Consider the following 144,179-nt stretch of genomic DNA (forward strand, 5'->3'; position numbering starts at 1 on the left):
CCCTATTACTTTATTGTGCTTTGTGTTAGACACTGTTCGACTGCTCCCCTCCCCCCAAAAAAAAACTTATCACACTGTGAAGGTGCAAATTTCTGTTCAGATACAGGCTCGATTATTGTCTTGGGGCAAATGAACACAGACCTAAGAACAGTTCTACCTGCAATGTGAACATAAAAGTATAAATTCTGTGTTTTCTTCCAACATATGTCTACCATCATGTATCCCATCTGCTTTTGCAATGTGAGAACTTCACCAATGCCAAGCAGTTCAATCAGCTCTGGGGTGCTTTCCAGACAGAACTTCGTAAAACATGCTATAAGAGCAAATGAAGTGTAAGACACCTGGATCTTAAATTGCTTTGTGTACCGATAAGATGCACTGCCTCACATCTCTTAGGCAGAACTGGATCAAGGATTACATCAGGCTGGCTTTTGATCTGTCAAGCAAGACATGACTTGTGTCTGTGCACTGAATTTACTGGACAACTGTGATAAATCTGTTTGCAAAGTTTGAATACCCTTTCCGGTTTAGGAGAAGAAGAGCACACCTCTTCTGTGTACTCAGGGTGTTCAGCTCAGTAGTTCATCAGTATTGTTCATCTCTCTCTTGCATTTAACTGAATTATACCTAAAGCTCCTTCTGCCTCTGAAGGGAAATGAGGATTGTTGTTGCCTTTACCCAAACACCCAGTCCTGCAGTTAACATGATTATTTGGTCTGCCTTGGTGAAGGAAGGACACACTCTGTCAAGCATGCTTCATAGTTCTCTTTGTGAAGTTCTTAAAGGTTTCATGACAGTATCCACACAATATCACAGCCCAGTTTGTTTCTAGCTTTTACTGAGTTTGTAAAAGTAAATACAAATCTACCTATTACAGTAGACAAAAACTGATATCTTTACTGTTCTGAAAGGAAACTCTTTCACAGCATAGACCTACACACAGAGGGACATAGATACTCTTTCCTCTTTCCTTACACCCATTTATTTTATTCAGAAGCAGAGAAATATTTGGCTGAAAAGAAACTGTTTTCAATTATTTCTTTTTATAACAAGGGGTCTTTAACATCCACTAAGCCAGGTCAGTCCCACTGAACAACACCCTGTTCTGTTTACAAAAAAAGAACTCCTGTATTCTCAGTAAATACAGAAGGATTGCATCTGAAAAAGTTACATGCCTGTAGAAGGACCCATTGTGTAGTATGACCTTTGCTATGACATAGACCTTTGAAATGCCTGGAATTAAGTCCTTTTAAGATGCTGAGAACAACAACATCCCTTGAATTTAGAAAGCCTAGTTACTAGAAATCTTCAGTCATTAGTAGAGCATTGCAAGGGTCAGTTACTCTCAAGAGGACCTCTACTTTACCAAATAAAGCACGCTATATTTCTTAGATTCTGTTCCCTTTACTGTTACTGAAATACATATCACAGTATCCTGAACTCATACCAGTGTCTACAGAACAGCGCGCGTGTGTGTGTATATATATATATATTAATTTGACATTTAGACTTGTTTGATTTCACTGGGTTGGAGAATTAGTGTCATATGAAAGATGTCTCTGTGAAAGATGTCTCTGATGGAGCAGTACTGGAAATGGTCATACTTTGGGATAGTTCTTGAAAGTCTTGAACAGAAGTTATAATTGATGACATTTTCTTTTTGTCTCTTGTTCTTTCTAAACTTAACAACTATTCTCCTTCAACACTATTACCAAGGAATTCTGCACATGCAAAAAATTTGAGTCCAAAACTTAAGAAGAACTTGTAAGTGATAATCTGGGAAGTAGGCCTTCCGGAATAGGCTTAGAAAATCCCCTAAAATATCTGCAGGTTCAGTGGGAAAAAAGTATCATATATCCTTGCATTGTTTTTATTCTTTCTGAGGTGTTCACTTGAGTTCACTAATGGATTCTAGCTAGGGTTACATAGGGGTGAATCAATATGACTGTTCTTATGTCCTTTCTACAGTGACTGCTCATTAGAGTGATGAAGAATTTCTCCTAAGATTTTTTTTTTCTTTTTTTTTTCTTCTGGAGGATATGCTACTGTTGTGATTCAGTAGGGCCCCTATTTTCTTCTGATCTCAATTGCTGTATCTAATACCAGAAGAATGCAGGGATCTTCATATCAGCACATCTTGTTATTAGGTTAGATTTGTACTCCTATTCACTACTCAGAACTTAGGGTAGATGTTTTTTGCTGTGGTGCTCCTAGTAAAGAGACTGATAGCTCCATCTTTATCTCTATACACCTTGTATTAACAGTGAATAAATGTTGGTAAAGTGTGTTAGTCTAGTCTGTTGGATCTAAAGTGTTAGACCTTCTGCATTCATATGTGGTTTTAGCAACTGCCAAATCTTACATTATAGTAAACTTGTATGAAAATGGGACTGGGGAAGCAGTGATATAACACGTTTGCTGAATTACCTAAACTGAAAACACTTGCCAAAAGCCATGCCATAATCAGAATAAAATTCCTGAACAGCTACTAAAATACCACCCATGAAGATAATTTCATTTTCATTTCCAATAGGACTGTAGCACAGGCAATCCATTCAGCTTGCTTTCTTGTATGATTTGTTACCATTACCTTCAGTGCTGTCTTGGCATACAAAGTTATTAGAAAGACAGTGAAAGGACAGATGGGTAGTTAAAAATGCATTGATGCAAGAGCTGGTAGAAGAAGGTTGCCTGGCTATTTGGGTAGCTGGTGCTCAAATATGTACATATCATTATGTGCAGCGTATAAGTAGGTTATGTATCTTTATCAGTATTAAAACATTGATATTTTCTTAGATCAGTTATTGAGAAGCTCTTCTTTCTTATACCAAGTGAGTGACTGACAAAACTGACTATCACAAAGAAAAAGTACATTAGGCTTTGGGAGGAGTTTAATTTGTTTTTATTTTTGTTCAATTGTTTAGTTTGCTTTTGTTTTTAAGAAATTCCTCTCAGCATATAAGTCAGTTACACAGTTGATCTCACAATGCAAATTATATCGATAATTCTACCCTCTAGAAAACAGTCTACTTATAGCCAGTACTGAAGTAATATGTTAAGCATTATATTATCAAAGAGGGACATTCTATTTTCAACAGATGTTTGCCAAATTCCTGCATTAAATTACTCACTAGATCTCTACAGCGTTAAGAACCAGGTAGTGGTTGGTATAGTTGTGCCATGGTGATTCTGTAGTAATGCAGTTCTAATTATTATTGCTTTCACAGGAACACAGACATACAACTGGAAAATACATTGTCTGAACTCAGTCTATGCTGCTATAGGGAGCAATATCATATGATTACTTCAATAAATTTATTAGAATCTGTCTTAGAACTTTACTCACTGATACTCTTGGAAACCAGTTCTACAGTGTTACTAACCAAGTGGGTAGGAAATGTCTACTCATTTACAAGTTTAATTTATTCAAAGCAAGCTTATGTCAATGTATTAATGGTTCCAAATTATCATTTAATTTCTAATAGCTCCTTTAGCTCTTCTTTCTCCTCGGAGGTTTATTTTCTTCCTGTGATGTACTTATAGGGATCAGTTCTATAATCTCCCAGATTGTCTTAGAACAAAAAGGACAAACTCTTTTATATACATGTGATAAGATAAGCTCTCCAAGCAGCCTATCAGTGTTTTCCATAACTGCTCAGTTTTATTTTATCTTACTCGAATATGTGTGGCCAGAACAGCAGACTGTCTTCCAGACAAACTCCCTATACCACACTGCTAATATTTCCACAACAGAAATAGTTTACGTCTGAGGTTTTGGTGTAGTTCAAAGTCTTGTCCACCACACATAAGTCTGCCTTATTTTCTGTCATTTCTAGTTTCTGAGCTCAGGGGCTATAGATTGCTAGTAGCCTTTAGGAATGTGAATTTCCATTTTTTCTGCATAAGGAAAGTTTCCTGACAGAACTCCATTTTAGCTGATGACAATAGATTATGGGGGCAAGTATTAGAGGAATTCTCTCTTTCAACATTTAATATTAAGCTTGAAAGACATGACCCACTGTCAAAGTACACTGGAATCTTACAGTGTTAGTAGGATGGACTTGGTGGCCTAGCAAATCAAAATTTCTACATTTTGTGGCTGTCTAGCCTAAGGGAAGGAAAAAAAAAAAAGGGAGAATTTGTGATTGCAACCAAAATAAATGTCTGCAGCCTCTGCAATGCTAAACATCAATCGATATCAATATAACTATCAGACAAAATAATGTTCCACTGTCTTGTTATCCTGTCAGGATAATCCATGCAAATAGTCTTTATGCATAACTGTCTTATTCAGATACTTGGATGTAATCCATCAAACACTTCTCATCCATTAAATATAATTATATGCTTTGTTGGAATAACCAGATGTTTAGTGCTGAGCTGAGCAGATGTCTGTGCTTCATACCGGAAGGTTATAAACCTATTTACACCAGCAATAAACTACAAGTATTAAAATGATGGAGGAAGTGAGTATTTCTCACTTCATTTTGGGAAATTGCCAGTAATTCATTCTCTTTGTATCAGCCTAAAAAAGATTTGAAGTTTGCTACAGGGTAAATTTGACATAGGAGGTTGTAAAACTTGGCTGAACTTTTGTAATAAGTGTATTGATGACCACATTGGATTCCTTTAATAGACTTAATTTATCTTGAAGTGAGTTTGTTTTCAAAGAATTCTGGCCAGATTTTGGACAGGGATAAAGAAAAAGAACACTATTAGAATGGTTTGTTCTTATTCCATGAAGGTCTTTCAGGTGGGGAATGCAATCCATGTTCTCCAAATGGTCTTCTGAAGTGTCAGTCTGTTTACTCAAACCTTTTCCCTTTGTTCAATGCACCTCATGCTCCTCTTGTCTCAAATCTGAGTTCCAGATTCAAAGCTTTCAAAGAATAATCAGCAGAAACATCCAACACGCATTTATTTTGAGGGGGGGGGGGGGGGGGGGGGGGAAGCTGATAGCATAGAATTCTTTGTTTTTCACCCAAAGAATATATCTTTCCCCATTCAGCTGAACCTTTCACTGGTTTATCTGTAAGGAGAACTCTGCTGAAAACATGGATGTTGGTGTTTTTCTAAGATTGTAACTGGCTCTTCAGGACTAATTTACCACAGGAATGTATCTGCTATGTTATGCCTGCAGTCCAGTAAAGCATTTAAACATCTATGCACATAAATAATTTTACAGAACCCACTTTATAGAAATTTCACAGACATGCAATAAATCACTTTTTAAGCAATTTTAATCATCTAGAGAATTATCTTCCTTTTCTGCTTATGGAATTCTTGTCATTTCTAAGCATCTCAAAAGTATGAAGTAACTCTGAAATATATAATTTTTTCAGCTGAGAAAATTAACTGGGACAAGAAAATAATTAAGGCACCTGCTTTCTTGAGTCCAGGCAATTCAAAATAAACTATAAGGGAAGGTAACCCAAAAAGGAATGATTTTAAAGCAGGAAGAAAGTCTAGAAGCCCAAAGAGAAAAAGGGATGACTTGGTCAATAATAATGATTTTTTTTTTTTTGATTATTTTTTTTTCTCTGAAAAAGCAAGAAGAGGTCTTCAAGAGAAGCCAGGAAAGAACAATTTCTAGTAGAAAAGTCTTAGTGAGATAAGCTGTGATGGCATTTTGAACAAGAAACAGGTAAAGCGAGGCAGAAAGAGTAGTAATCCAATGTAGTAATTATAAATAAGAGTGGAGGGAACAGTTTCTCCTTGAGTGGACACCTGTTTGCCTGCTCAGATTTTATCTGTTGGACAGGGGGTTAGTTGCTCTGAGGTCAGTAAGAAAAACAAAGAACTACAAGAGAAAATTACTTAGAAACAGAGTAAGATGGTGATATGACATTGGTCAAAATGTAGTTGTTATTTCCAAAGGATTAGATGGGAATCTGAAAGGAAACGCCATAGCAGCTTTTGAAATAACTCCCAATAGGGAATTTTGAAATAACTCCCAATGGGAAAGAGACAGGGAAGATTTATTTCCCTACAGAACACCAATAGTGTGGTTTACACTTTGGTTTAAAAATAAAGAGCTACTTAAAACAGTAAAAAATAAATAAAAAATAATAATTTATTTTATTATGTGGACTTTCTCTGAAAAGTCCCGTGACATTATTCATGTTTCCTGATATGTTGAGCTTCACAAGATTCCTGAAATCAAGTTTTCTTTAATATTCATCCTTGCACCTTTGAAGAAAAAGCATCTTTTATGTTTGTTCTCAAAAACTATGATGAATTGTAGTTAGGCACCCTGAAAATGTGTTTACAACTGCACAGGGCAACTAAAACAAGATTAGATACAGTTCCTTTATATTATTTTTTTCTCCATAAAACACATCCTCCCACTGAGCCTGAAGAATAAATAGAACCTTTTTAAACATTGTCAAGTAGACAGCTTGTCATTGCATGTTAGTTGACTCATTAAGATTTCTATATCAGTAATCATCTACGTTGATGGAGGGCCATTGAGCCATTAAGATAATCTCATTCTAATGTCTGCAAATACAAGTTCAGTTTTTAAAGTTTTAACGTGGTTTGCTTTTATTGATTCATTTTTTAAATTTGAATGTGATCATGAAATGTTATTTCACTAATGGCAAAACAGTCTGAGATTAAATTATTGAACAGCAACCATTACATCTCTGTACTTGTTTTTTGCTGTTGGCAATATTGTTTGAGTGGATCTGGTCTGAGCCTTTCTTTGGGTGCTGGATTCCTAACCTGTCTGACAAACTTTATTAGTTTACATTTCTCAGCAATGGTAATTTTTGGGTAATGATGATCTGAAAATGACAGCAGTCTTGTGACAAAGTTGTGCTTATAACTGGTCTGTGATATAGACTGTCTGTCAGTCATTGGATAAATTGCTTAATTTGTCTGAGTATTGATTTATTAGAGGAAATAGAGAGACATTATTACTCTATTTCCATTGTGATTTTTATATTTAATTTATAGCATCATGACAGTGGAAAGTAAAAGTACATTGACATAAGTGTTCAGCAATCATGACTTGACTTCACCATTCTTAAATCCTAAAACATCATCTCTTATCTTTCTTTGCTACCAAATGTTTCAGGTTAACATTTTACAGGTAGAAAAAAACTATGAAGAATAGAATGAATTTTCTCTTTTTAATAAAAGTTGAGGTTCTCTGATAACAATACGACTCTTACAAATGATCTCTATACAAATTGTTTTAGGTTGCAAATCCCATAATAAAAATCAGGGGAGATGACAACTATGAGAGCATCTTGTCTTGTGTATTGATAGAGTGTCTAGAACAATATAAAAAAATACTGAAATGTTTATGAAAACATAAGGATAAAAAAATTAAATCTGTCTTCTATTTTATTAACCCGGACCAAAAGCCATACCTGCTGTAAAGTCATTGACACATAAACTGAAATATGTAAACTATTGTGGAGATTTATTTCTGCATTTTTAATCATACAAGACAATCAATTAACAATCACGCTTCCCAGAGATCCTCTGCCAGAGGAATAATACTAACTAAGGGATTCAATTATCACTTCTGTTCAGTTTGAATTCATATGGCACTGTGATAAATGGTTCCTACTGCTTGTAATAACAATACATTGCACACATTTATTTTCTCTTATTTACTTAATAATTAATATGCCACCCACAGTGACAATATGTGGGTTTGTTTACAAAACGTTCAGTAATCAATAGTTGTAGCTCATGTGACACTACCACCAAAATAAATAAAAATAAATAAATAAAAATTGCCATGACAACTCTTTTCTAATGCTTTCATAGTAAAGCCCTGCCTGGGTTTTTGCACTCCTCTATCAAAAGCCATGCAATATGAAGACTGAGTATCTGTGACTGTTTGCACTCTATATTTAGGAGTGTTGTTAGAAGATAGTCAAGCTACCTTACTCAGGGCAATTTAGTAATGGTAACACAGAGTAATATGGGTCAAATCATCTAGGAAATAGCTTTCACAGGTACCTTAAATATCTCGGCATTGTGCAAGATAGAAACAAATGACTCAGTTCTGTAAGAGGGGCACCATAATAGTGCAGTCCTCTGTCAAGTACAAAAAGTGATGGGCAGCAATAACAGTAAAGGTGATTTCCACACACTACTTCAAACCTAGGTCACTTCTGCGATCAAATAGTTCATTCTGTCTTCAGTAGCTTACTTCAGTAGCTTACTTCCTCTTGATTTTTGTAAATATCTGAAAAATAAAAGAACAAAATACAAATAAAATGGAATACTTAAATATTAGTATAAACAGTCAAAACAGTTCTTGGAAATATAAGATTACAAGGTAGAAAATGAAAAAAAAACTTTTTCCCCAAATATATGTGCATGTTCCCATGCAGTAAAGAACTGAGAATCTCCATTTTGTCGATGCATCACGCATACATCAAAGTAAAAGTGGAAGGAGGATCTAAACAACAAATCACTTCTCTAAGTGCCCATTGATCCTGTTCCATTTGGTTACCTGATAAGCATTTGCATCAGGGAGGCTATTGGGCTCCTGTAAAAACCTGTAGGTTAAAGATTTCCAATTGATCTCCAATATATCTGTTAAGAATTGTTCATTTCAAGTGGTCCTGTACTCCATGACAAGCCAGTCTGAGTCCTTGTTGACTTCTAGTTTGGGACAATGTTCTTTTTAAGGAAAGGTCTTAACTTCCCAGACCAGCAAGTCTGACTTTGCTAAAGAGCAATGCAACATCTAATGAATCTGAGTCCTACTGCACCATCACTAAGCTGAAGTTGTTGATGCACTCCATGATGAGAATGTCTGGACTGCCCAGCTAGGTGCATGCCTAGCTGGGTGTTATACATCAGCAACAAACTCACAATGACCTTATTCATTTCATTCTAGACCTTTGTGTATTTCCAGTAAACAACAAATCTCAGCTTGTTGAGAACTGTAATAGTTCAGATGTTATTGCTCTGTGTTTCCATTAGATTTCATGTAGAAGGAAAGCAGGAGCATACACGGCTGTGGATAAATGAAAAAAAAAAAAAAAAAGAAAAAAAAAAGTTTACATGCCTAGACAGGCCACATATAAACTTCTGGGTGGCTGGCCACAGTACTTGCTGTCATCTCCAGTGTTTGGTAAGAATGGTGGAGGGTTTGCTTTCTTTGGCTCTGTATTGCTCAACACAGCCTTGGCTTTTTACAGTCTATTTCAGCATTATTTACTGTATTCAACATTGCATATTGCCTCTCTAGGCCAGGAGGTAACTGAATGAGGTGAAGTGTTAGTTTCTCCTTTACTGCAGTGCAAATATAACACACAAATGTAAAAGTACTGCTGTCCAAGTCTCAGAGCTCACGTGCCTTTGAATCTAGCTTTCATCTGGGTACATTTATTCTAAATCTTACACATACGTTTCTTGAAAATGCTTTCCAATATAGCAAGGTGAAGTCTCTGGGACTTCCTCAATTCTTAATCCAATACATATGCTGCTAGAGGTTGGGGGAAAAAGGTAATATGATAGCATCCTCAACAACTATGCAGCTGGGACATAAACTCAGTTTTATTAGAGGTCACTTTTGTACCAGAGGCAGACAGAGTAAATTTGATCACTCCATAAAAATCCAGACCTTTTTGGCTGCATTTCAAGAATCTTATTTCACAGTCTCCTTTTGTGAAGTGGTATTCAGTATTAGAACTACACTAAAAAGGCACCGATCGGTTTATCCAGGCAGAAGAAATTACAGACTAGCCAATATCTTATCTGTAGAACAGGTTATTTCTTTCATTCAGTTTGCTTGGCAAAAGCATTGTTCTAACATTGGGAGTGATTGTATTATCAAGTCTCTAAGGGAGATTTCAGTTCTTTTTTTTTTTTTTTTTTTTTTTTTTTTTTTTTTTTTTTTTATCTTTCCTTATTTCTTTTTCCTAACCAAGAATTTTTGTAAATAGAGATAGATCTATTTAATAATTTTATTAAATTTAGGGAAAGGCCAGTATGCTGTAGAAAGTGGTGTGAGTAACTGGCAGTTGTCTGTATTGGTTCTGCTCATTGTTCCTGGGTGATTTCCATATCTGCCATGCTACCAGCTTACTCCCTTTCCAGGAAACATGAAACCAGCACAGGACCATGAAACATAAAACTAAGTTATGCTCTCTTCTTCCCGTCTTCCTGCTTAGATTGTAATTGTGCATAACCTGCAAATAACCCTCACAGATCTAATGGTACCAACTCTGTGCTAACGCACTTATGAGTATAAGCAAAAAGGACACACTGTTTTAGTGGTAAACTCTATAGAATCTGTGAATAGTTGCACAAGTAATTGTAGAGATGTCTGTAGGTTTTGACCTGAAAGTCCCATGCTTGTTGATGACCATATGAAAATCCTTGTCTAGTTGTGTTCTAGAATAGAAATCAGAATTGCAATTATCCCCCTACAGATGTGGTGGTGAGGGCTGCTCTTGTGGCAGGTCTGCCTGAACTTGAGATGTGGGACAAATGAATTTCACCTCCATTAAAGGAAAGCCTGCCTGTGATTAAGGCTATCTGCACAAATTGATATGGAGAACAATGGTGAAGAGCTTCCAGTCTAAACTGAGAAGTGACATTTCTGTAGTTCAAGCAGTGATACTGTTTTACAATAGATCATTTGTTTGAAAAGATGGTGAGGAGGGAAATGGCTTGCATTAATTAAATAAATCTTTAGGATGTGATTTTTGACAAAACAGAAATTATATTTATTTGTGGGTTTACCAGAAACATATCATTTAGATTGAGATAAGGTTCTGTGCCATTTTTAGCTTCCTTTTAAACTTGTAGTCCTGTTTGTTTGTTTTTGTAATTAAAATTTAGTTTTGGAAATTTTAAAGCAAATTGGAATTCTCTCTCTTCTTCCTTTTTAAAGAGCATCATGAGAACAAAATTTTAAACATTTGCTTCCACAATTTTATTTTCCTTCAACAAAAGTTGCTATCTTAAAATAAAATTAAAATAAATAAATAAATAAAGGAAGGAAGTTGCTCTTGTTCGTAGAATGGAATTAAATAAAATGAGTGCCATCTGCTGGTTGTGAGTCCTAACCTCTAGCTCCCTTACCTCCCATGCACTTTGGCTCTGCAGTGCTCCCCTTACATTAGAACTCATCTTTATTCAAGAAAGATAATAAAATACTTCATCTCTCCACTGTCTCATGCTTCTGGATGAGCAAAAGACATTCTGTCACTGTCTTAAATTATAAGTAAAGACACTTTATAATTAAGAAGGTGCCATTAATCAAATCAACCAGCAGTAGCTCAGTGTTTTAATTATACACAAATATTGTATTTAGTCTCTTCCTTTTGGTTATTCATCACCTCCATCCACTAGACTGCTGTCTGTTTATTATTTATTAAATCCTACTTAAGACATGCTATATTTTTTATGAGCATAAGAAAGATGCTTCAAAATTGATACCAACATTACTTTTTTAACCATAAAGCAGAAAATAATATTTATATTTATAACTGGATTATGTATACTGTGCTCTTAGCTGTATACAAATTTGCCTGTAGCAATAATTTCCATTTATTATATATGGTCTTTTGATAATTCTACTCCTGCTTCTATACTTAGAGTGTACACACTCTAAATGGGATTTCTAATGGATTATTCACCTTTCTCTCAGGTAACAAAGTTAACTTTCAAGCTGAAGAGAAAATACAGTCATAGACTTTAAAATGATCAAATCAAATCAAAGAGATATATCTGTGGTCTTGTTACCTTGGATTTCAACATCAGATAAAGTTATCAAATTAGTTCAAAATCATCATGAATCAAGGACTCAATATTAGTTTAGAACAACTGATAATCTTATTGTTGTTACTAAGAAATCAGAAAATACAATTTCAGGTTTCCAAAAATTGTCAGTCTTTCCATGTTATCTTACATTTTGACTGTTGTAAAATTATGACAGTTCCAAATATGTTGTTGTTGGGAGGAAAAGATCCCAGACCTCAAAGTATAAGATCCCTGGAATTTGAGAAATGCAGGATTTAATTCTCACCAAGAGGACTGTGCTTTCCATCTTACTATGGTCAGAGAGAAGCTCAAACTACTGTGCTGTTTAACACTTTAACATTGTCCATGAAGGTTTTGCTTTGAATTGAAAGTCATATTATGGGAAGTCAAGTCCAGGTTACTAGTCAAGTCCAGGTTACCAAGGGACTAGTCTAGGTTAAAGAATCTAAATTTCACCTCAGTTCCTGTGTCTAACATTTCTTTCCTGTAGGATGGTTCATGTTCCTCAGACATGCCCAGACAACCATTAAGAAAAAATAATCATAGGAATATTGATGTCAAATATAAAGCTCAGTCCCACCACTTTGTGGAAATGGAAATCTCATGTCATGATTTTGGATGTCAAAATTCATGAGCTGTTCCAGTTGCTCATCACAATCAGTTACTCCTCACTGGGAGTTCAGTATGTATCCTGGTCATGGAGAAGCATTTTGATAAATAGCTACAAACATGAAAAATTGGAGTTCAGTTTAGTCAAAAAGTAAAGGCAGGAGACAGCAGCTTAGGAAAGAATAAAGCAATTATCTGTTTTGCCCCTCAATGAACCAGTTTAAATCTGCTTCTTCTTCATTGATTATGTCTTGCTTATGTTCTCCAGTTCCCAGCTTCCCTCACTCATATATTTTTGTTGTGATGAACCCCAAAGTACCATCTTTGGTACCCCAAAGTACCAAAGACATTTAAGCAGAATAACAACAAATGAGTGTAAAAAAAAAAAAATCACATTGGCATGTTTTCTCATGGGTTATTTGGAGGACAAGTAACAGTAAAACCTTCTCTCTTTGAAGGCCTTTAAAAAATACATCCATCAGCTAGGACTCAACCCACCAGCCTCCATAGTTAATAAAGTCAAAGAAAGAAAATTTGGTGAAATTCAGTTGTCCCTGAAGATAATACTCTTTGAACCTTGTTTTCTTTTCAGCAGCTGGGTGGCAGATACAGAAGGTGCGCGACAGCATTTTTCATAACCAGAAAGGATGTTGGCCAAGGAATGGTGTTTAAATTTGTGAAAGAAAAAAAGGGAGACAGGAGAAAACTGGGTTCCTTGGATTCATAGGTGGCACATGTGCCTGGCCTGAGTCTTGAGGATCCTTTAAGATAACACTGCTGCCACAACTGAGCAGAAAGAGAAAAAATTGTTTGCAGCAATTCTCTTGTGACCCCATGGACTGATTGACAGCTTTATTTACAAATTGTGCCATTTGGCCTTGGCCTTTTGACAACTCCTTTCACAAACGGCAGCTCATGCCTGAAGGAAAGTCATTGAAATACTTCTTTTGATGGCAAGATAATGATTCAGTCATTTTTTGTGTGTGCTTGAAGGGTACTGTTGGGCAGATCAATGAGAGTGGAGAGTTTAAATGCCATTGACATTGTGGGGAGTCACAGTAGCGCTGTCATAAAGCTCAAGCTTTAACATAAATGTAATGAACTGGACTTCTATAAACTGAAATCTATCATGGAAACATTTTTTAATGAAGTACCATGCCCTTTTCCTCCTCATTTGATCTCATCACTATCAACACTAACCTCTAGTGTCTTAGGGATGGATGCATAGACACGTTGGTTTAATACCAGCCAATTCTAGCCTTCCAAAGATTAGGTATTTAATTTAAGCTACTCAACTTCTGTAGTCAGAGAAGACACACATTCTCTTCCAAAAGCTTCCTACCCACTACTCTTGGACAGAATAAATGATTGCTTATGCCCATCTCACTCAAAATGTGCTGGATTTTCTGCATTGGAAATGCCCCCTGCCCTATTTCCAACAGCCATCAAAAGCACTTCACAGTCACAATTCCCACTGTGAAATCTCTTCTATTTATTCTGCATTGGCATTTGGACCTGTTGTAGTCTATGCAGACAGTTTTATTCCTTTGCTTCTGGATGGTAGTACAAAGAAAAAGCAACATGGATAAATTTGCATAGCTTCTGCTGAGACCTCAGATTCCAGTGAATGACTTCTGTCTCCAGAGCCTGTCAGTCTTTTACCTTTGCAAGATTTATCTGTGGTGGAAACGTGATGTTCCATTCAGTTGTGCAAAGTATCTTTGTGTGTGTGTGTTTGCTTTTTGTTGTTGTTGTTGTTGTATTTGTTTTGTTTTGTTTTGTTTTAACCTTTTATAGCTTACATAACAGTAACCTCATTATTTACCACCCCCTAACTCTTCAGGTTTTTGTTGGTTTGTTATTTATTCTGATAGCTACTAGTGCTAGGAGAAAGAAAGCATATAGGAAAAACAACATTAATCTCTTCTCTTAATATGTACTTGATCTGAATTTTCTGGAAAAAAATGCAGACAATGTATCCAGTTCAACATGAAGTACTTCATCGACACTGTGGGAAAAACAAAACAAAACAAAAAACTAAAAATGTGTGGTCTCTTTACCAGAAGCCTCATTTGCAGTGTAAAATGAGTTGGTGTGCTCTTGAACAATTGATCTGAAGGGTCTATAGTGTTAACCTTTACCACCTTCCCCCCCCCCCAAAAAAAAAAAAAATCAGTGTAATTTAACACAGATCCAGAGGTCCTACCTTCCAAGACTAGTATTCATTAAGAGTGTAGGACTTGGAAATCTGTGTGGAGTAGTTGACATTACACAGCGGAGTTTGATGAAGGGTCATTTAAGGCCGCAGACACCTACCTGGCTCAAGAGCTAAAGAAATAACCCATGAGCATAGTATACTCCTGGTACTGCCATACTGTTGTGGGGACTGGGCTCATGTTTTTCTTTACTTACATACCATGCTAAGTGGAAAGGTTAAGTGGAAAGTTTAAAATTTTATGCCATCTATGGCAATCACTTTACTTGCCATCTATGTGCTAAAGGGAACAGAAATAAGCCTGTACTCCCTTAGGGCTGGTCACACATTTACATGAGCTAGGGCTGTCAGTTATTCTCTTCAAACTCTCCCCAGAGAAAATCAGCTAATAAATAACCTCTTAAAAGCTGTGTAGCAACATGTCGTCATACATAAGAGCTTTCAATAGCCAGGAACTTAACTGAGTTTCTTTAGGAAAATAGAAATCTTAATATATTATTTTATTTAATGAATTTCATTCCTCTTTCTGTCTGTAAATTATCCAAAGAGAAATCTAGACTTTCTCAGCGTTGTACATGTAACTTTCTGCAAATGATTTCCAATCTTCAGATTATATGGGAGACACAGTCTTTGTGCATTTCCAATACAATTAAAGCCAGTTTTGATTTCCAGAAAGTTTTGCATATGCTACTCATGGCAAAGGGAGGGGAAAGCTGTCAATTCTAAGTGTCTGTGTGAGTAAAAAACAGGATTATTTTTGTTTGTTTGTTTGTTTTAAACATTTATAAGAATGTACATGTAGTTTACCAGTTTCAGGAATGGATTTTCACCAGCAGCTGTAAAGTGATTTATAATGATGACTTTTATTAAACACTAGCTTCATATTCAAGGATGATCCTTCTTTCAAAGTCAGGTATATGGCTGCTTTCCATTCAAGAAACCCACTTGATATTTGAAAGCTATATTTAATGATAACTAATCCAAATCTGGGAAGGTTAGCACTTCTGATTGTCAGACTGGGACAGATTATGTCATATTGAAAAGAAGATAGTGCTTATGAATAAGGATTGGGAATAGCACATATCTGACATCAATTTAACCATGTAAGAACAAGACATCCAGTCTAAAGGTTCTCTGTTTTGTTAAAGAATAAACAGAAGTACCTTTAAAGTGTGATCTAATCTGCTCTTGTGGGATCCCATCTTTAGGATGGCCCCAAAACACCCCATTCAAGTGGCTTAGACTATAGAGGGACTAGATGATCAATTTAGACAAGGCATCTGGCTTTTCAGCAACAAAAAACTGAAGATCAGTTAAGCTATACATATGACTTTGTGAGTGGGTAAAATAGTGGAACAATTAATAAGTGGAAGAAATAAAATTAAACGAAACAGATACTTTACCTGTCCTTTGAAGACCTCTATTTAGTGATATCCACAGTCTGTTTTCTTGTATGCTATAATTATCCTTTTCATTGAGTAAAAATCTATTATCCTGCTATGCAACATTTCTTGTTCCAAATCAGCACCTGCCAAATAAAAACTATCCTCATTTTCATTGCCTTTAATTTTCATGTCTGAAGATTCCTAAATATACTGTGAAGTTTATTAAAGGTCTGGCTGCTACCTTTACAGCAATCAATTATTTCTTTCCCTTATAAGTTCTTATGATATCCTCCCTGGTCAGAAACCTGACTTCTTTATTATAATAGAATCAGTGACATAAAGCAGCTGCCAGCATCATAATCTAAGGGTTTAATTCTGAAGTATGAAATCATCTACCAGAGGAAGGGCAGACTAGTGAACAGAAGATGAAATGAATGAGGAAGAGAGAACATCAGAACTCTAACTGATTATCTCAGTAAATCTAGGTTAAGATATTTATCTGCTTATGCTGCCATTTTAAGTTCAGCCCTTTTGTTTTAATTCTTGTTCATGTAAAGTGAGCTTTGTCTACTTGGCACAAGATGAAAATGTTGTCTTCTATGACTCTGTGCTGTCTTAATAGACCTGCAGATTGTGGAACTATGACCCAAAGAATAAATCCCAAAAGAAGCAGGATTGCATATAAAACTTTTATCTGGAGAGAAATATTTTTGTCTTGATGAAGGGCAAAGGCACAAAGAAGAGGGTCTCTTTTTGTTGGTAGCTAAATCATCTTGGCTTAGCGTGTCCACCTTGTTAATTTTAAAGTTTTATGTGTTCTTATATTTACTTTTATTGCACTTGAATTTTTTGGTATTTTACTGTATCATTCTGTAAATCAGAAAGAGTCGTCTGTTTGATTCTCCTATTGATGAATACAGAAAAATATTTTTTTCCTCAGGATCAGATTATCCGCATTTTCTTGGAATAATTGGTTGGACAATGGTATTCCATGATCAATGGGAAAAAATATAAGGGAAATGATGTCTTGGTGGTGACAGACCATGATGATTTACTAGAGCTCCATTGGATGTAGAAATGGGGCCTTTTCAAAAGCTATAGCTTTAAATAGAAAAGCCTAGTGTAGAGCCTCTTTTGTTCTGCCCTTGATTTTCACAGAATTTTATTAGTAATAAATAAATAAATGGGATCAGTAAAACCTTAGAATCCTCTTTTCCAAGCTACAGACTCATAGGTATGTCCCACCACCCTTCTCAAAAACACCACACTTAATTGGCTTCACAGAGATAAATCAGGAAGAGTTTATGCCTTCACCAAACAGAAAGTTTTAGTCTAAACAATTTAGACTACTGTACTGTGGTGAGCTGAGCAGATGGTAAATATAATTCCTGCTGGATTTTCTCTTTCTCTCTCTCTCTCCCTCCCTTCCCCTCCTCTTGTTTTTCTTCTTCTTCTTCTTCTTCTTCTTCTTCTTCTTCTTCTTTTATTTTCCAGAGGATCTTATTGACATATAAGCAAAAGGCTATTGATGATAAATAAAAGGATTGTTCATTAAATATTTTATGCTAGTAGTTTGTTCTTCCTAAGTATATTTCAATGCCAATTTAGGAAAGGTCTGAATAAAAATGTATTTATATTTGTACATTTTTTTCTGTGTAACTATAGATATCTACATGCATGCATACTGTAAGTGACTTCTTTTTTCCTTGGAATTATGTCTATCAGTGAAACCTTGTCAGAGCTTGATGAGATAATTTAAGGACTGGAAGAAGTACAGATGAATCACTGCAGTGCTATGCTTGTCCTAAATGTACCTGCTGAGAAGAATTACCTCCAATGTAAGTTAATTAGTCCTATAATAAGTTATTATCCCTGTATGGTGTAGCATTATGGTGTGTGACCATGCCAAGGTCACCCAGGGCTAGATTGTACCCTTCTTACAAGAATTGCACTGAGCCATGGAGATGCATCTCAAGTAATTAGTGACTGTGAAATCATGCCTCCTCCGTGGATGTCAGGGTGAATGGTATGCTGAACTGTCCTGCCACTGTGTTCATGCCTCAAAAAGTAACTATTCTCAGTGGATAAGAATAGTCTATGCTCCATCAAACATTGTCACTTTGAGTAAAAGGTATACTTAATGCCACTTGTGGTTCTTATCTTCTGCTCATATATTAACACCAAGTGAAGTTGGTATAAAGTGTAAGAGTACCTCACTGGCACTTGTATGTTAAATATTTTAGATTTTGAGGTCTTTACCCTTCTGTAGTTCCTATACATGATGTATGTTTTTGAATGGAATATAGCATAACAGTCATCTGAGTTGTCTAATAATAATGAGTTTTGTGGGAAACAGAATCATACAATCACAGAATCATTTACTAAGGAAGAGATTGCAGGAGGTAATCTGACATAATCTCCAGCACCCCTTGCTCAGTCTAGACATCATGTTTATATGTTACTTAAGTACTATATGAGTGATATCCCAGTCAAAGAATCTACATTTTTAAAAGAGTTCTCTAAGCAAGTATGAACTTTGTTTTAGGTCAAGGGAGCATAAAATGGCTTAACAACTTAAAATAACAGAATGTTGGTGGAATATATATATAAGAAGTGAGCTGTTATTTATATAAGTTCAGTAAGGTAGAACTAGGACCACAAAATATCATTTATCTCAATTCTGTGAATTAGATTATTGATGTTCTTCCTCCCCAATTCCAATAGCATTGATAGAAACCTATCCTTTGAGGAGTATAAGCTAACATAACATATCATTCTATATCTGTTTTTCTTTGTGCTAAACTGGAACAGTAACAATGAAATCAATGAATCAGAATCAGTTTGCATCAGCAGAGAATCTGATACATTACTTTTGGGATGTTTTACAACTTTTCACATTGATGATGCTCCCTTTGAACTCAATGATGATTTCAGTTTTGCTAGCCTTGCATGTAAAACATGTGTAACTTGGAAAGGGTTGAAACTTTTTGAGAATAAGGATTAAAAATTTGGAGAGTTAGTTAATGAGGTACATTCTCCTCTCCCTGTGAGTTAGCAGGTATTGAAAGATCACCACTTATCTTCTAGTTTTCAGTATATTTTCATATTAGAGAGATGGCTAGCCAGCTCTGTGTGTCTCAGAAGGACAGGAAGAAGGAAATAATTCCTCCTTAGATTGGAGCATTAAGACCTTCCATTAAGGATGTCTTTGAAAGCACTCATGTCGCAGAATACCACAAGCACCCAGCACACTACCATGCAACAAATTTTAATCCCATTTTCATTGATTCTAATATTTAACTAATTTTTCTCTTTTAGATACTTTCTATTTTATTTTTTTAAATTAGCTAGAAACTCTCAGAACCCTTTGTTAAAAGCAACATGAATGTTTTCCCCTACTCAGCACATTCTCATAACACTGGCTCTATTTTTACTTCAGTAAGCACGAAGATCATCATGAACTTATCCATCAATAATTTCATCTATTCTCAGTGTATTCTGAGTTCTCTGCCTTTATTTCAATTATTTAGTACATTGTGGAATACCTTCAGTGTTGTCATTACATATCTGTTTTCAGCAGCAGAATAGCCAAGCTTGACTCTCTAGCCTAATTCTTTCCTGCAAAGGCAGGTAATAAGTAAAAGGTTCATCACCACCATCAAAATAATAATTAAAAAATAATAATGGCAGGACAAGGAAAACCAAAAATTACCAAAGAAAAATGAGCATGAGTGATCCTAATCCCATCCCTGAATTCTCAACTCAGAAGTGGAAAATATCCTAAGACAATAAGTGAGACATGATTCTCAGTTTCTCAGTGACAAAAATGTGAAGTTGTTCCAGAATAGGCTTCCAGACGAGAGCAGAAAGGTGTTGGAAATTAAAGACATTAATCAGAGTATCAGACTGTTTTCACTAACTTCTTAATCAGTTTAGATTTCCTTGACCATTTTTCCATGAAACCTAGAGTTTACTACTAATCTGTATATGTAATGCTATCAGCTCTGAGAGAGCTGCTCATCCAGATCTGATTTAGGAATGATAAGTCTACTGGAAATATCTTCCTTGCTCTTCCATTTTTTCAGGATTTGCTCCTTGGCTTTCAGCTATCAAAAGACTGTACCTAAGGTACATTTTGAAGTCACTGATGATGTAAATAGCAACACCTCCACCAAGAAAATTGATTATCTTGGATGAAATAGAGTTGCGCATCTCACTGATGTTTTCATAATGATTTCATGCTTTTGAAGTTGCAAAAATATTAATGACTACCTCCCAACCAGTCTCCAATAAACATATGCTATTTTCTGCTATAGAGAAAAACAATATTGATGATAATGATTATTTTCAATTATGATGTTATCCTATTCCAAATAGAAATAAGATCTGTAAGATTTATAATACTACTTACATCAATTATTTACATGTCCATGAAGTTCCTGTGATCAGAAATTTGTGTATCTTTCTTGTTTCTTTGGGAAACTTAGGAATTCATCTTTCTTAACAAATGAGGCTGTGTGAAAAATATTTATTGCCTCTCATTTCAAACAGTCTTCTTTAGTCACAAAAGAGTATAAAAGAAGCATGACAAGCAATTTGCTGCATGGTAGATAATATTAACGACCTGCCACACTCATACCTCCTTGTTTGATCTGTGGCTTTTATTTTTTTTAAGTGACAGATTGCAACAGAGAATGTTTGGTGTCAGTTGTGTCCTGTTCTCTACTCCTTGTTAGTAAGAAATGCAGAAAATGGTTTTATCTAGTGTAAAACCCAGGTACCATCAGCAGTACTAGTGTAACTCTGACAGGACCCGTAGTGAATGCTTAGGAAAAGAACATAAGAAGCTGGGAAACCAGTGTCCTCCTATTAAGCTGGAGGATCCCTTTTTCCTGATAGCAGTAGCTGTTGATTGCAAACACTCTATTCATCATATTTAATTCTGTCATCACTATGTGAATTCCCTCTGAAACAAACAGAGGGGAAAAAACAGAGCCTTCTGTAATCATTCAACAGGAGCCTTAACATACTAAGGTCTTTTAATCATTGTCACTGGGATTGATCCACGGCTAGCAATGTGATGGAAACACTTTAGCACTGAGAGCGTGTTTGGCAGCATAATATCTCATCCCAGAAGGCCCGAAGACATCAGAGCTCAGGCTGAAAGACTGAATGACAATGGCTGGAGCTGCTATGATGGCACCCAAGGTGGCAACCTGGTGTCTGAGCTCTCATGCCAAGCCTGGGAGAGCTAGGCACCTTGGAAGAGCAGAGAGTCGGATGGTAAAACACTGAGAACAGACCAGTACGACTTGCAGGATATGTGGTAGGTGTCTGGAGTGCACTACCCGCTTGAGAGGGTGTCTGCTCTTGAAGGAGACCATTCATTTCCACATCCCACTCCAGTGTGAGACAGGGAGACACAAATTATGTCCACCAAGGTTACTGTAATGTTGAATATATAGGGCTTGGATATGTACTGTTTCCAGCTGGACAGAGTGTATTTCTTCACTTCCCATGCTGGCCTTCAAATATTCGGTGTCCATATAAGAACCAGTGGGCTTCAGAATTTCAAACAGAAAAAAAAAAAAAAGCCAGAGCGTTAGGTATTCCTAGTGACTTACTGTCCTCCTGGATGGAATTTGTTAGCTGAGTTCACTTTGTGAATACAAAACTGCCTGCCTGCCACCACATGAAAAGAGTTTTTGAAATCCTATGGATTTCAGACTGGTTCGTTAAAATACCTGCCTCCTGATAGAGTCTATTGTGTCTTGAACTATCTTCCACTTGATAGCTTTAACAAGAGCTTTTTAAACTGGTGATGGATAAAGAAAAATAGAGTGTAGTCAAGTATGTCATGAGACCTGACACTCAATATCAGCAACAATAGGGAAGGGATTGCTTAGGAAAGTCTCCATTTGCAGCTCACCCATGCTGCTTACAGGTATAACACATGGTAGGTAGTCAAGCTCTGTGGTTCTGTTTAGAAAGTTGTGTTCCCCTGTTCTCACCCCAGCTCTAGCTTAATCATTCTAATCGCTTCCATTGAGATATTCAATGTGACATGTTTAACATTTTAAGTATGGTTGGGAGTATTAACAATGGAGATAGGTAACAAAAACAGAGAAGAGGAGGCTCAGGGAGAACCTTACATGTATTAATATGTATAAATACCCGAGGGAAGGATACAATGAAAGCAGAGACATCCTATTTTCACTGGTACCCAGTGCCAGGATCCCTCACATCAGGTGTGTCGATGTTGGAGACAGGCACAGGTTGCCCTGAGAGTTTGTGGAATCTCCCTCCTTAGAGATCTTCAAAAGTCATCTCAACATGGTCCTGGCCAACCTGCTCTGGGTGTCCCTATTTGTGCAGGAGGGTTGGACCAGATGGCCTCCAGATGTTCTTTTCAACCTCAACCATTCTGTGATTCTGTGATAAATGATACTATGAGATGATGAAAGGCTATATACATTTGAAGAATATAATCTGAATTATGAAAAGTTTTGAGCTCTGCTATGGAATTTTGGTTAGTTTGATTTTGAGATTTTTTTTCTCAGAAAGGTTATTTCTTATCTCTGAACAGATTTGAAAAAAAGCCTGTACAGATATGCAGCAAAGAAAAGCACATCCTTAAACATTGTGGATGCACCTACAGGCTCAGCCCAAGGGACATCTGCATGAAATTGTCCATATTCTTTCAGCTAAGCAATAGGCACAAAGCAGGGGATATATTGATGGAGTATATTAAGCTAGACTGTTATATATGGAAGGGTCTTACAGTTCAGCTAATGTTACACTTGAGGCTGTTCTGCAAAATATGCTAGCACAATTAATGTCAACACCAGATAACCAGTCACTGTAAATACCCTTGGAGTGATTTCTTATATCTTTTATAGAAATACCATTTAAGAAGTAAACTTTCCGAATGTATCCCTGAAAATCAGAGGTCAATTAAATAACCTACAAACCAGCAGGCAAATTCCATTCCCTGTTCAAGGTAGGTGTTATCTCCTTTGACAAGAGTGGGCTAGTGGCAAATGAATAAATTAATACTTTTTTTTCTTCTCCTAGAATAGGCTCTGTATTAAGTGTTTAGTCTGTCCTTTATGCTTGTTTAATGTTCAGCCATTGTTAGGCTGGACCATATTGTAGACAGGAAGACAAGTCCATTTTATGCCACAAAATTTCATCTGTCCCCTCCAGGCTTCATGACATCCTTGTAAACCTACTGCCTACATTGCCTTGCTAGCACTTCTACCTGCATAGGTCGGCATCTCTGCTGTTTAACATAGGTTTACCCTCACTAGTAATGACTTAAATGTTGTACAGTAATATTTAGAGGACTAGGTGAAGACAGAGACTTACATAGTACGTATCATGACAGAAAATCACCATGTGTAAGCAAGTTTACTGTTCAGAAATGTGAATGATAAGGACAGAAGCAGAAGCTTGCCTTAACAGCAAATTGAGGGCAGAAACAAGGTTTTGCTCATTGGAGCTATCCTTACTGGGCAATAGGTCCTGCATAGCATAGAACAATATGAATTGCTGTAGATATAGCTCTATTTTTTCCTTTTATCAATCACATAATAAAAATCTAACTCTATTTATTTAGTTAGTTACTTATTGAAATAAATCTGTATGGGAGACCCATTGGAGCTTTCTCAGCCTTTAATAAATGTTGTTGCATCTTAATAATTGGTCAGCTGTAGCCAGATTCAAGTCTATGTCCTCTTTTTTCCTAGATACTTACCAAAAGGCTTCTTCTGTCATCATAGTGCCCCTTCCAGCCAACTAAAAGCAGAGCAGAAAAGACATTTCTCTTTGATTTATCAGATTGCAAATCTAATTAAATTAAAAGATTTAGTAAAATTTACATTTATTTTTATTATTATTATTATTGCCAACTTTAAATTATCATTTACTTTGCAGTCCTCTTAAGTAAGTTATGAGAACTATTCTAGAAACTCACACTTACTCTAACCCCATACCAAAATACCCCATACCAAATCCCCCCATGATTCTCAGGAAACATTATCTGCTGTAGGCAAGCAAAAAAAGGGACCTGATCTAAACCCATTAAAGTTATTAAAAGTTCTTCCTTCCCAATACATTTCTGTTCAGTACCCCAAACCCTTTTTCAAGTAGCTGTTATCTAAGCAGTTATCTAATGCCTACCATCAGACCGCAAGAACAGGATGATTACAACCCACTTTTCAAATCAGCAACTCAGCTAGAAACAGTGAGTCTCTGCACTTCCTTGTTCTTGCTGTTTGTTCCCAACGTCCCAATTTCAGTGCAAGATAGAGGCAATTCCAGTTTTCACTAAAAACTGCAACCTGATTGAATTCTGAGAAACTTAAAAAGATATAAAAGATGATAAATTTGATCTTTGATATTGATTCTTGATAAAAGGCCGTTGAGATTTCAGCAAATTTTTGGATACCATTAGTTGCTAAAATATAGAAGAAAAGTGATTTGTATGTTTGTGCTTATGCTTCTCAAATAGAATAGTCCTTAAAAAAAAAATCACAGTTTATGTGAGGTGAAGTCCCTTTTAGAGCTTTTCTTCCATATTATAAGCCTGTGTTAGAAATTTAGAGAACAGCCTTATGTGGGGCTAAGAGGTGAAATATGTCTAAGCCTTACAATAAACAGTGCTGAAGGCATGTATCTTTAACTTATTTTATGAATTATTTTAATTTTTCATGGTTTTAAAGATCATTTAGGATCTGTCTTTCTGTATAATTGACAATTAAGTGCTTTTTTAATGCCTAAGTTTCTAAAGCAATGTCTGTTTCCTGACCTCTGACAGCCTCTCATAAGTTTTAATTTCTGAAAGAAGATCCTAGAATGTGTATTACCTACTCTAAAAGAGTCAGCTTGAAAAGTAATTTAATAAAACATCACTTTTGTTTTACAGCAACAATGAGAGATTAGGAAAGTATCTGCTTGTTGTTGTTGTTTTTTGTTTGTTTGTATGTTTTGGTTTGGTTTATTTTTTAATCCTTATCATTTAAGACAGTGTGGGTATTGTCTAAATTTAACATCCTTGACAGAAACAGCAAGATCCACCTTTTCACTGAGGAGTCATTTCAGCTCACATACAGTAAAAGGCTGTAAGGAGGAGAGCTGGCAAGTATCTGACACGTCCACTTTGTGACAAACTTTAAATTTATTCTTATTCTGCCTTTGAATGGAAACAATATCTGATTTTTTTGTTTGTTTGTTTTAATGAAATTGTGTGCAAAGAGACAAGTCTGAATCAAGTCTGCATCTTCCTCTCACTCAACTGAAGAAGTCATCATGCTTACCTACAACATGGCACCCTCCTGTGCAAAGTTGACATCGTGAAACATGGCCTGCCGACATCAGTACTACAGACAGGTGTGGGGATTCCTGATATTAGCTTTAAGACCAATGACATTTAAATCTTGCACCTGTTTCTACAAACTAACCAAAAGTGTTACTTGATGGGAAAACAAAACAAAATAAAACAAAACAAACAAACAAACAAACAAACAAAAAAAAAACACTAAATTGATTAAAGATGGTTAGTGGCAGAAGGCTGTTTGGCCATTTAAGAAGTGGCTGATCAGAGACACCCATAGATCAGAGACACAACAAGGCAGGTGGCACTAGACTGGACATATGATACTCAGTTTATCATTTCTTTAGCCAGTTTGACAATCTGTATAAACTTAGGAGAGGCAACAGAGAGAACTTTTTTGAATTGTAAGAAAATATCAAAATTCTGACCCTTCTTCCCCCAACCCTCCCCAGCCCCCTAGTTCAATACTAGTGGTGACTTAAAATGTATTATCCCGTTCCTGGGATTTGATACTCTTTTATTCCTTATGTTTCTTCTAAATTCATTTTTACCATTTAGGTAAAACATGGTTGGATCTAATTTACAAAGCACAGTTGAACTGTAAATCAGTAGTTTGTTTCTTAGTTGAAAATCTGCTGAAAAGAAATGAAAATGTGGTAAATAAAAAAAACTTTCTTTCCGACACCAAAGTGGATATGGAGTCTAAACACTTACTTGCCAGTGGATTCCACACAGAGCTATTATCTTGGCACTAGATTAAGTGTGTGAAATGACATTTATTTAGCTTTTATGCAGTAGATTTTTATTATTATTTTTTCCTTATGAGCCTCACCAAGTTTATACTCATAAGTGAGTGTCCTAAGTGGTGTCTACAGACTGTGCACTACGCATGATCAGTGAATGATGGAGTGCTTTATCCAGCCCTTCATGAGGTAATTATAAGGGTAATTGGCACTCCAGACTTCTAGGCAGTTAAGAAGAAGAGGGTGATGGAAAACAGCTATTTTCTGAATCACAGTTTGCTATGCAAATCCCAAAAGGGCTTCCATAAATCTTAGCTGTCAGACTTAAATATTTCTAATTAACATATTTTTGTCTTTAAGAACAAATTATCTTCTTTTCCCTGATTTTCTTTTCATTTATTTTGCTATACATATAATTTGTTGGTACTGTCTTCCCAGCTGTAAATCAAGACAGCTCACTATTTCAGTAGGGCTGTACCGATTTACATTCACAGTGGACCCACCACAGGATCTCTGCTTTTTGTTTACCTTTGTCATTTCTAAAATTCAAAAGAAGCACCCAGGGAGTGTAGCTGAGACTCCAATTCATTCTGACATGGACAGTGGGCCATTTAGGATTAATGCCATGAAAGGAAACTGCCTGACGTTTTCCAGAACACCTCTGATGGAATTGTTCCTATTCTTAACTTCATTAAACAAATATCATTGCTGATCAATATATTGAGTATCACAACTCTGATATTTCTGTAAATATTATATCCATTCTACTTCCATTTGTACACTTTTTCAGCATTAGGCCATAGTGGAATGGAAATATATTTTAATCTGTTTACATTAGAGACTATTTTCAATATCATGTTCATTTGGATCATGATTCCTGACCAATTGTAATTGTTTTGTCTGGTTTTACATAGGAACATCCACCCTCTTTCTGAAACAAAACAAAGCAAAAACAAAAAACAACAACAAATCAATCTGAATAAAAGAAAGCATAATTTCTTAATATAAAAGTCAGTAGCAGTGTGTAGCACTATTGAGAATGTCATGTACTGAAGAAAAATTCTTGTCTTTATGTGTTTGTTTGTTTGTTCATTTCCCTGAGTCTTTATATTAAAGAATTGACATCAGATGTAGAACAAGACAAAGCCAAAAGAAAGAAAAAACATGTTTTGTAAAACATTGTATGGACTCAGCCTTCATGTTCCTTTCAGCCCTGAAGCAGATGGGGAAGAGTAAAGAAGAAAGCTGTTCTGAAGGAGCATATGAGTCAGTTAGATATGCGTGAATATTTATTTTAAATATGAGGACAGTTTCAGAGTCTTCAGCCAAAGCTACAGATAATTAAGGATGGCAATAAAAAGAGGAGAAAAAAGAAAAAGTAGACATAATTTTGTATTTAAAAATTTTTTCCTCCTTTTTTTTTTTTTTTTTTTTTTTTTTAAATTGCAAATGTTATTATTTTCTTGATACATTAACTGTAATTTTTATGGAAATTACAGAATCATTATATTTTGTTTACAAAGTACATATATAATATTTACACTTGGTTCAAATACTGTTTCTGAAACAAAACAATATTTGAGCGAAACTGAAATTTACCTTACCAAATGCAGTTATTGATATAAAATCTTGCAGATTAATGGGAGAAAAGAAATGCAAATACAAATAGGTACATATCCATACTATATGTAAATATTCACACACACATATATTTATATGCATACTTACACATGCAAAAATATACACGCAATTATTTATACATATTATGCATATTTATGCATATTTACATATGCAGACATTTAAATACTTTTAAATACGTTCCCCACATTCTCTTTCTGGTACTTTTCTAATAGAATGTTTACACGCAATATTGAAAAATTACTCTGTTTTTAAACAGATACATATCTTCTTTCATCACGTATTTCGTGCTAGGCAGGTGCTTTAATTATTGTCTTATCTGGAACTTAGGGAGTAACATTCCAATTGCTTATACTTCAGAGGAGGCATACAAAGTTCTGAGTTACCTAGTTGACAACAACTATTTGTTTTAAAGCCAAGTATTATTTTAGGATTATGTTAACATCTATAGTTTTGTTTACCTATGGACTATCTAATTCCCCTTATTGTAGTTTTTCTTGCCATGTTTTGGAGATCAAGCTCAAACTCCCTCATTGAAAAAAAAAAAAAAAAAGACACCAGACAAGAACATATATTTTTATAATATCTGGTTTGCTAGGCAAACTCCTGACATTCTCCAGCTCTGCACAAATCCACAAACTCCTCATGGCATCTGAAAACCGTACCCAGCTTTGAAACAGCAGCAAGAAGACCTGCTTTTATTGACTATACTGCTCTGTCCCAGTGAACTTCGTCAGAGACTGTGGGAGGCCAGCAGATTTCTGGGAAGTTTCTCATACTTTGGTGCCTTGGTGCGAGCAGAATAGTTACAGGAGAAAAGCACCAAACGCCTAGAAGGTTGAAATATCCTAAACCTGGCAAGAAAAGGCTGCGATTTGTGCATATGTGCACCTGCATGGAGGATTCCTGAAACTGGATTAGGGCCTAAAATATAGTGAGGAAGAGAGGGACATCATGAGTGAGGGCATACTCTTCAAACCAACCACCATCTTGTTATTTTTACCTATTTACTTACTGTTCAGGATTTTGAATGAGAATTAATGGTATGACTATAGGCTCTGTCCTCAGGGAGCAGATACAGGGTCTGCCAGGTCTCAGGAGACTCAGCCATAGTGAGGTCCGGCCTGCTCCACCATGACTTAACATTATTCGTATGTAGCTCTGTGACTTATCCAGTCTTTGGCTAGTCTTTCCTATAATGATCAATGAATGTCTGTCACAGTAGGCTTCACAGGCCTTTGATGAGGACTGAGGTTAAGACAGGTTTGAGACTGGGCTTAAGTTCTCCAGCTAATGTCTGATGTTTGGAGCAAAACTGATGGCTCACACTTGAAACCGGCACCTTCCTTCATGTAACCTGACTACCCAGGAACCTGGGAACTGGATTTTAATCAGTACAAGCATTTTAGGAAGCCAGAAAACATCTAGAAAGATTGTACACAGAATAATGAAGTTCATCACAAAACACGTCAACTGGCTTATTTCAATTTTTGCAGTATTCCCCAAAGAACAATTTGTTTTTTCCTCTGCAGGTGATTCTCCCAGTATAGTCTCAACCTTGGTATAAATTCAGCTTTTTTGTGCTTTCAGTTTCTGGGTTTTTATTCATGAGTTCGAGTTTAAGTACATGAGCAGCTTTATTGAAGTTTGCAGAATGGCATAAACCATATGTTTCATTAAATTATTGAATCAGGGCTCTCACTGTGTTTACATCAGTACAGAAGAAAAATAACTGCAAAGAGGCATGACTGATAAGACCAGGCTGGTGATGGTTCTCCTTCAAGGGAGAGCTTAGACCAGAGGCACTCTGGAGGTCTTCTCCCGCCCACACTCGACAGTTCTACGAAGTAGTAGGTGAAAATATATGCACGGAAGGTGTGATGGAATTTAAGATTCATACAGCTGAACCTAGGAACCCAGATCATTCACGGTACATGACAGCCTCTCTTAGATGAGATGCTGTAGGTTAATGAATAGGCATAGGTTAATGAATATTATATAAAATAACATACTTACTTGGCTACATTAGTGATTGATCCAAATTTTGGATAACATTCAGAGATTTTAAGTGACAGAATAAAATTATGTGAATTGGGCTTCAGTTACCTCTCAACTCTGGAGCCTTAATAACTGACTATGCACTTGACCAACAATTTGTAACAAAAATGTCCTTACTTAAACCAGCAGAAGTGGATGAACATGTGGTGGACGTCTGGATGGCTTGAGACTGGTAAAGGAGATCCTGATCTGTCATAAAAGAAGACTGAGAAGTATCCCTGACTTCTACAGCATCAGAACATGTCACAGTGGGGATCTGCTATAAATGGAGATTAGCTATAAATTGAGAAAGAAACATGTAGACTCAGAATATTTATTTTTACAGCTGTCCAAATAATGACAACATTTCTTGTGCAAATGCTAAGACACTAACTGTAATGTTGTGTCCAAGTTTAAGCTCTGCACTTAGACAAAAGATAATGGACCATTTCAAAATATCCAGAGTGCAATGAAAATGTTGTAAGATCCTGGAAGTATGATCAGTAAGAAAGGGCTGAAAATGTGTCTGATAAATACACTATGAAGTCATTGGGATTCTTTAATAAAAAACAAAACAAAACAAACTGATAAGGAACATAATAGTGATCATCAAACATAAAAAGTTGTCAAAAAAAATAAATGAATAGTTTTTCCTTCATGTCCACTGTGGATAGTACAAAAAGCAATGGCCTTTTTAATAGTGGCAAGAGAAATTTAACTTGGATGTTAAAAAAAAAAAAAAAGGAATAAATAAATAAAAAAAATCCACTTTCCAACAGTAAGGATAATTAGGCACTGGAATAGATTGCCTGGGGAGGCTACAGAAGCTCTATCATCATTAAAGCCTTTAAAGAGCAGGCTGGACAAACACTCATTTGGAATAACAAAGATCTACTTGATCTATGGTGGGCAAAAGATGAACATTGTGATTGACTGAAAGCCTGTATAGATCTGTTTTCTCCTCTTCAGTGATAATTGCTTAGCACTATGGGGAATAACATATGTTCATCAAATACAAACCAGAAACACCTGAGAGCAGCAAAAAAAAAAAAAAAAAAAAAAATCATTTTATTTTTGCATGGAAAATATGAAAATAAATCAAATAATCTGGAAGACCAGTCACTTCTGAATAACAAGTTCTCTAAATTAAAACTTAAAGAGTTCTTACACTGTGATTACAAATCCATGGAAAGATTGTGTTTGAAAAATAAACAAACAATTGCAAGGTTAGGAAAAATCCTATCAATTCCCTGCTAACCTTTTTTAACATATCATTTTATTTGACAATAATAACAGGAAACAAGCAGATTAGAGTATCTGTTCATGCTCAGAACTGTAGAGGCAGAAAAAAGTCTCCTCCTTCCTATAATACATCATTTGCATTATTCCGGATTTCCAGAGCTATAGACTCTAGAGATCAGACTTCATATCCTGATCCTTTATCCACACTGTAGCCAAGTTCAATTAAATATTTTTCAAGAGGTTCCTCAGTACATCAACCCAGGAGCAGGAAACAGCTTTGTAGCTGAGTGACTTACATGGAAGGGGAAATAGACAATGATGCATAATTATTTCTTTGGTCTTACCCAGGAAACTATCTCACCACTCTTGAAGTACAAGCTTGCTGTAATCATTAGGGCATAGTTAATAAAAACAGCTCATTATTGTCTTGGAGATCCTATCTTCTAATGATGCCCTTTGGACTGAAATATATGCAAACGAAGATTAGTTACTTTAGAACCTTAACTATATGCACTTGTAAATATGAAAAATTAATTGCTAAGTGTAATATTTATCACGAGGAGCTCTAGACATCCTGTTTAACCTAACGAGCAAATAATAAAATATTCTTTTTGAAGTAGACACTTATTTAACAATGCTTCTGTCCCAAGTTTTCAGAAACCTGTATAAATACGCACCAGACCAAATATGCACAGATTTATCCCCTTATCCTGGTGTGCATAATGTTAACATGCTTTACACTTTGATAATGGTCCAGAATTTCTTGGCTTCTGTAAGAGAATTTGCACATCAATTCAGAAGGAAGTAAATTACTGGAGAAAATGTATGGTGTAACAAAACTGCTGTCTGACAGCATGAGAACAATGAAGTGCTTTCATAAGTAAATGGTGCATATCTCATGATATGTTCTCGGGAGGGGATCAGCTGAGGCAGGCCCATACAGAAAAAAATGTTACAGTCAGAAATATCATCCTGCCCATATAGAGCAGAAATTGAGCTATTGGAATAATTGATCTTTCAGTGATTTTTTAGTTCTGATAAATACATGAAGAAATATAAAAAATGGTTTGGATGGATCATTTTTTTTTTTTATGCATAAGAATACTAGATGAACTGAGATGCTTCTAAAGAAAAGTAACCTATGTTTTGATTTTAAGATACATGCTTTTATAAAATAGAAAAGTCTCTTGACATACGAGACATACGAAGCCATTTTAATACTGAAAGATCCCAAAGTTTAAGTCCTAGAGTAATGAAAGCTGGAATGTTCTGATGTTTCAGAACTTCTTTTTCTTTTGTTTTAAAAGTAAAAATCAACATAAAATGAGAAATGAGAAAATTAGATGGCAGTAGTTTTTCTGCTGCTTCCTCAGTGTGGTCTTGTCTTTTGCTCCTGACCCTGAGCACAGAATAAAAATAGGAAAGGACGTGAAAGGGTTATACTATCACAACAAAATTTTGTTGGCAAATGTTAATATATTTTATTAAATCAGCTGACATAACTGGGTGGAAAAAGAACACAGACAAGATTTCAGACATATAAACTGTTCTTCAGATCAGAAACAGAATTGGCCAGAGTTATAAATTGCAAATACTGATTATTACTTGCTAATAATATATGTTGCTTTCCCTTCAAAATTTTCCTTGCTTATGTCTTTATTATCAGAACTACAGTGTGACATAATATTTCCAGTTGCTTTTCACAGAAAACACCGGCATTCTGGGGATTTTCTATTTCAAGAAGATCTAGAAATTCTGGGAAAGACTCATACTTATTTTAACAATCTTTGAAAATAAATGATATTAAAAATCAGATGGTTTCATTTAACTGCCTGTGTTTGATCTTTAGGGATAAGACAGCCAAACCTTCTGATTCTTTCCTTTCTCCTATTTATTTTTTCCTTTGGGAGCTTCAGTTTTTCTTGGCTTTCCTCTTGAATCCTTGAGCTTCTGTCACCATCTCAACAATTACAATTCTCTCTGTGCTTTTGCTTATCTTGCGCTACTTGAGTTCATGGACTTTCTCAGACTTTAACAATTTTCTCTGTGAAACATCCAGGGTAACACAGCTGTGCTGAACCAAATTAAGCCTTGGGTTACCAAAAGCTGGTCCACAGGGCTGAAGGTTGCAAGATGACAATGTGTCCACCTTGCAGTGAAATATATTCCTTGGCTGTGTGCACTGTTCTGAATTCAATAAATAAGAAAGTTTTAATTTGCCTTTCAGAAGCTCTTTGGTTAGCTGTTGAAGCAGCCAGGGGAAAAAAAAAAAAAAAAAAAAAAAAAAAAAATGACTTTTCATAAAAGCTTCCAAACATCATCTCTTCCTATTATTCTATTATTTCTCAAGTCACCGCAGGAGAGGATCTCAAAAGGGGAAAACACCAAGATAACTGTGTAATGATTCACATTTATCTAATGATTTTAATCTCTGAATGCACTTTAAGAAATGTCATAACCAGACATCACATATCCATGTTATGGGTTGTCCTTCAGTTTGTATTACAAATGTCAGACATGATCCCAGTATTAATCAATCTGATTATTACTGCATTTAATTATTCTTCCATACTCAGCTTCACTATTCATTGGAATCTGGAAAATAATAGCAAAACTGTAGCAGTCACTTACATGTTTAAGCCATGTATAACCACTGTAAGGAGAGGAGAAATAGCATCATAGTCGCTGTTTTATGTAAGAGGACTATGAGTCTTTCTCTGCATTTTTTTTTCTTTTGTTACCACCAGTAGAAGGATGATGACCCTTGCACAGACTATTTTGGGTTCATACACTACTGTTTATTCTGCTTAAATGAGTCAGTCAATATTCTGTCATTTGTGGTGGACAGAGACACCTGGAGCACTCCTACTCCTTTATCATCCAAGGAGTGCTGTCTTTAGAAACAAACATCAATTTGGTCTCAGAGTTATGAACCAATGCATCAAGTAAGTTCACAGCCTACAAAATTCACAGCCTACAAAAGAAAATGTTGCCCTGATTTTCTGTAGATGGATCCTTCAGGAACTACCTTCATCTCTCTGCTTCTCTATGCATCTTCCCATTGCAGTCATTTCCCTGAAGATTTGTCATGAGAAGATTTGTCTTATATCCACACAGTGTCCACTAAAGATGGTAAATGAAAATGCTGAAATGAAAACGCTAAACACTTTTGAAGATCTTATGCAGTCCATTGTCTGTTTTAGCCTTACAGTAAACCTTTTATAGACAATTGGCACTCTTCTCAAGTCACACTGTATTCATCGTTTCCCACAATCAAAACTCATTCAGGATGTTCTGGCTGTTGCTTCTGGGTCTAAGTACAAGCAAGAAAATTTTTTGGTGATGCCTCGTAATTTTTCTGCTGTGAAAACCTTCAAATATCAGACACAGACAGACGTGGATTGAGGCCTTCTGTCCTCTGATTCTGGCTCAGTAAAAGCATCATTGATATAAAGATTCAGGATGCTTTATAATGTCATTTTCACTACCCTCCCTGGACAGTAACAGTAAATGAAGTTATTAAACTTATTTGTGCCCATGTTTGTTACTCCCAACAGCTCTGACCATGCTGCTGTGCACTATGAGAGAGCTCACAGGCTCAGTGCATAAGGATAACTCTCTTTTCTGAGACTCCCACTGAACTTGTCATCTGTGTTTATGGATAAATAGTCTGTTCACACATGAGCAATTTGTTGCTACATGACTAAGGAGACCAGGAAATGACATGTGAATGATGTACTTCATTTCTGACAAGATAGTTTTTTCTTTACTGACCTTTTAGATATGCTGGTTGTTTTTGTTTGTTTGTTTGTTTGTTTGTGTATTTTGTTGTTTTTGTTTTATTTCTTCATTGCAATTTTGACCTTTAGATTTTAAAGATGTAGGATGGTATACATATACATGTACGACCAATGAAAAAGAATCTTAAAGCAATAATGGTTCACAAAACAGCAGATACAGGAATGAATTTGCCATCTCCCAAATGGTAATGTCTTTAAAGTGAAACTTTACAAAGAAATGAATGAAAACATTAAATTAAAATCGACAGTGAAATTAGGAAAGCCTCATAAAGAATCTTGCTTGGGAAACAATTAAGAAATAAAATAATTTGGTTCCCAAGAATGTTCTGAGGAAACGAGTGACAACCTATAAAAGACTGAATACTTGAATATCAGCTTGCCTGCTTTCTTTTGAAGAAAGGCTGCTCTTTCTGATCCATTTATTTCACAGAATGGTACTTGGTAATTTGTTCAGAGGACATTTTTGAAGAAATGTATCCAACATTTCCAATTACATCTTGAAAGTTTGGCACAAAGAGGGAAAAATATAAGAAAGATCTTAAAAATGGGGAAATTAAATACTTCATGTTGTTTCTTTTTTCTCATTTGACTTTTGAATACTCTGATTTGCTGGAGGTATTAAGAGGCCTTATTTAGTAACTATGATAATCAGATAACAAGTTTTTGGAATGAGAATCTACTGTTTCCTACCTCATATCTCAATGAGCTCTCAGATACATATATATCTCAGCTGAAAAGAATAGTTCTAAGTAAATGATAAGAAGAGACAGGTAAGACATTCACTGCTATCATAATCAAGCACTTCACAAAGCAATTAATTAGAAAAAGCCATAATGCACCATAAGCAAATACTGATGTTAAATAAGTGTTCACACACTCTTCATTCATACACAACACTGGGTTTTGTAACCTGTTGTGCTGCCATTCAAGTCTCCTGTAAACTATGTAGTTGATTCCTGGATTTCAGTAACCACTGAAATACACTATGAAAGCACAAACGTATTTGTGATCTATTGGTCTATCTAATCTAGGAGAAGGGAAGACATGAGAGGAGTCTTCAAATACGCAAGAAACAGCTGTTAGCAAAAATGTAATAATTTTTTTTGTACAGTTCCTGCTCAGGAAACGTACTGAGTTTAAATTTCAAAAGAAAGATTTGGTTTATATATCTGGAAAAATAAAGATTTGGATATATATATATATATAAAATAAAATTTGGAAAAAGTATCTGGAGAAAAAGCAAGCAAACAAACAAACAAACAACAACAACAACAACAACAAAACTTTGTAAGAGAAAGGAGACTGATTCATGGGAGTTGTTTTGTCCATAAGGCTCTGGAGTCTCCATTTGTCCTTGCTAGAAATGTCTTAAGATTGCCTATCCTGCCCTGGGACAAGAGAAGGGATTAGACAACTACCAAAGGAAACTGCCAATGCTATTTTTGATCTAAATTTTCTCTGGTGCAACATTTTATTCCACATAATTTCCATATCCTCATTTCATAAGGATATTATTGAAAGGATAGAAAATGTGCAATGAAAGCAGGAGAATATGTCCTCAGCTCACCTCTGGGTGGATAATGTTTTCTAGCATTGCAAGTAAGAGTTTGAGATGAGGCCCAGTCCCCATACGGGTTATGCAGTTAGAGTAGACATGCAGTAACTGTGGTGATGCATGAGACTTTAAGTCTTGGCTGTCTATGAGAACTGAACCTAACACTAATCCTTCAGTGGCAAGGAATAAGCTTTTCCAAGTCCTGCAAGAATCTTATTTTCAAGAAGTGCATTAAAAGCTGCTTTTTGAAGCATGTTCTCAGCTTTTTGAAACAAAGCTCTCAGCGAGAAGGTGCATCTGAATGGGTACTGTGAAAACTGCGATCCGAAGTAGCCTAACAATAAAAAATCAAATTCTTTTTGGCATAGTTTTCTGTACTGGCATGTGTTTATTCTCTCTAGGAAGTCTTCTCTTCAGTGCTTCATGTCTGGAATATATAAATGGATAGCATTATATTTTCCAAAGTGAAGGAAGTTTTGCTGGAAAGTTTCCTCTGGATTTTTTTTTTAAGTGTTTAAAATCTTAATTATTTGTTTATGTTCCCCTTGGAAATCTCTGTTTTCTTGAAAGTCCCAGCCTTAAAGAATTGCGACAGTACTTTGTGGAAGTTAAAGTTTGAGTATGCTGCATTTTCCTTTCATCTTTATTGCCAGGGCTTCCAACCTGGATTATTTCTTCTGTGTTGTTTTGTATGCCAGGACTCCCATTGTACATATGGCAAGTGAGCAACAGAGAAAATGGTGGTGACTCATGGAAAATATAAATTCGCAGAGCAGTCTGGGAAAATGAGACCTCAAAGCAACAAAGCATTTCTGCTGTGAATTGAATGTTATAGGGTGAAAAAAATTTCATGGGGCTATGGATCTGGAAGTGTTGTATCAGTGTAGCACTCAGCTAGAAAAAAAAATAAATAAATAAAAAATAAAATAAAATAAAATAAAATAAAATAAAATAAAATAAAATAAAATAAAATAAAATAAAATAAATAAACCTGGCTAATACATTTTCCTAGTGCAGGAAGACCAAGTTACCTGCTCCTTAAGGATTTTTTTCTGTGCAGCTTAAACATCAAAATGGGTTGATGTTTGCTTAGGGGTAGTGACCAACCTGCAAGATAGACCTTGCCTATTTCTCCACAAGATCATGAAAGAGAATATACAAAATCTTCAAGTTTTTAAATATCATTTTGGGATTTATTTTTTTTTAAGGTAAGAATACATTTATTTATTTTTGAACAGAGTGGACAAAATTAATGTTGACAAAAATGGCTCCCAAAATGTTTTCTCATGAGCACTAGTACAGTTGTACCAAAATCTCTTTTTGGCAATCATCATATCTGACAAAAGCTGAAGAGAAACCCATGCTATAATACAAGCATTGGCTGTACTGAAACCTATTTAATACAGGTCTCAAAGAGAGTTTAATGACTTTGTAATCAGAAGGAATTTGCACTGGGCCATACATTTCCTGCATGCACCTATTCAGTCCCTGACAATTCAGTCAGACATTCAGATTCCAGGCAACTGTAAGAAAGTCACTAGTCATACAGACTGATTTCCAAAAGTAACAATAATGAACAATAGTTCTCACTGGAGACCCTCTGTTTGGGTTTTGCATGTTCCTGAAATGTGAATATCAAATAGCAATAAACATGCCTTTATTGAACTTGTTTCTTCTATATATTGCTCCACAAAACTCAAGTCAGCAATTTCCTTTTTATTCTCCCTTTGATTAAAAGTGCTATAAAATCACCAAGCTGGGCAGTCTCCTGCAAAGACTATGCTGGTTATTATCTTTGTGACTGAACCTCCCTGTGTATCACTAATGTATATCTATACTCTTGGCAACAGTCTTTTGTTCTGACACATTTCATTTACTCCAGCATAGGTCCAGATGACACTGATGATGTTGAAAGTCAAGATGCCGCTGCTAATAAATGTGGTACAGAGGCCTGGTATGTATGTGGCCTTTATCTTTTAAATGACCTGTGTACATCCAGCCCAGTCAATAGACCTAGATAGATAGCTGTGCTCCCAGGGCTATGAAATTAAGTTAGAAAATTCCACTACAGGAGAAATTGATTGGATTGCCTGTCTGAAATCAGCCATTTTTGCAATTTATTTGTGGGGACTCACTGATGTAGAATCTGGATCCACCACACCTAAACATGAATGGATAAAGATGTAGCTGACATACTGAAGGTTATTAAAACATCTTAGGTATATGTCTTTCCCTGTATGTCCTGTGCTTTATCTTATCATGGTTACCCAGAGTTGCATTAACACAGAATTAAGGCAGATATAAACCAAGAAGATCTGTGTCCTATTGTAGTTACAGATGGATGCCATGCAGGATGTCTGAAGCGCATCTAAAGTCCTGCTAGGAGATGACAGCTGAATCTTATTTGAAGCAGCTTCTGACAGCTCAGAGGTGTCAGAGGTGACACCTCAGGTGTCTATCACTAGAGAGAAGCCTATTTGGTCTTGAAAAAGCCAAGAGAGAGGCATACACATCTTCTTTGCTGCAGATGCTAAAGAGAAAACCATAAAACCCATCCACTTCAGACTCAAACTTGCCTGAGAGACACTGGTGCATTTCACAAGTGTTGTTCAAAATTATTGTCTGAAAATGACTTCAGTATTTCTATAATTTGATCTGGACTCTAGCAAATAAACTAGATATAGAGATGATTTTCTTTATAAATCTCTCTCTCTCCTTTTTTTTTTTTTTTTTTTAAATCCCATTTCAGAAGCAACTGGGTAACTGCAAGTAAGATCAAGAGTACTGACAGACTGTTAGACTGTTGGCCTAACACACTACCCTTCACATGGCCAATTTGGGATCCTTAGCAATGCTTGAGCATTGTAGTATAGTATAGTATAATATATAATTATGTAGTATAATAATTCTACTACACTGTACTACAGTGTAGTAGAATTATTTCCCTGGCTATGTAGCCCTGTGTCTTATCCTTCTCCCCACTTAGTGAACAGAATTTCAGAGATTTTCTGGGATAATCATTGCATTCAAAGTTTGATATCCATAGACCTAACTTTATGGTTGAGAACTTATTTAAGATCATAACTAAATAACAGGTGAAATGAAATGCATTAATATCTGTTTGAATTTGGAAGATGATCAGGTAATAAAATAGGGAGATGATGTCATATTTCATCTTGCTTGTGTTTAAATGGTGATGCATTTTCTGTCTGGGAACACTTGAGCAGCAGAGCATAGCTGGAGAGAAATACCCATGAATAGCAAATATTAAGCTCAAATGCTGGAATATTCCCTGAAGACAAGTTCCATGTTGTCTGTTCTATTTTGTCATTGGCAGTTCCTTCTCTAGCAGTACACTGTATAAATCAGCCCAAAAGGGCAGGAGTCAGAAGTAAGAGAATTGAAATAGACCGATACTATACCAAAAGTCACACTGCAATGCATCATTCACTAAATGATCAAAATCCAAGAATAGTGACTTGGAGTGAAAATATACAGAAAACAAGAAACTTGTTTACAAATACAGTTTTACCTGAGTAGTCAGTATGCACAATTTGTCTGTTCAAATTCATGTGTACACACCGTTACTGTGTCATTATCACAGAATCACAGAATTTCACAGAATCACAGAATTTTTAGGTTGGAAGAGACCTCAAGATCATCGAGTCCAACCTCTAACCTAACACTAACAGTCCCCACTAAACCATATATCTTATATATATTATATATTATTAATATATATATCTTATATATATTATAGATATATCTTTTGTACTCTGCTTTGAAAAACTGTTCTTTTGCTGCTAATTTTGTAATAGCATACAGATTTTCTGAGACAAAAGACTGGTGTAAAAGATAGCACTAACACTATAAAACTTGTCAGACAATTGGATGAATGGAACTCAGTAAAGGTCCATCAGCTAGGAAATTAATAAAAATGATTGATCCGTACACAGAGATTAACGCAGAAACAGTCAAGAAATGTGACTTAATTTTTCAAGCTTCAGTCCAGTGCAATCTCAGCCTATACCTGAGATCTGCTTTATGAAGAGTTTATGAACAGCCTAACACATGACACTAGTTTTGTGAGAGTTTTAACTTGCCCTTTGCATGCTAGTACTTCAATCCAGCTCTCAAAAATATGTTATACATATTATAGCATTTTCTTCAAATAAAGTTAGATTGTTAGCTACTTAAACTCTAATTGGTTAGCTGCCAGCATGGTAAGCCTAAACAATACATGAGAAATTAAGTACTGTATAGATAAAAAGGTCTGCCTATTGCTTGTCATTTTATAATGTTACATTTGTACATTTTCATGCTATACTGTCACTGCAGAAAATATAGGTTCTATTGGAGGATAACCCCACTCCTTCCCATTGAAATACACATTGTTCCCACAAGTACTCTTGTCATTTATGTCATTGTCTTTCTTCAATAATTGCAATTGACATGCAATAATTTGTATTTTCTCATCCCTCCTTTAATAACAAGCTGAACATGCCAGAGAATATCAGTTGAAGGGAAAGAAACAGAAAAGCAATGAATGAGCTTCCACTACATTAAGCTAAACAAAATAAGTTCTAAAGTGCAATTGATGCTAGGGAGCTTTTAAATACACAATATTTTCCCCATGAGTTTAAATGCTAAAGTGTGTTTTCCTTTAGTAAGATAACAGAAAATGGTAAGTTAACAGCGTTGATCATTTATTATATGGTTCAGGATATAATGATACAACAAAATCCTTTAAATAACAAATTATTACAGTGCCAAATTATTAAGGCCATACCAGCAAAAATAATTAAAAGCAATTACAGAGAAAATATCACTTAAAGGCATCAGGAGGACTATTATTTTATTTAAACAAATTGAACCATATCAACAAACAGTTTTTCAATTCCAGCAATGTTATAAATTTTATCATCTTAAATTCATCCAAACTACTGCATTCTGTCACTGGAATGAAATATTAGCAATAGAATCGACATTCTAGTTAGTCTCCATTCAACCCCAAACTTTAATAGAAATAACCTGTCAGATTTGACTGAGTGTGATATCACTAGAGAAGCCTTGAATTTAAACTGGGTGGATAAGGAAAATTGCATGGTTTGTGAAGGAGGCTTTGAATAAAATGGAAATTTTGCTTCTATCCTATTTAGCTGTCAAAAGGCCACTTTGAATACTTTCATAAAGCTATTTGCCTACAGGGCAAAGATAAAGACCTAGATAAAAATAACAACATAATCCCAGAGCGAACAACCAAAAGATAAACATAACAGTAACAACAAAAGTATCCCTATTGTCTAATTTCCTTTATTTTGAGTTTAATTCTTTTAGCACTATTTCTTGATGAAGTTTCAAAATGTTAAAAAAAAAAAAAAAGAAAAAAGAAAAAACAGATGAAGATTTATTACAATTGGTTATTAGGTTGCAGCAATGTTATTAAACACATTCATTCTACTTAACATTTTAATCTTGGAATGGCAGAGAAACACGAAAGCCAGAGTGACATGTAAGTTAATGACAAGATAAGGAAATGAAAAAAACAAAAAAACACCACCACCAACAAAAAAAAAAACACCAACAACAAAAAACACACCACCACCAACAAAAAAGACTACTTTTGAAGTTGCAGGGAAACTTACATTAGAATAGAGAAAAAAAGTATATATATAATCTAGTCAAAGCAACAGGGTTTGGAATTTTTAAAAAATGAGTGAAAAAGCCAATGTCTCCTTCCTAGCAAAAACATTGCTTCTTGCACTGATGCTTTTAGAATATAATGATCATACATGTAGGTGCTGTTTCATTCAGTAGCAACAGATCATTCAGAATGAACTAGGTGATCATGAAATGCCAAGTTTGTGACAAATGCCGTTTGTGACAAACGTGAATCAATATGTGTGTGATATGAGATCACTAGTCATATTATTAGAGAATAATTTTACGTTAAAGATATAGGTGACAATGGCTTAGAATTGGGGACCCAATTTGCAGCCTGGTACTTTTATAAATAAGGTTTGCAGCTTATGTACAAACTGGGTAAAAATACAGTACACAGAAACAGAATATTTCACTAAGAGAAGTAACCTGATCTACTTGCATGGATTATTTCCTCTTTCATCAGGCAAAGGCAAGAATGAAGAATGTACAGGTGAATTAATTTATTACTCCTATTTCACTGCAATGGACACATTAGAAACTCAGAGATGAAGAACTGTTATCATTAGAAAATAGAGAAGAATTAAAGAAAATAGTGGGACATAACATTATTAGCAACATTAAAGAATAAGAAAGAGAATTTTAATTCTTTTTTTTTTTCAGCTAAATTCTTAATCAGATGCATCACTCTAAGTGTGAGAATAGTCCTGTTGTCGTCACTGAAGTCAATCTTTCTGTTTCAGTGTTTGCTTAACAGGATCCCAAAAAAGGACGGTGTGTGATAAAGCGTGGCTTATGATATTTTGGAGAGAAGATGACATTGCCTCTAAAACCTACAATAATTAGCATCAACAATAGATTTCACAGTCCATAGGAAAGATTGTTCCTAATCCAGCAAGCTGATAGTAAAATCATTATTTTGCTGTCACCTTTCTACTAGGCCCTTTTCCTTCTGTTTGACAACTAAGATAACAGACAAGGAAAATACTGACCTGATATACAGTTTTCCTTTCCTTTAGAAAGATCTGTGACAACTTCTATTTGTGACGGGCAGGTTAGGTTAAAACAGTCTTTGCTTCTCAAATTCAAGTACAGAATAGGGATGCTTCTCATTCCTTGACCTGCATTATTTTAGAGAACACTTGTGAGATTTGTGAGTAAATGAAAACTCAGCTCACCTCCCAGACTATAAAGGGCACACACACAGAATTCATACAGGAGAAAATCTGCTGGGAAGCAGTGGGCTGAAAAGAAAACAAACAAACAAAAACCTTAAGCCCAAGAAGCAGCAGCCTCAGCAGGGTGCTAAGAGGGGAAGTTTTGCTTGCTTGCTTGAAGTAGTCGAGTCTTAGAGTAGTTCTCACTGCCCCAATTAAATTGCAGACAGCTAGTTACTTTGCTAACAAAAGAGAAGAGGCAGTTGCCGAGAGAAGGAGAGAAGCAGAATCTGAAACATGGAAGTTGCAATATGCTTGTTCAGGGGTCACCCTGTCAGGTTGTAGGCACAGGAATACTTCTCTTTTTACCATCTTTTGTCAAGGAGGATCCAATACTGATTGTTCTGAAACCTTAATGGATATAGGAAAAATACCATGGTAAGGGGTTGTTAAAAAACACTGCGGTCTTCTGGGATCCTAGTTACACTTTGTCAAAATTTACACTCTGTCAGAGCTGGTGGAGGTCAGCACATTTTTCTTCTTTGTGTTGAAGGACTGCCTAAACCCGTAGTCTAGAACAATGCCTGCTGGAGTCAATGCAATAGCAGGCATGGCTGCAGCTATCTGCTCACTTCAGCCTGCATTCTGCTGGGGCCTGGCCTCTGCAGGTTTGAGCCCTAGGATGATTTCATTTCCCATGGGGAGCTGCTAACAGAAAATGTCTAATATGAGCTGACCCAGAGTTTCACAATGTTCCTTACACTTTAATCCATCACAGATTTAAGGACCAGGAGTGATGTTTGATTTCTTTCTTCTGAGTGGGGTTTTGATTCATGATCTGAATTCATTCTAGGAGTCCTGGAAGTGGAAAACTACAGCCCCAAACACCTGCAGTCAGTGGGAAGAAATCAATTTTTCCTTCTGTAATCTGTATTTCTTTCTAGAAAGTATTGTCTCTTCCCTATATGTCTATAACTTATGGGAGTTTATACCCAGATTATGTTTTCATTCATTAGTTGTTCTACTGAGTATACAATACTTTTATTTACTGAAAGAGCAAGGGAAAGAATTTTTTGCACAAGTGACCGTCCATCAGGCATGCTATGAAAATATTCTCATGGAGGGAGTTTTACCAATTGTCACAGAGGTCTGAAGAAATGAATCTCTTAACCCTAGATGTTCATTTATAGAGCTTTGAGTTAAAAATAGTGGGTGCCCTCCCAAAGTTTTATTCAGGGGCATTGCAGGTGTGGAAGGTGGTAGCAAAAATTATTAGCTTAGATTCTTAAGTAAGTTTCAAAAGTGTGAGCTAACCAGACCACATGTCTTAATTAGCCACAGGCCACTTTGGAGAATGGGTTGCTAATTTTGGAGAAGTTTGAGCTCAGAAGATTTAAAGTTGATACTTAACCCTATCTTACCCATTTGTTCATCAGACTGCCTGAATAACTAAGCTATTAAGCATGCTGTAGGCAAGATCTACTCACCTCTTCAGTTGCATATGTTTCACTTCACCTCAGTAATTAAACATTCATTGGACAAGAAAGAGGTTAGGGAAGTCATGCGAGAGAGAGGAAAGTCAGGTTACTGCTCCAGTGGTTATTTAATTAGTTAAACAAAGTTGGACATTTTCAGCAGCCACAGCTGAGGAGATCTAATAAGCATGTTGACTCAGATACCGTGCTGGAAAGACAGAAAACCTGTGTTGGAGTCTCTTGTCCATACTAAGCAGCCAGAGGACAGAGGGTGGGTCCTTTGAAAAATAATTTCCTAACCACTGTTATTTTTATACAGACATAACTTGTGAGAAAAGGATTTCACTGGATTTATGAAATCAAATCTGCTTGGACAATTTTGCTGGGAGGTGAGAGCTATAACAAACACAGTTACCAATAACTAAATTCTGCATCATCTTGGTAGGTTAAGATGAGATTCTCATGTGGATGAAAATGGTGCCTATCAGCAGCATTTCATGTCAAATGCTAATTAGTAAATCATATTGAAACTCAACATAATAGTTGTTTGGCATGCGTTGATAAAATGCCTTGGGAAGACTGCATAGGAGTACTCTGATGAGGATTGTATTAGAAAGGAAAGAAAAGGACATCTTTTTGCTCTTTATAGCACATAATACTTTTTTTTTTTTTTTTTTTTTAATGGATTTAAAACCACCTAATGGCTTTTTCCTCTAAGGGATTCATCACTTGTTCAATCATTTACACTGTGGTTAACAGTGTTGTGGTATCATCTAAATGCTATAAAAAATTTTCTAGTTTAGTAAAGTCTCTCACACTTTGATTTATCTTTGCAAGTCTCTTCTCACAGATATTTTTCCAGCCCACCAAAAAGGCATGCAGAGAGGTTCTCAGAGCTGTTTCCAAGCACTAAATCAACACCACTGGATATTCTGATAGAACAGGCAAAAAATCTGTCACATTTAAACTGTGTGATCTCTATGTTCATGAAAGTGAATGACGTACAGAAGTGAGAAATGAGATTTTCTGCCAATGCAAAAATGAGGCATGGGACTATAAGAGGAAATAGGACTCTCATTACTGTAGGGGTAGTAACCTCATGAAAACTTGGTCATATTTTATCCCCTTCAAGAGACAAAGTAGTTTAATGGAGGAGGTGACCCAGTGCTCCAGAAATGTCTTAGACCCCCATCAGCAAGCACATTATATTTCTTTTGCAATCAGCAGTTTTATTATGATATTTTTTTTTCTGATTGCTCTTAAATATCCACCAGGCTCAGGAGGATGTGGGAAAGTGAATGACCAAATGATGAGAGTATAAAGCAGTGTATGAGAGATGTACAGTCATAATGGGTTTGTGAGATGTCACCCATCTAGATAATTGATTCTGTTGTACCTTGGAAGGGACAAAAAAAATATTAGTGAAGTTTTAGTTGCTTTGGGGAGATGTCCTGAGTATTCTCAGTCTATTTTCTACATATTAGGAAAGGGATTGCCCCCTTAACAAAAGCAACATTGCAGCTTGCACCATTTGCAGAAACTCTGATGCATCAGAATTGGATTCCCAGATGAGGTTTTTAGAAGATTAGGAAAGCTGCATTCAGAAAACCTTGGAGCATCTATTTTGGTAAAATGAACAGTTAATTCTGTGCTTTATCTGGGAATTGTGGAAAAAGAAATAATCAAGTGCAACCTCAAAAAACTATGTAAACCAAATCAGGGTTATGTGCATTAAAATGATCATGATGACTAAGGAGCAGTTTGAATAATTCAGCTATTGTCTTCACACATTTCCATTTTTTAATGTGCTTGCTTAAGGATAATATTTCTTTCTTTAATGAGGCCACTGGGGACAAAAGGTGGTTGACACGGGGGATTACATTCTCTCAAATTCCTCATGTATAAACTCCTCATATATAATGCAGAGGATGAGTCCCAGAGGTAAGGACCAAACACTGTAGTGATGACTACAAACAAATATATAACATGGCTGAAATGGGATAATGTCAATGATACTTCTACCAGCTATTAGACAAGCCAGGCAGTACTTTTTGGATGAAGTACTTCTGGACAAGTAATTATCATTTGAGGAGGTTAGCAGCTCCACTTGCAACATTGTTCACTAATGCATAAATATGTATAGCCTGTGAGATCAGTGTTGGATAAGTCTAGCCGCTTGGATCCCATTGCATCCTGCTGTTTGACAGCACCAACCTGTGCCCTCTGCCCTCGGCTGCATCCAGCTGCTGTGCAGCCAGAGCCCCAGCGGATAACTGCAGTAAAGCCATGGCCAGGCATTGAAAAAATGTATCACAAATCACTGAGCTTTTCACATCTCCAGAAAGGCTGCTAAACATTTTTATGATCATCTCACTGCCGTTGCTTCAACTGTGCAGATTCATTCAGGCTTCTCTACACTTGACTTGGAAATCCATCTGCTTTGTAAATTCATTGTTCTTTCTTACTTCAGTGATCTCTGGGATTACTTATCTCCTATGTTTGTTGTTCTTTTTGAAATGCCCATTTGTTTTCTTTTTCCTCGACTTTCACATTTTTCAGGTTCAAGAGTATAGTTTGTTTTCAGTCTTTGTTAAAGTAGTGCATATCTTTTCATCATCATTACCATGATCATTATTAATAATATTATTATTGCTGTGGTTCAGCTAATTTTGTTCAATTTTGAAAAGAGATAACTTATGCTTTTTCAGTGTCTTTTGTTTTGTTTGAAATAAAAATCTATATCTGGCATTTATTATTTCTCCATGTAGCAGACGTATCTGATAGGTATTTTTTTTCCTTCTCTCATTTTCCCCCGTTAGAAAGCTTTGCAATGTCAGCATCTGTGAACTGTATTTCAGTTTTTGAAGGGCCTTCAGGATCAGACATCCTAAAAGATAATAAGAAATCCTAGAGTTTAGGCCTATTATAAAATTCTTTCATCTTCACATGATTCTCTCTTCCTGACTCCAGAGAAAGAGAGCTGTTAATTATTGCTCCTGGCTAATAGGAATACAGCTAGATTTCAGGAGGACTTAAATGCCCACAATTATCCCTCCTCCTCCCCCCCCCCCCCCCCCCCCAAAAAAAAAAAGAGTAAAAAAATAATAATAAAAATAAAAATGGGCTTTGCTATACTGTGGAAATGTTGTGTTTCAGTATAGTCCTGAAAAGATTTTAAGCTCACTCCAAACATATTTTCTGTATTCCAACAGAAGTCCTAATTGTCAATTTTATATAGTCCCTCCATTATCAAGCCTGTGTGATCACTTAGAGAAATGGGCCACTTTAGCTGGATGTTTTACAAAGCCTTGCTCTGACCAGAAGACTAAATACCCAAGTCTAGTAAACCCTGACCCCAAATATTTGGTAGGGGGATTGTCTAATATAGGCCTTTCAGCCAGTGGGGAGACAGAATTGTTTTCCTGCGCAGGTCAGGGCAAAAAAAAAAAGGTAAACCTAGTTCTAAACTTTGGTTTAATTTTGATTATTTTTTTGGTTTTGAATTATTAAGCAAAGGACATTTTATTTGCCAGCACAATGATTATTTTCTGAGATTTCACTCCTACTGCTTTTTGCTCAGGTACTCAGTCTTTGGCTGTATTACTAAATCTCAGCGTTTCATGGGAGAAAAATTGGGAAGTATATACCTGCTACTGAGAAGACAGCAGTACCCCAGGGATTTCAATTTAGCCATACTGAGAAATAAACACTAGGAGAGCTGTGAGGCATGCTTAATTAACTAGGTGGTAAAAAGCCCTCTTCTCTTTCTTTTTAAAGCATAAACACTTGCATCTGTGAGAAGAAATCTATTTCCTTTTAGCACAGGTGTGGCTTTTAAATTCTCTTCACCATACTTCTTACCTTTTCAAATGAAGTTCACAGGAAGGAAAGGTAATAGTGGTACTAGGAAAGACTTTGTGTATCTTGTTAGCTAAAACAAATTTTCTCCATTTCTCTAAGTGTAGTTTACAGAAAATAGTAAGTGGATTCTTAACATAGGTGGTTTAGCTTTACAATTGCCTTGGTGCCTAAAGAGGAAGCAAGGATTTTAGAGTGAAATAACTTTGAGAAGATTTGTTCTATGCAAGGAAGTGGCATAGATATTTGGAGAAGTTAGGACTGCAGTATAATGTAAAACAGTAAAAGGATCTATGAGGAGGGGGAGAAGGTGGAAAACAGACATTTGGAGGTGGTAGTTGGTGTAAAAATGACTCATTAAGTGGTAAGGTTTCATATTTCCAAAAATGTTTAAATCATTCCATGAGATGTTATCAAGAAGCCTTAAAACTTAAGGGAAAGCAGAAAGAAGAAATCCTGGAAGTACCAAAACTCCTTTTTTAAGCATCTATAACAGTGGGAAATAAATTGTATCTTTTCAAAGAGAATAATTCTGCAATGTCATCCTGAGGAGCAAAGTGATTTTAAAATGAAATCTATAGTCATAGATTTCTTGCTATTTTCCTGTAAATGTAAAGAGGAGTCTCAACCCAGCTCTTATTGTATCTTTAACTCCCAGAAGCTTTTGTGCCTTGTTAATTACCTTGGCATCTTTGTATGTATTTAGAATACAGCACTTAATGAGCAGATCATATAAGCAGCTGCCTTTTATTTAAGGCATGTGGTTGCAGATCAGATCATAATTATGTTTTTATATGAAAGAACAAACTACCAACAAGGTTATGCTTAACTGACTCCTATGGGGGGAAATAAAGGGAGGGAGAAATTCCTGCAAGCAAATATCCTCTTTTTGATAGAATTTTACGTCATGATGTTAATTCTCTTTTTTTTTGTTATTGCTTTCAGACTGTGTGCTTGCTTTCCTAAGGCCAAAGCTCCTGGAGTTAGGTGAGAACCTATATGTTTCTATTTCTAAGAATAGAGGATAGATCCTGGGGTTATGTGAGAAAACTTTAGAGCTGTGTGATGTGTAAAAGCTGACATATCTTGACCTTTCTCTGCTTAATTTGGGAGGGGGGAAGCAGGAGGTGTAAAACTTTTGTCATTGCAGTGGCTTGAAGCCTGTCTTCCCAGGTTGTCACCATCCTGAGTGACAGGCAGGAAGAAGTGGTTGTGCCAGGGCTAAGCAGAGAGAAACAAATACCTTCAGAAACTTCACAAACAGCACCTGTTAATGCTATGAGCATCACCTTGCCAGATTTGAACTGGCAGGTGCATTTTCTGTTTTCTGTGGAAGATCTGTGTATTTTTTGTAATTACACTTCCTAAGTGAAGGTTCAATTTTAAATGGTTTACAGGAGTTTGAAAAGATATATAGGTGTGCTTTGGATATAAGCAGCATGTGTTGGATGATTATGATCAGGCTTTTCATAATCAACAATTTAGATTATACTAACTGCACAGATGCATACTAATTTTTAAGTATCCCTCACTAATCAATGACTTAGTAAAGTGTGATTGCTCTTATGGCTGTTTAATAAATGAGGTTGGCTATTTAATAAATGAAGTTGCGTGTCTTTAACTTTTTCTTGAAATTGACGTTTATAAATGAGAACTGAGAGGACCGGATCCACAAAGGAGAGAGGAATGAATGAGAGAAAATCAGCAGGTGGATGAGATTCCCCACCGGTAAATCTGTGATCTATATGAAAGTCTTTGACATTCAAATTCTGAGTAATAATTAAATTAAACTAAATAAAACCAAACTAACTAAAAATGATTAAAACACGTTACCCCACAAACCTTGCCTTTCCTCAGGCATTTTGTAGTTGTTAGTCAAGTCAAGTGACAGGCAATGTGCTTTTTACAGAGGATGGAACTCTGTTCTGTATCACTGCAGGTAGACTTTTTTCATCTGTCCTATTTTAGCTGTGTGCTGTCTGTTGCAATATTCTGTTTTTAGGACAAAAGTTCCCTGTGGTAGCTATGGGATGCACACATGAGGCATCTGCTATAGCTGGAACTTGAAGGTGCTGTAGGTCCAGGTACAAGATCTCTTTCTAGTTTAGAAAGATATCTCCTCCAAATCATACAAATGCACCTTTCCTTATATTCTGCATCTCTGTGAGGTGGATGGCAGCTGTTCTCTTCAAACTGGGAGACCTCTGCCAAATTTCATCAGCTGAGGAACTGGCTGCTTTTCTGTTGTTGTCTTTGTCCAGGAAAGATGCCTTTATGCTATCTCTGTGAGGTGGGAGGTAATGTTGGAACCAGCTCTTTGTGGTGCAGTGTCAAATCCTCAAAATGTCAGATTTATTTGTGCATGTGATGGTGTAATTTGGCTTCCTGCTGTGCAAATGAGAGGATTAATTTCTGTAATATAGAAATTAACAGTGCAGTTGATATTTCTCCATCTTGCAGCACAAATTAGCAGTTGTTGGAGACAGTAGCCAGTTCAGCCTCCTTTTGTTCTCCCTCCAAATAGCCATTGATAAAGACGCTTGTCCCAATTAAATAATGTTGGATGCCAAATTGGTGTTATCTCCACCTGCTCCATTTCAGTCCTTGTTTGTTTGGCTTACAAGTTTTAAGTGTTTTCTATAAGTCATTGGTCTGGCTGCTCTTCCCTGAGCAAACAATAGGGAAGAGGGCAAGGATGCTCCACCCCAGGCTGTGCATCCTGGGTGCGATACACAACAGACAAAGGTGTGTACAAAGGGACCACAGAAGCTTATATATGACTGTAACTCCTCGAGGATCCAGATTTAAAAAAAAAAAAAAAAATGGTTTTAGAACTTGAGGTTGTGTACAGGGATTTTAATCTCAAGAGACTAGGATGAATTTGTTTCTATACTGAATTTGGGAGACTTTCCCAGAAGTTTTATAAAATGCAAGGAAGTTCCGAATTTGGGTTTTTAACTTAGTTGTTCCATAAAGCATCATACATCTTGCTTTACATCTGTCTATACACAATCAAGCCACAAAGAGGGATGAGAATTAAAATGCTAATATAAGTTAGTGTCATTTATCCTGATGGTGAAGCCGCCTAGGATTCAATCATGTTTGAAATGCTGACCAAATGCACCAAGTTAAAGAAAATGCTTTTGTGATTCTGACTTCTTCCTTGGCTAAGCATGTCTATGACAACATATAAATAAAAAGAACAGTGCCATTTCAAGCTTGATTATGATAAAGAATAACACAGTTTTGGGCAAGCTCCCACGTTGATCTGTCAGACTGTTTTTCTTTTAGAAAAGAAAGTTTAAATTAGATGTTATAAACTTGGGTAGGACAAGGCTCTCAGAAAGGACAACGGTATCATCCCCTTCCAACTTCACGACATAAACAGGAACTGGGACCCTCATTATTCAACCCTCAATCAATTAGTCCTCTGTGGTACTGAAAATCTACTCAAATGCAGTTGTAGTCAGTTGTTCCATAACCTTATTTCTTTAGTAGTATATATTATATAAAAAAATATATATATTTAAATTCTGAGAGAAATGTGTTCTTACAGCATGCACTAGTGGAACTTTTTTGCCCCACTGACATTACCTATGCCAAGAGAAACAGTTTTTTTTATTATTATCGTTATTATTTTCTTATTTATAAAGGATTGAGAAATCTATGTGTTGTAAAATAGCTTCCCAATAGTGGATGACGGGTTTCTATATTTTTGTATATAGAAAGATATTTCACAGTAGGAGTTGCAACATTAAGCCATCCTTTATTTTCCAAGGCTTACAAGCTAATGTAAAGCCCTTGGTGCTGATCCCAGTGAAAAAGCTGCAGGACTGTGACCATGGGTCTGACTCAGGTAGGAGGTGGCAGTTCCTCTGATATCATGGATGTTTGCAGATCTGTTAGTAACTAATTGTTAACAATATCAGGTTCAATACAGCTTTTAGTGATAATGAGTGATAACACCCATTCAGGACTTGGAGTTCCCCATTTCTTCCTATTGGACTGACAGAAGTGTGGGAGCAAAGAAGGGTAGTTCAACTGTAAAGGAGATCATGTTATGTGCTCCATGTGTGTAGGTTTTCTTATCTCCATGAATACTATGTCACTCTCTATCTTGGAACACAAAGTTTTTCCAGTACGCGTACCTTGTCATTGAATGCTTTCCATGGGCTGTTATATCTGAAACAACTTAAGGATATTGTGAGGTTGGTTTAGGATAACTTTTTTAAAAACAGGCAAACATTGGGAATAATTTATTGTTAACTACAGAAAATGTCAGACTTTTGTGCTTGATATAATGGCATTGCATGCAATTTCCATCTTTTTTATGAACTCGTTCTGGACTTGTTGCAAGGAATAAAAACAAATGTGCTTACATCTGCCTTTATATATGGCTATGATATTTCTACTGTAATGGCTTCAGTAGCTACAGCCTTGAAAAGTGTCACTATACTCAGGACTGCTGTTGCTGAATTCTTTAACATATGGTTCTTGATGGATGGGACTTGCAAAGTGATTCAGAAATCATTTTGTGAATGAACAGGACATGTTTACTGTTATTCAATGGAACCATGTTATTCATTGCATTGTATCTTGGCAACTGCCATTTTCATGGGGAAAATATCTCCAATTTGAGAGGTTATGCTCTCCAAAGAGTTATGCTGAAGTTGTGATATCTACTAGTAGCCATTCTCTGTTTGTTTTAAATACATGGATCATCTGCTGTGTAGTCAAAATTGTCTGATCAGTCTTCATGTGTCATAGGTGGAGAGAAGTGTTTTCAGAATCAGCCTGCACTAAGAAATGTCTCTGACGTGAATTGGTCTCTAGAGGCTCTTTTTGTTGATTGTGAACAGCTATACTTTCTCTAGACAGCTAAATTTAGCTGAGACAAATCCAGCCTCTGGTGAAGGACCAGAAGTATTAACAAGTGGTTTTGATGGAGAGGATGGTGTGTGTGTGCGTGTAATAAGCCTTGCTTGGTGTGAATAGTAAAGTGAATCACTGCAGGAAAATAGTGCATCAGATGACTAAAGTGGAGAATACTTGTCAATAAGGAATTACTGAAGCCACAGTGCCCTTTATCCCCAACTCAGTTCATGAACAACTTACAAAGTAAACATATGTGTGCATACCCATTCAGAGTCCTGCAGGGTTATTACTGTGTGCAGTGTAGCTGGGTGTTAGTATCTGATCATGGCTTTTTACAGAAATAGGGGAATGCTGCATGTAGCTTGGAAACAGCATAACCAAATTAGTGAATGAGCAAGGGCAGTGCTGCTGCATAAGTATTCATAATATCTTCATCAATGATCTGGACGAGGGCATTGAGTGCACCCTCAGTAAGTTTGCAGATGACACCAAGTTAGGTGCGTGTGTTGATCTGCTCGAGGGTAGAAAAGCTCTGCAGGAGGATCTGGTTAGGCTGCACCGATGGGCTGAGGTCAACTGCATGAAGTTCAACAAGGCCAAGTGCCGGGTCCTGCACCTGGGGCGCAATAACCCCAAGCAGAGCTACAGGCTGGGAGATGAGTGGTTGGAGAGCTGCCAGGCAGAGAAGGACCCGGGAGTATTGGTGGACAGTCGGCTGAATATGAGCCAGCAGTGTGCTCAGGTGGCCAAGAAGGCCAATGGCATCCTGGCTTGTATCAGAAACAGCGTGACCAGCAGGGCTAGGGAGGTGATCGTCCCCCTGTACTCGGCTCTGGTGAGGCCGCACCTCGAGTACTGTGTTCAGTTTTGGGCCCCTCGCTACAAGAAGGACATCGAGGTGCTTGAGCGGGTCCAGAGAAGGGCGACGAAGCTGGTGAGGGGCCTGGAGAACAAGTCCTACGAGGAGCAGCTGAGGGAGCTGGGCTTGTTCAGCCTGGAGAAGAGGAGGCTCAGGGGTGACCTTATCGCTCTCTACAGATACCTTAAAGGAGGCTGTAGAGAGGTGGGGGTTGGTCTGTTCTCCCACGTGACTGGTGACAGGACGAGGGGGAATGGGCTTAAGTTGCGCCAGGGGAGTTTTAGGTTAGATGTTAGGAAGAACTTCTTTACTGAAAGGGTTGTTAGACACTGGAACAGGCTGCCCAGGGAGGTGATGGAGTCACCATCCCTGGAAGTCTTTAAAAGACGTTTAGATGTAGAGCTTAGGGATATGGTTTAGTGGGGACTGTTAGCATTAGGTCAGAGGTTGGACTCGATGATCTTGAGGTCTCTTCCAACCTAGAAATTCTGTGATTCTGTGATAACTTGGGGTGTCTGCACACCTCTGTATTGCAAAGAGCTCTTTTTCTACTCCCCTGACTTCTGGGTGTCTTGGGATGAAGCATGCTGTTGCTTCCTGATTCATGTAAGGTATAATGGAGAAACAATTATATGCGAGAACTATTTCAAATGGCTTTACTTTCATTTTACTTTGTGGCAGTCTAAGTATAGCTCTAAAGAGCATGCAACTGCTGCACTAGCATCAGCTTCAGAAGAAGTAGTGACTTGTGGCACTGTTAACAATACTGAAGGAGAAACCAGAAGGCTCATCCATACACTTGTGCTTGGAGTATTTACCTGGTGGTCTTTCACCGTGATGATTTACACTTTTTCTACACCACTGCTCTCTGAAGTGCAATCGAATTAGAAAAAGATGTTTGAGATGCTTTTCATATCAGATGAGTTTCCTACTCATAAAAAAAAAAAAAAAATGGGGGGGGGGGGAAGAGTCTTACTTTTGTTTCCTACAAATCAATAAGAGTTGATAACACTAAGATTTTTTTCTACATCTGTAAAAACATTAAAATGTACTGTCTGAACTGAAAGAAATATTTTATAAACAATGTCAAGTGAGGTTTTTTTTTTTACCTTTAGAATGTTTATTTTATGACATGCAAATAGCTGAGATTTTTCAACATGTTATATCAGGGCTTGTTATAATTGCTTGTAAGTATATGACAGTATCAGTTACCAAGAGGCTGAGAAATTTGATGTGCAGAACCTGTAGCAAAACCTGAAATACATGCTTGCAAATGTGTATGTACATACAACTTTTGGTTGGTTCCATTTAAAGCAGGAAGCTTTGACAATATACTGCAGAGAATTAAATCTGTATCTGTGTGCCTGAGAGGCTCTGTGTAGTGTTTGGAAAAATTTTTGTGTTAAGGATATTGTGTGAGAGGCAAGGAGATGTAGCTCAGCACCCCTCATTTTGAACTGAAAGACATGAGAAATGTTATTGTTACAGCTATAGGATAACAATACACTTCCTTTCAATCCACAATAGTCTGTAGCTCTAGTATCAAAAATCAATTTCCTCTGATGGATAGGTTTGGACAGTTCTTGGTATCTTGGTGCTTTAAAGGTGAGAGGGAAGATGGTCTATTTGATTTTCAGTTTTGTGTTTTGAATGTCAGATGCACTGTTTTTCTAGAAAACGAAGAATGAGTTATGAAGGAGGGTGGTGATGCTTTTTATATTCTGCCTTTGAATATGATATTTAAATTTAGAGGATACTTTAATAGTTGTTTAACTGTCTTCTATAGGATGTACACAGCTCTTACTATCATACCAAGCATTTAATATGTATTCTGAGAGCAAGATAGATACTATTTTCCAGTTTATAAATGTTTTGAGTCTGAAATGAGATCTACAGGTCAAGTCAAAGAATGGATAAGAACAAAGTGCAGAGCTTATATGCTGCTTACATTACAAATTAGGCTTTTACTTTGCATAGCAGTGATATTTCGCTCTTACTCATAAGAGACAACTTTAAGCCAACTAGATCATGTTGAGAATCACCAGGTGGAGTTATTGCACACACTTTGTACATCTTTTCTAAGTACATAAGCACTGCTAAGGATGTAGCTACATTAGTTTTCATTTCGTGATATAATTTGACTGCAGGGTGTAGTGTAAGTCACAAGGGATGCTATTTTCCCCCTTAAATTTCCTATCTAGAGCCTTTTCTGTTAGGCCCCAGGAAGCAGGCAGTTATATCTGGTTAGTTTTCAGAACTGTCTATAGGTTGTTGGCAAGCACCTCTCTTCTAGGCTTGTGTATACAGTGAAAGGAAACACCTTGCATAATATACATAAACTTGAACTGTGCATCAGACAAGACTGTACAGGTGAGGAATATGCAGGTAAAGGGTGTGATGTGTTACAGGTGAGGAAGTCTGGGTTGCCGTTATCAAGTGTGGAAGAGGAGTCAGAATCAGCTAGGAACAGGGGAAGAGACAAGCTGCCCAGTTAGAAGCTGCTGCAGCAGGAAAGATGAGGAGTGTCACATGGGGTCTGTGAAGAGAGAGGAGAGGGTGTGGGTGGAAGTGGGAGATGAAGGCAAATGCTGTGGGGAACATCCGGAAGAGTGGAGATGAGGATAAGGAAATAGAAGACACGGCATGGTGAGGATGGGTGATGTAATGCAGAAGAGAAATATGCTGAGGACCCTGGGGTGTGTGGCAGGCAGGCAGGTACAAAATAAATTTGGAAAATGCTGCAGGGAGAGTTCTGACCCTGCTTGACCTCACTCTGCACTGCTGGCAGCCAGAGTGGGCAAGAATGTGACAGGCATCTGTCACCATCAGGCTTCCCCCAGGGGGATGCAGGTGCTGTATCTACCTTGGACTAATTGATTGATTAATTGTATTGATTAATTGGGAATCTGCATGCAGTGTTATAGTAATTCTGTCTGAATGTCAGTGACATGATGTGAATACCTCCTTTAAATGTTCAGATATTCTTTAGATTGTAATCATATGTGTTTCTTTTGCTCTTTGGAGTCAGTCCAGTGAGGTCACTGACTCAGACATATCTTTCAAAGTCAACATGGTATTTAAACAGCACTTAATTTCTGCCTTGAAAACTCTGGATTAAATATCCATTAAATGAAGGCACTCAACACTCTAAACTGGGGAAACATCTACTGATACTTAAATAGTAAAGGCATAATTAATAGGAATTAACTTGTTAGTTACTGGTGGATGTGTGGGGAGTTTACAATGCATGTCCACCTTCAAATAAAGGCATAACAAAGACAATTTAAATCAACAAAAAGTTCAAACTGAGTAAATTTTCACCAAAGAGTTTCCTCTGTTATATTTAAATGTAGTGGATGATGGGGTGCTTAGGGAATAATACGGTCTTGCTGGGAGAAACAGCTATATGGAATGCATGAGGATGGTCTTAAGATCACATTGAACTGAAAGATGAGAGATCAGAAACCCTTAAAATGCCCTTTAGGACAAACAAATCCTCTACATCTATAAAATAAAACTTCCCTGTTTGTAAAGGGTGGTAGAAGCATAAGTACTTTCCTGTTTTAAGATCCTGAATTCTATCTCTATTTTAAAATGAATCAAAGTCTGGCATGCCAACTTCTCAGATACTTGGAAGTACATATGCTGTGTAACTGTTCAGTCTGTAGAAAGCTGGCTTTTACATGGTGGGCAATAGCTGTGGAAACTGTTAGTGGGTCAATCATCCTGAATTTATGCACTGTCATTTGAAAATTGGCAGGCAATTTGGGAAATGGTGCTTCTAATATTTAAGTGTGCTTTGCTCACACCAGACTGAAAGTCCCATATCTCACTGAAATGTTGATAAGAAATGCTCATGTTCCCTATAACATATTGAGACAGAGACATTCTGGATGCTCCCGTTTTCTAGATAAATGCTCATTATTGAACTTTAACCTGTGGGACCTAACAGAAAGCAGTATTTCTGTATGTCACTGTTATGCTACCAGGTCAATGGACACAGGAAAAAAAGGAGAAATGAGTGAGCCCCCCCCCCCCCCCACACACACACACACTTCACACACTTTTTAGCTCTTAGGAAGAATAAATTGTTTACGTATATTTTTCTTCTCCCCTGCTTTTCTCAGATGACACTTTATTGTCCTCCTGTTGCTAAACTGATATTGCAAGAAATTACCTATTGTGAAGCTGGCGAAAGCAATATTGCCACTTGCTCCTGTCACTTACCTTTCTATGAGTTAAGGTTACTGAAATAAAGATTAAGGGGGTGGGGGTGGGAAGGAGTGGGAAACAAGGCAGTGGAGAAAATGACAACTCTAAGAGGATTCTTTGTGAATCCAAGAAAGGTGCTAGTCAAAGAAGTAATTTATCATCCTTCTTGCAACATATGAGTATCTGTAAATAATTAGGTATATAAGCTAGCTTATAAGAAGACATGCCATGGGGTCTGAATCATCATTGATGATCTTTCACATTATTGATATGAATGCAAGGAATGTTAATATCCCTGCCTATTTACCTTCTGATAGAGAGATGTACACTTTCTAACAGCGACTCTGCATAAGAATATGCAGATATGTGGACAAGATAAATCTGTGAAATCTGCTGAAGGCTTCACTCTGCTGATATAATTTATCTAGGAAATTTTCTGATTCCTTGCTGAGACACATAACTCCAGTAGGATGTTCTTGGTCTCCCTGCATTTTGTTGGAGGCTTTTGTTATAATCTTCATTTCTAAAGGAGAAAAAGATTGTGTTATAGCCTGGTTAATCTGTGTCTGTATTCTGACTGCAGAAACTTTCTGGATATTAGGGATGTTTTCTTAAACAGTACAGAGGAAAGTAACAATCACATTTATTAATCACTGCTCATGTTATTCTTTCCAAAGTTTTCATATTTAAAAACTTGGCAATTGTTATTCACACTAATTACCCGGATAATATCCATTAAGGTCATTTAACTGTCCTTTGTGTCTCCTGTTCTGTTTATAGTTATTAGGTTCCTGGTTCATATGGTGTCCATAGGGGTAGGTATAGTTGGGTACTGTCTGACTAAATCACACCCAAGGTATCATTCATGTTCTATGGTGGTGGTGGGCATCACCAGTTTCAGAAGAAGGCATAAGAATTTTAAATTATATCATTAATATTTCTCATGTGCCTATCAAAACTCCCACTTAAAATCAGACTCTCGTTAATGATTAAAATCTCACACACTCTTGTGTCTGTGAATATGTAGTCACTCCAGGAATCTTTCCAACATCTTTTCCTCACTGATTTTCCATGGCAATGAGGTCTACAGCCCTGTGGAAATTTTAACTGCATTTCAAGCACCCTGACCATTATGAGGAAAAAAAGGTTAGGATTCCAAATTTAAGTCTGTGTAACTGACTATTCTTTCATTTTTTATTTTTATTTTTTTTAAATAACATTGAGGGGAGTGAAGTTAGAATGTCATGAATAAAGGCAAGGAGAAAAGAAGGCAAGGTAATATTGAATGGATGTGGAGGGGAAAAGATCTGAACAACAGTTAAGAGGGGTAATTCAGCACCTCGGTGTCCATGCATATGGTTAATGTATTTCTGATAATCTTTTTCCCTGAAAAAAAAAAAAAAAAACACATCCAATTAGAACTCACTCTTCCTGAAAAGTTTACTTAAACCTTGCTCACTTTACTATGTGTTAATTTTAGGACTTCCTGCTTAAAAGTAAAGGACAAATTAATGAAATATAATTCCAACAAAAAAAAAAGTTCACAGAACTTCAATTCATAAAAGGATTGCATGGTAGGATCATCTGCAGTGAGAAAAGTTTGAGTAAATTGACATAAGCAACTCCTAGCTCTGTACTTCTAAGAAAGTGTGCAAACCCCTTTAGTAGGGCTATTCTGGTGAGATCTTCTACTTCAGAAGGATGGCAAATTAGGTAGAGTTGGATTCCTGTTCTGGGATTGATTTCAACTGATATGATGCATACTCACCAATTGCCTATAATTTTAGTCTCTGAATAGTTTTGGGCTCCGCAGTTGCTGTCAAAGCTTGAAGGGTTATGTATACACGTGATACCAGCTCGTGTATACCATGTAATAATGAGTAATTGTGGGTGATTTGGTACAATGAGCACAACCAATGATTTGTGAGGTCAGAATGATCTCAGAAGTGTCAGTATTTGCTACAAACCTCACTATGAATTACCGTGTCATACCTGACCTATTTCACCTGAGCTCTGGCATCAAACCTTTGGCCAACCTTTGGCTAGTTTTTTACTGGTAGCAAGATGAGGTAACCTGCTTTCCCCACAACCCTGACCTCTCTAAACCCTGTAGTTTCATGTAAGCTCAAATCTCAGATTTAGTATTACGAGAAATATAGTGCTGCTGTGTGCTGTTGCTTTCTTCCCGGGACCCAATGGCTCTTTCTAGGGGTCTGTGAATGCTAACAAACCAAGACAAGCCTGTTGAGAGTAATGTTAAGTTTGCAAAGTGATAGTCTCCACAGATGTTGCAAATTAAAAACTTCTCAAAACTGCTTCAGTCTAGTCAACAGCTAATGGCAAACTCAACACCTGACTTTTTGTTACGTGAATGCAGTCTTTTCACAGAAACTACTTCTAGTTTCCCTAAACAGTTTGAAGAGGTTTTCTTTTGTTGTCTTGTTCTAACTGTAGAGTAAAGCAACCTTGGAAAACTATTAGGGAAAATATAAAATATATATTGAAATGTATTTATTTCAGTGTAGTGTTGTGCTCTCATGACTTTAAATAGGTGGAGAGTCTCTGCTGGAAGAAAGGAAAAGAAATTTAAACCTAAGGCCAGAATGATTAGTCAGTGAGTTTGAGCTGCAAGTTCATGCCTATTAGGGTGTGAAAAGGGAGCAAAGAATTTCAACATGAAATATTGATATGTGGGAGGGTGCCCACTTCTCAGGAGGTCAATGGGATAGCACAAAAGACAATAAACGAGAAAAGTGTTTTGGGTTTCCCCACATCAAATTGTTGTTGTTGGGGAATCATTCTTCTGAGGAGAAAAGGTTGGCATCTTGACACAATACTAAAGACTTAATATTAGCATATTCTTCAGGTAAAAAATGGCATAAGGAAAGAGAAGTGGACAGTTTGTGACATTCAGAATAGGTGTTTAAGAGTAACAAAAATAGTTGTTGTTTGTTTTGTTGGTTTTTTGGTTTTTTTTTTGTTTTGTTTTTTTTTTTTTTTTTTTTAGATTTAGAATACAACAGTTTGGACTAGATGCATTCTGCTGTCTTCTGCTAAGAAGGAAAAGCATGCATCTGGTCACTGAAAGCACAAATATGTTGAAGTGTTGGCTTCCCCATGGGCAATGGAGTGGGAAGCAGAACACCTAGGGTCACTAGGGTGTAGAGTCTCTGTGAAACACATGCTATGTCATTCCTCAGTCTGCTGGTCTTCGAAGCTAGAAATCATTTATTTTTTTTCCCCTACTTCTTCCATGATACTTCATCTTGACCTCTGTGAAACTACTTTGCCTCATTGTCCATAGAATTCTGAAGACTAGTGCAGAGCCTTGATAGTAGTATCCTAGGGCAACAGATTGTTCTAATACCATTATCTCAACTAAAAAGGCCAACACCTTCTGTAATCTCTGTCTTCCCCCCTTGCCCTGCAAAATGCCAGTCCGACTACTCTTATGATGCAAGCTGAATAGTCTTGGAGAAACAAATGGAAACTAGCAGCTAAGAAACAATAGAACGTGGTATGGAGAACCTGTTACGATTTTGAAAATTTCTCTGAAGTGGAACTGCAGCTAAGAACAGTAAACTGTCCCTTATACTGGCAGGAGGACTATATTACCCAGAATGACAGTGGCATTCAGCAGCTTCTGCCACAGTTCATGCTATTTATGTGGCACTTGTCAATGTAAGAAATGCATGCTAGTATTGAGAAGCATATGGCTCATATTGTGCAAACAATAGTGTAGTTGTTCAATCTTGAGTTGTCCCTTAGTTTAATGAATATATATATATATTAATCTAATGATCTGCAGACCTTCCCTATGAACTGTGAAATCTGATTTGAGATATCTTGTCTGTTACCTTACCTAATGTGGCAGGCCCCAGCCTGGTGTGAGCTAACTGTCTCTTGGGATGGGGAGAATGAGGTGTTATGTGTTTGAGCTCCATTCTTATAGGCAATGTGTATGCATATGATTTAGGTCTCTTGGTTCTGTAAACTCTGTTCTGAAACTGATAATGGGTGTGGGCAATGAAAATGTGCTCAAGAAAAAGCTTAAATGGCCTTTTTCTAAAGTAATGTTTTGTTACTAAATAAACAACAAATTCCAGACCCATTTAAGAATACTCAGGGACTGGCTGTGGCTGGGCATCAGTCTGCATGTGGTGAGTAATTGCATCATGCATCGTGTGTACATGTGTATACACATCATTATTATTTTCCCTCCCTTTTCTGTCCTATTAAACTGTCTTTCTCTCAACCCATGAGTTACCTTTTTCCAATTCTTTCTCCCATCCAACTTAGGGAGGTGGGGGGACAGAAGAGGGGAGCAAGGTTAGCGAATGGCTGTGTGGTACCTAGCTGGCTGCCAAGTAAAACCACAACAGGATGCAAGCTAATACTGCAAATACAACAGGAAGCATGTGGCCTCCAAAATTCACTGTCCGAAACCCTGATGGGGAGTAAGTGCTCCCTGCCGATTTATTCCATTATTTACCAGGCGAAGACAAAGCTGTCAACAATGATATCTCCTTCCCAATTAAGCTCACTATTACAGTCCATAAATCACAGCATGCCTTCTCTGTGGGGAAAGAAAACCTGTACAATTTCTGAAAATGTTCATAAACAGTGTGTGGGAAATAGCTCTTTCTTTTTCTTAACCAAGCACATTCCATCATATTGCTTTAATATCAAATCATGACCAAAACTATTAAGGAGTCTAGGCAACTGTTATGTTTTAATGCCAGGTGAAGGTCTGCTGAAGTGTTTGTGCTTGTTGTTTTTTGTTGTTTTTTTTTTTTTCTTTTTCTCACAGGAGGCTGATCATCTTGATTAGTATTATTTTCTAGCTCTTTCCCACCAGGCCATGGGGAGTGGGGGCATCTGTCTACAGGGGTTTCTTGTTCCAATACGATATTGTCTGTCTTCCTAAAAGCATCCAGTGACAGAGCTGCCAACACCTTTCCCAGAGAGCTAATTGCAGTGCTCTGCTACCTGAATTCGGGAAGCTTCCATTAGTGAGCAGCCTGGCTTTCATGCTACAGGATAAGCCTATTTCTACTTCTGCTTTTTTTTTCTTTTTTTTTTTTTTTTTTTTTAACTTCATCATAGGATTGCGTTTGTGTTTTTTTGTTTTGCTTTGCTTTTGCCAGAGCATTGTGTGAGAAACTAGTTGAGCGCTGTAGGACACAGTCCTTTACACTGTGCAAACCAGAGGGTGTAGTCACAGAACAGCCACAAGATGGCAGATTGGATATCGTATTTCCCTGTTGGGAGTGTGTCCACCTGCCTGCCCAGCTGACATGAGAGAGAAGTACTTCCTGTGTCTCCTAGTCACATAAGAAGAGTAAGGCCGGGTATTTCTGTCAGGCGCTTCATAATATACTTCCTGTAGGACAGGGGGAGTAGAGGCTGAAAAGTGTCTGTTCATATAGTGTTGTGTCTTAGCAGTTATGCAAAACCTGTGACCCTATAGAAAAAGTGTAGTAACCCAAACAGCTAATGATCTGTTGTGGATAACCACAATTTATGTATATTTTGAATGGCAAGTATGGGAAATAGCTGTGCATATTTCCTAGATATAAACTAGTATATTTGTCTTAGTGGCCCTGCATATGCAGTTCATTTTATGTTTTTAGAGGCTTTACCACTTAGAAATGAGATTAGGAGGAGGTAACTGGAAGTAATGATCAGCAAAGACTAGGAGCTTTGGGAGAAGAAGGATAAAGCACTTGCTCTGCCAGCAGAAGCAATTGTGCTGGGTCCATACCACTGTTGAAGGATGTCCTTTATGGCCTTTATATACTTACTGTTCCTGATAACATTACAGGTTGTCCTTGCCAAGATAAGTATGTGCTTTACTGATCAGCAGAGTCTGGATACTTGGCATGAGAAGCATAGTGCTTGTGCTAAAGAAACCAACACTGACATAAGGGTGTCTGCAGCAACTAGAGAGAGGCAAGCTTATACTTACTAAGTCTAAAAGCTGTAGAGTAATAAATACTTCAAAAAGTTGTCTGTGGAAAAAATTTAAAGTCCTCTTTTGTCCTTGTGGTTTTGAATCACCTAACCTGTTTATGTAGGATGTGGTGAAATGAGTCTGCTGTGAAGAATTTTGGCCTGACTGACAAATGCATGTCTACTCAGAACTTTTGGGAATAATCAGTATTTAAGTTTATTGAGTGTATGGAGCCCATGTTGTCAGAGGTGAGCTGGACCTGCATCTGAGAGCTTGTCTGGTTTGTTCACTTCTTCCTACTTCTCTTTTGTCTCCCATTTTTCTTCTCTTTAATGATGGTTAGGTTTTCCTCTACTGTTTTGTTACTAGTCCAAAAACATACTGTTTGGAACTCAAGTCCCTGTGCTCTGATGCATTGAGATGGTGTTTTCAAGCTGGAGCCTGAGTGCTAGCTCCAGGCTTTCTCTAGTCTGTTTCCATTATATTATAGCAATGTTCCCATATCACACAGTTGGAAATCTATTGCGCTGGGTGCTATACATTCAAGCAGATCAGGGAGGAGAGGAATCCTGGCATGGTTAGTTCAAATAAAATACTGAATGAAAGCATGTCAGGGAGTGTATTAACAAAGATTTGGAATAATAGAGCTCAGACGATATCATGAAGAACATTAGTGGGGACTATCCTGACTAGTATCCTAATAAAAATGAAGTCTCAGGCTTCACTGAATATCTGCTAGCAACTCTAGCCCAATCCCAGCTGCTTCATGGGGAATATGGTTGAGAGCTGTTAATTGCTGCAGTTCTTTTAGATCACTTGAAGATCTTACAGGAGTTGTGCACTCCTGGAGTGATTTTAAAACCAACAAAGAAAAACCAATTAACCAAATTAAGTGCAACAAAGAAGAAACTGTGGTGTAGAGAAGCTGTTCAGTGGGGTGTCTTGATTTGTGTGTGTGTGTTATTAGTTAATTTCCTGATTTCTCAAGTTAAGAACATGAGTAAATTTTAATATATAATAGGAAATTGCTATTGCTGGAGATGGTATGCATTTCAGCCTCAAACCATGCAAAATGTTCTATTTGAAAGGGGGGAGAGGGACCCATTCTAGGCAAAAAGGATGAGAATGCTTTCTTCTTTCAGATGGTAAAGAGAATATACATGTGTACAGCTACAATTTGCAGCTCTTAACTATATCTGAGCTTAACTTACAAAAATTTTTAGTAGAACGCTGAGCATTTTGTTATAGCTTATACAGCAAATCTGTCAATCTGGAGCTGCACAAAGAATGCTGACACAGGTTCACATGTGCAAAGAATTTCTTTATTGGGATCTGTAGCTGGTTGAATTTAAGAGCAAAAGTACATTTGGGGAAAAGGAATACTTAAATGGGGCAGAGTTAAGAAGAGGAGAGGGAATCCTGCAGACCTTCCATTGAGTTTATCTAGCAATGTTCAGCCATGTGGCTTTACTATTAGCAGTCAAAAGATCAATCCTTTCCAACTTTTAGTGAAAGTCTGATGCTCTTCCTTTCCTTGTTCTAAAACTGAAGCTGAATGCAACTCTTGTTTTTGAAAATACCTTGAGGTGCTGAAATGAGTTCTATCAAGCATTTTCACATCTGGTAATACTCAACAGGAGAAGTGGATATGAATTTCAATGTGTGTTGGAGGAATTGTTGATCAATTTACTTTAACATTGCCTCCAGAATCTGATGATAGATCAGTACAAATGTGGGTTGGAGGGATGCTTTAGTGGATGGGAGGAGAGATGATCAGATTTTTAATTTGAACATGGTCTTTAGACTGTTGCATTCATAAATAAAGATCTAAGATTCTGAAAAGCTATTTGTGAAATGATTTTTAACTCTTGTAGCCATGAGATAGTTATTGAGGGGATTTGTTTGATGTCTCTAATGTTGAGTTGAATGTTAAATTGAATAGATTTGATATGTGCTCTTTGTGTAATAAAGCTTCAGTACTGAAAAGGGTAGGAAGAGTTGGGTAATTTCATTTGAAAAGGAATAGATTTGGTTTCCAGTACTGAAAGGAAACTCAGTGAAGGGTGCTGATCTCCTGAGAACCTAAAAACAGCCTTAAGAATAGGGGCAACAGAGTGTTTTGTATGTAGCCTTGGAAACAATGTCTGAAACAAAGAATGATATTATTTTTACACCTGCATCAGCACTGTAGAAAGGTCACAATCTGTAAATGCACTGAGGACTCCTGTATTTTAATAGCATCTTAAACTAAAAGGAAATACTGTTATTTATCTTGAAGTAAGTTATAACTAAGAGCATGAAACATTGTCAGCTGACCAAGTACACTGGTATTCAGCCTCATAAGGGAGGGGAATGTTTGCCGGAAGGCTGAAGTTACACCAATATTCAACAGTTTCTTAAAGCATGTTGCATGTAACCCCATCAAGCCTACTGATCATCACTTATGCACACTGTGCAAAGCCCTGGGGAATAAAAAGGATACACAAAGCACACGAATCAAACTTCTAGAATTAATATTGGGGCTGAGTAAGCACCCATGAGTTGAAAAAGGGTTTCGGCAGAACGTGGAGGACCTGGTAGAAACCAATTCCAATATGATGCCTCTCAGTTTTTTAGTCAAGAAAAATATGATCCTGGGCCTTAAACTGTGCTCATATGTTCATATAAATGTGTTCACCTTGAGAAGCGGCCAGACATCAGAATGGACTGCCCAGGGAAGTGGAGAAGTCACCATCCCTGGCAGTATTTAAGAGATGTGTAGACATGGCACTAAGGGATTTGGTGTAGTGAGGGGAATTGTTAATGTCAGGTTGACAGCTGGACTTAATGATCTTCAAGGTCTTTTCCAACCTAGATGGCTTTGATTCTATATAAGCTGTTCAGCATGGAGGGAGGAAAAACAAAACAAAACAAAAACAACCATTGAACTAACCAATGAATTCCATTATGATCCTGATAGCTAGGAAACTGGGACACATCTATAAATATCACAGACTACAGATATTCTGATCAACTCTCTTGGTAACTTATAAAGATAGTTAATACAATCTTTTTTTAGACATTGTTGCTAACAGAGAATCATCTTCACAGAGAATCACAGAATCACAGAATTTCTAGGTTGGAAGAGACCTCAAGATCATCGAGTCCAACCTCTAACCTAACACGGACAGTCCCCACTAAACCATATCCCTAAGCTCTACATCTAAACGTCTTTTGAAGACTTCCAGGGATGGTGACTCCACCACCTCCCTGGGCAGCCTGTTCCAATGCCTCACAACCCTTTCAGTAAAGAAGTTCTTCCTAACATCTAACCTAAAACTCCCCTGGCGCAACTTTAGCCCGTTCCCCCTCGTCCTGTCACCAGGCATGTGGGAGAACAGGCCAACCCCCACCTCTCTACAGCTTCCTTTAAGATATCTGTAGAGAGCGATAAGGTCGCCCCTGAGCCTCCTCTTCTCCAGGCTGAACAAGCCCAGCTCCCTCAGCTGCTCCTCGTAGGACTTGTCCTCCAGACCCCTCACCAGCTTCGTCGCCCTTCTCTGGACCCACTCAAGCACCTCGATGTCCTTCTTGTAGTGAGGGGCCCAAAACTGAACACAGTACTCGAGGTGCGGCCTCACCAGAGCCGAGTACAGAGGGACAATCACCTCCCTAGCCCTGCTGGTCACACTGTTTCTGATACAAGCCAGGATGCCGTTGGTCTTCTTGGCCACCTGAGCACACTGCTGGCTCATATTCAGCCGACTGTCCACCATCACTCCCAGGTCCTTCTCTGCCTGGCAGCTCTCCAACCACTCATCTCCCAGCCTGTAGCTCTGCTTGGGGTTATTGCGCCCCAGGTGCAGGACCTGGCACTTGGCCTTGTTAAACTTCATGCAGTTGACCTCAGCCCATCGGTGCAGCCTATCCAGATCCTCCTGCAGAGCCTTTCTACCCTCGAGCAGATTGACACACGCACCTAACTTGGTGTCATCTGCAAACTTACTGAGGGTGCACTCAATGCCCTCGTCCAGATCATCAATGTAATTTCTACAAGATATGCAATGAGGGCATTTGATCAGTGGTTTGGAGATTGAGGGCATATACTAAGACTATTACCTGAAGCAGTATACAGCCCTTGAAGCAGTAAATACCTGCTTAATGACTAGCCACTCTTAATTGCCCATATTATCAAAGGCTGTTGACTCTTTGCTATGTTAAGGTTATGTATATATACATACATACACACATCTTCATTGCCTCACGCTTACTTCAGCAGTCTGTAGTAGCTATAGAATACAACCATTCTAAGTAAATCTGTTTTATAACGTGAAAAGGACAAATGATACAAAGTAAGGTAAAACAGGAGGAAAAAAGAAAAGGCACAGGGCCCAGAGTAGAAGCTAAAAGGATCAAGTTGAGCAGAGAATCAAATATTTCCTTGAATTAAGGAAGAGACCTTTTCTCTGTTCTTACGCTTCGTAAGATTGTTCTTTGATGTGGTCATTACACATGAAAAAAGAAGTGGAAATACAGCATGCTGTATAAACACATCCATCTATATGAATTTTGAATGCACCCAAGCCTGAGACTTTTATACTTCAATATTTTTTCACAACTTGCTTGCTACAGGAATCAGTGCTCTGCTGTAGCATAGTAATATAACATAGTACTATTTGGTAAGAGAAAGAAGTATCTGATGGAGTTGATTTTGCAAATGACTGACTTAGAAGGTGAAAAAAGCACAAAAACAAGCAAGCACAGAGCGTTTTTCACAAAAACAAGGTAGCAATGAAAAAATCTTACTGACGAACTGTTCTGGAGGTTTTGTGTTACTGATGCAAAGGGCTAGAAGATCCAAGGCTTGAAGTTAAAATGTCATGCTTCAGTTCAGTTGTAGTGTTGAAGCTGTGTTTATTTTCCTCTCCGTGTTCATGTGATCTTTAATGTTTGCAAGTGTCAAGACAGGTGCTATACTTGTTCATTAAAGCATTATGTCAATCGGTGCTTTCATGATATGCAAGGAGAAAACGACCTTAATTTGTCAGTCAAAAATAGAAAATAATGAACTTGAATACACCTTCAAAGCGATCTGGTGGTAACAGAAGACACCTCTTTTGCCATATACAATAAATTTTCATTTGAGACCTAAGCACCCAGTGACTGCTCATGAAACAACCCCCCCCCCCAACAGAAGAACAATTGCATTAAGAAATACCAGCTCCCCAGTCTTTTCTTAGTTTACTTTGTCTGTCTTTCCAGCCTGTTATACATGTACTTGATGGCTCTGTGGCAGGCACTCTGCATTATTTTCTGTTTCTATACTAGCTGAGTCCTTCACAGGATAAATCATTGTTTGCATTTTCCTTTCAAGTTACAAAAGTCCTTTCTTTTTCTGTTAGGTCTCAGTTTGGCCAACTAAAATTTTATTTTGGTAAAGGGGGGGAAAAAAAAAAGACAACAACAAAAGAGCACCCCAAGCCACCTAAGAAAATAACTTACTTCAGTGGCTTACATGATTTTTTTTATTTTTTTTTTTTTTGCTAACAGTTGTAGGGAGTGCATGAAGGCACTTAGCAGTCCTGATCAATAATGCTGCTATCAAGTTTTGAAAGTTTCTGCAAAAAGCTTTATTGAAGTAAGCCATCTGTAAGCAATTAATCAGGATTCATGCATCATTTTTCTTATTAGAAGAACCAAGATACCTATGGAATTGTCATTTTTAAATTTATGTGTGTGTGTGTAGATACAAATAGATGATATCACTTAATTCTTCTGGTAACAGTGATATACATTAAAATATATGATAACAGTTCTAATAAACAGTTTTTCCTTGTATAATATCTGCCAATCAACATTAATGAATGAATCTGCACAATAGCCTTGAGGTAGAGGCTTTCTAAAGCAGTTGGGGAAGTTGAGGTACAGAGCTACAGTTTTGCCTGAGGCCAGATATGTAACTGTGGCATGCTGGAATGAGATTTCTTTGCTGTAATGCCTCCAGCTGCTGATTTACCCACAAGAGGATCCTTCCTTTCATGCATCTCCAAGAGTGCAATCAAAGCACCATGATGCTCTGATCAGCTGCTTCTGTAATGCAAAGATACAGTGTTCAAGAGGCAGGAGAAAAGCCAAAGACAGATCTTAAACCTAGAAGAGATGTCTCCTCAGATGTGATATCCCCTTAGAATAGTTGCAGTAGCACAGCTTTGATAGAGTCAAAGCAGTTGCTTCGGTAAAACGTGAAGGAATGAGGTCTCAAGCTCACTGATTATTGACTTGTTTTGGGGGTGGGGGAATTTACTGATAATTTTTTTATTGAATAGGTGTGTATTTCATAATGCTGAACTACTCACATTCTTTTCTAAGTGTTCATTGCAAAAAAAAAAAAAAAACAAAAAAACAAAAAAACTAATTTTAATTATGATTAGTGCTTAAGGCTTTATCCAAAGGCTACTAAATTTCCCCAAACCCCTTGGTTTCTGAGGTTTCTATTGTGGTTACTAGTAAAAATTTCATGAAAACTATTTAAGTTTTTTAAATTCTCATTGGTCAAGGCTCTTATCTGTCAAAGGTTTGACCTGGATGCAGTATCCCTTTAGTCAAGACAAAAGATCTTACTTTGTCTCAGCATACATTATTTCATGTTGAAAAAATGCATGACAAACTTGTACAGCAAAGGCAGCCCAAAGGAGACTTCCAACACAAGCTGCTGTCTGTTGATTTAGACAGACACCAAAGCATACAAGGTCAATATTATGAATGTAGTATAATGCTGAAAGCATTGTTACTGTAGAAACAGTACCATATATATATATTTATTTTTTTAATCCATTTCTCTGATACCACTAATTTCTCTATTGACCTAATGCCAGAGTTTTTGCAATGAAAGGTTATAGCAACAGTAGGATATAGCAAAAGTAGGATAGCAACATCTGTTTGTTTTGTAAAACTGGCAAGAGAATGATTTGGAGGAAAAGAAATCTAAAGACAAAAATTAGAGTTCAAGTATGAATATTAGTTATAACTGCATTTTTGGAAATAGATATTTAACTCTGCCCAAGTATCATGACAATTTCAAACTACTGTTTAAGGCAGATTAGTGTTTTGAATTTTAATTACGTAGTTATCCTAACAGCTGCCATGTCAAACTATCTTTTCTGAATATGTCTCTTTTCTCCCTCCCAACTCTGAATTGGCTTGTAGTACTGATTCATTCCATTCTTGCTAGTTCTAGTTCACCTCTCTCTATTCTGGATCCAGTGATATATTCTTTCCCAGTCTTCAAATATTCAGCATTGAAACAATTCCATGGATAAGAATATTGAGCTTTATTAAGGATATATTAGTAATTTTAAGTAGGTAGTTGTGAATTTTTAGCTCTAATCTGTAACAATCTGACCTGAACATTTTATTGTAGTATGAAGTTTTAGGTATACTTGATTTGTTGTGTATAACTCATTTGAAACATCAGATCAGAAAAGCTAACAAACTGGTAAATTAAATATTGCAAGCTATTAGCAAAGGATTAGATGACAAAACACAGAACGTTGTGCCATTGTATGAATCTTTGCTGTACATCTTGAATACTGAACAGAGCTCTGGCCATCTCATCTTTTTAACAGGATTTAACAGCTTAAGAAAAAGTTTGGAGAAGGGCAAATAGATGGATCAGAAAGATGGAATAGCTTATATAGACAAATAAACCAAACAAAGGTTTGGTTTATTAACCAATAATAATAATAAATAAGTGGGGGTGGGGTGGGGTTGGAATATAACAGGGTAGAAATCCATGAAACAGGATGGAAAAAGATGTACACAAAGTGAGTATTTACCTTTTTACAATTCAATAGCTTAGAGGAAACCAATGCCGTTATAAGGTAACCAAGCTTTAAGCAAATGAAGATTACCTTTTCACCAAAGAGACTAAATCAGGTCTGAAAGTCATTGGCACAACATGTCTGGAGGACAAAAGTAAAAAAAGTGTTGTAAAGGAGTTAGAAATAGCTCATGAAACTAGATAGATTCATTGAAACACATTTCCACTTAACAGTTACTAGACAGGGTAATAGTTGACTCCCAGGAGGTGCTCTACCTCTAATAAGAAAACACTTCTGTAGTATCTTGAATTTTTATTCCTGTTTACCACTGTTGGGACTAACCAGAGACAAATGTAGAATTCAATAAAAGTTAATAGCAAAATTAATGAGACCGCAGTGATAACAGGGAACAATAATATAAATTTCCTTTGTAAAGGTATTTTTTATTTTTATTTTTTTTAAACAGACCCAAAAGTTTTAAGGAGCCAAGTTTCTGAAGCATGAGGTCACTGAGTCTTCAAAAACCAAACTAGACACTGACTTTTTAATGTCTTTGGTTGCTTTCTCAGATCATCAAGCTGTCCAGCATTTTTCAGTATTGAAGCCAATATTGATTTCTTTCCATTTTTAATAAAGTCACTGAAAGTGAATATCAGAATATCATAGCCTCCATGCATAATTCAGCACTTGTTGACACTGAAGGCAGCTAAATAAAGGAAATTTGATTGCTTTTAGAAGAAATTCCTAGGCACCTTATTTATGGAGTTGGTGCATGAAAATCCCCTTCAGTTTGCCTTAGATTAAAATATATATAAATTATTTTAAGCTACCTTATCTACTTGAGCTGTCACACTTGTACCATAATCATCTATACTGTTTTTTTCCCCAAAGTCTTGCTTAAACTGAAAAAAGTGTGTGTAGTTTTTTAGTTTAAAGTATTTGGGGAATTTGAAGGATCTCTCTTCTGCCTAAACACAAAAAGAATAATGACCTAGACTTTTTCTTTATTATATCTAAAGGTGGAATTCTTGTCTGTGAAGGGATTTCCTTCCTTCAAGAGCTATTGTGAATGAGAAAAGCCTGAATAAAAATATGAAATTGTCTTTCAATACAGAAAAAGAAACAACTTGAGAATCTGTTTATCAGGAATGATTCCTTCATGAATTAAATCAAATCATAAAGCATTTATACTCTGCAACCTTGATTTTTAAATATATGTAACCACCACATGCTGAAGAATTCTTTGCAGCACCTTTTAGCTGCAGCAACCCAAACACAATGGCGTATTCTCAATGGTTAGACAGAGAAAGTGTGGTGACAGAAGCATACTACAGTTAACATGTCTGTAATGAAACATTACATTTTCTGAATTAAGATCGTATATAGCTCCAAAAGGACTATTGGACAGTCAGTTTTGGTCTGGAGATCTTAATCATAAATCAACTGTGGACTGATTATGTTGTGGTACTGGAAAGAATCCCTATAAAAGGCCCATAAAATTGCAAGATATGATGTGCTGGGAAAACAGATTTCCCATGTTCTGTCTCATAGAGAGCTTCATTGTCTTGTTTAGTCTTTGTTGTACTAAATCTTTAGTAGAGTAGCATTGTTTTATCTTCCTTCAAATTTGTGTTTTTCACTCACTTTGAATTCTGCTTAAAGGAACTTAGAAAAAACTCACTGTATCCTGCAGTATGGATGCAAGGAACTACATGCTTTTATTTCCCTGAAGCCTGAAACAAAAAGACATTTTTTAGTGTATTTGGAGTCATGCTCCTTGATATTTATTCTTTCTTCATATTTCTTTCTAACCAATATTATTAATTAGCTATTGCATGAGGCCCCTTGGGACTTCTGATTAAACCAACCACTTATGCAAAAAATCAATCTTTCAACGGCAGGCTTTGTTAATCTTCCAAATCCAATTTCCATTTCTCACATTCCTGGTTTATTGATTATACTTCAAAATTCTCAGATCATCTGTTGGGCTTATTGAATTAATCTGTATCTAATAACTTAATTGTCTTGAAAAACAGATGTGCTACTTCCACTGAACACTAAAATTTGGTTACAGACAACTAAGGAAATGACAGCACACACGCACATATTTATTTAAAATCATTTAATTACTTAAACTTTCACACTGACCTGCAGTGAGATTGAGTATGAAGGGACAAAAGGGTAAGGAGACTATACTTTATAAATGAACTAGGTAAAACCCTGTTTTTTGGTGTGGTTTTGTGTTTGTTGCTTTGGTGTGTTTGTGTGTGTGTGTGTGTTTTTTTTTTGTTTGTTTGTTTTTCTTCTGCTACCACAGCGAACTGTGTTTCATTTGTAGCATACAACACTTGTTTTCTTATGGGGAGACATTGACATAGCCCTAAGTGCAGTTAAGGATGCTGCTGTATTTAGTTTTTGCTATGGATGCCCAGTGCAAATTCCTCCTCTGAAAAAAAAAAAAAATAATAATAATATTTAAAAGGATAAGAGAACTAGAAACACAGATAAGCGGAGACAAAAGTTGCTTGTCTGTGGTTATACAAGTAAAGCTGTTTCACTGGGAATCCCTCTTTCTTAAGAAGAAAGGTCTGCCAAAAATTGCTGGATGGCAAAGCTGTCCAAAAACTAATAAAGGGCAAAGGGAGGACCCAAAGGGTGGGGGGAGGGATACAGTGATCTGTTGTTAGATGTCTTTCCCCACGTTTTCCCACTCTGAAGTTTCCCCATTCTAAAATCTGGGGGGGTTGTATTTGAACACCTTACAAATTCACGTTTCACATTAACTGATCTTTGTAGTAATGCTATATTTCTGTTTCTAAGTATGTTTTTGAATGATTGCGTACAAACAAAAACATGAGACTGGAAAACACAAAATACTAAATAACAAACATAGAAAATGTAATCATTTCTTCCAGTCAGAAAGGGGTTGGTATTAGCAACCCTGTTCAATAATTCACCAATCAATTAAAATAACATTATTATTCCCTCTTTCCACTTAGCAGTAACAATGTGTAAAGGTCACTTGCCATCTAGTTAGGGAGAAGAAGGCAATTAACATCAGAGTAAAATGGAATATTCATTTTTCTGTTACACCATGTAAGCGTGACATGTTTTCCTACTTAAGATGGAGTCATCAGTGATAGCAGGTTTGAGCTTTCACCTCACTAAGAAATTAAGGAAGAATTTCTAAAACATTGTGCTGACCCTACAGATATTGTAATTTAGTGTATAAATAGCTGGAGCCTAAGTTGTAAGAGGTGATTGCCATTTAATATAACAGGAATTAGGCTTCCAGCCACAATACCAGGAATGCTTCTGAAGCCATACTCTTGTTAATTCACTTAGGTTTCTGTCTGTGAGCATTCAGGTCAGCACTTTGCTAGGAATTTCAGGCATAAACAGTGTTTTTCTTCTGAGATGGGGATTTTCTCTTTCCATTGATCTTTTTCCCTGATAAGGGAAGTGAAACTTCTCTTATTTTTTTGTTGTTGGCCTCACATCCCAAAGTTAATGGGGAGGGAGAAAGCTGAATGGATTGAATACAAGCTATCTTTTGCTGAAAACTGTGGAGTTATAAATGAATCCTAGGACCAGACTTATGACAGTCTTGGGTGAGCCTCATCATATCATATTCCTATGTGTGCCAATAAGTCAGGATAGTTTTGAGCTGCACTTTGTATGCTGCTCACTTGGATTCCTGACACCTTTATGTTTTGTTGCCTCTAAGCATGTTACTGGGCTCCATTTCCTGGTGTTTGTTTCAGTTTTTCATCAGTCTAGCAAATTTATCACAATAGTTTTCTGTGGCTATGGATACATATTAAAAAATAAAATCTAGGAAATAAACCAAATTGCTATAAAAGTTCTATTCAATAAACGATAGTGTTAATATTTATCCCTTGAAGTGTTATGAAATATTAATGCTTTATCAGAAGCAAGGGATAAATTTAATCGTCGTTTCCTCAGAATGCACCATTTAGTAATTTGGTTTCAGTCTTCCATCTTGCTTAGGCTACATTTACTTCCATAACAATTTTGAAAGTTGTTAGCCTGCTTGTATTGATACACTTGGCCTCAGATGTTAAGTTACTTCAGATTTTAAGAAAACAAGGGAGGGAAAATAAAGGAAAACATTTATTAGTACTGCTAGTAAGGAAGAAAAAATTTATTTTAATAAAATTTACTTTAACAAAATTTATTTTAAAAGTAAACCAGCAAGTACTCTCTATGTGAATGCCTTCAATTTCCAAATACAACAGGATGCAGAGCATCTTTGTGAAGTTACCATTTCACTGAAAAAAGAGAGCTTTGAGACTCTAAACTCTTCTGAAAAATCTAGTGTCACATTTGTCTTTTTCTTTTCCACTGACAGATTTAACAAATGTTAAGCATTTCTGTCATTCTCATGTTAGCATATGAAGTGTGAAAATTAATTTTACTTGCTAATTGAAAGATAATTGGTTGGGGGCAGGAATTTTCACTCCATTGGGAGGAAAAGAAATTAAAATAAAATTAAAAACATAGGTCTGCTGCAAGTCAGCGGGAGGTGGCATGGTCCTTCCTTGGAAAAGTTTGTCTGCAAATTAGAGGAAAGGGAGGTGTAAGATAAATCTTATGAACTTAGTCCCAAACAGCTGAAGGCAATGAAACAGAGGAGCATATACTTTTTTTTTTTTTTTAAGTGTTTCTTCTAGAAAGAGATTGAATCTATAAATATACATTGTTATAGCAGAAAACAACCTTAATGGATAACTATACCCACAGAGGACAGAACATCACAACACAGAGCATAAATAGTACTGCTAAACCAAGAGCTGTTCTTCTCTTAGCCATGTGTTTATTTCAATGGTAGGTAAAATGGATAGAAGAATGTGAGGCATTAAGAATATTTTTTTTTTTGTAGTCATGTTATACATATGTAGCTATTGTACTTTGCTACTGAGATGTCAGCTTTTTCTCTTGATAAGTTCATCAAATTGGTCTCAGTTGTGCATTGTTAATTTCATGGAAAACAAAGATAACCAAACTTTGAGCCTTGCTGCTACTTACATTGAGATGAAAAGAGCTGCCTTGCTATTCTTCTAGGGGTAGCTATTCATAGCTCTCCTCTGCTACAGGGTTTGCAAAAGGGGAGTGGGGAGTGCAGGGTGAAAAATGGGCTAAAACTATTTTCTACACCATGCCTTATACTCTTTTGCTGTTTCCTTGCTGCTGCTTCATCTCTACCTTTATCTTATTATCTACACTGTAAACTATATGGGGTAATGATCACCTTTTTATTCAGCATATTCATAGCAGCTAGTACTGCAGCAGTCTGGACCAGAAGCAGGAGTGATGTGAAATGTCCTAAGAAACCGCTTAACATGTATGCAGCAGAATTGCACCTCACTGTTGGAAGTCATTTAAAGGTCTGTCTCTTGATGGATTATATGAAAGAAAACATACAGGGTAAAGTGAAGTGGATGCCTTAGGAAATACAGTAACATTTTAGATACTCTTCTCTGAGCTTTAAAGAGTCCAAATGATTAAAATTTACAGGAGAGGATTAATATAAGTACGTCTCAAAGTACTCAACATATGGTTACAATAGGCACAGCTCCACTTTCACTAAATGCACAAGGGCATCTTTCTATTACCTTTGCTTGGATCTAGGTCTAATCCTAAATAGCTCCAACAAAGAGGGGCCAAATATGCTTTATCACATATTTTCCTGGTAAACTGAGTGTGTATAACTTAAGGTTGCAGTATTTTCCTCAAAATGAAACCCTGAAGAAGAGGAATCCCCACTGTAATCTGTGGTGGTTCTATGTAGTTCAGTGGGGTCCATATTTCAATTAAATAATTTCACTTGTATCTCTGTAACCCCACAGATCTCTTATTTCCTTTCAGTGCTGCCAGCATAGGATGACCCAACTTTATTATGCAGTGAAAGATCATCTCCTTGTCATCAGGACAAGGCATAATGGCTTTAAACTAAAAGAGGGTAGGCTTAGATAAGATGTAAGGAAGAGAATCTTTAGTTTGAGGGTGGTGAGACAGTGGAACAAGTTGCACAGAGAAGCTGTGGCTGCCCCATCCCTGAGAGTGTTCAAGGTCAGGTTGGATGGGTTTTTGAGCAACCTGATTTAGTGATAGCTGTCCCTCTTCACAGCAGGTGGGGGGTGGAACTAATTGATCCTTAAGGATCCCTTCTAAACCAAACTGTTCTATGAGTCAGTCATTATGTGACCCTGAAAACAGAGCACAACAGTAGGCTGAGGTGTCAATGTGATCAAAACAGAAAAGCATATGAGTGGATGCATGCATGCAAATATATTTAATATTATGCAAGAGCTATTGGAGAAAATACTGGGCTGATTATACATCCTTTGGTACCATTAACAATGTTTTAGGTGAAATATTGGTTCCCATGCCCATAGACTATGTTATAAAGGTAAAACATTGTTGGAAAAAACAAATAGGCATTAATCAGCATAACATGTTCTCCACTTCTAACATGCCTTTTCACATTTCATGGCAAGAATACTTGCCCATTTTCACCCATGTTATTAAAACATGGGATTATTTATAGAATAGATGCCACGGTGTATCTTCATCAGGTTCATAAACTTGCAGATGGGCTGATACCTATGACTAACCTGTTTTTTGTTTTTTTTTTGTTTTTTTTTTTAAACAAATTAGAAGACTCTATCATGGATTAACCACGTGAAATGTCCTTTGAATATGTTACACAAATTCTTTGCAAGAAGAAATTGCAGCTGAAATAGGCACAGAACATAAAAAGTAAGAGGGGATTCAGAGACACTGGAATGTAACTGGCTTTTTTTAAAACTTCCTGTTAAAGTCCTGTTTTTATTTTCAGTTCTGTTCCCAGTAAAACAGACAACCTTTTTCAAAGTAAAGGAGGTCAAAATGCAATTTGCTTGTGTTTTTTATAGAATAAGAGGTAGTGTTGTTGTGTGTTTTTTGTTTTGTTTTTGTTTGTTGGTTGGTTGGTTGTTTTTTTAAAGTGCTTCAGTAAGTAACAGAGGACATCAGATCTGGACACCTAAAGGACCTTGTTGCAGATCTTCAAATATGCTCATCCTTGCAACAGTTGGAGTTTTTCTATCTATAATGAATAATGAGCTTAAGTCCAAGCAGCTTTTCTGAGCTGTACTCAAGGTACATTACAGTTGTCATGTAGGAAGTCCCTAATGTACTTGGAAATCTCAAGATAAATTTCAACATGCAGAGGTTTGTTTGAGGACATGGGAAATAATCTAATCTACTATTTCAAATTTAATTTAGTTTTAAGAAGTGTTCTTACTCTTTGTGCCCCTGTCACAGTTGCATGCTGAGAGTATTGCACATCACATTAGATTAAGGTCAATTAGCAACTTTATAAGGGCTTCTTTTTTTCCTTTTACTCTCTTTAAATGAAGTAGTACTGCAATTTTATGATTAAAACACTGTCTCTTGAATCATATCAGATAAGAGACCTTAGCTGGATTCCAGTTGTGATTAAGATTATGATTTTTGGCCTAAACGGTCATGAGGAATCACTGACCTTTTAATCAGCACTGATTAAGAAGTCGTAGCTTGCTCTCTGCCTGGTACTCCACTACCTACCATGTGGAGCTTATAGCAATGAGATAATGTGCTGGCAGCAGCCCTAGGGAAACTCAACTTCTGAGCAGCTTTGTGGTCGAGATTTCCCAAACTGATGGCGGGTCTTAATTTTTATCTTTCATTAAACAATTCTTTCAATAAGACAATTCTTCAGTGCAGAAGAGGAGAGAGGGGAGAAATGGCAATAGGTTACAATTTACTGTTCAGTGGGTAATTTTAAGGTTTCATGCAAAAAGGAAAAATGGGCAAACAGGAAATGACAAAGAAATGCCCAACTCATCAATCTGTTACACGCCCTTTAAAATGGCTGCTGCCCATTGGATAGAAGTATACTAAAACTCATCTGGAAAGCCTGTTCTTCCAACTGTTAAACAGAGTTATGGAGATGCTTCATGTTTCAGCCAAAATGTCTGTTATCAGTGACCATATGACTTACAGAAAGACTTTCATAGTAAACAGAGAGATAATGATTGCACTGAAACAGGAGAATAACCCCATCTATTTTTCAGCTTCACAGAACAAGCTATACGTTCTACTTATTGAAGGCTTGTGAGGTTGTTTCTTCCTAACCAGAACAGGAACATCAAAGTTTTGATACTTTGGAAACTGTCCCAAAGAACTTTTTGAGTACTTTTCTGTAAATTTGTTTTTGGTGCCAGGAGGACATTGATTGTGAGCAAGGAATGTTATTGGTGTTAGTGTGTGTATGTGTATCTATATGCAAGAATGTTATCAGTGATTTATGTCTGGCCCTGTTCTGTGAAACATTATAGCCCAGAATACTGGATATTAAAGTGACTGGGTTTTGTCTATTCTTGTGTTCACATCAGTGACCATCATTAGCCAAACAAACTAAGAAAAAAGATTCCCATTAGCTCTATTTGGGGTAGGCCGATAGTAATCTGATGGTATGTCAGAAGAAGAAAAGAAATATGCACTTTTAATTGACTTAATAATCTTCTATTGGGCAATGATTAGAAGACAATTTTCATAATATACATTCTCCAGGGCTATCTCATCTTGCTTTAAATGTCATACTGACTTGGGAATGTATTATTATGCTTAACATACATTATAGCTAGTGATGTTAATAGCCTTAATGTACAGGGCGATGTTTCTACAGACTAGTGAGTCCATGATGTAGGAGCTTTTGGCATAAATAGCAAGAACGGATAACTAGTAAGAAATACATAAATAGTGTATGAAAATACCAGGAATAACAAGACCACAAAAGAATGACGTGGCTGGGTATTCTGTGCAGCAGTGTGTTGGCAGTCCCTATAAGTCCTGGAAAAATATGAAATCTAATAATGGTAGGCATGTAGCTGGAATAATGAAAAGCTGTTTTGACGATGCCCAAAATGTGGCAAGATAATAAATTAGCAAGTGAGATGTCTGCAGACAATTAAGGGACTAATGAAAGTCTATGCAAAGAACTTTTGGTCTTTAAGGATGAGAATTTCCTTAATCCCAGTATGATTTTTGCCACCCTTGTGTGATCACCTCCTTATAATGCTGGGTTTGCTATCCACTATACAGAATGGTACTGAACAGAGAAATAGGGATGGAAGGTCCAGTGATGCACAGAGCTATGTGCCAGGACAAGGTTGACTGGATCATTCTAGAAGAATAAGGGTTCAAAATAAGCTCTAGAAAACCTGCAGTGGCCTGTGAGTAAGCAACTGTTACCTGGACTTCCCATGGTGAGCTGTAAATCACTGGAGTTTCTAGGAAATCAGTAGTCCCTGGAGAGCTCAGAATAGCTAATGTGCCAGTGTGGTACAAAAGACAGACTCTGGAAAGTGTTAAGGCTTCACAAACAGCTACCCAGTGAAACCAAGAAAACAGATGTACAAACGACTCTTGTCTTCCTGAAAATGCCAGCTATGACCCAAAATCTAGCACAAGTAGCACCAGTAACGAATCTTAGGTATTACTTATGTTCCAGATCAGTCACATAAGTTGCTTGTTTTCAAACAGTCTGGACTTATGTGCTTTAATATGGACTAGTTCAGGATATATCAAAAAATACTATATTTAACTATGTTTCTTTAGGTAGCTGAGGGAAGACAGGTAAACAATAGTAGATTGGGATGAGATAAATACTGTATTTCTCTCTGAAAGTGAGTAAAAGAGACAATTTTATATACCTCCAGTTTAAACTCTGACACCAGAAAACAATATCAAAAACTGAAACACATTCAAGCAAACCATATTTAAGCACTTAAAATCTAACAATCAGTAGCAGTCAGCATGGATATTAGGAACAAGTCATGTCAGATAAATGTAATTGTATTCTGTGACAAGCCTTATGTATAGAAGAAAATGCCACGTGTTCTGAGTGCAGTAAGATTTCTGAATCTTACATGACATTCTAATATCCAAACCAGAGAAACATATGAGTAATTTTTTTGTTATGTGCATGAATGTTGTAGGGTTGCAATACCATGTATAAGGAGTAGGTATGCACAACTAACTCTCGATGGCTGTATGGGATCTACAGGAGTCAGACCTAGATAAAGCGCCATTTGTTATTATATTGTCAGATGAGGCCTAACTGAAAGGACATTTAATTATGTTGTGGAAAACAAATGTTGAGAATGTTCAAAAAAAATTTTGAAATTTGCAAACTGATCCAAATAAATCAGACTAGTTGATCAAATGGATTGCATAGGTTCCTGAGGTTTCCTATTATTTTCTCAAAAAGGAGGAGTATTATGGCTATTTCAGATACAAAGAGATAATTGGAATCACATTACTGAAATCAGCAGGAGCCTTCCTGCTGACTGTCAGACTCACAAGGACTTCACGTGGGCTACATAAGAAGACAGGGTCAAAACTAAGTCAAACAAACAGCTTTTGAATTCAGATTCCATTAGATGATATATGGACTCAGAAGTCCCACTTTTCTCAGAATCAGAATTTTTATTGCTTGGAAATTTTTCCATAGTTTCTGCTCATCATGAAATTTTCCCTCAGTCCCAATAAGTACCAATTTATTCACTTTTGTTCCTCCTTCATCCTTATTCAGACTAACTGATCACTAAGAGTGATTACCCACAAAGATGTGATGAAGGCCATGGGATGTTCCTGGGACGATGTGGGACAGTAGGAAGGTAACAGAATTTCTATGCTGATTTTAAATTCCTTTCTCTGGGTAATGGCCAAGATTTATAGAGCTTAGCGCTGCCATCAGAGTTTTTCCAACCGATTTAGTTTTTCTTCAGTATTTTTTCTATAACATGATAAAGTGCATTAAGCTGAAGGGACTTAACCAGCAAATCTACTTATGAAAGAAGTAAAGCTTAACTAGTTAAAAAAAAAAAAAAAACAAAAAAAAAACTGTATTTAAATTAACTCTGTGAAATAATTCCAATCACATATACAATGCAGACCATCTGTAATGGTATTAATTTTTTCTTAAATGGTACTGGGCATATAGACAATAATATAAAGTATTCAAAGCTCTTCAAAATAATTTCCAGATAATGGTGCAGTCTTTCCTTATTAATGACTGGCTTTACCTGGGTATAATTCCATTGATTTCATGTGAGTTAATGGTGATGGGATCCAATATATTTCTTACCTTCAAGAATATTTTCAAAGGTTTTGTCTTCCGTCTGTATGCAGAAGGCCACTGGGGTTCATTCTACTTTCAGATGGTGCTGAATTAAGGTATTTTAACTGCAAACAAATATTGCTTGAGTTTATTGTTCAGATAATCAACTTGAATGAATGTGTTCCATAAATTCCAGAGGCTGGCTGAAATGCATTGAGTTTTTTGACACATCTTCATTAAAAAAAATCCACTGTTAGAATGATGGTCTTACTATATGGCACTGTATGTTGTTATTCTCAGATTATTGTCAGTATCCTGGGTTTCATAGTAATCTCAAATTTAATATGCAAGTTACTCATATGGGGGAATGTAAGAAAAGTGATAGCTCAATTTTAGTGGGCTTTGGGCCGACTAGTCTTCTCTCGGATTTTTTTTTATTTTTTAGTCTCTTGTTCTTTTCATATGTTTTTAAGTAAGCAGGCCTTAAAGAGATATGAAGCTTTGCAGTTTTACAGGTACTTTTTGACAACAGACTCGTGGTGTAAAGATTTATGACTACTTCAATAGGAGCAATTTTCTGTGGTTTTTTTTTTTAAGTTAATTTAATTCTCTAAAATATTTTCAGGCACATTTCAGGCTGGCAAAATGACATTAAACTGGCCATCAGCTTATCCTTAGTATTCTTTTTGTATTTCTGTGCCTGCCGTGATTACAACAAAATCCACAGCAAGAACTATGGTTAAGTAAATATTTAATATTACTGTTGCTAGTAAGGAGCATGTTGAAACAATAGCATCAGCTTTTTTCAGGACATTCAGAGTACTCACTGTATTTGTGGGAAAAAATGCGAATAGTGTTGCTTATATCAAATTGGTATAACATCATGGTAGCTGCTGCCATTTGATTGTGTAATAAAATAATGGATAAAATGAATGGAATATTCAATTAGTATAGACTAACTATGCTAACACTTTCCAATCTGTTCTCTCATGGGAGATTTAGATCAGAAGGTATTTTGTAAAATTCCAGCATTGCAACAGTGACCTATTCGTTGGTGAGGCCCATATCTCAGTTCATATTCGAATTCAGTCTCTTTGCAGTTGGATGTACAGTCACAGTCCAGTCGCACCAGGAGCTGGAGCGAAATAAAAGATGACAATTTCTAATTTGTTCCAAAGTCTATAACATTGCTATTCCTAAAATACATTTTCCAGCTGTTTTGCTACAAAGCTAGTTTAAGTATCTTCTGCCTTCAGAATATCGTATTTCTTTATTAAAAAGATTAATGCAAGATATAGGACCTAATTCCCACTATGAGAAACATTTAACAAGAGCTGATGCAAAATTTCTTTAGCATCGTTTGTCTCTATTGAGTTAAAGATGAAAACTAATAAAAGATTGGGGGGGCGGGGGGGGGGGAGGAGGAGGTGCAGGGAAGAACTTTGTAAAAAATATTTGTGAATATATAAGAGGCAGAAACACCTACCAGAGCCCAGGAAAATCCAGCAAATTGTCAAAGGTTCAATGTAGTTGAAAGTTATGAGGCTACAGATAAGTAGGTGAATGAATGCGTTGCATTGCTTTTCACTACAAAAACTAGTTGGGAAAAGAAGTCAGTATTGAAAGGAAAAAGATCTGAATGCTTTTCTAAAACTGCTTTGTCACCTAAAGAAGTCTTACAATAGCTGAACATTTGCAATTGCGAAGATAAGGTTCTTTTTTCTTATGAGATTTCTGAACTTTACTCCGGTTTATAAACTCTTATTAAAACGTCCTAGTAGTAAGGGAAATTGAAAGTGATGTCTAATTTTTAAGAAATTAACTGAAAAGTCCAATCCTTATTCTGTGTTAAGGGGGATAGAAACTATAGCACGTAATTTAAAAAAAGTTGGCCTTTCTGACAATTTCTGACAAAGCAGGATAAATTTCTGATGTGGCTTGAATTTATTTTGGTTTGGTCACATAAGAGCTTTTTCATGCATTTGTATTTGCTTTTTCATGTATTCTCCATGAAACATGAATTTTTCAGGGAGTACTAATAAAAACAACCATACTGATATACTGAAGACCTGTTTTCTATGCTATCAATTCACAAAATTTTTGTTAAATCTAGACACAACTCTGTACATTTTTTTTCTGCTCCCATCTTTTACTGAACAGTCAGTTTGGATTACAAGCAGCTCATGTTTTATCTGTTCTTACTGTCAGATACTGAATAACCTGGACTTCTCTGGCCTGCCTTGGTATGTATAGTCAGTCAGAGGTCCTCTCAGGAGTACCTGACATCCATAGCTTCCACATTGGAGCTGGGACAGGTGAGCAGCAGAAGAATGGGTAGAGATCTATCTAGTGTCTAGTGTCAGATCTGTCTGTCTTACTCAAGCAGTTATGTCCTCTCATTCTGTGGGTGTCAATACAACATGGCATAAATGTCTTTTTATTTTGAAATAATATTAAACTGACATCAGTTCATCTAGGTACAGCTGCTTTATTCTAGCACACATCAGTTGTCACTGTAATACATTTAATTGAACAAGTAGCTCAACTAAAATGCATGCGAATATTCTGGAAAAAAAAAAACACTTTTCCATATAATGCCAGTTTATATAGTTCTCTCTATGTATTTTTTTCTTGCTGGATAGTTGTTAAGCCATATAACAGTTATATAAAGAGCATATTCAACTGAGGTCTTGAAAACTGAAATAGACCTATGTTCCAAAAGAGATTGATTTCAAATAGTCTTAATTAGCTGTTTAAATTGTCTTTTCTTTCTGAAGCTTCTCCTCTTCAGTTATAACTTCTAGCTTTTCTTTAATACCATAATGGCTAGACTCTCACAAAGACACTTGAAGCTGACTAGAATACGTGCACTAACATATTTAAGGTATCTTAAAATGTGAAAGTGCCAAATGTTTCTAAATATCCATTTATATTCCTTTATGAGTAACTCAGGCAAATGAAAGACCAGAAGTTCGCAGTCTTGTCACAGCATTCCAGGATGTGAAGTTTTAAGAAAAGTGAATTTTGGGGGAAAAAAAATCGTAATGAAAAACCTAGATTTCATACTGATGGGTGATTAAGCAAGTAAACAGAGCATTGTTTGTTTGTTTGTTTGTTTTAAACAAGTTGGAGGGCAAGCATCCAGGCTGTCTTCAGGGGTTTTGTTTTAAGTGCTGTCTGCTCTCACATGCTATTTCTTTATGAGTGAGACACCTGATTAAATCTATATTTAATGAACTGATATCTTGTTCCCCTTCTAGGGAACTCTGTATTTTTACCATTAGCGGACTGAACAATGTATGAAGTATTGCCTTTTCTCCCCACTCTGTTGGTACTCAGTCTGTCCCCATTCTGGCTGGGTCCTCAGCCTCTTACACTTTTCTTACCCCAGACCTGAGATTTGGGTGACCCTTGCTAATGCAGCCTTGGAAACCATCTATTTTCCCTGACTCTGCCAGGCAACCAGGGTACGAGCTCGTCATGCTCCATCCCTCATTAGTAAATAGCTATTTATCTGCCTCGAGTCTTCACACTAATCACTGTGTTTGTCCTTTAGATCTTCCTGTAATGTTGTTTCAGTTTGTCAGCTTTCTGCCGGTCATGCATTAAGGACAGCTGGCTGGCAATCTATCACGTTGCTTTACGCACCACAGCACAGTTTGACTGACGTGAGCTGACATGATCCCACACTTGGTAGCACAACACGACAGCTTAAAATATGGGAGTGGGTCATATCAGCCCTCTTAACACTCCTTATTCATTTCAGACCCAAATTTACCTCTTTTCATCTTTAAAATAAAAACACCTCCCCCCTTCAAAAAGAAAAAAAAAACTATGTTACAGCATTTTCTTTGCTTCAAGAGTAGAGAACTCTGAATGTGGCTTTCTAGATTGTTTATTTTTACTAATCCTTTTTAAAAATATTTCTTTTACTCTTTGTTTTGTATTGGAGTGCTGTGAGGCTAAAAGCTTGCAGAGAAGGATAAGGCAGGTAGGAAATGCTCTGAAGACAAAACAAATGACTGAATCCTGTCTTAATTTCTGTCCTGCTCTGTAAGACCCAAAGCTCTTAGTCACTTAGATTATTAAAGGCACTTGGATTCCAAGTCCTCATTTGAATAAATAAAGCTTAATTCTTAATACCTTTAAATACCTTTTTCTCTAAGTAATTTTAATTTCTCTTTGTCCACTATTTCCTTTTGGGAGATTCATTTTCTCCCACCGTGTGATAAAAGGAGAGGTTGGAAGTTTTATAGACAGCTAAGGAAGATTTATAGAAAGTATCACTTTCTTTTTCCCTATTATAGGAGACTCCAAGCTTATTATGTACTGGCAAGCTTCTGGCAAGAACCCTTCAAAGGCCCCTTATTTATTTTAAGTGCATCATTTTGGCATACTAATACTAGTGTTTTGGCATTTTACATTTACTTTTCTGGTGAAGATGCCTTTACGCAGAGTGTATTATATAGCTACAAGCCATCTGTGTTGTAACTTCATTTCAAACATAATCTAGTCACTGAAAGGTGAATTTTATGTCAGTCTGCAGTGCAGAGAAAGCTTTTTTTTTTTTTTTTTTTTTTTTTTTTTAATAAGCCTGGTACGTTAATGGTGTATATATAAATTGGAAAACCTCCTTCTGTTGCAGATAATTATTCTATTCTTCCTCAGTTTTGGCCACTGTAAACTTCAAATTTGAGTACTATCCTCTCTTTCACAGCTGGGAAAGGTTCAACCCTTCCTATCTCTAATCACCCACCCACTTGCTTTTCCCTCATTTTTGTGACCTCTCAAACATGTAGTTGTGGATTTTTAAGAGAAGAAAAAGATTTCCGTGTTGACAGCTATGACAAATGTTCATCCATTACTTTTATGCATAATTATTTCCTTAATTGTATCTAATTAATTTTAAAATCCCTTTTATATTCAAATTAAGACACTTGACTTGCAATAAAATAAGTTTCTCGGAGTTATGAAGGAATGAAATCATGTTTCTTGTTTCATATTGAACCCGAAAGGGGAAAGTGCAGAAGGGTGGATCTGAAACAAAATAAAGGTGAAGTCATAAGGAAAATACCCTTTGGTATTCAAAACTCACTCGTGTCCTAAGTCCCACTGCTTTAAAATTTATGCATAAATACCTAGATGGAGCTACTAGTAAAAGAAGCATAAATCATACTTAATAATTGAATGCTGCTCTCATGCATCTAAAATTTGGGGTCACATCTGCCTGACTTGCTACATCTGGCAGAGTGTAATAATTAGGTTCTCTCATAGAAAACGAGATTTATTAAAAAAAAGCCTTTGCATAGGTTATTATCCCTTCAAGAAATTTCAGATTCGTTTTTAATTGGTATAAATAAAAACAGCTCAATGAAGCCAGTTGAACCTTACTGGTACGTGCTTACAAAAGAATATGCCCTTCTAGTCTTAGGCCAGTTTCAACTAGAATTGAATGGCCCGCTGCTTTTTTTTTTTTTTAACTTTAACAATCCTCAATTTGCTATATTTTGTGTATACTTGTGTTGATTTCATGAAAAGGTTTCTGCAGCCTACTTTGTCATCAAATCTTTAAATACATAAAGCAGAAAGAAAATTTAAACCACATTTGTTTACATAGAAAATCATTGTACTCAAAACATCAGAATGATTTGGTTTGTCTAAAGCATTTCTGTGTAATTAAAACTGTCTCATTCTGTTCAAATACGTAAATTCTTGTCATACAGGAGGAGAGGGAGGAGAGTGTATGCTATTAACCCCTAGAGAAGAAGCTCTATTTCTTCTCTCTGGGTAAGCCAAAATGTAAGCCAAAGGGGAGGACATTAATATATCCTGTTTTGGCTTTTTGCAGGAACTTCCATTCCATCTTGGAGGGAAAAAAAAAATAAATAAATCAAATGCAGTATAGCTGGTGTTTGTCCCTTACATTTTTGCGCTCTGAGCTACTTTGTCAGGTGGCTTGATGCTATGTGTGGAAAGTGACTGCAATAGATTGAATAAGGGAAGGATTTTGCCCTCATTCATCTGTTTTTTAAAAGTGGTATCTAGGATGGAGGATGAGTGTCTACTAATGTAGGGGAGGAGGTCAAGGAAAGGCTTCTGTTTGTGTTAGTTGAATAAAGCACAGAAATACTTCTGTAGAAATCTGGTGTGCTGAATCTAGCTCTATAGTGCTAGGATCGGTCAGGGAAAGGAAAAAAAAATCCTGATAGGAACCAAATTTGCAATGTTATCTTGTGGGGAAAAAATGCCTCCTTGACCCCCAGTTTGTGTCCTTAAGAATAAAACCTGATGGAAGCTGTCAGTTTTATCTTAAGCTGCAGAGCTATAAGGATTATTTCAGCTGAGGATATTAATATCGGTCTTTGCCTTTGCACCAGAAAAGACACTTATGTAAGGAGACAGCAAGAGGTTTAAGAATTAAAATGAATTTAAACTGCAGGCTCTGTAGGGTATGGAAGTACTCTGAATTCACACAGACACTACCAAATTATCCATTGTTCTTTAACTTCTTCCAAAAAAGCAAGCAAACGGTCAAAGGCCTGACCTGACTGTAGCTGTTGGGTTAGTCTGCCACAGTTCCTGCTGGGAGGGGACAGCAGGATGGTGACAGTTGTGGCCACTCCTACGCGTCTGTGTTCCCACCCTTATTAGGAGGATTTGTCATCTTTGACACACCTCTACCACACCTGGAGTGGCTGTTCTTATCGAAGGCTCTGGGGCAGATAAAGGAAGCAGCAGGGCTATGGCACTTTTCATAGAGGTAGTCAAAAATGGAGTGTACTCAGGTGGGGGTTGGAGCAGAGCTGTAGTTTGGATCAGTTTTATTCCCTCTGCCATACTGGAACTGACTGGAGGGTTTGTGCCCTACTAGTGAGATAGCTGGATGGGTGTAATGGTCATGAAGTTTTTGTTTCTTTGCGGCAGGGATAAACCAAACATAAGGAGAGAAACCTACCTGATTCGTGTCGAAGTGCAGCAACTGTCACCTGTAAATGTCCCAAAAGTTTGGTAGAAAGAAGGGGGAAATAAATTAGATGTAGAGGGTCAGTCCTTCAAACCAGTCATATGGTCAGAATATGAACCGGCCAGGATTTTCTTTGGTTCCTGAAAACGCCTTTGGAGGACAGTGCTGAAGAGACATACTGGAAAGGAGAGCCACATGTTCCATTTTCTCTGCTTCAAACGGAAGGCAGGGGGATTTGTTACATGGGGGGAAAAAAAGTCTACAGCAAGTTTTTTTTTTTTGAAAACCTGTTTGCTATTTGTCTGTCTTCAGCAAGGTCTTTGGGAAAAGAGGCCACGCACTACATTGCTGGGAGGGACTAAATCTAAGAGACAACAAAAAGTAGCGTTTACTGAGGTCAAGTTGACTGTGTAGCAACAATAAACCAATGTATTGCCCTTTCAGATCCTTCACAACTTACTGTGTGAAAAATCAGGGCTACAACTATTGGCAGTGCAGCATAGGTAAGACTTATGGATCTGTAAAATTGTTACCTTGGGAAATGAGGGTCAGAGCCTGAAGACTGGCATCATGCCTCTACCTTAGCATTGCTCAAGGAGAAGGTAGGGTCAGCCAGGAAAGGCAAAACTGGCAACAAACTGCAGTTGGACTGTGGGGGAGATTGATGATATAAAGCAAAACCTGGGAGAACGTTTCCTCGTAGCTCTCTACTGAAGAGCTAGGCAACAACTTTTAGTTACAGGGAAGATTATGGGAGAGGCTGAAGATTGTCCTGGATAGCAGATAAACGGGAGAAATGATGGACTCATTTAAGAGTTTTCTTTTCACCTGGTATTGTACATTTTCCACTTCGGGGAGAAAAAAAAAAAAGGAAAAAAAAAAGATAGGGAACAGGAGAGATTTGGGGTGAAAATGGCTGAAAGGACTAAAGAAAAAAAAAGTGTTGGCATAGATCTCTCTAGGCAATCCAAGGTACCTGTGATAAAATACCTTTCTAATCACAGTCACAGCTGTTTGCTTCACTAGATGGAACTTTTTTAATCAATCAGAAACACCAACTTTAACAACTTTGTCAGTTAGTTATGGCTGTGGATGTTCTTTCTGATATATTTTTAGCAGCCTTAGAGATTCCTGTCTTTCCAGAACTAGGCTTTCCAAGTGAAATGAATGGTTTTTATTCAATTTTAAGGAGTTGTCCATAAGGCATTGAATATAAGACATATTTCTGTGGCCTGTTGTCCAGTAATACTATCCACATTTAAAACTTCCTAATGAAGTGTCTCACCAGGCCCTAGAAAATCTCAGTGGATAGCCTTTGATCTCCTAATGTTAGTACAGAGTATGTGTGCAGATTGAACTTCAGTGTTCACAGTTCCTTTTTTCTACCATCAAGATCTTTAAACCTCAGCCCAAGAGTCTCTAGGCAGCTAGAAATGTTGCCTTTCCAATCATCACTAGCTCAGCATTAAATATTGGCCTAAATGACTTAACCTTCCATTTTAATTACAAATCAGTCATATTCATCCTCATGGTATCTTCTACAAGGATTTAATTTAGATCTGTTGAAAAATGTATTTTATGATAATGAAATATCATCTGAACAGTAAAAATATATTTGGGGGTATGATAATGTAGAAATCATTTAATAGTTATGTAATTAGATTAAAATTATGTAAGCATTTCATGTGTAATTAGATTTTTCTTTTAAATAGATTAATTTTGTATGGAATATTAAAGCACTTGAGCTGTCACGCACTATAAGAAAATAACATGGCTAGTCACACAATGAAGCAGAGTTCTTAGTAAACATTCATTAGAATACTTTTTTAAATGATCCACTATTTAGAAAGATTTGTTGCAGGAACACTCAAAAGTCATGAACTGTAAACAAACAAATTTATTAAGCTGCTGACACCTGAGATACAGCAATTTACATTGACTGCAGATCCCAGAATAGCAGTAGAATTTTGCTTGTGCTGTGGTATCTAAATAGAATCTGAGAAAGTTGGGAAGATTATAGAAACACTCCAGTATAATAATAAGAAAATTCAACATATTATAGATAAAATAAATATCATCCTGTTTGTACGTTATAAGCAAGCGTGTCAATATGCCATTTATGGGTAAAAGATAAAATGGAGGAAAATAAGCTTCCCTCTTTAAATATTCTATTCCCACCCTTGCCACCTCCCCTCCCCCCCCCCCCCCAAAAAAAAAAAAAAAAAAAGTTGTATATATAAAAGTGGATTTTTTTTTACCAGACTAAAGTTTGTTCATAGAACCAAGTTAAACTAATAAACTCTTGGGAATTAAAAATAAATGAAGAATCATTTTGAAACATTTCTTATCTCTAATTAATCATGTAGCACTAAGAACAAAGACCAAATTTCTTCAATGTTTTCAGCTTTCCCTTTCATGCCAAACAAAGTCATTTCTGGATTCACTGGTTCAAATACCATTCAATTTATAATTGGATTTTTCTTCTCTGCTCCCCCACCCTAAATTATTTTAGTAACTTTTGCCTATCTTTGTGGAATATTCTTGGGAAAAACTTTTTTTATCAACTGTATATTAGAATTTTTGCGTTAATCAGGATTTCGTATTTCAGGCTTATAGTAGCCCGAACTCTGCCACTACTATATTTCATTTAAAAAGGAACCCTGGAACTGCTGATGGACAGTTAGATGAAAGCAATTTTTGCTTTTATGTGTGTCCAAGCAGACATATTAAGTAAGAGTCCTACTTCTGGACTTGAAACCATGAAAAAGAGGTGGTTGGTATTACAGGAATTGTACCTTTGTCAGAGCTGAATGAGTAGTGTTCCTGCCTTAGTCTTCTGTTTCCATTTGTCTGGTTGTGACATTGTTTTTCTGTCTGCCTTAAATTAATACGCATTCTACTCATTTTCAAAAGGACTGGCTGATTTTCAGGGTTTGGAAACTTTGTGACCATTCAGGCATTATATGAAAGAAAGAGTACAAATGGATTTGGGTATGTTTTATTAGTGGATCCACATGCACAGAAATAATTTCTTTAGAATGTTTCATTGCTGTATAAGTGAAGTAGAATTTAGGACCTGACTGAACAGGGTATGACTAATATTTTGTATTACATGGCCTTATTTTTAACATGTAATGTGCTGTCTGGCATACCACATCAGAGAGCTTTCTCTGCTGATGCAGAAGGCTACTACTAGCTTCTTCTAATGCAAATTTCTACTCCAGTGTCCCCTCCACTATAAAATCATGCAACAAATGAAAGCTTGATGAATAGCAGATTAAGTTTATTGGCAGTTACATTTATTTTTCTATCATTAATATTAAACCTGATGTGCTGATATATCAGCTTTTATGTATGTGACTGTAACCATATTTTCCCAGCCTGTGCACAGTGCTTGTATTCTAGGCTCACAAGCTATGTGGGAAAAGGCCCTCTGAGTGTCTGAATAACTCTTAGCACAATGGAACCTGAAGGATGATTTGTGCCTTTGGGCACTGTGGTCATCTTAGTATGGAACATCTGAAATGTGTTCTGGAATATAGAACTGAAAATTAGATGGGAAATACTTGCTATATTGTATACCTTATGATCAGTCTAATTTGCAAGTACTGAAATGGTGTTCTTTCAGAGGGACGTTAGAAAATTTTGTGGGCAAACTCACAATAGCTTTCACTCAGATTTACAATATTCTTCAGATACTTCCCTTTCATTGATTTATAAGGGCATAGGGGCCAGACTGACAAGACCATAGCGATCAGCACCACTTGTTCTTTTTGTCAAGGGGCTGCGTTGGAGCAGATTGATCACAATTTGAACAGGTAGATACTGTGATATGTATTAGACATGTGATCTACACTGTGATTATGGGTCTAGGGAAACAGTAATATTTCTTACTACGACCAGATGCCAAACTGACGGTTTTGGTAAATTAAAATCTGTACCTGGACTTCAGTTGCAGGCTTGAGGGTTGAGAAACCCTCAACCCTTGAGAAACACTCTTTGAGAGTGTTTAAGTTGAGAAACACTCTTTACAATTCGATCTTTGGACAAGAAAACCTTAGTATTTAAGTATTAATATAAGGGAAATTGTGTGGATCCGAATGATCAGATAGAGGGAGGGCAGCTGGTTTAGGTGCAACTGCCCCAAGAACAGGCAGATCTGAAAAGGAAGCAGCATCAGTAGTTTGTGAGGCTTATTGGAGACATGTTTAATAGCATAGTTTAAAAATGGAACTGAATTGAGTGTGCATACCTAAGTATATAATTCATTATGTTGCATTTCTCTTCTGCATATCTCTTGAACACTAAAGACGTCTTTGCACGCTATAAATAATTATTGATATTTCACATAAGACACACTAAACATACTTCAAGAGCTAGGTGTTATTGATTTAGCCATTACCTCTCACATTTCTTCTTTACCATTAGAAGATTTGCTGCTCACTGCATTTTGTAATAATTGCACTCTTGAATTTTAAATATTCCCAAAATCACACTGTCATAAAACAAGCAAAACCAGTATATTAGGTAGGCTTTTTTCTTTTTGTTTGTTTGTTTTAATCTCAGGTTTGTGTTTTATATTGTCCTCTCTGGATAGATAGCAAAGCGAATCATAATATATAAACACAATTGCAATGGTCATGTGTCTGTATGAAGACCCTAGCTTGATCATTGCCTTGTGCTGGGTTATTTATTGCAATACTGACCTGTGAAGTTCCCTATAAGTAGGGTAGCATCAGCTGTGATAAATGAAATCACCATCTTTCTCCCACCATATTACCACACAGTTTGAATTTCAGTGCAGTCTCTTTACCACATCAGTGAACCCATCCTGTCTGTGGTTTTACACACCACACCACTGAGTGCTCAAGAAAGCATAACTGCAGGCTCTTAATATAAACAGCATCCTCAATCACTGAAAAAATAATAAGCCTTAAGTAAGGCTTCTGAAGAAAATGGAGTGGTTCTTCCATTCTCTAGGAAATAGATACCTGTAATTTCACATGACCAAATGTAACAATATGTGTCTCTCTGCAGGTGCAAACTATATATATATGCTTGCTATGAAAATGGTGAAAAATTTATCAGACTGATACTATTTCATTCTGGTCTCTTATCCTGCCTAAACAATATAGGTTCATTCTGACCCAATTTTTATACCTATAAATTGAGAATACTAATATTACCACGATATGGTGATTATTTGGAATACAAATAAAAGACAATTGTCTGGAAACAACATATCTAGAACCGTTAATGGAGTGTATGGCTGTTGATTTGTGTTCCTTGATTGTTGGTGGCTAGGAACGGAGTGCTCAGTGTTTTGAATGATAGCTTGTGCTCTCTTATGATAAGGATGTAGAAAAGCAAAACAAAAAACAGATAAGTTCTGTATGACCTTGCATTTTTTTTCCCCCTATGCTTTACTTTCTCTGCTTTTCCAAGGGTAGTATTGGGATTTTCCCCAAATTTTAAGTGAATTTCAAGACCCTAGAAGAGTGATAAAAAATAAATAAATAAAATAAAAAAGAATAAAAAGTGCTTAAAGTATATCTTGGAGCTAATTTAGAGGATGCTTAAGGTCTGCTTCCTCTGTGTTCTTTTAAGGAATAAAACATTGATTTGATCTTGGAGCCATAAATTGTCATAAACCATGTTTTTTCACTGGTCCATATCTGTGATGTTGATAAAATACTGTGTCCTAAGAACAGCATAGGACAACAGTGAATCTGCATGGGCAAGAGAGAAATATATGTGCCACATATAACAAGAAAGAGTTGATGGGCAGACAATAGAATTCCTTCTATGCTTTTTCTTCCAGTTTGGTCTTTCATTCTTTGCTTCTGTGTTCAATTGAGGGAAATTTGTGGAACTTCTTGTTTGACGCATAAAGGAAAAAAAAACAATTGGAGATTTTTTATTTATTTTATTTGTTTTTTTTCACCAAGATAGGGTTTCAAGTGATTCAAATAAACATAAAAATGTTGATCCCATTCAGTAACAAGCTGTGTTCCCCTTTTCTTCTTATGTGCACAGTGGTGCTCTAGAGGAAGTCAGCCAATGAAAAGTGTTCAATGCTGGTTTAACTGGCTCACAGCATGACCTGCTCTGGGTGGTTGTTACCTGTAACTTGCATGGTTCCAGGCATTAACTGTCATAGCTGGCTGGGTGGAGGAAGGGTAGGAAATGTATATACAATAATTATCCAGTTTGTTAGTATCCTTTTAATTAAGAAGATTTTTTCTTTTTTAGTAATTTATTAACAAACTACTTTCAGGCCAAAAAAAACAATGTTGTTTCTGTTTCCATACTAGAAAAATGAATCTTATTTTCCCAGCTTTCTGGCTATAAATGCTAGAAATTCCTGGATGAATGTGACAGTGAATAGATTTTTAATATTAATATAGATGCATTTATCAAGCAGATGCAATTATTATTCACAAGCAATGTGAATTGGCATGTCAACGCTGAAATCAGAGGAACTGTGACAGTTGTCAGTAGCTGAAAACTTGCCTTGGAAGATATGGGCAAGAGATACTTAAGGAAGTTAATTGTTTGGCTTATTTTCTCTTTGTTGATATAGCCTCTTCTCTGAGTCCATTTACTCAAGCTGGGATCAGCAGATAATTCCTCCTGAGCAGCTAAAGATAACTTTTCCTGCTATACAGCTCATGTTAATGGGTATTATTTTAATAACCTAATGATTAATTCATTCCAGTTCTTAATCTGTTCCATATGCAACAAGTTAGTTTATTTCAGTATTAAGCAAGCATAATTGAAATTCCTGTTTCCAAATTTTAGTTATAGTTATCTCTAATCAGTATCAGTTTAAATCTTGTTGGTTTTAGAGAATATCATAGTCATGTTTTCTGTCCGGATTTGCTGTCCATTACTAAGATATTTTTGTATGCTTATAACTACATAAACAAGTACACTTGTACATTTTTGTGATTTTTTTTTTTACACACTGGAGTATAGTAAATGTCAAAATCATATGCTAGCCTATTTAATTGGATAATTATCTACATTTCCAGAACAGAATCCTTCAATCAGTCTTTCAGTTGTAAAACAGGAAACATGACGAAGGGCTAAAATATGAACCAAATTTTACAGTTAGACCCTTAACTACAACAGCATATTTTTACAAAGGGTATTATAAAGAATATACCTGGAAATCTAAACGCATCTACATAAAACTATGAGTAAGAATATATGTTTTTTCACATTTCAGGAAAAGCAGGTCATAAGAGCTTTCTCAGTGTCCCCATACCATCACAAATGCATTTTGCTGTTTTTGAGAGCAAGAAGCATGAGATAAGACAAATGTGTAATTACTTCTTGACCCACTCTTCTGGGTTATACATTTTCATGAGGTGCCACGATTCATTATTTGCATTGATATGTACAGAAGGATGGGTCTGCTTAGTTGATATTCATTTATTCAACAGTCTGTAATCTATATTTAATGGAGTACCAGACTGTGGCATAATAAACCGTTTAAAAAGATAGCTGCTGCTTACACAGGGGTTATTGCTTGCATAACCTGTACTTATTTTTCATTACAAAACTAAAAGAGCAAAGCATAATTCACACAAGAAAATGAAGTTAACATTTAATGGTTTGAAAAATGATAGTGTACCATAATGCTGTGCATTACTCTGAACACTTATAAAACAAAGCAAGGCAGCAAAAAATATAAATACAAATAAAAAGGCATTAACAGAACACTGTGAAATATGGGCACCAAAACAAACAATGCATTCCAGTTTGCCACCTGCTTAGCTGGACCACTTAAGATTGCTAATTACTCAGAAGCCAGTAGATCTGTGAGCAACTGAGCATGTACAAACACCTGGCATTAACAGTGTCACAAATACTGAAACCTGCTCTCTTGTTTTCCTCTTTCCTGACTTTTCCTCCACAGAGGTAGTCTTCATGTCACTTTGTGGACACAGAAATGCTGCATGGACTTCCCAATGTAGAACCATGGAATCTACCGACAAACCTAATGATTGTCTCTGCAAAGACACCTCACTGTAGGTCAAGTACCATATAGGCCTTGTCTGAACAGTTTTATTGAGCTGCAAAATCTTGTTTCCAAGCTGAAAACAGAATGAGAGGGGTCTGTCCTGGTAGTCAGGATCAGAGGAAAACTCCAAGACAGGTGTTAAGATAATGGTGGGAAACTGTAAAGGTTGGGGGCATTTATGAGTCTGATATCTTTGACTATGTATACAATAACATGTTTTTTTAATGTAAATATTGGACTTGTCCAGAACAGCTTAGCTGCTTTAAAAAAAAAAAATAAAAAGTGTTTGTCAACATCTATTAGCATTACCAGATTTCAAAGTGCCTCAAATTGGGAAATACAAGCTTTGTTTTAGTGGAAGCTTCACAGGGCCATGTCCTTGAGTATTCTGGAGGTTACTGAGTGGCAGCAGCAGAATTGTGTGGGTTCTGAGTGTTCATCTCCTCCCCCTTTAGGGTGATGTGGAGTCCCCAGTGCCACCTTCCACTGGAATGCCCCTCCAGGGGCCTAAAACCAAACCAACACACTGAAATCTCAGCTGAGAACCAGATCTGTGGCTGTATTTCCTGCTTGCACAAATAGGTGAGTTCACCTACAGTGACTGAAAAGGAAACTTTCCCCTTCCAGCCAGCAGAATTTTTTCCTGCAATGTGTGCTGACCTCTATTTCAGACAAACAACACATAAGCTTGTTAGATGAATGTTGAGAGGAAAAAATAATAATAAAAACACTCTCAAGGGTTTTAGGAATATAATATTGGTGGCTAAAGGATTTCAAGTGCCAATTAGGGGTCATTGTAAGGTTGCAGAAATTGGAGGAGTTTTTTTAATCCTTGTCTTTAAGAAGCTTTTTCTGCTTGTAATGCTATCATGTTGTATAATTCAGTGAGTGAACGTGATATACATAGAAAATTAATGATCATCTTGCCTTGTTGGCTTTTTAAGCTCCCATTTTACGTATATGTGTTCTGAAGAACTTTTCTATTTCAGTGCCTTTGCTTGCTTCCTTCAGGGAGTTGCATAAACACCACAGAAAGCTGACACCTGGGAATCTGTGCAGTTGCCTTAAGGGCAATTAGCTATAAAAGGTAGGGCTAAAAGCTAATTGCTCTGGTTTAGTTCTCAAAGTGCAGGTGAAGCTTGCTGAGAAATGAAAGGAAGGCTGGAGAAAGGCCAGTTAAAAAATTCTCTCTCTGGACTTGGACTAGAACTTTTCAGCACTGAAAACTCCTGCCAGTTTGACAGTAAATTTTGTGTTCTGGTGCCTGCTAGAATGAGGTACTGAATTTTTACTTTGTTGTTCAGACATTTGGGATATTTTGTGCCTTTCCTTCCCTTGTTTTGGGGTAAGGGTGGGATGGGGCGGTTTGAACCATCAAGTGATAAAATGCTCCTAGTTTGCATAGCTGCAATGTGTATCATAACTGAAAGCTGTATGGATGATGATGATGATCAGAGGATCTCAGCAGAAGGCATTTATTGTGTTATTCAATTAACTTGAAGGGGAAAAAAAAATGTCTTCCCAGCCATTTTTGCATTAGACATATGTGGTAAAAATAGATGTTTATGAAAGATTTGAGGCTGGTTCTGTTGGAGTTTGGGTGTGGGTGGAGTGCAATGGAAAAGTGTAGAACAGCTGCTATACAGTTGAATCACTGGAATAAGGAGGGGAAATTACTTTCCTGTCTCAATCTTTGAGTCCTCAAATACTTTTTGTGTCATAAGTGAAGGTATTTAAAATGTTCGGTTTGAAACAGATACACAAAATACTTGTTCCAACATCTTGAAAACATTGTTTCTACTCTCTCACGTTTGTCAGTTGACAAAAAGTTTGTTCCTCTTAATTTTAAAATGTCAAGAAATGACGTATGAATAAAGAGTGGGAGAAGGAAATCCCAAATCTTGAATTCAGAAATCTGCCTGAATAACACATTTCTACAAATAGTAGTGAAAACGCAACACATTTCTTTGGAAAGCTCCCAGTTGGTTCTATTTCCATGAAGCATTTTAGACTGAGGATGTTGAAAAAAAAACCTGCTGTTTGCTCCCTCATACTGAAGAAATAAATACATTTTGGTGTAAAATATATTACAGAAACAGAAAGGCATGTGTTGGCCACCTTCCTCCCTATCCACAGGATAGCTGCATTTTCTCCCTTGATATTTGGCCTGCAGAAGGCCAGCCAAAAAGGGCCTATTCCATGTACCTTTTTTTTCTTAACTGCTAAGAGCATTTATTGGAGCTCTTTTGCTACCATATCATTTGAGAGTGATGTGAAATTGTGCAGTCTGGAAGGGAAGGGAAGAGGCCAGAGCTCTCTTTAGCTAATCAGCTCTGATATGTTTCTTTTGCCAATCAAGATGCTGGAGAACCCAACACCTACGTTTGCAAATTTCTGTCCTTATTGTAATAAAAGATGAGATGGATTTTAATAGTGAGATTAACTAAGCATGGTTAATCATTCTTGGGGTTTGAATCCAAGGACAGCAAATGGCTTGATGGATGTCTGTGAACTACATCTTACTGAAAAAGGATGGAGAGGACAACTCTTGATTTGCCTTACAGAAGGATCCCCTGAGGTTTGTATATATGTAGTGTGGAAGGATATAGAATATATCTTGTATGTACATATGCAAATATGCATGAGTATAACTAAGGAAGGGCTGTCACACAGCGTGAATGTAATTACAGAAATAGTTTGCCCAGATTTTGTTGTTGAGATAGGTAAAATTTTGGTGCCAATCTTCCCTAAACAGCATCTAGTACAGGAATGTAATGCTAAGATATCTTTTTATATTCCACTTAATGTGCAAAAAAAAAAAAAAAAAAAAACCTTTCTGCTCATTATCATCTTCATAGTACCAAAAAAAATGAACATTACTTTGATAACCAGTCAAGAAAGCTATCACTGAAATATGCTTTAGGCTAATAGTTAGAAAATGAATGCAGGGAGGATGGGTTCAAACTCTCACAGATGGAGAATGGGTTGGAGTCTGGGGTCTCTCTGCTGTGCACAGCAGCACTGTCCACCAAGCTAATGGTTAGTGTGCCACCACCATATATCTCCTCTCTCTTTCTCACTGGACTTGAATAGGTAGTTCTCATTTTGAGAAATGAGTGTGGTGGCACCCAGAGACCAGCTAGCTGGGTGAGAAGCAAAGCTGGCCACATTTATTTATTTAGACATAAGGTTGTTTGCAACTCCCCATGGTAAATTCTCAGGCAATTCCTGGCATTGCTACAAATGGGCATAGAAGTATCAGATTTTTGACATGGATGAATATAGGTGCCTAAAGGCTCAGCAGTGACAGAGGTTTAACAGATTTCCATTTCAGATGTAGACGTTTTGATGGTGTTTCAGGAATCTGAGTATGTTTTCTTGGTGAGTGTTCAATTTTCATAAATAAAACCGAATAAGCCTGGCAAATTCTCCTCATCACAGAATACCATTTGTCTGCGGTGTCAGAGGGCTTCAGCAGGGGCAGAACCCAAGTCAACTGATCCCAAGGTCTATGGACTTGCAGATTGACTAGGTCTATCTGCTGCTCTAGAGGCAGGTGGGGATTGAAAATGAACCAAAGAAATGAGTAGCAGGGGAGGAAAAAAAAAAAAAAAAAGAAAAAACAGTAGGACATGAAAATGAAACACTTACTATTTTGAAAATGTTTTTTTCACTAAATAATTGAATTTCCCCTCCACACACATTCTTGTTCCATATGCTCAGAGTTTAAGCTAAGTGTTTCCTTCTTTTTATTACTTCTCTGTTATCAGTACAAACATGTAATCTTGGGCTTACTGCTAAGTGTGTATCTGTCTTCAGGTTTTATGCTCTGTAATTCCCAAGGAAATCAGTTCCTGATATCTTGCACTGAAAAAGCTATGCTCACTCAGCAGGCGAGAAGAGTTTTAAAACTGTAGGCAATGACAGTAATCCTTTGCTTAGTTACACTGGTGTAAAGCCTGAGTAATTTTATTGTAGGAAAGAGAAGAATCAGGGATACCATTCTCAAGAGGATGTTCACTAATTATTTCTAGATAAGGTGGTGGGAGTAATTAGTGTTAGGTATTGGAATCAGCACTCAATGTAATTTATGTCCACATAATACCAACATCTACCTCCATTCAACTTCTATTATAACTTTTTTAATTGAGAAGGAAAAAAAGCCTATTTCAAATACATGAACTGAGTAGTACGTGTGTCTTTTTGGACACTGCAGATTTGTATCAGCCAATGACTTTTATAATGTAAATAGATTTCTGCATCAGACAGCACTGGCTACCAGTGGACTACATGAAGCACCATGTAGTTAATGCAACAGGGTGGATGTGGGCTTGGTTGAACTGAAATCAGTGGTAGCACTCAGGTGCCCAGGCAGAGCCTGTGCAGAGAAGCCTGACCCAGGGTCTGCACTAGAAAGGAGATCGGAGAGGAGACACAATTTGGGCTGATGAAGAGATATAGGGCTTTCCATGTTGGTCCAAGGGTATACTTTTAGTTCTGATTAAGTAGGAGTTATTCCTGGAATTGTTTAAGAGTCTAATTTCTGTGCTGAAAGATACATATCCAGACTGGTTTCATTCCTACAGGGAGACCAAGATGGCCCCAGACATTTCTCTGTTTCTTGGAGCAAAGTGTTCTGGAATAATTAGGACCTGAAGGTCCCACAAATACATTTCTCATAAGAGTCACAGAAGGGTATGGTGATTAATATTGCCCCAAGTGTAAGCATTTTATTTAGATTTCTGTTTTTTCTTCTAAATTTATTTATTTATTTATTACTTTGAGAAGAATAGTTTAAAACCTGTTCTCTTTTTTTTTTTTTTTTTTCCCCAAAACTTCCATATCCAGCACCACATTGAACCTTCCTTTTATTGACATAATTATTTTGTCTGACCAGTTGTCTGCTTTGAGGACTCACACTGGCAGGGTGCCTAAATTGTGCTTTTTCTGTTCTAACCTAGGTTTTTAGTATAAATTTGTTTTTTTTGAGCCAGGCCCCATAATGTTTTCTGCTGGCATTAATATAGACTTTTGAAGATACTTGGGTGCTGGCACAGAGGAACATTCTGGTGTTATAGTATATTAGTATTCAATTTTGTTGTTATAGTGAACTTTGAGTGTTCCCTTGTAATGTCTTTTGCTTAATCTCTGATATCCCCAAGTGTAAGCAACATGTAATCAGGCCATCACATGATGCTCTCTCTTGCCTGTCAGGAACGATCTGGAGACCTGCCTTTTCATTTCCTGCAATCACCATGAGATGGCAGTTGTCAATTGCTGGACTTGCTTCACCCCATTTGAACAAAAATGATTCAAAGCTTATTGATCCTTGGAGACACTGAGCTTTCCAGCTTTGCTGTTCACAGCATGCAAGTGTGAAACTTTACAAGTGACTTTTAAAAGCAGCCAAGGAATGTGTGAGACAGATTGTTAGGGGGGAAAAAACAACAACAACAACAAAACATTATTTAATTTGATAGCATGGAGTTCTATGCCAAAGTAAGGCATGTGTTTGCTGTTAGCAATCAAAGTAGCTTTGCGAATGAAAAGTGACGTTTTTTTATGGGATTTTACAAGTAGGGGATCCCTAGGGAAATTAATTTGGCCCTCTGGAATGCTGCTCTCCTCCATGCCACTTCCACATCAGCCTCAGATTTTTTTTTATTATTTTTTTTTTTTTGCCACAAACCTTGATATTAGTTTTTGGGTAGATGGAAGCCAGCAGGAAAGATGTGGGTGCAGTAGGTATATTGCAATCCCATGGCAGGTCTCCAGCATTTTCATAGTGCTACCTAGTAAATCATCAGGTCGCAGGTAATGGCCCAGATCCTGGGCTGCAGCTAATGAGCTACCGGCCAGGGAATTGGGTTTTATTTTGTCCTTTCAATAAAATCCCTGAACACAAACCCAAGGTTTTTCAAATAGTACTCCCCATACGTAGCCTGGAGGCAGTCTAAATAATTTAGGTGGTTCTTCATCTCTGTTATTCAGCGGTGAAAAAAGAAGCCTGAAAATTCTCGACTTATTTTTTAATAACACATTGCTCCAAATTGCGTCTCTATTCTCTCTAGCTACATTCCCTGTCCATTTTCAGTTGGATGTGCTATTCTTATTTCTTTCATGAATTGATTTGTTATAATTTTTTCCATGTCTGCTCTTAATCGGTTGCTCCCCTTTACAATGTAGGTGGCCATATGATAATTATTCAAAAGAAGTGTAACACTTCTTGTGTTTTTATTTTCTGGGGGAAAGAAATCACTAGTGCCTTACAATTATAGCTTGCAAATTTTGCCATCTAATTTTCAAAGTAGTTTCATCTATAAGTACATAAGAGGGTACTCAAGTTATATTGCATTATTACTATGAATAGTTAAAATAAATAAATAAAATCAACCAATAAATGACATCTTGGTTGATTATATCCTGGGGGTTCAAGAGATACGAAGTGATATACGTTGGTAAAATTGCTGTGTTTTCAGCCATATTCTCACAATGCCAAGGCCTTGAGCAATGGAACTGATCTCCACAATGTCAGCTATCCCAATCTACAGGATTTATAATGCAGGATGAAATTGTATTTTCCAACGCTTTGTTTACTCCTCTTTGTAATGAATCCCAGATTTGTCTAGGCTAGAAGAGACTGAGATGTATATGTCTGGCCTCATATTACAGGACGTTAAATTCCACTCCGTTCTCCTTGTAACAGACAATTTCAGAACAGAAAGTAATATTTGGTTAAGGAAAAACATCGAATCATGGCTTTGAAAAGAGGAGATAAACAAGGCCCCACTCTTTTCCTCAAGAATTTCGTAGTCAATCTCCTTGTCAAGTATGCACATAGGAAATTTCTCACTCTTACGTATCTGATTTCAGTTGCTGGGCTCTGGTGATGCCTTTCACCCGAAGATTAAAGTGTTCTTTATGCATCATACTTCCTCCCTGTGAAGATACTTACATATCTCAACTAAGTCACCTCTCATTGTTTTCTGATAAATTAAGCAGATTGAGCTTTTTGAATCTAAGTCATACATTTTTATTTTTTTTCCATCCTTAGAAGAAATTTTCTGAGTATTTTTTCAACCCTTTTAGTATTGTGCTACTACTTTTATCTTCAGTTTTCCACGCCCTTCAGCATTGCCCTCAAAAAAAAAAAAAAAGTTTAAAAAGTGGAGGCATTTTGCTATTGCCTAGTACCTGAAAATTAAAAAAGCCAGGAATGTTTAAAATTAATGTAAAATGAACTTCAATGCCTAAACTTTTTCATTCACACCAGTTGGGAGGGGAAATTGATCTCATTCTCCCTTGGAATTCACAAAGGAAGGAGATGAGAAATGGACTTGCAGCAAAAAGAAAAAATAAAAAATCACCCAGCTTAGAAGGGGAAGGATCATTTTTTTCTCGCTCTAATTAACATTGTGGCATGCATTTATATAAAGTAGAATGATTTTAGTGAAAAAAGAGATGTCTATTCTAACATAGCCTATAGGAGAAAATCTATCTAAGGATTAAAAGAAATTAGAAGATAAAAAAATAAAGTAAGTAAAGGTGATTTCTGCTGAGAAGGCAGATTTTTTTTTTAACTGAAAAGTTTATTTCTCTAAATCTGCTTTTCGCAACACAACTTTGGTGTATAGCCATGGGCATTATATATATATGTGCATATTATATATGCATATACTGTTGATATGTTTTTGACAATGTTTAAAGACATTTTAGTCTTTTTCTTCCTCCCTTCTCCCTTTCCAGCTCTTTGGTTTGGTTTAGTAGTTCTATTTCACTTCCAGCAACTATGTATTATGCATGCACACTTCAGTAAAGCTAACAAGAGTTCTGCAGCACACTAGCTTTGTACATAAATACTCCTCTTGAAAGCACAAAATCAGATTGCAATTGTTTAATAACAACCGCTTTTGTCAGAAAAGAAATTAGACTCTGAAACATACTTTTTTTTTTTTTTTATGGGGACATAAGCCCTGTAGATACTTCGCTGTTGTTTTATTAATCTGATTATTCCTTATATATACACAGAAGAACATTTAAAGAAATTATTTGTTTTGCCTGAAAATTGTCCTTTCTTGTGTGTTTGGTGAAATACTGCTGAATATAATTTCCCATTTTTGGTTAATGTTACACTTGCTTGATTTATGCTACTGGGCTATTTATATACTCAGGCTTATTTCTTAACAACCTAGAAACCAAAATCTTAAAATAGTGGAGTTTTACTAATGTTTCTAATGCAATGAATGTCTTGCTTTTAGAGAGGATATTTTTTTAGAACTTGTAGCATGAATTTGATCATTTGGATTTTGTTTGTAACTCTTGAGTTTGACGCTAGTGTTCTAATTGTCCTGAAAATAGAGTTGTTCCTTTAAATTTAGAATTTCTGGAGACATGTGGCTGCTAAACATGAGATGGGTTTGATAGTAAAATAATAAGAAAATCTCAATTATGATGAGCATTTATGCATCAATAAAGTATTTACAGGAGAGTGCTAGTATTAGTAGCTGTTAACTCAGAATTCATTGATGGATGAAGAGGATATGTATTCTGCCTGTCTCGAAGAAATATGAACATACATCAGCTTTCCAAGAGGCACTTCTGACTTGCAGAACGATTATTGTGTTTGGGGGTAAAAAGAACAAAACAAACAAACAAAAAAAACACTTCCTGCTGGGATTACTGTTTGAGGTTTGTTTTCAAGGTGGAAGGGGAGAAGAGCCAAATTTGTTTTGTATTGCAACAAAAGTAATCATTCAGAAAACTCTGACCACATCACCGCATGAAATGGAAACCAACCAGTGAGGTGCAAGAAGGGATATTTAGAGTGCAAATATAATTCTGTATCTGTTAGCAGCCACTAGCAAGACTGACATGACATAAAGACATCTACAAAACTGTAGTGTAATTCTGTGCTTCTACAATTTTTTTTAGCCTTTCTAATTCCTGAGCAACTTACTAAAAATAAAATAATTCACTAAACATGTTGAAGTTTCAGGATCTGCAGTTTAAGGTGATTTTTTCTTCATTTTCCTAACTAAAAGTGTGTTTCATCTGGAAATGTTTGCCCAATTCTTATAGTATCAGCAAAGCAAAAGAAAAAGCCCAGAATACTGCTTTGTTGCCATCTCTATTTCTTCATGCTTGCATTCAAAACAGCTCTGATCTATGAATAGGCTTTGACTTTCTGAGGAGCGAGGATGGGACCTGGGGTAACACACTCTATTTCTGTGCTGGCTGATGACAGGATAGCTTGGTAAATGACAGAACTGGAGCCGGGAGGGTATCATACACAGCGGCAGCTGTCACAGGTTCCTTGCTGTGAGTGCATGCAAGGGACTTCAAAAGCTGGAGTTCTCCAGGGATTCCTTGAACTTGTCTTTGTTTTTCTTTTTGTTGTTGTTTCTCTTTCCCCGATCACGGTTCTATTCCTGGCTTTTATATGTTGCTGCATCTTCTTGTCCCTTCTGAGTCAAATTAGGAAGCTGCAAATATCTCCTGATCTCATGTCTAGAGGGGATATGAATTTTTAATCATTACTATCATCCATTATCATCATTATTTTATTATATTTATGTAGTGCTGCTGGTCTGGCTGATGTTTTTATAAAGCAGTGGAAAGGAAGGTCCTAACCTTACAGTCTATTTGTGATATACATGATATTGCAGTCACATCAGGATCTGGGAGCTGATGGGAGCACTAGGCTAATAAAGCTAGGGGAAAAGGAGGTGTCACTTAGGGTATATTTTCCTCTTAACTTGTCTGTTTATTGACTTGCCTTACCTTGCAACAACAAAGAAGTCTGTTGGTTTGTCTGATCAGCCATGAAACTGGCAGCAGAAATACAAGATAAACAAGCATAAAGACTAAACAAAAACAGATAAACTTCACTCACTTCAATTCAACTCAAACTAACACAGTCAGGTTCCCTAACCTTATGTTGGAGCTATTCTCCTAATTTTTAATCTTAGGAAGGCAGAAACTAGGAAACTAGCAGGCAGTTTTAAACATGAGTCCATCCCAGTGAGTGTCGTTTCTTTGCCAACTTGGTTTATAGGTGAGAATCTCCAGGGGACAAATCTGGGCTTAAACTGTCCCAAGCACAGGTCTTGTCTCTAACAGTGACTTACACGTCACTGCAACCTTTCAAGTTGCATCACGTACATTGATCCACCCATACCTTCCTTCTTATGAAGCAAGGTGAATGTATTTTGCTTAAATCTCCAGGGGAAAAAAAAAATATATATATATATGTGTATTAAACCAGTTAGAAAGGCTAATATTTGCTGATTCACAGAAATGTGCAGCTGACATACACAGACCAGTTAACAATAGGGTAAAAAAATTTGAATGGCAAAATGAAGGAAGCACTGTAATAAATATAGTTATCCGGGGATTGCTGTAAAATATTTGGAATGGAGATGACCAGTAGCTTGACTACATGGCCTTATGTGCTGTCCAACACTCAGGCTTATGTTGAGGTCATTTTGGATCCTGTCTGAAGACTACTTTCAAATTTCAGCTGGGGAACAGGATGTGTGGCTTTGTCTATTTAAAGGAGATAGCTGAGGTCAACAGGTAAAATGCACTTCAGTAGCTTTCCATCTGCTTCTGTGTGCAATTCAGCATAATTTATGGCTAAGTTTATCCTGGGAATATTTGAAAGCACTTCTCTCCTTTTGTCTTGTTTCAACACTGCTGGTGGTAGTGGTGGTCCTAAAGTTGGAAGACGGAGCTGTGGAGACAGAGTTGTTTGCTGTTGGGGCAGATAGACAGGGCTCTGCTGGAGCACTTGTTCCTCAGCATGTCATAGGGAAATAACTTGATTTAAACTGCTGGCTCTTTTGTTGTCTTAGAAAAAACTTCCATTATAAGATGATGGGACGTCCCTCCTCCACTCACATGCTTCACTAGCTCCTTGCATCCATTTTCATGTGTAATCTCTTTCCTAAAGGGAAGATCAAGATTTCAGCTGGCTGGCCCCACTGCCACCTTTCCATGGATCTCCTTTGTTACAGGAAGAGGATCAACAATAACACATTGCCCAGGAACTCAAAATGGACTTTAGCCAAAATGATAAAAACTTTTAAGGTATTAGTTTGGACAGCAAAATTCATTCACAACATGATCTTCTATCTTGTTCTCCCTTCCCTGCCACACATATACACCAAAAAAAAAAAAAAAGAGATTTGCAAAATATTGATTTCCTAGAGTTTGTGATAAGACTTAGACGTCCTTCTAAATAACAAATTATTTGACCCATGTTTCAGCATTGGAGCAACTTAAAATTACAAAATACTGATTATCTTCAGAGCAGATTGTGTTGATGATCCTTTTTCCTTTATGTAGAAGGCATGTATGGCAAGGCAAAACAACTTCCAAAGCACTCATGTAAAAATTACTCTGATCCTTTTTACAAAAGCTTTGAGAAATTATCCTTGAAAGCATGTTAGGAGAAAAAGTTTTATCTCAGTTTAAAACAAAAATGTATATTTGCTGAGTTATCAAGATGCCCTCTGTGTTTGTGTTTTCATTCTTTAAGTTATATTTCTCCTGACAAACTTATTTTCAGTCATAGTAATGAGCTGATAAACAAGGGGTAGCAGTGGATAGCTGCAGAGTGAATAAAATAATTCAGAGGGGGAACCTTTTTTCCCCTGAAGATCATGTCAGCTCTTAAAAAATTTATGCATCTAGCCTTGAGATATGAAAGTCATATGCATAAATAAATAAGCTTTGGAATGCATGCCATAGGTTTTGGTAGCACTGAAGATATTGGGGGAGAAAATAAAAAATTGTTCATGGCTACTGAAGATGTAGTTATACTGGGTGTTATAATTAGATAATGGAGAAGCTACCACTAATAAATCTGTTTTATGGCTTTTGGAACTTTCTCTAGCCAAAAGCATAAGAATTTTTTACTGAATGTAAATCTGCATATCAAGTTCACTGCTGAGCCTATTATCCACATACAGAATTTTGAATTTTTGAGGGAGAAACAGAAACACGCCAAAGAGAGAGAAGTTAGTGATGAGACATTTAAAAGATACAATGCCTTTTCTACAAAATAGTTTAAAAAAATCTTCATGAAGTTGTTCTCATCTATCCACTTGTCAACAGCTATGTGGAGTACCCTCAAGTGTTAACTGATAAAGCTCAGAAGTCTCTTAGCCACCTCAGTCACTTGCAGTCTTGGTGCTCTGATTTAGAGGTGTGTTTACATGCTGTACCGAACAGCAGTCTTAAATTATTCTGCAATAGTTCTGGGACAGGAAGGGAAGGATGTCCTCATGAGGTTTTATATAAAGAAATTGTAGTATACTTTTTAAAGTCAGTCTTACTTCTGCTCTCCAGAGGAATGTGTTTGGATCTCTGATAGCAGAGCTGCATGGTGGTAGGTGGCTTCCTGCGCCTATACAAGATATTGCCCAACTTTTGGTACTGGCTCTGCTTGAGTACAGAAGGATGTTGTCACGGTACCATGCTGATGAAGGGAGTGGTTCTCTGTGTGGTTCTCTGTGCCTTAGTTATTGTAGTATAAACTTTTTGTCTAATTTAGTATATTCCTGAAAGCAGAAAACTAGGGTAGGTGAAGAGTGACCATATTTTCTCTTGCAGAACAGGGAGGAAAAGAAGGGATAGATACTTCAGACAAATTTTTGAGTTTGTTGTAGAATTTATGGGTAGAGCTGTGGTGCTTTGACACAAGGGAGAATCAGGGATGGAGCGTGGCTTTGCTTCAGCACCTGGGGCAGGCAAGTATGCTCCCCATACTCTGAACTGGAATGGCACCAGCCAGTGCTGGCCTGGAGTCTCCAGATCTGCAAGACGATGGGTCTGTCATCAAACTCGTATTCACTGCTGTGTTCAGCCAGAGTGTCCTCTCCACTCCACACTGTATGCTGAGCTCACCTTTGCTACTTTACTGTGCCTTGAACCTTCTCCTGGGCCTGGGACATCTTAACACAGGTCTCATATTCCCTAGCAAAGACCCTTGGAAAGCAATCAGGAAAGAAATCACCTTCCATGTTTTATAAAGAAAGCCCTGAGTGCTGGATTCTGATCATGAAGTAGGGTTTTTGCATGGTAGGTAGCAAATGTAGGATTTACTGTCTGCCTGTCAAGAGAGGTACTGATTGAGGAGAGCAGAGGGAAGCAGTGACCTCCAGGTCTGTTTCCCCTCCTTGGTGTCCAGACCTTATAGAATAATGCCTTTAAGGTTGCTATTTGCTTATAAATGCAGTTTGTCATGAGTTGGCAGGCAGCTCTGATGAGAACCTGAAGAATGCTTGTTAATGCCAGTGATCCTTAGGGTCTCTTGAAGGTGCATTTTAGAGAAATCTGAGCAAGGATCTGTCTGTCTGAAATACTACTTTATTTAGTGGAATACAATACTGTCTATTAAAAATAGAAAGAACAAAAGGGAACCTGTCAAGAAAAAAAACACCCATCCCTCCAGAGCTGGGTACTGCTAGACCAGTCACATGATTAGAAATTGTTCACAATAACACTGAAAATAAGTTTTGCAGTGGCCTTTTTTTTTTTTTCCTTTCCTCCTTTAAAAGGTAATCTGTAGGAACAAGTGGGACTTGACTGAATTTTTCAGTCATTTATGTGACATGTAACAATATGTTAATTTCATAGTTCTTTTAATATTGAGATGCTTTCAAGAGTTGAATGAAAAATTCTTCTTTTCCTAGGAGAATTATGTACTTTTTGATTTTGTGTTCCCCCTTTCTTTTTTTTCTGAGTTTCACTCCACTCTTTGTAAATTGAAAATATCTTGCTTCTTAGTAACCAGGCAGGCAAGCTTTTTCATTTAGGTTTCTGTTGTTAGTGGCAAGGGTTTTTTGAGGTAAAATGATTTTCTTTATTTGAAATTCCATTTAGTTAAATAAAAGTAAAGCTTTTGAAACCATCACTTCTAATCATTACCTCTTACAAAAGATTTCATCTATGTTTTACACAAGGTATACCTGACAAGTTAGATGCCAGCATTTAGAAAACCTGCAGTATTTTCACCCTTTCTGCATGTTTCCTACATCTTGACAGTACACAACTTCATAGCTCAGTCATTAAATTGAGCCTTGGTGGTCTCTGTGTCAATTTGAATGTATCCCTTCCCTCTCTACTTCTAAAATGAGCGAAAAATAGATTGTTTTATGTTAGGTTGTCACCATAGCCTGCCTTAAGTCAGTGTTTGTATATAGACCTGAATATAGACATCATGCTGTCCTTTCTCGTGAGTAAAATTTGAGGGTTTAATATTTCATTTTCTAAATCTTTCTTTTTGATGCATATTTTAGGACAATAACTAATTAATTAATGTCAATTTGGCCAAAAATATTTTGATTGGAAAAACAAACATGATATTTAGCAATTGCAGTGTCATTTGAACATTTTTCAAATACATTTGAAAATGTATTTCAAATATACATTTGACGAAGCTGGTGAGGGGCCTGGTGAACAAGTCCTACGAGGAGCGGCTGAAGGAGCTGGGCTTGTTCAGCCTGGAGAAGAGGAGGCTCAGGGGCGACCTTATCGCTCTCTACAGATACCTTAAAGGAGGCTGTAGAGAGGTGGGGGTTGGCCTGTTCTCCCACGTGCCTGGTGACAGGACGAGGGGGAACGGGCTAAAGTTGCACCAGGGGAGTTTTAGGTTAGATGTTAGGAAGAACTTCTTTACTGAAAGGGTTGTTAGGTACTGGAACAGGCTGCCCAGGGAGGTGGTGGAGTCACCATCCCTGGAAGTCTTCAAAAGACGTTTAGATGTAGAGCTTAGGGATATGGTTTAGTGGGGACTGTTAGTGTTAGGTTAGGGGTTGGACTCGATGATCTTGAGGTCTCTTCCAACCTAGAAATTCTGTGATTCTGTGATTCTGTGATTTCTTCTTGCTTTACTTTTGAAATACTGCAGTTAATTTGATGACTATTTTTTGTTGTTGTATTGTTTTTCATTAAGTCAATTATTACTGTTTGTGGTTTCTTTCTCTATTTAAATATCTAGAAACAAAATCAGACTTTTCATTTTTTTATTAGACCAAAATTATAATTCTCTCCCTTTCTTCCTTCTTGTACTTTCCTCATCTTTTTATTTATTTTTATTTATTTAAAAAAAAATGTTGGATGTCTAACTGTTGTGGGTATGTGGTGCATGTGATGGCTCTTAATTTGTCTCAATAATTTATTTATTATGAGATTATTCATACCCCTTATTATGGCAACAGTGGCAGCGTCATGTGACACATATACCTTTGGAAAAGTAGCATCTCTTGAGTCTTTTCTTTCCACAGTTCTCATAATCTCTGATAGGTTTTTGACTCTTGCTGAAATCCCTCCTGACCTGGACCTAAGAGTTTGTAAAATTGTTCCATTATGTTTTCATTCCTCTCCTCCTTCTTCCTCACACATTCTTTATATACTTCAGAATAGCTTTTTAACACATTATTCATTATCTTTCTCATACTTTTTCCTCACATCTGTGCACATCTGAAGCCTGTTTTAAGCAAATATCCATAGTCTGTATTTATAAAATGGAAACCATGTCTCAATATCATTGCTATTATTTCCTTATCCTGTTGTTAATTTCACACACAGATTCTTGAGACAACTGTGTTTTTTTTTTCTAAGCGTTTCTTTCTAGCTGTTACATGTTTAGGCTACTATTTTTTTTCTGCATTAAGAATTATTCTCTTAATATTAATTTCTAATCCATATATACTTCCATACTTATCTTATAATCAATTGATTTTTCTTTATACATCACACCAATAACTTCAGTGTGACACAGGTCATTGGCACTAGCAAGTAACAGAAACATAACTGTTCTCGTAATCACTCTCCTGGTTTTAATCTTCCTTGGACACATCTCCAATGCATTTTTGTCTCTGCAGATCTGGGGCACTACCCCAGCCTGCACAGGCTGCATGCTGAATGCACTCAGAATTCTCTCAAAACATGTGAGACCCCAACCATTGTTCTCAGCTAATGGGAGGGAAAGGGAAATGGGAGAGTGACAGATCATATCACATAGATAAAACCATAGGAGAAAGCCAAACAATTACCCTTTACAGCCATGAGTGAGGAGTGTGCTACGTTGAAGAGCTCTACAGAGGAGGGGCATCCAACCCGTTGTGCATGTTTGAAGCACAAAATGGAAGAGGAACTGGGAGCATTGTGGGACATGAAGCACATGATTTCCCATGCTTATAAATACATGAAATCCGTTGCTTTGTGGAAATGTTGCAAAAGGACCTGTCTTTTGAACTTAATGAAGAAAAAATAATTAGTGATTTATTAATATTGAGATCTGGTTAAATAGCACTAAATGTGAAATGCTGCAGGAATTTGGGCAGCTATTTTAGTAGAAAACTCAACCTCTATTGATCGTACTGGGACAGCTTCCATTGCTACAAGGCTGATATATCAGAACCTGTATTTGAAAATAAAATCCATTTTGTACATAATCTGGACTCCATTTCCTTGGCATCTTTTGGGTAGGATTTCTGAGGTTTAGGTATAAAAATTAAAGGGATTTTGGCTAGACAGTAAAATACTTTGGACTGAACTGAAGAGAGGGAAAATAAAAAAGTTTAATTTATGATCTTATAATTCTGCTGAAACATATCAAGCAAGAGAACATAAACTGTTAAATGCTAAAGTAAGGATTTTAAAATCAATGGAGTGTTTAATAGAATTCAGTACAATGCATGGAAAACGGGGGAAACGTGGCAACAGGAAAATTTGGAATGAGTAAAAGCTTGAATGCAGGTTGGTTACATAATTTAAACTAAACAAGAAAATGTCAATAATCCAACCAAGAAGGCACACAAATATAGATTGGTGTCTCATTGTTAAGGAAAAAAGTTATTAACAAACCAAAGCAAACCTGAACTTTGAGAGGAATTTTATTTTATTTTATTTTATTTTATTTTATTTTTTATGACCTTGTCATAGACCTGGAGGTCTGTGACTGAGAAGGTGGCAAAGATGTCTTTAATGCATTACACTGAAATTTTGGCAAAGAGGTACAAGTCTCAGGTATAGACATGTTGATAACAGACAAATCCTTCTTATCATGGAACTTGTCTTCCTCACAGAAGGAAATGATCTTCACTCTTTTCCAGTCAGATTCATTGTTGTGCCTTTCCTGTATGCCTAAACAGGCTGTTTTTTTCCTGTGTTCTAGCTGACCCCTTTGATATCAACAACTGCAAAACTGGGATTTATCATGGGGAATAAGGTCCAGCTGTCTTGTCATGCTGACATCAACTGTATTCCCATTCAGCTGCTGCTGTTATGGGAGGATGGCTTATGATCCCTATATAGTTCACCTGCCTCTTGTCTGTGATGTAGCAGAGATTAGTTCTCACTATGAATCAGCAGCATCCTCATTTGAGCTGGGACTTATCAGCACAGTAGCAGTTATAATCTAAGCCTGTTCTGTGTTTATAGAGAAAGAAATGTGGATAATCACGAGTTTTAGGAATTAAAATGTCTTTGCAAATTAGAGATTTGAAGAATATCTATTTTCCTAGATAATGGGGTGCTTACAAAGAAGCACTTAGATTAAAGCAGTCTGGGTTTTATTTTAGAAGTCAATGATGTGTCATACCTTTTTAGAAAAATGTGATTAATTCAAAATCTTACAGTAACAAAACAGGCCGAAATGGATAGAAACCCAGTCAGCTCTTCACTTCATCATACATTAATCCCTCTCTGAATGAGGAGCAATCACATGTAATTTTGGGGTGACATCATATAAGCTAGGGCTTACTGGTCTGCTCTTCTGTTAAATGGCAATAGGTTTGTAACAATTTGCTCCATTTAATTTATTTCATCAGAAAAGTCCTGGATCTAGCAACTGGCTCTAGGAATATGGGGTCAGCTAAAGGAGACTGGTTTTGTATGAATTCAAATCTAAAAGCTCGGCTTTGGTGTGTGTTTTTTGATGCCAGATGAGTGTTGAACTTGCACAATGGCCTTCTCTGCAGGGCCACCAAGCACACCTCTGGGGCATTGGCTGTTTTCATAGCCCTTTCACAACAGTGATATTGGGAGACCCTTAACTTCAGCCACATTTGTGGAGAACACTGCAGATTCCAAAGAGGAGATAAGGATGGACTGGACCCCATCACCACCCCCAGACACTTGTGCTGAAAGCAATTACATGCACACCATAGCTGAACATCTGCCTGCTGATTAGAAGCAGTGCATGATTTCCTTATCACACTTCATTTGTGCACACAGCTTTTGCTTTACTTATTAAACTGTCTTTATCTCAACCCATGAGTTTTTTCCCTTTTACCCTTCCAATTCTCTCCTCCATCCTACCTTAGGGGAGTGAGCAAGAATCTGTGTGGTGCTTAGATGTCTATTGGGGTTAACCCACAACAGCAGTTTAACCTAAAACTAACAAATTTTATCTCCTTTCTATAATAATAATAATAATACATGTTATGCATCATATACGCTTCTTTTTTCCTCAAAGGGAAAAACAAGTAAAAGCTTCATCCTTTCCCTCTCTCTCTCTGCCCATGTCTACGTATCTCCATCCATTTTCACATTGCTATTATCTATTTTAATCCATACATATTAATCCTGTGGTGACCTTCAACGATTTCCATGCAGTGAGTCCCTGAGATGAGCCTGCACATTTAGGATGATTTGTAGGATTGTCTTTTCTTTTTCTTGCTGATGTCCTTAAAGGAAAATAATATTTTGCCCCAAGAAGGATGAAAATACATTTTATTGACAGGTAGAAAGAGAACATTTTTGTTATGATTGACAAAAATCTCAACAGTCACAAGGATTTAAAAAAAAAAAAAATGATGAAATTGGGATGCAAACATATTTAAAAGAGGATGGATCTATTTGCTGCACAAGTGGAAGTGCCTATACTCTGGGCCTGTTTCTGTCAGCATGGCTATTTAATAGTAATTTTGCATGGATGTGTTTCTGATCTCACTCACATGCATACTGCAAGATTAGCATATCAAAGCTTCTCCTTTAAGGCTCATGAATCGCCCCGGCATATTACTGCACATAAGAACAGAGACGGGCACTGATACAGGGGACTCTGTACCTTAGGGACTTCACTGCTTACAACTGTGGGTAAGGTAACTCCAAGAGTGCAAAGCCACAGGAAAAACTAATATGGATGTACAGTGGAAAGGGGCTAAGATGCATTGAAGTTACTGAGGGACAAAAGCAGGCAGTTATGATGCCTGTAGAACTTCATTCACACTAGAAATGTAGTGTTTGTTTAGCTTTCAATTAAAATGTGTTTTCCTTATGTGTATGCACACAGAATTACACTTTAATTTGATGTATCTCCTAATCTAGGAATGAACCACAAATTTAATCAAAAAAAAGAAAAGAAAACAAAACCAAAAAAAACAGACATGACTGTAAACAGCTTCGTATACTTTGACTTGAAAAACACCCTTTGCATCCTGTTTCCCCTGGGTGAAGAGCAAGAACCAGGCAGAGTACCCAATCAGCATTGCCACCAACACAGTATTTTAGTAGTCCAAGGCCAGTTCCAGCTGAGCAAAGGACCTGTGCTTTCTTTTCAGAGATGGGAAAGATGGAAGGGTACAAACAGAATGGGTGAGAAGAGGTCTTGTTTCTTTGTATTACCCCATTGTGGCTGCTTTGCCAGCAAGCTACAGTGAAAGTATTCAGGCTGCACATGGGTTCAGACTGCCCTTAAGAACAGTCCCTTAATGTTGGCCATATGTATTGTATGTGCAGTGTCTTTGACTGCAGTGAGTTATTCTTGCATCTGAGTACTATTTAACCAGCAGGAATGTTAAAATCTGGCTATTACTGACTTTCAGTTCATGTTTGATCAAAGCCCCACTGATACATCTATCAAACTTACTGCTAACTTAATCCCTACTGCTCTCATTCCAAGTAACTGATTCCATTCCCCCTGTTATGTTCAGCCTTTTGTAAACACCAGCACTTCCTGTAAGTCTCTTTTTTCACCCTTCTGTTTTGTAATCTCCCCAGCATTTTTCCATGACAAATGCATTCATATTGCTGGAAAGTTTCATGATTATTGCTTTTGTCATTTAAGCCCTCCTAGCACTGTTGCTCTCTATTATCTTCTCTGTTGCATAGTTGTACCACAATGATCTGAACTAATACTCATCTATCTGGATTTTCATGCTTCTTTTTTGTACGTTTCTATCTGATTTCCCACAGTTTACAGATTGGTATTATTAGCAGATTATTAGATATAATAATTACCTGTGATGAATTCGTCTGTTTCTCAGGTTAAAGAGCTATCTCTTAATTGCATGAAAGTTTGCTCTCTTTTATTCACAATTTACTAAATAATTTGACTAGATGATGGTTTGATGTATGGATTCTGTTAAACTTATGTCTGTAGGCCAACTGTGAGGTAAGACTTGAAAATCATTCTCAGAGCCATGCAACAGATCCTCAGGCAAAAATCTGCTTGAATCTTTTCAAAGATTCTTCTGGAGTCTTCCTGCAAAGTGTAAGCATAACATCTTAATCCTCATCATTGTATAATTTATTCTCTTAGTGCAATAATGGTTATGCCATAACAATGACTAGAACTTGTATTTTGGTGAACAGCTAAGTTCTAAAATTCTTTCAAAGACAACAGAGTGTTCTTAAACTGGGGGTTTGGTTGTGGAGTTTTTTTTTTACTTATACATGTATTTTTATTTATACACCTTTAGTACTATTATTTTTATATTATTATTTGAGGGAAGCAGGTGATCAATGAGCACGTATTGGAAATATGTAAACCTCTCTATAAATAATGATTAGGATTAAAAAGGATTAAAACTATTTTAAAAGCCAACAAAACAAACAAACAAAAATATTATTGCAACTGGATTTTGAGACAAATCATGTGTTTGTTTTTTTTTTGTTTGTTTGTTTGGTTGGTTGGTTTTTCTTTTGTATCTACAGTGGCCAGAATGAAAGTCCTCATGATTGATGTTAGTTTTCAATTCGATGACTTGTTCCAGTTTGTGTCACAATATTTGACTGATGTATGAGTGCATTGTGTTTTGTTCTGTTTTTTTTGTAATTCAGTGATGTGTGACAGCATCACTTTGAGATCAGTACAGAAGCAGGGCAACACGTCAGCATGATTCATTTAGTTGTTTTACTGTTAACACTTATCACCATGTTGGTCATAAGTGATCATGATCAGGTATCTGGCACTAATGTCATTATACAAGAACCATTTTAATCATTCACTGAATCTGTATGTTTCTAAGATTTTTTTTGTCCATATTTAAGAACATAACTTTGCAAAGTTATCCAAGGTATGCCATGAATCAGCAAGAGAGATGATAACATAGCTACAGGCTTCTGGCTTAACATTTTCTCTTTCCTTTGCAGATCACATAGATAGCTTGCCTGATTCAATACAAACCAGACATTCTGCAAGCTGCTGAGTCACAAGGACATGCTCATTTCAGTAACAGCCTTTTGTAAGAATTGAGTATTCATTAGTCTTCTGCAGCAGACAGACACCTAGTACATTTGTTCTACTTTTCTGATAGTTGTATTTCCATATGTATTTCCATTTATGTTATCTGGATTAGAAATTAGCTGTTGACATTAAGCAGTAATTCAAATTGTGCAAATAAAGCAGCGCTTACAGATGTTGTCCCTGGTTTGAGTCATTGCTATCAAATTTTGTTGTTCCTGGGTCTGTTTTACTTTGGAAATTTAGATTGCCACTGATGGACTTACCCTTTAGTCTTCTGTGCCAGAAATCGCAATGTTAATTCTGGTGTTTTTCAAGATCATTTGATATCTTCCTGATGTTTGTTTGTTTGTTTTGTTCTTGTTTTATTTATTTTATTTTGTTGTTGTTTGTTTGCTTTAATCCAGGAAAGTAAGATGCTTCCATTTTTATGGAAGTATTTGCACAAGGCAAGGTTGATGAACAGATATAGATAGAATGTTCTGTAACTCTGAACTGAAAGAGAAAGGGACAACTTGTCTCCCAATTACACTGGGAAGATCTCATAAGTGTCAATTGAATCTTCATTGAATGTAAGCTAAACAGCAGTCTTTTTGATTAATTTAGGTAGGTGTCACCAGCATGTTCAGGTTTCATTTCAGTTAGCTTCCCCCAGCACAACAAAAAAGCCTGTATGTCTGGGGAAGCAGGGTACCATCTACTTTCAGTTGGTGTGTAAATGACATCACACAGTATTGTCAATCTCCACTGATTTTATGAGCTTCTTTAAGAGATAGTCAATATAGTCAATGCTACTTGTGAAAGAAGGACAAGGTTTTTATAAACCTTTCACTTCCATGTTTCTATGAATCAGACTCCACTTGCTTCTACTTAGTTATAATTAGAAAATAGAGTTTCATTCTGAGCTGCAAGTACACAGCCATTTGCCTGCAATGCCAGAGAGGCTGAGTAGAAACATGCATGAAAACAACTTGCATTGTAAAGTGTACATGAAAACAGCCTGACTCACTGAGAAATGCAATCCACAGTCCTGAAACTGAGGTCAAACTACTTTTGTAATTTTATTACTTCACATAAATGAAGGTTTCCCAAACTTTTAAAAAGAAAAAAAGAAATTAGAAGGAGAATTCTTATTTTCTTGTATTTCTTTGCTGCTTCAAAATGTTTATTGATATATTTGGGTAACTTGAGGAAAAAATATTTTTCTGTACTTATTTAGAAACATAATCCTCCAGTAAAGCTTGTCACTATTACTGTATTGGTCAAGACCACCACTGACAACAAATCATTTACACTAAACTTTCCACTTCTTCCAGTGATGCATTCCTGTCTTGTTTTCTTTTTTTTTTTTTTCTTTTTTTTCTTTTTTTTTTTCAGCATTGTTGAGGGTGAAGGGGCTCTCCTGTGGCATATAAGAATAACTTTGAGAAGAATATGAGAAAAGTCTGACTTCATCTTTTTATGGTAAACATTTCAGCAATCCCATCATGTTCTTGAGTAAATATTTTCTTTAAAATGTTTCATTACTACTATTCTTTTCACGTTCTCTGCAATATGAGTGTTTTTCAGCTATCTCATGTAGCTTCCGTACATATGCATCTCCAGGAAGCATACAGTGCACCATTGATCCTTGGTTTTCTCACACCTATAATTCTTTCATGCTTAATAGATTTCATCCATGGATAAGTATTGTTTTAGGCTTTTTGCCAGAGTTTAATCCTATGAGCCAATTTTCTGCATAAGGCAGTTACAGAAGCTCTCTGTTGAGAATATTCTGGCCTTCATTTATATGGAGAGACCTAAACTAGCAAACCTGCATAAATAAATATGTAGAGCTAAAAAGAAGCCTCAGACCACATCTGAAATCTTTTAACTTTTGCAAAATAATTTCCAAGACTACAAACTGCTGAGTTTTTTACTTATCACTCTGCGTATGAAGGAAAGAGTCGGTGTTTTTCAGAGAACCTCATCTCTCTGATTGGGGCAGCATGGACCAGGACATCTCTGTGACATGTCTTCCTATTAGTTCCTACACTAAAAGAACGAATCAGAAGTTAGAGACCTGAATCTTATTTATCTGCATTTAGGTAACTGTGGACAAAGGGATGCTGGGAACTACATTCTCTGAAAAACAGAACCAATATGGATTTCCTGTTTGTTTTTTTTTTTGTTTGTTTGTTTTGTTTTGTTTGTTTTGTTTTGTTTTTTCCCTTCCCTTCCCTTCCCTTCCCTTCCCTTCCCTTCCCTTCCCTTCCCTTCCCTTCCCTTCCCTTCCCTTCCCTTCCCTTCCCTTCCCTTCCCTTCCCTTCCCTTCCCTTCCCTTCCCTTCCCTTCCCTTCCCTTCCCTTCCCTTCCCTTCCCTTCCCTTCCCTTCCCTTCCCTTCCCTTCCCTTCCCTTCCCTCATATATTTATGGTGTGGAAAGGTTTTTTGTTTGATTTTTTTCCTATTTACTTTTTAAATTGTTGGCAAAAATGTAGAAGCTGAAATTTGTGTTAGCTTCAGTAACTGACCACTAGGAAAGGAATAATTTTTTTTCTGATATTAATGACATGCAGAATTCAACAGAGTCAGAAGCTATTATATTACTACTATATCCTAGGTCACAGATTCCCAACAATTTTAGAGAAGTTTTGTTCTTCACTTGTAAGTTCCTTCCAAATCAAGGATGTGTGTTGACTGGGTCCTCTGTTTTATTTATTTGTTTATTTGTTCGTTATTTTGTACTGTTGCTCCTTTGTCCTCAAAGCTGTGATATAGCACATCAGCTGCCAGCAATTTTCTTAAATGAAGTGGGTGAAGAGCAGGACAGTATGTCAGAAACTTATTTAAAGAAAGAAATTAAAAAAAAAGTGACCCTTTTAGTCTCTATAAAGCTAGATGCAAGTTCTTCAGGATTAAAGCCACATTTCCATTGACTTTGATAGAAGTTAGTGAAGCTCAAAACATAAATACTCTATTTATGTTTTATTCTCTCTCTCTCTTTTTTTTTTTTTTTTTTTTTTCCCCTGTAGGAATCTCCCCTGTCATATCTAAATTTGGCATTCTGAAAAATATGAACATATTACTCTGAAGTTTTCATCACCTCCTACACTAGTTTAACAGACCCAGAAGAAATACTTTTTGTAGTGTTTTATATATATATATATATATATATACACATATATATATATATTTATATATATATATAAATATATATATATATTTATATATATATAAATCTAATTCCTGGAATAATCTTAACAGCATTTTAATAACATAATTAAGAGAGGGTTTTAGTAGATTAGGGAGAGCAATACTTCAAGTCAAAAGAGCATTCATTTCAGCAAAAGAGGTGATCAGAGAACCATGAGCATCTTTGTACAGATGGCAGGGTCATCAAATCAGTCCTTGTTGTTGTTAGATCTGGTTACCAGCTTGTGACAAAGCAAATGTGTATGGCAAGGACAGTGGGAGAAAAAGAAGGCCTTTTAATAACTGATCAGAATACAGAGGATCTGATACTTATGAAGTTTTCCCTGTAGCTTGCTGAGATGTCCAATGGACCTTTAGACTCCAAATTACTTCCAGAAATAATGAAGTTTTTGTGATTTTCTTTAAAGCGTTCTTGTCCTTGGCTCTGCAACATTTATTATTTTTAGCAATTCTTATTTTTTTCATTAAGTACTTATCCATATGATGTGCAAATGAGCTTTATCACTGTCAAGCAAGTGGTTTGATCTGAAGAGCTTAAAATCCCTGACAAAGTCTCAGAAGCTAAAATGGTGAGGCCATGCCCAACTTTGATCTAAACAGAGGAGCTCTGCAGCTGCTCAGAGTCTCTGTGCTGTTTGATGGAATGAGATAATGCCAGGCAGGGCTGATGTCCCTTTTTCCTCTTTTTCATCCTGAAATATGTTTGCTTTATTTAGTGCTCACTGTTTCCTCTCGTACAGTTTGTAGACTTGTTACAAAAAATGTTACAGAAAATTATCCTTTTTTTTTTTTTTTTTTTTTTTTTTTTTTTTTTTCCTAGTACAACTGCCTGACCATTGCAGGGCTAACCAAAAGATAAAGCGTATTGTTGTGGTTTTATACAAATGCCTCTTGAACACTGATGGGCATGAGGCATAAACCACTTGCTGAATATGCCACATTTCCAGTGAACACAGTCCTTATAAAGCTTCTTGTTAAATACCACTTTGACTTTTGTTCTTTGAAGACAGAATTATTGCTAGCCAAACATTAAAAAAAAAAAAAAAGGTACTGTGAAGAGTGTAAGAATGTATGTAGAAGGAGAATGTCTGCTTTAAGTGTCCTTGCCTTGAACAGCCTGTGCGACCGTTCTTGTCAGTGTCCTGGCTGTGTGTCTCTGGGATATGAGCTCACCTTTGCTACCTGCTGTTGCACCTTCAAAGGGGAAAGGGGCAGGAATGTCCCCCAAACTGGGGAGAGACCCCAGGTCTCCTGGCACGGGGCTGGGCCCCAGCAGCTGAGGAGCTGGAGGAGGCCATTGAGCTCATCACCTCACTTAACAAAAAGGTGACTCATTGCTGTGAATACACTGACACTTCTATCAGACTTCTAATGAAAAAAAGAAAATGCTTCCTCACAGTAAAAGAGAAAGAGGAACAGTTTGAATTGTATATGATCTTTGCTCATTGTTATTTTACGAGTTGTTACATGAATGAATCTGCTTCTCTAAATATCAAATTCACAGATGTCCTCTGTTTGTAAAACACTTTGGGAGGAAATACATCAACAAACGCAAGTCATGAGGTAGTAAAACTGTTATTTCTGTTGAGCTCTAGAAATGTTATGCAGTGGTTGTTTCATCTGTTATCAAGCTGGATATATGAAGGCTCAGTAACAGGAAGGAACATTAAAAACATGCTGTGTTTGAATGGCAGATGTCAAAAGAACTAGAAGCTGTTTCTCTGAAGTTTTACTTTCTTCCCTCTTTTTGAGACAGACAGTAGCATTATGTGTTTGTTTCTGTTTGTAAGAATGTTTTGAATCATATCAGTTACTGGGATTAAATTAAATGTATTGGTGCCAAATGATTTATTGGAAAAAATATTGATTTCAATGAAGTTTCAGCTGGAGATATTTGTGTGGCTTGTTTGTGCATTCTTTTTATTTTGTAGCATTTTAAAATCTCATAGAAGAAGGGGTTGGTTTTGCTATTGAATAAAGTATTTTTATTTTAAGTATTTATTTTAACTGAAAAAATAAAACTGGATGTTAATTATGGATTACAGCATGCATTTTTTAGGATGTTCAATTTCAACAAAATGAAATTAAATATTTCAATTGTATAGAGATTTATTTTCACATATAAACTAGTATTGAAACAGCATGGTGCTGCAAAACATCATTGTATTTTCTTTTTTCACCAAAAAGGAGGCAAAAGTGAAAAATAGATTGAAAATATAGTTTCCTACTACCTTTCAAGAAACATTGTTTTCTGGTGTAGTCATGCTGTTTGTATCCCCAGAGTCATGATGAATAGCAGTTAACTTTCACTTTGGACACAATAGGATATTCACTCCATATGACCCTTTATAATGTAAGAAACTGCATTAAAGCCCCAACCAATGTCACTGTACAGCTGGTGGTTTTGTCTCATTTTGTTCAGAGGTGCTAATTGATAACTAGAGGGGGAAGATTGGCTGTTGTTCACAAACAGGAACCAGCAGGATGCTCAGGATGTCAGTAATTGCATTTTTCTCAAAGGGAAAGTGCCTCCACTTTTCGCAGATGACACCAAGTTAGGTGTATGTGTCGATCTGCTTGAGGGTAGGAAGGCTCTGCAGGAGGATCTGGATAGGCTGCACCGATGGGCTGAGGTCAACTGCATGAAGTTTAACAAGGCCAAGTGCCGGGTCCTGCACCTGGGGCGCAATAACCCCAAGCAGAGCTACAGGCTGGGAGATGAGTGGTTGGAGAGCTGCCAGGCAGAGAAGGACCTGGGAGTGATGGTGGACAGTCGGCTGAATATGAGCCAGCAGTGTGCTCAGGTGGCCAAGAAGACCAACGGCATCCTGGCTTGTATAAGAAGCAGTGTGGCCAGCAGGGCTAGGGAAGTGATCGTCCCCCTGTACTCGGCTCTGGTGAGGCCGCACCTCGAGTACTGTGTTCAGTTTTGGGCCCCTCGTTACAAGAAGGACATCGAGGTGCTTGAGCGGGTCCAGAGAAGGGCGACGAAGCTGGTGAGGGGCCTGGAGAACAAGACCTACGAGGAGCGGCTGAAGGAGCTGGGCTTGTTCAGCCTGGAGAAGAGGAGGCTCAGGGGTGACCTTATTGCTCTGTATAAGTACATTAAAGGAGGCTGTAGCAAGGTGGGGGGTGGCCTGTTCTCCCACGTGCCTGGTGACAGGATGAGGGGGAATGGACTAAAGTTGTGCGAGGGGAGTTTTAGTTTAGATGTTAGGAAGAGCTTCTTTACTGAAAGGGTTGTTAGACATTGGAACAGGCTGCCCAGAGAAGCGGTGGATTCACCATCTCTGGAGGTCTTTAAAAGACATTTAGATGTAGAGCTTAGCGATATGGTTTAGTGAAGGACTGTTAATGTTAGGTCAGAGGTTGGACTCGATGATCTTGAGGTCTCTTCCAACCTAGAAATTCTGTGATTCTGTGATTCCACCTGACGTAGGTACTTGCAAAGCACTGAGAGAGAGCAACAAGCATTTTGGAAGATAAGCAGCAGAGGATGTTCCTGCAACTTCAGGCCCTCCCGCAACCCTAGAATGCTTCCAGATATTGAATATTTCTTGTTGAGGAGTATGAGGTGAGAATTGGGTACCAGGAACATCAAGTAAAAAGTATATAGGCTGGTCGTTGAGGACTAGCAGCTTTAGGGATCAGTCCAGAAGTGGCAGGCTACATATAACTATGAATTCAGCAAAGCTGGTATTAAGGTTGGGGTCTGGATTGAAGTATCATATGCATGAGGGGTAGAAGTGTATTAAAATCTTTCCCTGTGTTACTTTAACCATTCTCTATTCTGCACTCCCAGTGCTGTTGGTAAGGATTTTCTTTAAGTTACAGGTCAAAATGAACCGTTGTAGTTTTAGTAAGGTTTGAGTAAAACTCTTCAGAACTAGAGGTTTATTATGTAGTAGGTGGAGGAAGAACTGAGGATGAGCATTTTTCCACTTGACTCCCACCAGCTGGATTATTTCTAGTTGGCTGATCACGTCTCTTACACCTAGTGATATGAATGATGGGCTTAGTTAAAATGGCATGTGCTTTTTAATTTATTTTCTTTTTTTATTAAGACAATCCAGCAGACTGCTTTATTTTTTCCAAACTGCAGCAAGAAGAACGTGAGTGAATGCTCCTGGTCCCTGGAGAGCAATCATGCATTTATGCAGACATGCTCCTTAGCCCTTTGTGCCTTCCCCTTTTAATGCAAGGCTTACCAGAATGTACATTGCTACCTGAGGTTTCTGCACAAGGCATGTGAGATCATGGGACATGGCATGAGTGATGAGGCTGCAGGAAGTTCATAGGCAGCTGAGTGGAACCATTGCTATGACAGAAATTGTGGCATTGCAAGGAGGGAAAAAAAAAAAACAACTGGTGTCCTGTAGGGGCATGATTCATTGAAGGTGATTTGTATATATATATGAAACGTCCCAGCCTAGAAGAACAAGGCAATAGGAGTTACATTTGTCTGTGCCTTGCCTTTATTTTCTGTGTGGTGACATTCTCTGAGATGAGCAGCTCCCTGCTGCTTTTTAGTGACCGCCTTGCTAAGCTGAAGCAGTACATAGACACCAAATTGATATTCTGCTTCTCTTTCTGGAATGAGCCGTGTTGTGGAGGAGTTTATCTGTCAGCCTTGGTGTGGCCAGGTCCTCTGTGTTCTAGGTTTGGGAAGCTATGATCTGGTTGAAATTCATACTGTGTTGAACTTTTGCAATGGAATTTGATTAAAAGGTTTGTTTGTTTATTTGTTTGTTTTCTGTACTCCCCTTCTAGTTCTCTCAGTCTTTTCTCTCTTACCTGACACTGTTTCCCAAAGCTTTTGTATAAAATCAGAAACAAAAATAATACTGGTAAAGTAGGCAGAGAGCTCCTAAACAGTATGTCAGATAAGTCATCAAGCCAAATAAATAAATAAATAAAATATATTGCTGTGATTTGATTTGTACTCCAGTGTGGTGTTCCCCCCCTTTTGACTGAGAAAGTTAAATTCTAAATCTCGCTCTTTAGGCTTTTTATTATAAGCTACTTCTATTGAGAAAATTCATTTTAAGGCATAGTACTATGCATATATGTCAGTTCTGCCTAGGAACTTGTGATTTTTACCCAATTTCAACTAAAAGGGATAAAAATATCAGAGCCTATATAGTGTATGTTTTTTTGTTTGTTTGTTTGTTTTTGGGAGGGGTATGTGGTTATGCATTTTTGTGTGTGTTTCTTGTTTTTTATGAAACTAGTCAATTAAGAAAACTGGAGAGGATAGGATTCAGTGCTTCCCTGCAGACAAAAGCTGTGAGGGGAACTCAGCTCTGGGGTTAGACACTAAGGAATTCCTGAAATCCAGACTCTTTTGTGTCCCAGGACGGTTTCTGTAGGGGTGAGATGGGAGTTAGAGTAAGGATGTAGTTAGAGTAAGAAGGAGGGTGCCAAGCATTAGATCTAACAAGGTCTCGTAGTGTGAATCACTACATCACAGAGATGACTACCTACTTGCTCTAGCTATACGCCAAAGCTGAGAAAAAGACACCTGTCTCTGGGGTTTCCTGTTGGCTGGCTGAGAACTGCACCATGAACTCAACTCATGACTGTTGTGGGATTCTTGGGCACGACACCTTCCACAATTTGTAATATAGAAAATGAGAAGCTGAAGTATTGTCACAGTTCTGCCACAGTTTTGTATCTGGCCCTTAAAATCTAGATATTTCTACACATGCATGTAACTTCTTTGATTAAAAACAAACAAAAAAACAACCTGACAGCCCTTTTGTACTAAAAGGCAGGATGTGAGCCTCCCCTTCACTAACATTTGAGGGTGAGCAAAGCTTTAGCAGTAGATCTTCAAGACCTTAAGGCACTTGTTAAATCTTGAGGTGGTTTTGCTACCTAGCACAATGGGGATATTTGGAAGTAATGCAACATGAAGATTAATGTGAGGAGAAGATTAGAATTACTCATCACTTCTGGTCCATGCAGTGATAATATATAGATAGATAGATAGATAGATAGATAGATAGATAGATATTATTTTTTTTTACAGTTTTTGATGAAGAATGTTCTCTTATATTAGTCTAGACAACTCAGTTTCTTTTTGTGTTCTCTGTCTTGTTTACTTAATTAGAAAGAATTTCATGCATCCTGTGCATATATGTGGAGTCACATATATGTGACTTGGGCATTGCAGAGTGTTCCCTGCAGTCTTCTGCCATTTGTCCCTGTTGGATTGTACATAGGCAAACACTGAATGAGTAGACTTCAATGGCTTAGAGGCATTCAAGCTAAAATTAACCTTTAGCTGTGACTTGAGGGAGGGAATGATATGTATCATATCTCATGAAAGGTAGGCATTGGCCATGCAGGATAGTTGAGATTTTGCTCTTGCTGACCTTTCTAGATTCTTAATGGCCTGTGACCTTAAGCCAAAGTGGAAAAAGATTGTACTTCATAACTACCCTTTGATTTATTCTTTTAATTGATGTTATAGTACTTCACTCTCTCCATCTCCTCATATGGTACTTTTCCATCTGGTGTCTGATGTAGCTGCATTGCATGCTTCAGGTCTCTTCGTTCTTTATGTAACATCTTTGTTGAGAGCTATTTAATGTGGCTGTTTGCTGTTATCTTGAAAATTCACTCTTATTTCTACTGTTTTCACATGGGCAGCGTGCTTCAGTCCTTGAGATAGAAGAGGTAAAACTTCTTTTGGGGGGGGAAGGGTACTCTAATACTTTTTCTTTGTAGCTCATAAAACACCTTCTGAAATTTAAGGCATTTGAATGAGGTACAATAACACTTAATTCACATCTTCTGTAGCTTGTCCTGTAGCCAATAACCAGGGGCATTCATGATGACTCCTGTGTAGAGACAGAAAGTGCTTATCCAGATGATTTGCACGGGGGAACTTTGTTAATTACAGCACTAATGCTGTCAAATTACTTCAATGACAAAAGAGGAGGGAGGCAGAAGAGAACTTTATAGCAAAGCAGCTCATGAGTATGGGAGACTTTATGCTGTTTAATCAATGTCATCTTGGCTTATCGACTAGGACTGAAATGTCTAGAGCTGGACACTGGAGTTGACAGAGTCCAAGCAGGGGCTGTAGCCCCTCAGCTCTGCAGAGAATAACTTCCAGCACATCTCTACCAGGAGGTCAGATTCTTTCTGATCATCTACAGTGTCCTTCTGCTTCTTCATCTGAAATCCTGGGATTTAGGGCTTCGGTGAAGCCAGGGCCCAGGAGCATTCAGTGTTTGTTTAAAGTCAGCTAAGACCTTGCTGCTGTCTTGGGCAGTTATGGAACACAGCTATGCAAATGACTATTTTCTTAGTTTAACTGGAAGTCTAAGAACAAAATTCCAAAGCTGTATTATTTTCTGTAAATTAGAATTCTAAAGAGGACAGGTAATCCTTAAAATCTATTTTATCTGTTAATGAAGCATCAACTTTGAAAACCAAAAACATATAAAGGTGGGATGTTCCAGGAAAAGTTCCAAAACAATGAATGTCTTCAGACATTCAATACCTGAATGTGCAGTGTGAAATGAATGATTTGCCTTGTAATGATGGGGGGGTAGTGATGGCAGTCACCTAAGATGGTTTAATAAAAGTAAAGCTCCTTCTGATTTTTTGATTAACTAGTTTGTTTTGGGGACAGGAGTCCATTTGCTTGACTTTTCAAGGCAGTAAAGAAAATTTCAGCCTTGTCCCTCACCAGACATCTAGGATTTCAGTTGGCATAGACTCCTCTTCTTAGTCAAAGGTTCTTCACCAATTATACTGCTCTGGAAGAGCTGGAGCTTATGTGAAATGCTGTTGAAAGATCACTGAGAGGTGATGCTTGCAAGTTAGTGTTTGAGATGCTAAATTCCATGTGGCAAATTTGCAAGGCTAATCTCTGTGGAAGGAAAGTGGCAGCTGATCTGACTGCAGAGAGATCTAGAGAGATGAAGAGGCTAACCAGGCTGTCCAAGGTAATTGCTTGTAGCTGAGATGTGTGAACACTGCCCTTAGTATATTGAGTGTGACAGGCTGGCTCATGGTATATGGACTTTATCCTTGTGGCTGTACACAATGTGCTCTTTAGAGAGCAGGCTCTGAAAACATCCGTAATGCTACTTGCTTTGCTGTCTTATGCTACTGTGTTGAAATCTACTTTTGCATGTGTTGGGGTATCAGTTCTGGGAAGGCTTACTGAGGATGCTGCAAGCTCCAGTACTAGAAATTAAAGGGTTTGCTTGTGTGCTCGAGCACTCTCGTTGGCATGCGGCCTGCTTCTGACAGCCAGCAAAGCAGGGACATCCTCCCCAGCAGATCAGATCTAAATCCTAGATATGCAGATTGATTTCCAGCACAGCCTGTGCTGTGTATAAATCCAGGATCAAACAGGCTAATCACTGTTAATCACTGCTAATCAGTGTGATGGGGCCTGTAGACCTTTGCAGCCCAGCTTACTGGCTGGGGGGACAAAATGCCAGTAGGTGCTAAATCATTAACAGTTGCTGTTGAATTCAAGTGACAATTGGTGTTGAATTTAAGTGACTAGTGTTGCAGTCATACGCCACTAAAGAATGACACTTTCCAGAGCTCCAGCATCACCGTATATTTTTCCCAGCATGACTGTGCTTCAGGCTGAGGAAGTATTAATCTGCTTGAGTTTATGAGTTCTTCAACTATGTTTCCTCTTTCCAAACACCCTGCTGGGTGTAGTATTGTTTTTATTATTATTATTAATAATAATAATATATGTATATATATATATAACTTTTTAAAACTTCATCATAGCTTAGGCTACTGCAATCTGGCACTTACAATCTGACATTTACACTCAGCTCTTCCACTTTAAGGAAAGCCAACACTGGATCTCAAACCTCATTATCTGTCCTTACAGTTTACTCTTAGATAATTGTGGAATTTGGGAAGTTTTCTTGTAGGCTACTGTGTAATTCATGCTTATATTAACAATGCACAAGTCTGATTGTCTTTCCTTTTTCTTCTTTCTAATTTACAAATATAATTTCAAAATAGTGATGAAATGTGGCAGGTTGTGCAGTTGGGAAGAATTATGTCCCCTTACTGGTAGTTAATGTACCCTGAGCTTTTGGCTTTGGTGCCTCATAATGCCACATGAGGCATGCAGTAACTGCCCAGAAACACATTTGTTAGCTGTCATGTCACTGCTTAATTATATCTTACTTCTGTTTCAGTGCATCGCACGTAAGTCTGCTAAATGTTCTATGTGAATCCAAACCTGATTTATTGTCTCAAAAGTACACTGGAGAATATCAGGGAAACAAACAACAAAGCTTCCTTTAATGTGTTTTCCTGTCTGCAGAGCTCCAATTTAGTGTAACTTTGTTAATCTAGAATCAGTAAACAATATTGCATGCAGTGTATAGCTTTAATGTAGGCAGATTGCTTACTTATGTGCTTGTTCTCAGGTGTACTGTGAAAATGAGGCTTTCTTTCTTTGCTGGATCGTATCAGGAGTTGAAAATACAGTGGGTGTGTTGCTAGATCCTCTACCACTGTAATTCAAGACAGTTTCAAAGCCATGACAGTACTGCTGATTTATTCTAGCCAGTGTTCAGATTTTGATGCTATTGATGGTGGGAAGCTATTAAAAATCCATTCTGAGATTGCAGCTTTCTCCTTGTAAGTCCCCATACTTAAGGGGATAGGGGGAGGAGATGTTGCCATAGTGAGATTGGTTTGTGCTGGAGGTGTTGCTTTGCTTTGTTCTCAATAAATTACCTTATTTTTCAGTTGGTGGCAGCATACCACCAAGTCTGATTTCAGTGCTTTTGCTCAGAGATCAGACCTACTGAGTGTTTTACTGGAATCTGTAAGCATTTGGCAGTTGCTGGACTGCTGCTCTCTGCATGACAGGACTTAGGGCAAAGTAGCATCACAGCATTTGGGGTGTGACTGTTTCCCCTGTCCTGTGACACAGAAGTATTCACCTGTTGTTTTCCAGTGAATATCATGCCATTTTCCATTACCTATCCAAATACTTGTAGGACCACTAGAGGAAGGCTGGTAAGCCTCATGAAGAGTTTTGAAGTGAGTCTATTGTATAGACCTTTAATAGAGTTTTTCCTCATGTTTCTGCTAGCTGAATCCTGTCTCTTCATCTTTCTACTTGTGTGATCTAACACAGATAAATGGGTGTCAGGTCTGGAACTTCCCAAAGAAATTAGAGCTCTGAAAGAAGCTTGTTGGGGTGGGGGTTGGACACAATACAACTTATAAATTCATCATAAAGGATGACAATATGCTTAAACCTAAGAAATTAGTTTTATGAAAAACAGATTGGTGATTTTGGTAGAAATTATCTGTGTAGCTCCTGGTTAATGTTTTGGTAAGATACTTGGGAACTAGCTGGGGCAAAGCAGAACAGCGTTACTTGCAGCACAAACAAATGACAGAAAAGTTACAGAGGTCCAATCCCATTCTCCTGGACATTTTAGTATCTTGGAGTACTGACTATTTTAAGTCTTTAGGTTATAAAGTAGGAAAGGCAAGAAGGAAGGTAGTCTCACATGTTTAAGCTAGATCTGTTATTAAGTCTTAATGTGTCTTTCAAATCCATCTTAGGCTGCAGAAGATTGAGCAGTGAGAGAAAATGCCTTGCTGTTTTTGGTTTGTGGGTTCAAGCATAGGCTTGCTGGTTACTTTAACTGTTTTTTGAAGCTCAAAGTGGATGAGATGGTGTTCCTAACAAAGTCAGCCGTGAAGTGGGTTGTATATGCCATGAAACCGGATAGTCACTCTAATCTCAGAGTAAGCATGGAAGAAATCAAGAGTCAGTAGTCCCTCCTGAGGCGGGAGTGGTGTGGGGAAGTGAAGAAATGAAGCTATGATTGATCTGGAAGCTATGTGGGGTGAATGCATGCCTTTAAAGAAGAGAACTGGAAGCTGTACACACTGTGGAAGGGAAGTCAGCAGAGATGTTTAGTGATAGTAGGGGCACAGGCAAGCCAACAAGATAATTCCTTTGACCACAAATGAAGCCTTACTTTTGTTGAAATCAGTAGACATTTTGCATTAGCTCAGTTAAAACAGAATTTTATCCCACATCTCATGGTTATCGGTAGACCTAACAGGAGCTAGAGGAGATAACAAAGGTCAGAAATATGCTTTTAAATATCCTCTTTGAATGGGATAAAACTGAAGATGACAGATATTGCAGTTGCTTACAACTAAGGCTGAAAACTTAAGATTATGATTGCACAGGCTCTTTTTAGAAGAGAGATCAAATGTCTTTAAAACACTTTTATGCGCATAACAAGGTTATAAGACTTCTTTTCTTCTTCCTTTCATCATGGTCGCTTACCACAGGCATTTCCCTTTTTATACTTCATAGTATAAAACTTGGTGCAGCTGCATTGTTGTTAACCTTAGCAAAAGATAAACCAGGCAAGATTTGCATAACTGCAGTTGCTTATCTTTCTTTGTGCTGTTTTCTCACTATGCCCAGCAGGCATGGGTGGAATTCATCATTTACAGTGATTTTACATAATCCATGAAACCAAGAAATTTCATTATAGGAGGAAGTGGCTGAAGTCTGTTATTCTGTACTGTTTGCAACTGAGGTTTTTCAAAGATAATGCTTGTGAGATTTTTATAATGAGGATGTCTAGGCTTGTTTATATATAAATATATATGAATATATATATATATTCATGTATATATATGAAAAAATTAAGTGATGCCCTTTATCTTGTAAATTATCATATTCAATTTCAGCCTTTGCAGTAAGGAGTGAAACTCCATATAACTATTTAAAGATAGCCTGTTTGCTGCAAATTAGCTCCCTTGAAAATTTAGGACAACTGATGAAACCAGGGTCTCCTCATCTTCAGGATTTTAAAAGTTTTTATAAGTAGATGGTTAACTGGGAAGAGAAGATCTAAAATCATTACTGCTCTATGTCAGCTGATGAAGTCAGCTGCCTCCGAAGCAGACTTCTGCTGATAAGTTCTATGTAGGCACCCAGAAGTTCCAGCTGTTTTGGTAGGGCTTCAGTTTGGAGATCTGTCCCTGTTGGTTCATCTTAACAGAAGTCTTGTTCTGTGTTCTAACAGTTTTGACAATCTAACATGAACACCTGTAATGTGGTAAATTAAGGCCACAAAGCTTTTGATACTCTAAGTATTAGTGTTTGAGCATGTTGAAGTGAAGATCCTTGATTTGTGTGTCTCAGATGAGTTCTATTAAACTGTTAACATAATGTTGCTTAGATTAATTCCACTTAAGGTAGTAGAGGTTTTCTGATGGCAAGATAAAGTTAACTGGATGCAAAAAAATGTTGATAAGAGTAAATTATTGTCCATGTAATTAGGGAATGCCAGGACTTGATTTCTTACTTAAAGTGGGCATACAAGAAAGCAGGAGAGGGGGCCTTTTGTCAAAGAGTGTAGCAATAGGACAAGGGGTAACAGCTTTAAAATCAGAAGGTAGATTTAGATTAGATATTAGGAAGAAGCTCTTTATTATGAGGGTGGTGAGACACTGGAACAGGTTGCCCAGAGAAGCTGTGGATACCCCATCCCTGGGAGAGTTCAAGGCAAGGTTGTATAGGGTTTGAGCAACCTGGTCTAGTGGAAGGTGTCCATGCTAATGGCAGGGGGGTTGGAACTACATGATCTTTAAGGTGCTTTCCAACCCAAACCATTCTGCGACTGTTCAGGAGACCTCTTGTAGTCCTAAAATCTGCACCCCCATCAACTTCTGGTCAATCCATTCTGAGACAGTCAGTTTAAATCCTTGTTGTCTATAAAGAAAAGCTTACAGAAGCTTTTTAGTGTAATTCTCTTATTTTTGGTGTGTGTTAGAGAGAGACAAAGGGGGACTTTGAATATAGTATTTTCTCTCTGAAGGACTCTGTTGGAGGATCTTTTCTGGATGACTTTGCCATAGCCCGTTGGAGCATTCACCATCAACTATATATTCTGAAGTTGAAGCTCATGAGGAAACGTGCAGTGAATTTAGCCATCCAATGAAGGGAAACAAGGTGTTCTCCAGAAGGAACACTCCATCTGATTCTTACTTGGAGGAGACAAAGTACCTTTAATGTGTGGTCAGGTCTTGCTTACTGCTGGAAAAAAAAAAGGGGGGGGGGGGAGGAGGGGAATTAAAACCAGACCACACAAATGTTTTGTCCCCTTCTCCACTTGTAATAGGCAAGGTTTTTTTTTTTTTTTTTTTTTTTTTTTTTTTAATAAAAAATAAAATAAAATATTGGAGAGTAAAGAGAATGAGTATAGACACTGCTGGCAATAAAACTTAACTCTGAAGATCTAAAGTAGAATTTTTATTTATTTATATCCCCCCTTGATTTAGGACATTTACAAAACATAGATGTCTCTGGTGCTCCACATGGGAATTCATTCAACATTTGTCGCTTGGAGACTCCACTATCTATTGACTTTCTCTTTAGGGGTATGTTGACTGAGAGATATTTTTAGAATTAAGAAGCTTTTTAATCCCTTATCTTCTCAGCATAAGAACACAGACAAAACTGCAACAGCTCAGCACTGTCTCTGAGTTCTGATGGGGGTGCTTTGCAATGTTAGTTGGAGTATAATGAATGCTAGGGAAGGGCTGGATTAATCCAGTCCTATGAGAGACCTTTTTCACAAGTAAATCTAGCTGCGTGAGCAAATTTTGAATAACCAGGTAGAGTTGCCAGTCTCTGAACACAGGATTAATTTATACACCAGCATGATTCAGGTGAGATATAAAAAACATAAGCTTAAAGTGTAGGAATTGTATAGGAAATTTGTCATAATTTACCTTGACATACGTGATGGGGAATTTGAATGGATAAATGAAGTCTTTGAGGGCATGGGCCCTAGTAATTAAATCAAGCCTTTTTATGACTATAAGATTTCATGAACCTGAGCTTACAAATCATAGCCTTTGTATTCAGGATGGCTGTGTGGCAGGAGTTGATATTATTTTTGTGAACATTCATTTGGGTCTGAGATGGCTTATCCTTTCAGCCAAGCTCATTTGTATCTTTTCATTTGCTCTGCATTGAGTATACAGGTAAATTGAAATTTTTGCAAGTATTTTGACAGCTTCTTTCTCTCATTGCTTTCCAAAATGTCTCCTAAACATACATGTTTAGGAGTGTGTTTAATATCAAGAGTGTGCTAATCTCAAAATAGAAGCTATCACTGGTATAATGCCTTTTTGGCAGTCAAGTTGCTGTTCCCATGCAGTAACAAAAATCTGCGCAGAAACAATGTATTTTGATTAATTTTTTAGGTGACCTGCTAAACTTTGGATAGACGGCAAATCATTGGAATGATGCTGCATCCAATATCACCTCCACAGGGTGTTTATTTTTCATGTGGAAGTTCTGGATGAGGAAGATTTTTGCAGAGATCAGAATGAGTTTGCATGCAATCTAAAGATTTGCATGGGAGACCTGCTTCTGAGTGCAGTATCTTGTTTCTGCAAGAACTTGTGTCACAGTTGCTTATTCAATTATACCTCAGATCCATTTGCTTTACAGCCTTGTGCCTGATATCTTTAACTGCTTTAAGTGATAGAAATAGGATCAGTTAGCTACAGCTTAGGTTTCTGGCTATTAACATATTTGCTATGTCACTTGTTAATACAGGAAGCTTGTTTTATCTATGCTGTGTGCTTCTACAGATGATATACATGCTGTCTTTCCTTTTGAATTATTCATGTTACTATTGCAATGCACAATACTACTTTTCCAATTCAAAATCATACCAGGAATGATACTTTCTCAAATTTGTGTGCATTGAAAAAAAATGATTTATGTACAATGAATTATTAACCTGTATCTGGTATGTATCGATTTTGTAATTGATTGTGATGGATAATATAGAAGTGGTAGGGCACAGTATCCAAGTCCATTACTTGAAAAGGACAAAAATCAGATGAAGCTTAGCCCACTGATAGCTGAGTATCTAGCCTAAATTAGTGCACAACGCTGCCTGTGGTCTTTGAAGAGAAATTGGTCTACACAAAAGCTGTGGGGTTTTTTGTTTGTTTGTTTGTTTTTCATTTGCTACTAGTTTTTGTCAGTAGAGGATATCCAGATGCTTAGTTTAGGTGGACACCTAAACTCCAGAGAGTTAAATGAGATAAAATTTTGGAAGCACATTTCCTAATTACTTTCAGTGGTTTCCTGTAGTCTGTTAGATCAACTTTTTGCAGACTCCACGACACCTGATTCTTCTTCTCTCTCTTCCTCCCCCCCACCTTTGGGATGAAAATTCAGCCAACTGGAGTGTTACTTTGATTTCATTCATCTTAGTTCACTATGACTGATGTAAACAGTATTCTGCTGAGTTACTTTGGAGCTCTAGTGGTAGTGTTGATTTATATCAGCTGCAAATCTGGCCCAGTGGCTGTGACCCAGCTATTGATAAAATCTAGAAGCTCAACTAATGCAAATAAATGGATTTTTTAATATACATTTCTATTTGAAGGGTGGTCCATAGAGTCATTGTTTGACTCTGAGTTGTAATCATATTCACGTTGTTGAGATGATATACTATGCCCAGGGTTGTGATGCATCATGAAAACTGCATTGTGTTGGATACAAATAAAATCTGCAGTTGAATAGGACTCTTTATTTCACTGTTGTCTATCAAAATTTCTATTACTGGCTCCGTCATTCATTAGCAAAAATACAAAGCATGCATTTTGAGTTCTCTACAGGACTATCTATTATTCAGGCCTTCTGAGGTACTGCCATTGTTTTTAACTGCACACCATTTTTAATTTTTTTAAATTCTTTTTAAAGTGAAAACAACATCTTGGCTCATCCTCCAGTGGTCTATTCATGACACAGGATGTGGAGTGACTCATAAAAGAGTAAGGTTACATTCAGATCCAGCAGCTGCAAATTTTATTTCTTAAACTCTGCTCCTGACTCAACACCTCTTAAGCAAGATGCACAGACATCCATGCTATCACCAAATAGCAGAGAAGCCTGGGTATAGAAGTCCCTCAGAAAACTGCACCTTCTTTTTTCTTGAGTAAAAATATCTCTTCCTATCTGAAGCTATTTTTTGCACACAGTATGTTTTTGGATAGTCTGAAATATATATAATAGGGATTTCTTTGATATGATTGGGATCTGTTTGTGGAGGTGTCTATTGCTCTTTCTTGAGAGTAGGTTGTCTGACCCATCAGTATTTGGGGGAAATGTAATCAAGACTATCAATAAAGATTGGTTAACACCTACATTTCTAAAATATGTGGAAGCATTGCTTATTAAAACCATGAAGAGAATGAAACATCCAGCCATAGTGAAGGCAGAAGGAAAAGAAAGCATGTTATTCTAGTTACATTTTTACTGTCTTCCATATTTGCAAATCAAAAACATTGAGTGACAGATTAATGCAGATGTACCTTCTTCCAAGAGAAGTAATATGGTTAGAGGGTTCAGCTTGGTCATACCAATATTCAAAACATTAAGGATGATTTGTGGAAAAGGCCAGTTTTCTGAGTATTTGTAGGTGATGTCAAAGACTTATTTTTGATTTAGATCTGAAACTTAAAATTGGGTCTCTTCTGTGAACGATTTGATGGATTTGGTAGAAATACGTCTCTGAAGGCAGTGGGGAGCAGGAGAGGAAAAAATAAATTTGTGAATCTGCTGGGGGTGGAGTTTTTTTTCTTTTTAGGCATTAGGTACATAAGTTGATATCTTAAGAACTGTACCACAGATTTCCTGTTTTTGTTCAAGTGATACTTTTTAAGTTAAATTAGCACTTACACAGGGCACACAGCTGGTGGTTGGGGTGAGTACTCTTGATCACTGTCAAAATTCACAGGTTTTTGATACAAAAATCTTGTTTATGTGACATTTTGATGGTTTAAGTTCAATTAGAAAAAAAAAAAAAAAGACCAGTGATTAGAGAGAATGGGATGAGAATTGTCTGGATGTAGAAACACAATTCATAGAAAGGTAGCTTGAGAGGGGGAAAAAAAAAAGGTTAATTTGAAAAATAAGTTTCCTAGGGTTTAGTCCTGGCACTATTAAACATGACAATGCACAATTATGGCTTACCACATTGTATTGTATTCTGAGCTCTGCTAGAAGCCTTTTAATGCTGCATTAAAAGAAATGTATGGGATTTCTAAATGAGCAATACAAATCTATTTCATATACTTGACCCTAATGTCACAGAACACAACAGGAACACCAGATTTGTATGCTTACTAGCTGTGAGCAACACCATCTCCGGTGTTTATCTGTGTATAGCTTGGTGAGTCCTATTGTTTGTTTTCACTGCTCTGCATTGCTGTCATATAATTCTTCCTGTCAGTAATAATCACAAATGTGTTACTTAAATGAAATACGGGCAATGAATATGCTTTATTTCAGCCTAAAGGAGCCCTCATAAACAAGCACCTATGAGAAATAATAAACCTGTTGATATCAATACATATTTTTTGCCAATGATTCTTAAGCTTTTAATGGTATGTCTTTTAAGACAGTGAGGAAACAAAAGTTCATGGTAATTCTTATTTGACAGTAACTATGCTAACACATACACTGCACATTTTTTCCTAAATACCTTCCTATAAATAATGAGCCAAAACTGAATTTAATGCAGTAAGAATAGATTTTATTAATTATTGTGTAACTTAGACAGGATTTGTGGTCAGCCAAGCACCTTACTCTTCTTTTTTCTTTCTCATGCAATGCAGCTGCAAGAAATAATCTATTATACTTTATTAATTCTTTTAATATCAGTTGTCTGTATTATCTGCTCTTTACTTTGTGGTTACAATTAATATTGAACTTCCATTATGCAAAGTCCACTTATCTGTATTAAATTCTATTTTCTAGGCTTCAGCATCAAAACATGCTATTGGGACAGCATTTGGAACCCAGTATCTCTGATGATAATGTTGAGACAAATTCAAGAATTGCTGCTTATTCCTTATTCCTTCATCAAAGTAGAAGATGGAGATGGAGAACAAGAAGCACCATTCCTATCCTGTTTTCCTCTTCCATAAACCATTACCCGTTAGAATATGACTTCTAATTTCTAACCAATTTTATACTCAGCTTGCTGTTTCTCTTTGCAGCTTAATTCTGTTGGTACAATTGACTGCAAGCAAAACTGAAGGTTTTTTTCTCCTCGTATATGCTTGGCTGCAACTATTTGAAATATAGTAGTTGTAAATCTTAATGCAGGTTTGAAGACTTTTAATGACATACGTGTTAAGGCAGAGCTCAAATGGTCTTAATGGCAACATGGAGTGCTTAATTTCCATTTTAAGCATGGTAGAGTGGTGTCTTACTCTGAGGTGAGCTCCCCAGTTGCATGTCAAGTACCAGACTCAATTTTGGGTAGGCACTATTTCTTAGAGAACTCACCTTGAGTACCAGGAACTCCACTCTGTAATAGTACTGGAATGATTCCTGCATTGGATATATATCACTGAAACTCCCCAGAGGTCACTGGGATTCTTCCTGCTCATTTTGGAGAGAATACTGGATCAATGGTGATTTCAGCTCCATGAGAATTTATATTTAATTTTCTTAGTCACTCATGGACTAGTTGTCTACAAAGTTTATGGATGGGCCTAATATAGCTGAGCAAAGACTTCTTAAATTTGATTTCACTTTTCCCTGGAAATAAAACACAAATTCTGGTTGGTTGAAGAAAAATGTCTTTTAAACTATCAGAGCTTTGCCAAAGTGCTTCAAACTTAAGTTCAGTGTTTTTTTAAATGCATTACTCATTAATGTCTCCTCATAAATGTCTCAGTTCAGTTCTGGTCCTGTTCTAGTTCTGAAACCAAACTAAGATTTCTGATAAGTCTGAACAGGACATTTATATTGGTTTACATTAAATATCTGATGGAAACAATGCATTCATCCTTGCAGAAATACTAGGGAATCCTGAAAGGAGAGGAAAAAATCCATGTCTTCCCTTTACCATTTGCCACTTGGATCATGATTTTCTACCAACAGTTTATGATTTTGAAAGATTGTGATGATTTTTTTCTGTACAATGAAAATGGGGATTTGAATGGAGGCAGAATCAGTAGTTGGGACTGTAATATTAGTTCTGTTTTGGTATGGAGAAATATGGAACTAAAGTAGGGGTTAGGGAAAAAATTCCTGAAGAAATTCCTCAAGATGAGAAATTGGATGCTTTGGATGTAAAGACCCGATTCCAATCAAGTCAGCAGGAAGCAGGTATCCACAATGCTGTCATCAAAAAGACAGTGATTGATAAGGAGGCAAGAAACACAGCAGTGAGCAAACTGGAGATGCTCTTTGCTGAGTGCAGCCCAGGGCTGTGGCTGACGGGGGTTCTGAGGCTGTCCCAAAATGGTCATTCCCCAGAGGAAACCTGAGCTGATCTTTAAAATTAAAAAGAGGCCAAAACAGTTATTAAAAGTGGAACTTCGCAAAGTCAGCTCCAGCCTGCTGTCTTCAGTTTTGCTTTTGTCAGCAGAAGTTGTAGAGAGTCAGCTTGGCAGCCCACCTGTGTGTGTTCTTAGTGTTATTAAATATCAGCCCTGGGACACACCAAGTGGAAGTTAAGAAATATGCTAGCAAAAACAAACAAACAAACAAAAATTTAAAGGATCAATTCCCACAAGATTCACAAGGCATGTGCAGGGAACAGTATCAGTTAACCCTAGGGGGTATTGGTATCTCTCCTGTGGCTGATCCAAGTATAGTTATGCTGCAGATTTTAAAGTAATATTATTCTGACAGTGCTTGAGTTAGTGAAATTCCAGAAAGGAATGCATTCATACAAATAGAAAGACACTGTTATGAGTATGGTCTTTTTCCTTAAATACAAGAGAATAAGCTATACTGGGATCCTTTGCCTCCAGAAGTATGTGAGCACATTTTTGTGCATTATCAGTTTAACTGCGTTGTCTTGGAAATAAATGAGATTTCAGGGAAAATGTCTTATTGCACAAACTGCTTGTATTACATTCATAAAGTAGACCCTCCGCTGGTATAAACTAGGAAATATTCTATTTTTGTTGTCCAGAAAAGTTATGGTTGACAATCGGAATTCAGTCTATCCTGATTATTCCTTTCCCTGAGCACATCATCTTAGCAAGTGCCAATTTCTTGTTATATCATAAGCAAAAGAAAAATTTACGTTAGCCTTATTGCAATCTATCAGAGTTTTTCTTAAGTGGTACTTGTATTAGCACTAGTAAAAAACAAATACTAGAAACTTAGATCAAGGCACGTAATTAAAAGGAATATGAGTTGTCCTGCATTTATTACATGTGGAGGAGGGAAGGCGTGTCAGCTAAGGAAGATATACTTCATTGGTGGTGATCAATTGCAGCTGACTTATTGCGTGATTTACCATGTGGTTTAGCTCAGTGAACTTAGCAGGTGTTGTTTCTGGCCTTTCTTCTAGTATTTGGCATAGACTACTATTGAGGGTGGGAAACAAATATGTGTAGAAGTACTCTGTTCAGGTACAATAAAACCTCTATGTTATAAAATGAAAAAAAAAACTGAACCCATTTGCATTCCAGTTTTACCAGCTGCAACCCGGTGAACTGATTCCTTTAGGTGAAGGTGTCTACAAATCATGCAACTTGCTGTCCTCTGAGCTTTTAGCAATGAAGTTTAAGACATAAGCCACCAACCTATGATTTCAAGTTATCTAATGACTTTCTAACCAGTGGAAATGCGAAGTCAGTACCAGAATGTGAGTCAAAGGACCTAAATTCTGAGTCTCCCTGAGGAAGTTCATATCTACTGATTCTACAGCAGTGGAGCAATTTTGGTGTTTTTTTGTTTGTTTGTTTGGTTGGTTGGTTGGTTGATTGGTTTTTGTTTGTTTGTTTGTTTGTTTTAAGTGCAAGATCCCTAAATAACTAGTTAGTGGCACAAACCACTTATTATGAATACCATTTCAACAGGTGATAACCTTTGTATTGATTTATTTCAAATGTATTGTGCGTGACCCTCATGCGTTATAGAGCATAGGTTGAAATCTGCCATGACACAAGAAACATAGAGCTCTGTGTTCTTTCCTGGGGCTTAGACAGTTAAGTGAATTCAAACTGTACTCAAGCTGTTTCTTTTATTTATTTGTTTATCAAAGAGTGAAAGCTGCTTTTCTAAGGAAAGTATCAGATAATACAGATTTCATAGTTTACTCTTGGGTGCTTCAGAAACTTGTATTTTAATCAGAGCTGTAGACT

General features: G+C 37.0%; 2 long non-coding RNA genes across 3 annotated transcripts; both read left to right on the top strand.

The window, feature by feature from the left end:
* Positions 1–17,622: 17,622 nt before the first annotated feature.
* Positions 17,623–33,160, top strand: LOC137858943 (uncharacterized). Its single transcript, XR_011098083.1, has 3 exons — positions 17,623–17,789; positions 22,851–22,951; positions 29,854–33,160. It is a non-coding gene; the product is annotated as an uncharacterized lncRNA (long non-coding RNA).
* Positions 33,161–48,490: 15,330 nt separating this feature from the next.
* Positions 48,491–100,218, top strand: LOC137858944 (uncharacterized). 2 transcript variants are annotated; one of them, XR_011098085.1, is made up of 5 exons: positions 48,491–48,815; positions 49,397–49,438; positions 82,792–82,876; positions 98,768–98,894; positions 99,302–100,218. It is a non-coding gene; the product is annotated as an uncharacterized lncRNA (long non-coding RNA). The 2 variants fall into 2 exon arrangements; XR_011098084.1 differs by having other exon boundaries at positions 99,324–100,218.
* The last annotated feature ends 43,961 nt before the right edge of the window (positions 100,219–144,179 follow it).

The sequence above is a fragment of the Anas acuta genome, chromosome 6 (genome assembly GCF_963932015.1).
Source record: "Anas acuta chromosome 6, bAnaAcu1.1, whole genome shotgun sequence".
Taxonomy (NCBI): Eukaryota; Metazoa; Chordata; class Aves; order Anseriformes; family Anatidae; genus Anas; species Anas acuta.